Source organism: Enoplosus armatus, chromosome 13 (assembly GCF_043641665.1).
Source record: "Enoplosus armatus isolate fEnoArm2 chromosome 13, fEnoArm2.hap1, whole genome shotgun sequence".
Taxonomy (NCBI): domain Eukaryota; kingdom Metazoa; phylum Chordata; class Actinopteri; order Centrarchiformes; family Enoplosidae; genus Enoplosus; species Enoplosus armatus.
Genome location: NC_092192.1, coordinates 12,012,407 through 12,156,585, shown reverse-complemented (window position 1 = coordinate 12,156,585; position 144,179 = coordinate 12,012,407). Strand labels below are relative to the sequence as shown.

The window sequence follows — 144,179 nt, the reverse complement described above, 5'->3', positions numbered from 1 at the left end:
ACATAAAGCTGAGGCCTCCAGGGGCTGACAAGCCCTCCTGGTTAGAGGAGCAGTGAGAGGGTCTGCTGGACCTCCTGCAGCCTCCGTCTTGACCACCTCCACCTGCTACCTGTCGAAAACCCCCTACTTACAGAGGACCACTACAGATAATTGGGTGGATGAAGATATGAGATGAGCGTGTGGCTGGATGATTGGACAGATGAGGGAGGATTGGACAGGGTATTATTGATGAATGGGCTAAATGCAGCAGGAAACCAAGTGGCCAGTTTCATGAACAGTCTGGGGGCTTTTAGTGCCTCTTCCCAACTTCCTTTTTTCCACTCTAACTTTCTCTTTCTGCTTTGTTCATCTCTCCCATTTGACTTAAGCCCCTTCTATCTCAACACTATTTTGCCGTGTGATCTTGTGTTAGTCATGTTCATGGCCGTTACTGTACTCCTCAAGTGCTCCCAGTGCTCAGAGTTAAACTTCAACCACACACCATCGTATTAACACAGACAGATAAGAAGAAGCAAAATGATTGAAACCATTAAAATGCACTCAGATGTGACCAAACACTACATCAAAACTCTTCCAGACCTTATCAATTTCCTGGTGTGCCTCCTTATATATGAGTGTACTAAATGAACGTGTGGCCTGCAAGATGAGCTCAGAAATAGATTTCAAACTACACATGAAGGGGGTTTGTATGGTACACTGGAAAGGACTGTCCATTTCAAATCAATGCACATTTCAAATGAAGTGCTGTCACTTAAATATTATATGGTTGTTTGTAGCTTATAAAAAATGTTGTCTTCAGTTTAGTTTTTGCTTAATTTGACTCACCTCGTTATTTTCAAATTATTTCAGGTCTAGTCAGCTGTATGTCCTCTGCTTCAGGGTGAAGGACAGTATACTGTATACAGCAAAGTGTGCTGTTTTTAGACTGCAAGTTACCGCAGTGTTTAGTCTGTAATTATCAATCAGAAATGCAACAAATTTAACTTGTAACCTGAAAATTAAAACTAAAGCTAATAATTAAATTTTCACTTCAACTCATAAGAATCATTTAAGGAACACTGCCGTGGCTTCCTAAAGTTATACGGGTTCTGGTCTTTTATTAATCCTGTTTTATTTACCTAAAGAGAATTGAGAGAGAAGTTTAATGGATGATGACCTTCGTTATGTTTTCGGGATGTTTAAACAGCATTGATTGGTTCAGTCTCACTGTGGACTGAGGAGGCTTTGAGGGGTGGTTGACTTATGTAAGATGGGTATGTCAGTCAGTTGAGATCTAACAATCTTGAATGGATTAACTCCATTATTTAATTGTTTAATGGACTGTATTTGAAAGAAATTCATTACATTACAAATTTGTTGTCTTTTTAAAGTTAACATGCCATTGACATCTAGGATCATATCTTTCAGTCCCCCTAAAGCAGAATATATTTGTCTATGGTTACCTTTCTTCACACTGAAGATTATTCATTCATCCATTGTTGACAATTAAGAGAAGTTGTTACCACAAAATATCGGCATGGTACTACATATGTAATGTTGAATAATTATTCATCGCTGTATTTATTATGTTCCTTGTGTGTGTGTGTTAATCAGTTGGACTCAACATATTGTACACTGGAACGTCTGATTTGTGCAAGTTACTCAGTTTATGAGTATGACATTTATGGCATTTTGCAGATGACACACTAACATGAAAACATGTCTCAGGATAACCAAATCTGTAATTGATGTACTCCCAAAAATGTTTCTAAACTAACTGATAGAAAGTGTTTCAGTTTCTCTGTGTCAAACCTCTTTGAAGATAATCCAGTGTAGTGAATGTTTTCCCATGCTGAATTTAACTGAGAGCCTCGAGAGCTCTGTTAGCAGCTTCGTGTTGCCGCTGTATTTGCATGGCAGGCAGCGATCCAAAGTACAGGTGCAGATATGTGTGAATGCACTGATGCTCTACTCTTGGCCTTCTGCGCACCAGTTGACATGGACTGGCCTAACACCATGCTTACGGTTGTTGATTTTAAATATTGAAACTGGCTGAAGCAGAATCCAAAATTTGGGTTTCCTTTTCAATGCTGCACTCTTGAGGACAATTATGAAAGGAAGTGGATTTCTTATGTGTCAGTGTGTCATATGGGTGTGTTTTATTCTGGCTGAAAAAGTCACTCATTAAGACCTTGGCCTCACTTGCGGCTAAAATTGCAGTTTCACTGGCCAGCTCCTGGTCTGTTTGACCGCCACAGAGCAATATTAACAAAATGTGACTCCTCTTTTCCAAACCTGCCCCTTTGAAATTCCTAACCCCAACACCCAAATGAATGGCAATAGATTTTTTTTTTTTTTTTGTTCCGTAGTTGTGAAACCTCTAATAAATTGAAAAAAGTGTGACAAGCATCTATAGTCACTCTTCCTAGCAGTCTTTACATTGTTGCCAAGAGAGAACCAAGATTTATAAAATGAGATATTTTATTTGTGTACAATCAATGTTTTCTAGGCTGAGCTGGTGTGTTGTACTGTATGAATGATTGCACATAATGGTATTTAAGATGATAAATGAAGTCGTGTCATGGATTGATGTGATACTCTGCCTTCATTCCTCACTCAGACCTGAAAAGTCCCACCCCACCCCACCCCGAGGGAGCAAAATTAAAAGTACACATTTTCAAAATGCTCTGACTGTTTTCTGTTTGCTCTTTCATCTTATTTGTATTGCACTGTAGCCCAGTGTGCTTTGTGTTGCACGAAGACAGAACCATCTGGATTCAGTCAAATGAAACTTTTAACCTCAATTGTACTTACAATTGTACACCGGTATTTAACAAGTGACCTTGATTAACCATCATTTATCAAATTTCTCTCATATAATTAAGTTATCCCGTTTGATTATAGAGACAACTGGAAACCTAACAAAAGTACCCCCTCCAATATCACTAATATATTTCTGAATCAGCTCTCTTCTGACACCCAAGGGCCAACAGTTCACACATGTTCACACAAGTTGTATCAGTTACAATTGTTTTCATATTAGTACCAATTTCAGCTGCACATTCGTTTGGCTTTTCTTTATAGCAGCAGTTGTGGTGTTGAATTTGTAGTCTATAAATATACAAACTTTTTCTTCTGCCTTTTATTCTAATCTGTAGAAATAAATGACATGGTGATATTCTTATATACTATACATAGAATTCAGCAACTAAAGTAAAGGTGTAGGAGGTCTATTAATCGCACAAACAAGCCAAACGGGATATTATACTTAATATTTTTGATCACTAAATGGAAACGGTTACCCATCTTTTTGGTTGCCTCTCCCCAAAAGGGCGTTTCCGTACCTGGAAGCTGACTTGACTGTGATTGGTGGAGGCGCGCCCTGCACCTGTGGCTGCTGTTTGTGAGACAGACTGACTGTGGTGATCTGCAGGAGCACGAGGCCAGATCGCAGTGAGGATTTATTTGACAGCTACATATTAGAAGCACGGTGAGTAAAATTCAGCTGTAACGGTGCTTTGGTCAAAGTTAAGCGTCTATTAAAACGCCGCCGTACGTTTTATTGTGAATGCTTGATGATTTGGAACATGTTTTGTAAGGATGCGAGTCCTTGGTTGAATGTAAAGAACTGACAGCGAAACTCGGTTAAAAAAATGTCAAAGTAATTATGTCTTGTTTGTCGGAAAGAGCACAGGCATATTTAACAACACTTTCGGGTCGCTTGCGTCAATGTTTGTATTCGGCAGACAAATATCCCATCAAATAGGATGTGTTTCAGTATAATTTCATTTAATTCCTGTCGGTTCTCCTGTTATTCTCAACAGCTTCCCTCCTCCAAAATAAGCAGAAGATATTAGCAGCAAACGGTGTAGAACTAAAATTGAAAGTAATGTGTATATGTGGGTTTGTTGCTTGACGGATGGCATCTATGCCGAGTCCACCACTGGGCTCTAATAAGTAATATAAGGTAAAATTCAAGTTATGTGAGGCATTTACATTTGCTGTGAAGAAGGAAACATTAAAAAACGACATTTTCTCAATGATGTTTCATGTAATGTTCGCATATGGGAGAAGCATAATTAGGGGAGGACATTATATTTATTGAGCAAAGGTTTTTGCCATTGTATAGTTCACGGACGAGAAGTAGAAGGTAAAACAATAATGAAAATGTCTTTCTGTGAGTGGAGAAGTGATGGCACAATGTTGACCAACTAGCCCTCAGCGTCTGCTTTTGGGTGTGCCATTTCACAGGTCACTCAAAACACAAATAAATGACGGCATTTTGATAAAATGTTCAGGCTTTGGGCAGCAAAGCATCAGTTGCAGAAATATGATCTTTATAATTTGTTACCTGTGTGTGATGTTGATATTCAGAAGTTCTATCACCTCTATGGCTTTGTCAGTGGCATGTGCTTACTTGGATAAACATGAATCTGTAGCTATGAAATAATGAGAAAACATTTTGAATAGATTGTCCCTGACTTTATAAACATATATAAGAGACAAGCAGTGCTCACGGTTTCATTTTTATAGTCTAAAATACTAAATATTATGGATTTATATTTGTGTATCTCCTCAGATCTGAGTCGTCAACAGCGGGATACTTCCTCCTATCAAATTTGGATTTGAGGGATTCAGATGGAGGGAGTGCTGATTTTAAAATCTGCTTCTCCTCCCAGCTGTTCCTCTCGAAACTCCTCTCCTCCTTTGTCACCGGATGCTCAGGAAGATTCAGATCTCCAGTCATCTTCCCCTGCGCCTCCCCCCATGTGTGTTACCACTGTACCACCACCACCACCACCACCGCTGCCGCCTCCCCCCCCTCCTCCTCCTCCTCCTCCTCTTCTTCCTCCCCCTCCTTTTGGCTCTCGTAATGTCCAGCGACGCTCCATGAAGAAGCTGAACTGGGACACCATCCCCAGCCAGCGTGTCCTGGGCAAATTGAACGTCTGGACGTCTAAGCGGCCTCAGAGGGACCTCGTGCTGGATATTCGGAGCATGGAGGAGTTGTTCAGTCATGTAGACAAACGGGCCTCGCTGCGCCATTCAAGGGTCATAGGTCTGAAGAACTGTGATGGCATGGACTTCTTTCCACAGGAGCCTCAGGTGAACAGCTAGGGCTACACTCAGGCCATATTTGAAACTTTGGTAGATTTCCATCCTAAATTTCATGGGCATGTAAACTCACGCAGAATACACAAGCTAGGGAAGTAATGAACACATAAATAGGAAGTGCTTTTTAGTTCCACGCTAATCATGTCATCAATGAGGAACTGCTCAATTAAAAGCGTGTTTGGTGGTGTTTTTGCTTCCTCAAAGATTATGTGAAATTCAGTGTTGAGTATGAATATGGCTGTAGAGAGGCGAAACTTTTTTTGTGTATTAATGGTTGTTGTTCCTTTTTCTCTTGTAGGTCACAATCCTTGACTCTAAAAAGAGTATGAATATTGGGATCTTCCTGAGACATTTCAAGAGGTAAGAATCGCTGAAGTTCAACTAAAAGTGAGGGACATCGGTCAGAACGAGATGATTCAGTGAACAAAGAACACATCAGAGTTACAGACGACGAAATGGAAGCACAATGAGAACTAAAGGACCTTTCTTTCATGTCTAACGCACACTCATCATGTCCACTGTGCTAATCATTACCCGACCAGCAGGCTCTTTATCTCAGCCGACCATATTCAAAGAAATGTAAATGCCTTTTTAAATATAATTTGAGAGCGTTCAGTATCAACAAAAAGAGAACAACATTGTTTTGTTTTATGACTCACTTTATTAATACTTAAATGATAAGAAAACATAGTGCTGACCTAGTAGGTGAGGCTGAGCAGAGAGGATGGAAAGTGGGGAAACACCCAGCAGGTTTAGAGCCATGTTGGATTACCACTGTAATGTAAATGCTCATGTCATTCATTCTATGTAGTTAGCAACAGGGACATGATTGCTCGTTGGGTCCCTCGGGGAAGTGATGGGCGAGTGTTTCCTTTACACCTCCCTTTTGCCAGTTATCAGTTAACAGTTATGTCTCTTGAATTACGGCTGGATCATTTAAAGTTAGAGGGTCAGGTACCCAGTAATTGAATACTGATAGCAGTTGCCAGTGATTTGAGATGTTGTGAATTGTTGTGATCTAACTGAGACAGGTGAAGTTAAGCATGACCATTGCTTGCACTATGTATTATATGTAAGTGTGTGTGCCATTGTTCTTTATTTTTGATTGATGTTCAAATATATCATCGTTTTAGGAGAATAATGACTGTAAATACTCTGAGTAGTGTCTGCAGTCTTCCTCTCAGGTTGCATACAGCTTCAACACCCTTCATAGATAAGATAGGGTGGCCTCTACACTGCCTGAGAGGCCAAAACCCAGGACAGAAAGAGTCCACAAATTATTCTTTGCAGCTCCTAAAGCAGGTAGTTAGAAAGTTTAACATACTCTACTCAGCACTGGAGTGCCTGTGTCTGAACCTTATCAAGATGATGACACTTTCAGTCCAAGGTTCACTCAGCTCTTACTTTGAATACCAAATGCACTCTCAGTGTGTCTCAACAGCTAAGTACTGTAACAATGTCTGCTTTAGCACATTAGTCAAATTCAAATTGCGTCACCTTCTGTGAGGTAGTGACGAAAGTGCTCCTGATGTGAGGTAGTGACGAAAGTGCTCCTGATGATGCTATTTGAAGGCATTTTGTCATTTGCTGGACATTGTTAAAATACCAGAGTTAACTTGTTTCATGTAAAGTGTGATGTGTTGACTGAATACCTCAGAAGGCATTTATGTTTGTTTAAAGAGATAGGTGTTGTTGTTGTGGCATCTGTGTGCGCCAATGCATACATGACACATTCTTATCAACAACAACCGTACAAAACAGAAATGCCATATTTACACCAACCACTCCCCCTCCCTTCCATAGAAGAGATGACCACATTAATGTTTTGAGCCCCTTGCTGCACAAATGTGCATATTAAAACTAAAATCTGTAACTTACCATACACCATCCTTCACCCGCAAAGCTGCAACATTCAATATCTGAAAGGTGGCTGCCAATAAGCTATTAAATTAACATTATTATTATTTTCATGACATCCACGTTTGGCCGTTGTTTGCCTTCGGGGTTTGTCTTCGGGGTTTGTCTCTGTAATTAGCAGGACTAATCATGTTTGATAAGTCATGCTGATTATGGCAGGCCTTTTTATTACTGTTGGCTTTTGTCTCCCTCTGCAGGCCAGTGGCAGAAATGGTACAGGACATTTGTCAGGGGAAATGGCTCAGATTTGGAACAGGCAAACTAAAAGAGCTTTGCAAACTGCTGCCAGAAGAAAGTGAGGTGACGGCAGCTTCGCTCTTCTCTTCTCTTCTTTCCACTTTGGTCCTGTATGCAGAAAATAAGCTAAACAAACATTTAAGTGTCTTGGAATAAGAACTACTGTATCCTCCTGAGTTATATTTAGATATTACATTTTTTTTCTATTTGAAAGCAAAAAAAATATTGACCTGAAGTTCATCATTTACCTTATTATTAAAAAGCTGTTTGCAATTATTGTGGTACTATATGTGTCCATTACTGCAAGTGCTTCGTACTGGTCAGTCATGCTACCTGAACTGGTACTTGCACACTCACACACACATGAAACTCGTGTCAATCCACAGGTGAAGCAGCTGCTGTCTTTCAGTGGGAACCTCTCTGTGTTACCTGAGGCTGACCAGTTCATGGTGCAGCTGGTCAAAGTGCCGGGGTGAGTTTTCTTTTTGGTAACTCAAATATTTAGGAAATATTTGGTTGCATGTTAGTTAAAAAAAGTGCTCCTTGCAATCACAAGCCAACTAACTTACTTACAAAAGTGTACACATTTTACATATTCGGACTCACTTTTTTTCATGACTAGTGAGCCTCATTATTTGCTGAAATGGATAGTTTTTGTGTACATTACCTTGCATATGTCGTATTATTTTTGCATGTGCGTTCATTGAGGAAACTGTGCTATTACTACATCTCTATATCTCTATACTTAATGAAGGGTAATAAAACTGATAACATTTCAACAGCTGATGCAGTAGTTAGCAGTTTCGTTGATGTGTCTTGCTTTTCAGCTACGAGGAACGCCTGAAAACGATGGTGCTGAGGGAGGAATTCTTTCCTCTTATGGAGGAGGTGAAGAACTCTGTTGCTGTCATGATCAAAGGAGCCAATGGTAACATTTCACACACATCCACCAAAGCTGTCAACAATCCCAACTTGGATCTCTTTTACACCATCCAGTTCTCATTTGACATTTATATTAAGGTTCTTTGTCTCCATCTCTTTTTCTCCCCTTAGAGCTGTTGGACTGTGACGACCTCCACTCAGTCATTCGGCTGGTATTAAAAGCCGGGAATTACATGAACGCTGTTGGTATTTTTCTTTAAGAATTATGTTTTTATTACCTACACTAATGTATTATATCTGATGTATTTAAGCTGCCCATGTGCTTTCAGAGGCTTTTTACTCAGCATTTATTATATTGATGAATAGACCATTCAAATAATTTATTATTCAGGGTGGTTACAGCGCCAATGCCATTGGCTTCAGGATGACCTCTCTGCTGAAACTGGCAGACACCAAGGCCAACAAGCCCGGCATGAACCTCATGCACTATGTTGCCAAGGTGAGGAGGAACCCTGGGATGGACAGATGCTCACTGAAGAAAATACATGCAATGTCCCTAAACGGTTATGCAACTGATTTGTTCTCCTGCTCCATCTCTTTACTCACTGTTGCCCTCCTCCTTTATCTTTCAGCAAGCAGAGGACATCGATGCTGAGTTGCTGACTTTTCCCAACCAGCTTGAACACATTGGGATGGCAGCAAGGTGGCTATCATTTAGTACACTAGCAATTTCTTTGGTAACGGTAGCTTCAAATGTTGTCGAATGTGATATTGAATCTGGTTGGTATGATGCACTGTTTTGCATGGCCTGAAATACGTTGTGTCAATGTGTAAATGTCGTCTCATTAACATAGAATCTGTAAAGAGGAGGTAATCACAGACTTTGAGAGGGAAGTCAAGAAGATCAAGGAAGTGAAACTGTACAGCAGCAGACAGCCAGGCCTCTTCAAACAAATGGAAACATTCCTCATGGTAAAGTTCCCCCTTGTTGTTTGACCTTAATTGTGCAAAAGCACCAAGATGTATAAAAAACACACTGAGCTTGTGAATACGTTTGGATCCCTCTTCTTTTGTACCCTTTTATGTTTTCATTCTCAGAGGGCTGAGGCCAAGCTGGCCGACGTGGAGTCCTCTCTCCAGGAGCTAAAAGCTCTGAGCAACGCTGTCGCTGAGTACTTCTGTGAAGACCCAGCTACCTTCAAACTGGAGGAGTGCTGCTCCATCTTTCATTCATTTTGCAAGCGGTTTGACACAGCTGTACGGGTAAGAATAGGAAGAATTGACAATAATACTGAAATGTGCTATGAAATACAACACTTCACAGGGAAAAATTATACTATTGCTTTATTACTTTACTATTATTCTATTGAAAATGTAAAGCATTGTGATCAGTCACAAGTTTTAAAGGAACCTTTTGATTGTTTAATGTTGAGTACTTGAATTTTAACGATCTCCTTGCCTCATTAGTCTACGCTGTGTTGTATCGTACTTGAATATATCCTCTCATTCCACGGCCGTAGGAGAACCGAGAGCGAGAGGCAGCAGAGCAGAGGCGCAAGCGGAAGGAGAGCATGCATATTGCAGCCAAACGTCGCTCCACAGTGTCTTGCCCAGGACCTGAGCCTGATCGGGACTCCTCCAGCTTGGAGTCGGCCTTACACAGCTTTCTCTCCACCGTTCCAGAGGGATTAGCCAGATGCAGGAAGAACATGCTTCCCCCAATCGAAGGATCCCCCTCTGAGACTCTTCCATCAGCAGAAGAAACTGAGGCTCCGCCCCGTATTCGACAAGAGACGCCTGAGAAGAAACAGCCCAAACTGCAGAAAGAGGGCAAGCAACTGGAAAACAAAGGAGAAGCTGAGAAGATGCGTGAGATAACTCGGAAGGTGCTTCGCTACCAAAACAGCAAAAGCAGCCTTGATGGGGACCGAGTTTCAGGCACACCAGCTACCCCAAGTACTCCTCGGCCTAGAACCAGAGACTACTTCTTTGCCAACAATGGGGATGTGGGCTCCCCGTGGACAATCCTGAGCCCTTTTACTTGCTCCCAAAGAAACCCCGCCCAGCGAAACAGAAAAGCACACCAACGGAGACTATCCTCAATGTCGGGTGGGGATGACCTTGATGATGGAGTCTGGGAGAGCGACAAAGGCAATTATCCCCCCAATTCCTCCAATCGGGAGAGTCTGACATCTCCATCTGGGGGTTCTGCCTCCCTTCCTGAGTGCCCCAGTCAGAGAGCTGTGTCACAGGGTCCATTGCTCAGGTCGGTTTCCATGGATGAAACCAGGCGATCTCCAGGATCTCTCTTCCGGCTGGGAGACTTGTTCCAGAGAAGCATATCTCAAAGGTCATACTCCTCTGGATCAAGGACAGAAAATATGAGAGGAGGAGCAGGAGTCTCTTCTCTGCTTGGCAGTAAGGTGGAGAATCATGTAGAAGGGCAAGTGAGCACCTCCGGTTTCATATCCTTCTTCAGACGCATTGGAGGCAGAAGTAAGCCTGGTGATGTGGAAGAACTAAACTTCAAAGGATCTAACACTTAATTAAAATTTTTTAAATTATTTTAATTTAAAAAGCTTTGTCATTTTTTTGTGTTTTAAATTGTTAATTTGTTTGTCTTTTTTTAAATTCATGGTTTTACCCTTCAGTGGAACCAAGGCAACTGAGGACTTGCTTTGAACTGTGAAGGTTTTGATGTTGTGGGAGTCAAACCACGTTCTTTTTTGTCTTTTTGAGCGCAATAAAGGGTGACATTCTACCTTTTTTTAAATTTTACTTGTATGTGGATTATGCACTCAACAACATTTATTATTTACTGCTCTTCAGGTTGAAATGTCAACTTTTCCACCCTTTTCATGAGATCCTTGAATGTCTGACTGGTGCTAATGTCTCCTTAGTGACGCCCGCTCAGTTTCCAGTACTTGCCTTTCACTTCATCTATTATTTCTTTTCTCTGTCAGTCTGGCTGGAAGGCAGTTGTTCAGGTAGCAGAGGAGTTGGCCTTTTAACTTTTAAGGCTTTTAACATTTTTAGGATGTGCACACCGAGACAACCACACAATAACCACAAAGACAAAAGCAACAAGATTGGTCATTTTGACCGTAGGTATTTTCATCTAAATGTCAAACTCCTATCTGATGTTATCACAAGTGACAAGACATAGGGCACATTGCTGTTGGTGAACCCACGCTTGGTGTTGCCAGCCCCCTGTTGGCTTCCAGATGATCTGCCCTTCCACCACTGTGCCACCCTGATGCTCTGCTTAGCAGTAGCTGAGATTTGGGGCAGAGAGAGAAGAAAGAGGCATTCAGCTGTGTTACTTGGGCAACAGGGTTTGTTTACAGCCTTTTCATTTGAGCTCTTGCACTGTAATAATACTCTCTCAAACAAACTGTTCAATACAGGCTCCTTTCTGACTGCTCTGTTGTCCTCCCACATCCATCCCTCCCACTGGCGAGCGCTCAATGGGGACATTTTCGGTCGCCTAGCATTTCAAATCAAGGGGCACAATGAATAGAATAAAAGAAAGAATTTGGGAAAAATATGGGCAGTTTTTTTTAAGGAATTGGACTACTCGCTGTCTATGAAAAGTGTTTTATTCTCTGCTGTAAGCGTGCAAGCTCTCCTTCATGTTAGTCAAGCAAAAGCTCAAAGCATGGCCTTGTACACAGAGCAGAGATAACAGTCTGGTACTTGGAGCACAGCACTACGTCAGCAGCGTCTGACCTGTTTCATGTAAAATGAGAGCTCCAGAGTACAATCAGGCCATTGTGATAGAACTAGAGTGCTGCTAAGGACCGTCTCATGTGAGTCAGCTCCTGAGGACTTGAGGTGACCTGCTGTCTCTCACCAGGGTTATGTTAATCAACCGTTTGTTAGGGTTAGTATGTTCCAGTGAAAGATGAGAAAGGCATGAATAGAGAAGAGAAAGGAGGTGGGTTGGGAGGAACTTGGACCGAGCGAGAGAGGGAGGGAGACTTGCAAGTTTTATTGTGAGGGATCATTTAAGCAGTGAAGAGCATGTGAGCGGAGAGAGGAAGTCAATATCTTTAAGACAGAGAAAACACAAAAGGGAAAAAGGGGGACTTACAGACGAAGGGAAAAGCAAAGAAAAAGCCTGTATAGTGACAATCCTGGATATTCTTTAATGTGGGAACTGGCAGCTGGACCGAAAAGGTAGATTAATATTGAACATGTCTCAAGAATGCATAAAAACAGTTCAGCTATGAAATATGTTACCAAGTAAAAACATTGCTCTAAGTTGCATTCTAAATCTCGTTTGAGGTTTTCAGCTGACACCATTAAAGTGTACACTCCAGTGATAGCGTCTATGAAGGAAATATGAACGTTGTGACTGCTATGGTAGTATCAGCTGCCATATGCTCAGCGTTTGATTGTTGCTGACAATATATTCTACTTTTGTATACCTCTGAAATATCGCTTTACACAAACAAGCTTATGAAGTGGCAATGCATAGAAATTAGAGCTTCACAGAAGAGCGCGGACACTTGTTCTCACTGAAAGGATGAGTTTACTGTATCGGTTACCATTAAATCCGTAGCAAAGAATTGATCCCGACGTGATTTGAACACGCAACCTTCTGATCTGGAGTCAGACGCGCTACCGTTGCGCCACGAGATCATCTGAGATGCAACATTTACAACTGTTTATTTAATCGTATCTGATTCCACTCTGGTGCGTCGTTTTGTCTTCTCCAACGTGAGCGTTTACACACACCAATCCTGTCTTTATCAAAACATGCAACAAAAGATACTCCTCAGTGAGCCTCTCAGGTATTTTCTTTGCCGTTATCTGATTTGGCCTTTACGCGCGGCTTCATTGATAATTAAAAATCTTAATTTTCAGGTAAAAGAAGAGCAAAAGGTGAGATCACAGCGCTACTTTGCCATTTTATCTCCATGCCTCGAAAGTGTACGGGTCCCTATAGTGGCATCCAGTAAGATAACAGTCCTGGAGGCGATTTTGTCCCCAGTCAGTCACTAGATGGTGCAATTCAACAGAGGTTAGTTGGTTTCTGATTTGGTCTCCATTTCATTTTTCGAACTTCTTGCTTTTTACCTTCATTCAGCACAGAGCCATGAAGCACCCTCCACAACACCATAGTTGGTTCTCTAACAGATGTAAGTAGTAAGAGAGGGAAGTGATAAATTAAATAAAATTCATTTACACAATCCAAGAAGAACCAGATGTAAATGAATCTGTGGGTATATGGAGAAACAAAACACAAACCTTGTGTGCTATAAATATGCGCTATTGTTTTTTGTTTTTTTTTCATAATTCTGATGTGTTCAGGTTGGCAGATCTGTCTGTTAATCCCAGCTGTTTTCTGCATAGGAAAGAAGAGGAGCATCTGGAGAATCTAGGACACGTACAGTGACCAGCCTGCTCATAATACAATGGATGGGTAAGTGCACGCAAAAAAAGTAAAAAAGAAAAGATGTGTTTTCTTGTATTGTCTGTTGTTTGACCCTGGTCATATAAAAAGGTTCTTTCCATAACACAGTATTCTTTAGTTTTCTCACAATTATAGATTTTTTTTGTTGTCATCAAGGTAACAAAAAATCCTCATTATATTCATCAGTCACCTTAAAATAAGGTTGCTCAGTGCTGATATTAGTGCCCTTCCTGCGCCAGCTGCAGCCGCTCTGATTAGGATGCATGCTGTTTTCTGTCTACACTGATGAGATGGTTTAAACGCCAGGGAGTTGGAGCAGCGCAGGGCACATTGATTAGTTGGGTAAATGTCACATCGTTGCCAGCAAGGTGAACAATGCTGTCAATATTTATTGTCTTTTCCATCCAGTTTATTGTCAGTCTCCATCCAGTTCCTGATTTTGTTTCTCTCAATCAAAATATTTAGTTGGACAGAGAGATGGAAGAGTGGTGCATGTCTCTCTCCCTGACTCTCTCTCTCTGCATGAAGCCGCCTCGTTGGGTTTACAGGGGTCAGACTGTAATGTTTGTGGTTTATCATCTGTGGTTGGTTTGGTTAAGTCAATTGTTTAAGGTCACAGGAGTTTGGCAGTAACAGTCGAACTAAGCATGGAAGATGTGTGTGTCTGTCAGTGTGCATTTGTTTTGTTACTGGACAACACAAGACTCACTCAGGGCCAGATATACTAAATATGCTAACTGAAAGTGCTTTTAGGGGAGCTTTTACACAATATCGTATTCATGTCAATAGACCATAAAACATGTTTGAAAGACATTTTTGAAACAATGGAATTGTACTATTTTAATGATTTACAATGGCATCCATAGACTTTCCATGAAAAAGAGACAAAACAAAAAAGGAAAAAATCACTTAATTACATTACCTTGTGAATAAACTGTGTTTAGATTTATTTATTTATTTATGTATGTGTTTTTAGATTTATTATTGAGTTTATGATGAAAAGAAAATATACCATGCATGTGGGGAAAGGACTGTTTAAAAGTTGCTAAACAAAGACAAAAACTGAATGCATAAAAAATGGACCTGGATTAATTTCAAGCATATTTATTTTCATCACATCATGGTGTGAACTGAAATTAACATAGAGATACCAGTATGTAGAGATATAGTTTAAACCACAGTGTGTTTACATCACCTTTTCTGCTCCAGCCGTCACATTATAATAATGTCCACACAGTCTGCATTCAAATGCAGACCATGTACACTTTACATGAGCTGTAATCGCAGTGGAGAGTCACATGATGATGGTTTGTACTCCAATAGTGGAATGTGCCTTTAGGTTTTTCATCTAATGTATATGTAATGGCACAGTTGGTGTGTTATATATATACAGTATGTTTAAATATATTAGATGATCCTTTTTAGGTGAATAATCTTCTTGCAGTATTTCCGAGGCAGTTTCTTGAAAACACAGGACATATAAGGCCTATTCTCTTCTGTCAAAAAATAGTTGTCTGCATGCTGAGTCAAAAGCTCGTCTATACCTGGAGGGTTTTCTAAACCTGCACAGAGACCAGCTTTTATGATTTGCTGGTCAGGGATGAGAAGCTAACTGGACTATTTCAGAGAGAGAGAGAGAGAGAGAGAGAGAGAGAGAGAGAGAGAGAGCAGCCATCTGCGTGTTCTGCTGCACTGGATGCAGTCTCCATGGCAACATGGTGCTCCCGCAGCAAAAAATCCTGGGAAGATGGTTTGGTCCCCACCCCCATGCGCATGCACACAGGCACTCTGCACACACTTGCAAGGAGAACAGTGCTCATGCCTCCGCTGTCCAAACACACACACACACACACACACACACACACACACACACACACACACCTACACACACAGGTCGTACAAACCCCACTATCACAGTTTCCCTGTCCTTATATTATCCCTCTTTACCGCTCTGTACCACCCCAGCTCTAAATGATAGACACAAACAAAAAACATGAACAATAACATTGTGATTTATCCTTGCCAGGAACTTGATCCCTGTGTTCCTAAACACCCATTTACTATTATTTCTCTCTCACTTTCTCTCTATCTCTCTTTTTTTACACCACGGCATCTCCCTTTTTACGCTGAGCTCCACATTCATCACCATTTCCAGCCATCAATTATTAGAGTTCCCTTGTGCCCTTGTTCCTCCCATCAGTTACCCAGCACCTACACTACCTACAGGAGGAGAGGAACAGAGTAAGACCGGTGGCCTTTTCTGTTTATCACACTGACTGATTGGTTCTCTCATATGAAGCATCACCATTTTTTCTGTTTGATAGTTTGGGCTTTTCTCTTTCTCCTTACACATGCAATCAAAAAAAGAGACAAGAGAGGTAAGGGAGAGTGAGGACAGGAATTAAAAAAAATTCTCTGTCTCTTTGTTGCCATCTCCCCTTCACTCTGCTCATCTCATACACTATTGGACAATCCAGCCCCCTCCCATTTTCACACCAGCCAGTCAGCTTGTACAATCTCTCTGTATCTCTTGCCTCCTAAGAGCCTCTCTCTCTCCCTCCCTCAGTTGCTTTCCCTCCCTCTAGCACACACATACATGCGTTAAAGCCAGATCCCAATCTCACTCATACACATACACACACACACACACACACACACACACACACACATACACACACGCCCTGCTCCTGCCTCCCTCTCTAGACTCTCAGTGTGAGGTGCGTCTTGCTTTGGCGATGTCGGGTTTTGTGGACGGATATTGCTCCCTATGGAGGAGAGCGTGCTGAAACTTCCTTGTGCTCTCTCTCATCCATCAGGAACCTGCTGTAAGTGAATCTTTCTCTCCCATCCTTGCTCTTCCATGTCATCCTCACTGTGTGCGCTCATTCCTCCATCCTCCACTCTTTCCATCACACACCCTTCTCCCCTTGGCAGAGGGTGCGAGCTTTTCCTCCATCTCATGTCTCTCCATCCCTCCCTCCTGTTTCCCCTCCCTCCCACTGGTGGACGCATACACCCTATGTTGTCTGTATGCAAACTAATGCTGCAGGCCATTTGCTGGCCTATGATGGGTTTGTGCTGTGCAATGTAACCTGAAAATATTTCCTGCTTGTGTATGTGAGACACCCTCTGTGAGGCTGACCTGACTGTGATGAGTGGAGAGATAGGCTGCAGTTATCTGTTCTGGATAGGTGGTGATATTCTGATGTGACTACATACTGGAAATAATGATTTGTGGCTTGATGCAGCATGTTTTTGTTTTTTTCAAGATATTGTTTGCATTAAGTATGTAATAACTTGAATGAGAGCTTGTTTTGTTGAATATATTACAAAGAAATGTTTCTTCCAGTGCAATTTGATATTATTCACTACAATATATATATTATAAACAATGCTATTTCACACCATCACAGTCAGGTGAAAACCTCCTTTGGTCCCAAAGTTTGGTGATTCATTTTCAGATAACATGCACTACATGGATTGAGAAATATCTACAACCTGCCAATCCCAGAAAAACATTTCAAAACTCCTTGGATAGTAACAATATGCATTGACATCAAGCTTAAAGCAAGGCTGTTCTTACTCAGTGAAGTTTGCCTTTACTCAGGACTCAGTCATATAGGTTCCACACTTTGGTCTCATGCTATAATCTACCAAGATGCAGTTGAGATGATGAGAGCAGAACATTACTTTGACCTCAAGCCTATGTTTTGAACAGAACTCCAACAAGACAAGACACTGAGGGACTCAGTAGATGACTACAACAGAGGTATACACTCTTGGACCTGTACGTGCAGAAAGGCTGGAGAGTTTTTTATAAGATTGAAATAGTGGTCCAGGGGCACCTCTGGTCGCTGTGGGGGAAGTGGAGACTGGAATGTCCAGCTGGCATGGGAGGAATGTCACCGGAGCTGCATGGGAGGGGTGAGAGTCAGGCGAGCAGGGATGTAAACTGAATGATTAACTGAATGGTTGCCGATACTGTAACTACCAGATTTACTGCCCCCTTCGAGTCATAATGATACACACACACACACACACACACACACACACACACACACACACACACTGTATATTACATCTTTCTGTAAATGAATGAGAGATAATTGACTGTACTTGAACCTTCAGACGTTACAGTTGCATCTAACACCATGACTAGCAACATGACACCAGCCGTAATATCGCTGTGAGTTGTGAAAGTTGTAACCTGTGTGTGTGTGTGTTTGTGTGTGTGTTTGTGTGTGTGTGTGTGTGTGTTTGTGTGTGTGTGTGTGTGTGTGTGTGTGTGTGTGTGTGTGTGTGTGTGTGTGTGTGTTTGTGTGTGTGTGTGTGTGTGTGAAGGTGTGCTGCTCTCTTCGTCTTCCTTACAGACCTGACCGGCTCTAAGGTGATTGTGTTGCTATGGGTAACGGCAACATGATTCCTCCTGCACTCTGCATGGTCAAGCAAATATTTGTGCAAGTCTAAGTTTATGTAAATATTTTTGTATGAAGCAAGTTCCAACTCCTTCTCACTCAATTCTAAGTTTTAACTTTGTGAAGTCTGAAGAAGAGAAATTTGAAGTAAAGTCTAAAAGCAAGAGGAGTTCCTCTGAGAGATGTAACAGCTTCAGCTGGTCAGGTTAATTGTTATTACCTTCTGCTGTAAAAACTGTGATGGCTAATACAGCTTTAATTACTTCTTATTTTATTTTATTTTTTATAGATTTTTCCAACACCATGTTAGACTCAGCTATCACATTACATGGTTGTTTGTTAATTTGTCTACAAATGCCAAAAACACACTGCATGGTTACACTGCATGGTATTTTATGTCATAGGTTTTAGTAAATATACAGTTTATGTTTTATGTGCTTCATGGTCCACTTTATGTGCTTCACTTGGAAGCACATAAAGTGTGTGTGTCTATGTGTGTCTATAGATTCTGCAGGCACAGTTGCTGTCTCATGGAGTCTTGTCCCTTGTTTGGTGAAGAAATAAGTGTGTATGTGTGTGTGCATATGCTTAGATGTGCACGCATGTATGACAGTTATGTATGGAATAAATATGTGAGTGCATGTTTGTGCCTTGGCTGTGGGCATTCAGGGTTTTTTTTCTGAAGCACATATTTACTTTGTATTGTGGGGAGAGAGCCATGTGGTGAAAGCTTAGTGACTGAGCTGAGAGATGCAGCCATGTCATGTTGGATATATTTAGATAGATCCCTCAGGGGGGCTCAGTAATAGCACTGGCCATATTGCGCCATTTCTGTAGCATTTCATATAACATCAGCAATGAAACACTCTCACGTTTGGTCCATCTCAGTCAAACATCTTATTAGGAGAGAAATTGGTCTGCAGACCGATTTTACAATTACAAAAACTATAATTCTGAATACAGTTCACTGAAAAGGGCTAAATGCACCTTTCTTATATGGTATTTTGTCATTTCATGTGTATATGGCATATTTTTATTACTCAGTTAATTAATTTCTCATGTCATGTTTCACCTTGGTGTTACACAGACACATTTGCAAGAAATAAGCCTGTTTTACATCTAGGCTGGCAATTTTGACATTTATAGTAATACAGTGATTCATTCATTAAAAGCTGTGATCTAAAGGTCCAAAGAAGATGTTCAGCATACCAATTGGAATTATATAGCACTTGAATTTCCCTGTCTGTGACAGTGAAGAGGTTGTTCTGAATAAATACAACTGAAGGATAGATTAGTTACACTCACTGATCTGTTAAAACAATGTACTATTGATGTGCCTGTGTTCACTGTCTTGATAGTAATCCTTGGAGCAGTCATGTGTTGGTTCATTACTCCATGAAGGACACGAGCTCTCCCTCATATAGGTAATGTATGTACGCCAAGCTGGCCTGTTTGGATGGCAGCACTGTCTCTGTTAGTATGAAAAAATAATAACCACCAAAAGAAAAGAAAAGACTAGCAATTAGAGAATCAAGGCTGTTGAGAACAAATAGCTTGGTGATGGCAGCTGGTCATAACTTTTCAAAATGGGCAATAAAGTGTTTCATAGTTTTTGCCAGAATTTGGCTAAATACACTGCCCAGCAAATATAATGTAATAGTGTGTTTAAGGCTATAACATAACACGAAGGCCATGTATTTAGAAATCCAGAGGGCAAATAAGGTTAGGGGGACAGAAAACTTGTAATTTAGCCATTTACTGTGGATTACTGATGATGTGTTGGAGCGCTTACAGTGTCTGAAAGCTATTCTGGGATCAAATTAAAACTGTAAAACCACTTGTAATCAGCTTTCATCAAACCTCTGCAAATAAAAATAAATCCTGTCACCATGCTGCAAGTGCAGTTAGGCAAAAAAAGAGAAAAGCAACAGATTTGATATTTGAAGCCCTTTAACTGAACTCTGTCAGTATGTGTGTATGGGGAAATCCTGATATGTTTGTCTGTGTGTTCATTCTTTCATTTTCATCGACATGCTTCTGTGGTGATGATGTGCAGCTAGAGTTGCGTGCACCTGTGTGTCTGTATGTGTGTGTGTGTGTGTGTTGTGAGTGTGAGCCGTGTGTTAATATGTTTATACAGGCGGTTCCTGTGACACATTCCTGCCCAGCTTGGCTCAGATCTGGCAAGCAGATAATTTTAGCATGCGCTCATGTCAGTCAGTGTGTGTGGACAGTGAAGGGAAGGTACCACTCGTCCACATTTGTCATCCACTACATCATCCTTGCCAGAGGACTATACATGACAAGTGTGTGTGTTGTAACGTGTTAGTCAGCAGACAGGCCATCACAGCAGCAATCTGGTGTTTCAAGCACACTGACTTGACACCAATGTGTGGTGAGTATATTACTTTTTTTTAGATAGAAGGAGCACTTGTACAACACAGTCCTGCAAAATACACCCCCTTTGTGAAGCCTTTAGCATTCAGTCTGTGTTGAGATGGCATCAGAGAGGTGTTGATTCAACTCTATGGTCACTTTGAGGCCTTGTCATACAGGATTACATCACATTGGAAGGAGATTTGTCCCGCAGGAGTGTGGTTTAGGCCTCCTAGTTCTCTTGGTTCATGTGCAGAGGTTGACAGATGTGCAAATCATAAATCTGCTGACCTATCAGCATGACAAACAAATGATGGAATTTCTAATCCCCTTAAGTAAATTAATTTCCACGCTGTTAGCCGTAATGCACATTTATGTTTCAGTGACCGGATTTTTCATGGTGTCTGTTTGAAATGAGCAGACTTTCACACTGAAGCAGGTTATTCTGCTCCTGACAAGCAGAGAGTAAGAAAAACTCCAGGTCATGTTACATAGAAAAACTGTGTTTTTATCTCTGACACCCTTCGCTGTGTTTGATTTTTGGTGTGTGTGTTTCTGTGAAGGGCATGTGAGCAAAACGCCCATGGCTAAGTGGTTTTATTCTTCCGTTGTGATTGGTGTGCTTGTGTTCTGGATATTTGGCTCTTACATAAACCACATTTTGACCTTTTTTCTTCTCTAAAAGCACCCAGATGATGACAAACATCCAAACTTCCCACGTACTTGGATAAATAAACACTCACACAAAGGCATGGAGGGTCTGTTAAACCTCAACCTACCTGAACCATCACTGTGGTCGGGGTTTGGTTACGCCATGTGACAGGGGAGCTGTTTATGTTAATATATGTTTAGCTCAAGGCGTCTATTCACTCAGTTATTTAAAGAAACAAATTATTTCAGGATCAGCTCCTCTTCCCTGTGGCACACGCTCCTCTCTGAAATAATTCTCTCTGCTGGGAGAGGGAGAGGGCCGGGTAGGATAAGAGAGAGGGTGAAGAATCCGTGCATCATGTTATATTCTCTTCGAACGTATCTAACTTCAAAATATTTCAATATACACTTTAAAGTGTGGATTATATAATCGGTTTATTTCTTATGCTTATGCTGTTGTTTTACAGGCTTGTAACTGCGCATGCAAATTCTGTTGATGTTCACTGTGAAACACATGCAGGAATAATGAATGTCAATGTCAAGTGAGTTTGTTTGATGTTCATAATTCAGGACAAATGAGAGCAGAAAGAAAGGAGCCTGCCTTTTTCCCCAAATTTGGACCGATACAAAGAGGTTGTGACAGTACGAGAGTGTGCACACACTGGCTCTGCATCGTGTACTCTAAGAGACGTGAAGGAGCCTGCGTCTCCCTATCTGAGCTGCTCATGTATCTATTTCTCAAGGCTCAGTGGAGTTGAGCTGCTGCTCTGATGTCTGCCTTGATGTTACTCATGTCAAGAGTCTCTTGATGAAGTTCTGCTTGCAACAGAGAGAATATGAGGGGAGATAAAATGGTTTATGGCTGCAGTGGTCACAGAAACATATTTTGTTCGTGGTTTATTTCAGAGTTGTAAGGGATTGAAATGTTAGTAACTGACTTCATTATTTCTGTTTTGTGAGACACTTTTACATCTTACTTTGACTTATCTTCACGCTGCGATTTTTTTTGTTCTTGTGATACTTTTAACTTTCTTCCTCCGCTGGTCTGTTTTGTGTGGATGCAAAGCAAAGGATGTTTGTGTGAAGTGGAGCATTCGGCACGCACACAGTTTTTGCTCACACACCTGCTTTCCCTGAGGCCAGCTGTGGTGTAAAGACAGCTGGGTAGCTGCCACAGCATTTGAAAGGAAGCGTCAGTATTTTCTTTTCAACCCATCAATCAATCGGCGATTTGCATAGACCTGCGTGTTTACTATTAACTGCCAACAACAAGCCTCTTTCTTACAATAGTATGTGTCTCAAATGTCTGCACAGCCCAATAATGTGTCTGTATGATGCATTTATGATGCATTTGCATATTTATATAAAATAGCAGAGACTCTGGGTGCTTGCTGATTGCTACACACAAACCTTATTAGTAGTTATGCCAGCGTTATGCAGGTCAGCTTTCATGCTCCGTCTTTTCCTCCCATTCTTAACTTTGCATAATCACACATGCTGGCAACCACTAAAAGACACAGTAACCCTGAGGATATGATGGCAACGCTTTGGGATGCTAATGCTATAGTGAGCATACATGACTGAGTGACAGCGTGCACATAGAAATCTCATATGTGTGTTATGTGCATTACATGTATTGAAGAGTTATGGGACAAGGGACATGCTCGTGTAAATGTTTAGCATGAGGATCCTTCTTCAGTGTTTCTGAGTCATTACTATGCTAGTCATCTGAGGATGCCTGTGCTTTTTCGCAGTGTGTGTGCAGCTCAGAGCACGTGCCTGCCAGTGGTGTGAAGGGGATGAGAAGTGATAGCTCTATATATAGAAGTATATGTATGTGGAGGCTTAAGACTGGACTGTGCAGCAGAACGGAGGCTTGCCGAGCATACTAACAGGCTGGTCTATACACGCCATCTATAAGCTCTGGGGGTGTGTTATTGTGCTTATCTTATTTTATCTTATCTTTGTGTGGACTAAATTAAGGTTTGAACTCTCTCAGAGTGAGATTTGTGTGTGTTTGGTGTAACTTGAGCAGCTAAGGAGGAAAGAGGGAGGTGGGCTATAGTATGACTCAGATTGAAACAGCTGATTCTGTGTGTGTGTGTGTGTGTGTGTGTGTGTGTGTGTGTGTGTGTGGGATGGTGTCAGGCCCGGAGCTGTCAGACTCTAACCTGACAAAGACTCCAAGCCCCAAGATATCAGGATCGCGCTCTGTTACACAAGAACCTTCTCGTTGTGTGTTTGTGTGTGTGTGTGTGTGTGTGTGTGAATGTACTGTATCTGCATGCCCCCTCTTCTTCCTCTTCCTCATCAACACTTCCCCCCTTCTTTCTCCTCCTCCACATCTTTACTTTTTCCAAACAAACCAATCATGAGGTTTCAGAGCACAGCAGGCGGAGGCAGGACGACACTCATGTAGGGAGAACACATAAAACACAAGATCAAGCGAAAAGGCATCAGGTGTGCAGCACTGAATGTCGGTACGTTATTGGTTGCAAGCAAGCACAGCAGCACCCTTAACCCTCGTTACTCACTCTCACTCTTACAGAACCTCTCTTGTCACGTTATTTGTCGTGTGACTTCCACAAGGTGCAGAATAAAAAATGTAACACCAGCCTGAAGGGGGTGTGGATTTTTATTGTTGGATTTCCTGGAGAACATCTCTATCATTGCTATCATCACTGTTATTGTTATCGCTTCTCAATGACCCTGGGGCAGAACGGTTTCTTTTGGTTGTTGATATTGCACAAGGCGCAGTGTTAACTGCTGCACTGCGTTTGTTTCTACCATTTAACTGACACAAAAGTTCCTCTCAAAGCATTATATGGACTTTTTATTTTTCTTATTCAGAATAAACAAGCTTCTTTTTTTTCCGGAAGTAGTGGTATAAACCTTTTAATATCTGTATCTAATGTAACACAATTACTTTTTTATTTTCTGATGATCTAGTCTTTTTGTGCGTACAGTACTCCCATCATATTATGTGTACTAGTTTCCGGAGACTCATTGCGGGTGCCACTGGTGGTTTGTCTTCCTCTCGTTTAATAACTGCAGGAGTCGTATATTCTGATAAAACTGTCGTTTCAGCAGAAAGCACAGCGGTAAACCAATAATGCTGTGGAGTGCTCACTGCAGGGATGACAACAGTCTTTTTCAAAAGGCTGCCCACGCGAGTGCTGCGTTTGGTATACTGGTCATGTCAGATACCCTCTCTTTAATTACTTACTGTGGAGCATGAAAACAAGTCATCCTATTAGATTGTTCCAGCCAGCGGCAAGATGTTTGTGGGAGCTGATTTTGTTTGGAACGAACAAGCGTCAGATCTTGTAGCTGCTGTCAAGATGACCAAGCGTGACTTGTTTGGTTAACAGGTGTAAAACGTTTCATAACCACGATGGTTCCTACTGAAATCAGTGAAAGTGCTTAAGAGGCTGCAGCAGTATAAAAACATGTGAAACAGTGCCACAGTAGTCTGCATGGGGGAGTCAACAACCAATTCGATGCAGAGAGCTACTGATATGTCATTCTCTGAGTGGTATTTTCATCCTTTTATCCTTTACTTCCTGTTACACCCACCACAGCAGTCTGGCCTGCGAATTTAGGATGATGGGATTTTGGAAAGGTGAGTGTGGGCGCGGAGGAAGCAGAGCCGGAAGCGAGGGAGGAGAGAGATGGCTGGACTCAATCCGCACAGATTAACTGTAGATTGATGGGGGTTTTTGTCAGAGAATCGGCACCTCTCGCTCCAGATTAAGCTCTGACCACTTCATACGGACAGGGCGTTTAAGGGATTGGGTGCAAAATCATCCCGGCTGTGACAAGATATTTGACTTGAAATTCAAAACGATAATCCCCTTTTCCGTATTAAGGGTCTTTCTTAATCCCTGCATATGTGTAATTCGATACTATAATGCTGGACGGAGACGCATATGCTCCAAATTCTCATTTTAAGTTTTTTTTTTTTTTTTAAAGGTGACATCATGAATTATATAACTCTGTGTTTCGTTTGGCTTCCCTGCATGTGTGAGTGTGAGTGTGCATGTGTGTACTTGGCTGGCTAAGTAATGACGTATCCCTTCATAATCAGAATCATAACTGTAACTGGAGGCCAGATGATCCAAATGTTTAGATGATCATCACATGATTGTTATTTGGAGCTAATCATCATAGTTTTGAGCATGCACATTTCCCAGATTAAATAATTACGCAGCAAATTAAAGCCTTATGTGCAGTATGTTCCTTTATTCAAGTTCTTTCCAGCCTTGACAGTTGGACTTCTTCTTCTTCTTGTCTGTTTCAATCTTTACCTCTCACTCCCTCTGGCCAGCAGGAATTGTTGGCCTATGATGCAATCCCTCGTCCCTGCTAGTTTAAGTTTCCCAGCCAATCAGAGCTCGGCAGTAGGAGGGTACGCAGTCAGCTAAAGCTTGTAAACAGCACTGACAGTAGGAGGGACTTTAAAATTACAGTCCCACCCTCTGTTGTCATCCCTGTTCAGCCTTTTTCAGTGTGTGTGTGTGTGTGTGTGTGTGTGTGTGTGTGTGTTGCGTGGAAAAGGGAAAAGGAAGAGTGGTCAGCAGGGCCGAGGGGAGAGACAAGGGGGGAGGGGGGGAGTGGGCGTGCATGTGTGAGTCAGGGCGTGTGCTGATTCTTCAGTGTTACACTGACTTAACACAGAGCTGCCATGGAGCCTTCTAGACTGATCTACTCTACACTTCTGACAGTAGGTAGTCTTTCTGTCAACTTTGTGTGTGTTTGTCCTCATGTGCATGCATGTGTGACTTTACAGTATCAGCTCAGCCCATATTCCTTGGTGTTGTACAGGTGCATGACAGTGAGCAGAGAGCAGAGGGGCTGATACTTTTACTGTATTCACTCCTTTCCCTGTTAAACTGTCTTGATGTTCCTTTTACCTGTCCTTTTGTTGAACTGGGAAGATTCCTGTCTTGCCTCCTCCCTTTTTTCCCCACTTGGTTTCCACGTGTGTGTTATAAGAGATACACATGAGCTGCGAGGATCCTATTGTACAGTAACGCAACAGCTGAATGAGACAAAGAAAACTGTTACTTTTGTATTCGGTAAAGCCAGCAGTGAATAGGCTCATTGTGTGTTAACTCCACGGGTGTTAGCTTGTTGTCACACACAAATATGCTGCACACATGCACTGAAACAAACACACACACACACACACACACAAACAATTAGGTACACATGCAAATGCTATAATCCAGAGAGTTTGGGGAATTAGTCTAAGGCTAAGGTCACCAGCAACATCACTGCTGTTATTACTGCGCATACAATGAATTATAACACATTTCATTTTGATGGTATTAGTAGACAGCTCTCTGCAGGATGTGTCCTCTCATACATCATGTTTTGAAGCTTCCTGCAGTCATGCCTGGGCTTGGCTTTATCCCACCCTGCTGCTTTTAACTGCAGAGCCCAAATTCTGAATCTGCATGTCTTCACTCACTTCTTTTTTAACTTGCCAAGCCTGTCAGTTAACTGGTCATGGTTGTTTTAGGGCATCAAAACGAAACATCGTGGCCTACTTAGGAGTTTAAGTGGGCGTGAATGAAGTTGAGACCACGTCAAAACACAGTCTGCTGAATGCATATAACTACAAACATGCACACGAGTACCTACCTACTCATGTGCATGCATGCATGACTGTCCCGAGTGTCTGTTATTGCACCATGGATGCATTTTATTTCAATCAGCTTGATAGTAAAGCTGGAACATACAAGAGCTTCGTAAAAGGCCCATGCCTTTCATGCATCAGCTGAACTGTAAATTCAAAGGAAATGTTAAGTTTTTACATCCTCTGTGTCTGACTCTGAACAGATGGTTTAAGCATTTGTGTTACCTTTTTCATTCTAACGTTTTGAGAAAGAATTTGGAATTTACTGGTCTCCAGATTCTTCTTCTAGTACTGTGGTCCACCCAATAAAAATGTGTTTTTAAAGTATAACCAACACTAAAATGGACACCAGCCACTTCACTCTCCAGCCGTCCTAAGACCCCGGTCTTATTTTAGTCTCACTGTCATTGCTTCCTCGCCTATCCACTAATACATGTGTCTAAATTTAGACGGACGTCATTACAGATGATATTAGTATCAGTGTGTGCTCGTACAGAGAGAGAATGACAGAGAAGTGTGAGAACTGTACTGAGGTATACAGTGCACCCTGTGGTTGATCCCTCTTTAGTTCTATGTTCTATTGAGAGACATTCAAGCTTCTTTTCATCCAAATCCAACAGAGACAACTGGATACTCTTGAAGTGCCAGTTTTAAGCGCAGGATTTATCGAGAACAATGCGCATTTAGATTGAGACAAAACATAAGCTACTTACCGGTAATCATTTTCTTCAGACACCCTGCCTGTCCCAAACTAGAGTGTGAATGTGACATGTCGTTCTCATGGTTGACAGCTTAAGAAGCGACCTTTACCCTCCCAGTCTACGCACTGTGTGTCATTGGATCCTCTGTGTGTGTGTATGTGTGTGCGTGTGTGTGTGTGTGTGTGTGCAACAACTGACAATAGGACGTGAGCAGAGATGGGACATAGGGGATTGAGTGCTGTATTAGATCCAGCAGTGACAGATGTGCAGACAAGCGGGTAGTCTGGTGGGGGATGATGATTATCAGTGTGTTTGTGTATGTCCTTGTTATTGAGTGCGTAATGTTCATAACTACTGTTAAGGCCAGGCATGTTTGTTTGAGACACATGCTGAGCTATTTGCTCACCCCCGCGTTTATATGAGCATATGAGTGCATGTCTGCGTCTGATATGAATAATACAAGTTCACCTACTGAGAAAATGGGCTACATTGCTGGAGCCAGTTAGCAACCCAGAGATAAAAATGGCTCGCACAGTATTTATCAAAGGTGCCAATTTCAAATCGTAGGTCAAGTTAGGTGAAGCTGTTTTCCAACAAACGCATGTTGTCATGGCCTCGCGTCACTTTCACCACAAAAAAAGTAATTGTTGCAAAAGGCATGGGTACATTTTGTGATTCAGACTGGATTTGTTTCCTCAGTAAACACCTGATCTTCCCTCTTCATTTACACACGAGGTGCATAGCAATGAGAACATTACTGCAGTCGCATCTTTAACATACCACTGTAATTATTATGCCATATGTGTTGGGGCTTGCACTGACGAATGTGAAAGTGGGCCACGTTCGGAGACAGCCCTGGTTTGTGTTGCTAGGCAGAATATCTATACCTTGCAGCTGTATTTCCATAATGGGTGAGATTATGTAAGGCATCCTCTGTTCTGGTCACCTCACAGAGTTTTGCTGCTATTTCAAATTGTCACTCACATATATGCATGGACATTTGTTAAGTGTGTTATTTAAACGAAGTGTGAAATACTTTGTAACATTTAATATGCATATGCAACAATTTCATACACTGACAGAATTCTGTGTTTAAAGGCAACATTTTCCAAATTTAAGGACAGGGCGCTCAGCCAGCGACATTTAAAATGCAGGATTATAACCTGCTATCACTCACAAATTAATGGACAGGTCTTTTAATACACACAACATTTACATTAGTAATTTGTAAAAAAGCCAATGTGTGTGAGGCACATTAAAGTTTGTTTTTCACCTATTCATCAAACTCATTAATTACATATATACTGTAAATCTGTGTATGCACATGATTAGAAATTACTGATTGAGCCTTTCGACCACCAACTTTAAAAAAGTTGTTTTATTCATATTTATGGCTGTGGTAGATTACTGTACGGATCTAAACCAAGTTTAGCAGTAGTTAGACCTCACGAGTGACTTGTAAATATAGACAGACTGACAAACACAAATAGATGGAAACATAGACGCTACTCAGCACATTCTGGTTTCAGTGTGTGTGTGTGTGTGTGTGTGTGTGTGAGTGCAAAGTTCATGTGTGTGTGTAAATGTCACATCAGGTCCCGTGCCTGAGGAGTGTCTATTTTTAGTATGTTTTTGTGTACCTGTGTGGCCAGAAAGCTCGTTTTAATGTATTGTTGTGGATTTGTAATGAAAGGCTCCTCTTTAACCACAGACTTCATTAATTGTTTAGTACAAAACCTTTTATTTTCCTGCTTTGGTGTGAGCTGAGATGTTAATTCAAAGCCAGGCACATGGTCCTACTGGTTTGTCTACATCTGCTGCTGTCTGTATACTCAGGACTGGTGCCTGCTTCTATTTCACACAGTTCTCTTTCAGCTGGCTTTTGTCTGGTATTAACCTAGAAATAACACCATAACAATGGACACGTTTTTGTGCTAATCAAGGACTTAAACAGCTTTGTTAACTTCAGTTCCTGGTACCTCCTTTGGTAAGTTCACTGAGCGACCCTGAAAGTGACGCTCTCACTTTCAAGCTTTTATAGACAAATATAGGCAAGTATTTCATGAATTTGTCTTTGTCTCTCTGCAGGTTAACTGCTGTCATTGTCCGTGGCTTTAAATGTCCTCTGCCATGGCAAAGCGCGAGGCTGGGAGCACCAGCCCTGTGGTACGTCAGATAGACAAGCAGTTTCTGGTCTGCAGCATCTGTCTGGATCACTACCGGAACCCCAAGGTCCTGCCCTGTCTTCACACCTTCTGTGAAAGGTAACTAACATGCTCTCTGCTTCAATGACAACTGGCAAAAGTCCTAATTACCTACACTTCCCTCAAGCTAAACTCTGCTCACACCGTCTGCTATATGTACAGTAGCTATTCCTACCTACCTACCGTAGCTCTTTCCCTGCCGGTACTTATCCTCCCATCCTATTACTGAAGACTTCTTGTCATATTTACATGTCCCTTAATAGAGGAACCACATCTATTGCAAATCCCTGCCCACAATTAAACAGCTCAGAGCACTGCTCCTCACCGACTCCACTGGGATAAGTGCATTCCTCAGCATCAGGGACCGCCAACGACTGCAGTCTGAGAAAAGGCTCATTGTTGGGAGACACAATTACAATGCCTCAATCTACAGTTCCTCCGAAAGATGACACCCCCTCAGGCGATACTTACTGGGGCCTTTTTCGTGCCGAGCCAAGCAGAGGAGGCTTCGGGAAAGCTTGTTGTGGGTCAAGGTGGGAGGATGAAGAATGAGGAGGGAGGTATGTTGTTAGGTACAGAGGATACAGCTGGGATTATATCTCAGACTGCTTTACTTCTAAACCTATGATCAAACAAATATTTACGGAATAGTTTTGAATAGCCGCACAGTGTATGGGCTAAATCCTTTTTCCATGCAGTGTGTGAGGGGCATTTGCCCACCGGAGGGCAAGTTTAATCCCCGGTTTAACTGGATGGCATGTGATGCGGAGCCCTGCTGAGGTGAACAGATTTTTGTCTGGAGCTATACATGATGTTGCCAGACAGATGTTTTAATACTGGATGGGTTGATGTAGTTTTAGGGGATTTTAGGGCTGAGCTGGCAAACCCACTCTGGGTATCGTCTGTTTGATATGGTATTGTATTGTGTCTCTTTTCATTTGCTCCCCTTTTCCTATTCCTGTCATTGGACACTTAAACTTACAGTACAACTACTTCTTAATATCCCAATTGTATGTTGGCTATTTAGAGACCAGGATCAAGAGTCTGTCATGGGTTATGCTACTGTTTCAAATGATGCCTCCCTTCAATTAATTGATCAGGCAATTGACAGAAACAGTTTTGGGGGTTGATTTTATTTGATTTGCTGATTTTCTCTGTTTAATGTCATTGTAAATAAAAATATGTTGTTGGGGTTTTTTTTACGGTTATTGGACAAAACAAGCAGTCAGAAATCTTGATGGTATTTATAAACCAACTAGTATTCAAGTAATTGCAAACTGACAGATTAATTAGTTATGGCTCCATCACAGACCTTTTCAACACATAACTGTTTGAGCCAGCTGGTTGTGTGTCTGACTGAGCAACAGTTATTCATCCAGGCTGCAGAGCGTTACAGTGGTGTTGACAGAGCGGTAGGTAGACAGCGACTTTTGTTAAAGCCCTCCGTTGTTCTCAAAAGCTCACGGCTGCAGTTTACCAAGGCTCGGCTAATACAAGCCTGCGTGGTGTCGTACATTAAACAAAATTAGTATGCAGCCCAAGCAACAACAGAGACGTATCATTGACACTGACTTCCGGTTACTTGCAGCATTAAGTACCAATTTAGAGTTAACACAAAAACAATCGTGCATCACATGCTGGATGGCATCCGGGCTGTAGGCCAGGGGTGCGGTGTAATCTGCATATTGCAGCTGAACTTTGCTGACTGCAGGTTTGGTTTTGGCTTGAAGGTGTCTAATGTTAAATAGATTACCTCCTTAAGGGCAATTGAACCTGCACAACATCCTCAGCCTTTAGGTGGGATAGATGTGTGGCTGCTGCCAAACTGAGGCTAGGCCAGAATCCAAAAACCTCCTTACATGCACATGCACACAAACATGTATACTGCCTAAAGTCTTCTGTCTCTTTGCGTCTCTGTGAGGCACATTGCTTTGCCAGAGATTCAGTCACTCAAAGAGAAAGTGTGCGTGTTTTCTCCTGCGGCTGTGGGTTCTGCGTATTGACTCGGGTTCACACTTTTCCCCTTATTTGTTGTGACAGGAGCACTATTTAGGCACTGTCTCTCAATTACGGTGATAAGGTGACAGCTCTCTTTCTAGTGCCTTCCTCTCCTTCTCTCTCCGCTGTATTCTTGAATTTAATGTGATAATTATACACAGAACAATGCAGAAGAATTGCTCGAATAGATTCTATACTAATTTTTGCTTTCTTTATTTGTTGACTCCCTCCCCCCAGTTGTCTCCAGAACTACATTCCCCCAGAGTCTCTGACGCTCTCGTGTCCAGTGTGTCGGCAGACGTCCATCCTGCCAGAGAAGGGAGTTTGTGCTCTACAGAACAACTTCTTCATCACTAATCTCATGGAGGTTTGACTCATAACCCCTTTTTTTTTTTTACTTCAAGTCAGACACAAATGTGTCAGCCAAACAGGATTTTTCAAGTGCAGTACGTGGAACAAAAGACGAATCACAGATGACACCAATGATGAGGTTAACAACAAGGCAAAGATTATTTGAAACAATTACAGACAGTACTCAAAGAAATGTGAGGGAGGGTCTGTGTGTGTTCCTGTACTGCTGCTTTTGTCAGAACCACTCTTGGTGTTAAACAGAGGGAGGACATTTTTGCAGAGTGAGGTCATTCTGGGCAGTCCTTTCTTCTTCAAGGGGCACTTGTTAGGCTTTGTCTTAAATCTAAGGTTATAGAGTTTCCATTGGGCATGTAGGGGGCATGAAGAAGGCTAGCACTGTGAATATAGGGAATGAATGTATCGACTGGAGGATGCTAGAGAACTACAAGAGTTTATGCTTGTATCCTGAAGAGAATGAATTCAACGTCAGACTACAAGGAAATTGAGACAAAGAGAAGAGCACCTGGGGGCCTTTAGGTTAGGACATTCACTATATACTGATTTTGCAACTTCCTCAGTTTAATTTGAAATCTTCGTTCTACGTCATTCTCTCTCTCTCTCTCTCTCTCTCTCTCTCTCTCTCTCTCTCTCTCTCTCTCTCTCTCTCTCTCTACCTTTGTTTCCTGTGACCTCTCAACTGTCTACTGTCACATAAAGGTAAAAATGCCCTAAATAATAATAAAAAGGAAAAGAAACAACCCCATGCTACACAGTACACAAGAAAACAAATCATTATCTTATGAGTCTATAGAAACTTGCTCATTGAAAAACAGCATGATGAAGTATAAATTTTTTTTGACCAGGTCCTTCAACGAGACCCAGAGTGCTCGCGGCCGGAGGCCTGCAGTGTCCTTGAGTCAGTCAGCGCTGCAGCTGCAGGGAAGCCCCTCTGCTGCCCGAACCACGAGGGAAAGGTGGGAAGCCCTGACCTAATGTGCCCTAGCGATAATTAATTTAAAAGAAACTAAAAGAAACAAAAATGCCTTACTTACCTGCAATGTCCAGCAAGAGTGAATGAGCTTCTTTGTCTCCCTCTGCAGGTGATGGAGTTCTACTGCGAGTCGTGTGAGACAGCCATGTGTCTGGACTGTACAGAGGGCGAGCACCGGGAGCATGTGACCGTTCCTCTGCCAGATGTGGTAGAACAGCACAAAGCTGTGCTGAAGACACAGCTGGATGCCATACACAGCAGGTGGGATACTTTTGATAAAGCTTTCAGAACATTTCCTTCACATCAGGTGTGTGGAAGCTTAAGCATTTGGCCCAGATTTGGCATCTGCCCTCAAAGATGACGTTACGCTGTGCCTGGCATGTCAAAACATTTTATTTTGATTTATTATGTGATCCTAGTTGTGTATTTTCTTTTATTCTATTACTTTTCTTTTCTTTTCTTTTCTTTTTTAACTATTTTGCTTCTTTTTAGTTTAATTTTTCACATTGTGTCATCTTACAGGCTCCCTCAGCTAACAGCCGCCATCGAGCTGGTGAGTGAGATCTCTCGCCAGCTGAATGAGAGGAAGACTGAGGCGGTCGCAGAGATTACCAGCACGTTTGAAGAGCTGGAACGGGCGCTGCATCAGCGCAAGACGGCCCTCATTACAGACCTGGAGAACATCTGCAGCACTAAGCAGAAGGTTAGTTTTGTTTCACACGTTCACATATACAGCACGTGCACTCACGGAGGTGCAATTGCATCTTTGCACGCTCATTGTCAGATGCACCAACACACACACACACACACAGGCATTTTACAAACAGGTAGTTGAACACACTTCAGCCTGCTGACTTAATGATTTTGACTTTTCCACTCTTCCTCTCCTCTTCCTCTGGCTTTTCTGTGTCCCTTTCTTTCCCTTATGTTTCACTTACCTGAGTGCAGGTCCTGCAGGCCCAGCTTTCATCTCTCCTCCAGGGGAAGGAACACATCCAGAGCAGTTGCAGCTTCACGGAGCAGGCTCTCAGCCATGGGAGTGCTACTGAGGTGGGCTGGCAGATTTAATTTAATTTGTACAAGCAAGCTAACAAACAGGTTATAACGCACATGGGAATCAGCTATCAAATGTGTTGCAGTAGTGTAGAAGGATGTGAGCTAATTGAATATTTTTGTATTAAACAACACAAATGAGAAACAAATGACTTGGAATACAATATGTGTCTCTTGCAAGTATAGGTGCTGCTAGTTCAGAAGCAGATGAGTGAGCGGGTGACAGCGCTGGCCAGACATGACTTCCCAGAGAGACCACATCAGAATGCACACCTGGATTGCCAGGTATCGACTGCAGTTTATTCTGATTCAAACTATTTCTCTGCTCTCACCTTTCGTTACGGTGGTCGGGCTGACAGTTTTATACAATTTCAAATGAAAAATTAGGTATCTATGCCATTGGTTTTCCTATCTACATTTTTTTCGAGGAGTTTTTGCTTGTTGTCACTAATAAGTTCAAGTTGAAATGTTTTTATAAAAATGTGGGTGTTTTAAACCCTTTCTCACTTCAGCAGGGGTTAGTTGCTGTAAGAAAAAAATATTCGTAGAATATTGGCATTAAAAGCAACATTTGAGAACTATTTTGACAGCTTCTATTCCTTAAATAACTCACAAACACAGCCTTAATGTTCCATCAGCTTGTTAGTTGTCATCTCATTGCAGTTGTATTTCTGGCCACCTGATAACTTTCAGCCCAATATTCACTCTCCTTTTAACTGTAGTTTGTTTGTTTGTTTGCTCTCGTCCTGAGTGTTTAGCTTGATAGATGCTTGACTTTCCTCACCAGCTACAGTTTCGTCCCAGGCAGGTAGCATACGCTTGGCTTATTTGTGCTGTTTGGGATTATTTTGTGGTTTTCTGTCACCATGTCTCACATGGAGCCAATCAGTGAAAATTAGACTTTCGAGAGCAATAAGCGATTCTGCAGTGGAACATGTTATATATCTTGTGTGCTTTCTGCTCCAGGTGGAGACTGAAGGTCTGCGACGCTCCATCCAGAACCTGGGTGTTCTCCTCACCACAGCCGCCGTGGCTCACACCTCCGTGGCCACGGGAGAGGGCCTCCGCCACGCAGCGACCGGGCAGCACCACACGATTACCGTGACAACAAAAGACAAAGTACTGCCTTTAAATAATTCATTATCAAATAATTAATTGCTACACATGTGGAGTGAACCTGGGGAATTTTGCTTTTCCTAATCTGTTGACTAACGTGTTTATTTGCTTTAGTTACATATTTCAGTTTAGTTTTTCAATCAAATTCCCATTTTATGCTATTTTTACCTTGTTTATTTATTCTATGGGAGCCACTCACCAAGGTCACCAAGGCAGTTAACAGGGATTATTATTATCAAAAACAAATCTGTCAGGAGCTTGTGTTGTATTATTTGTTCTGAAATTGAATCAATGGTCTCTATCTGCAGGATGGAGACTTGGTGCGGACAGGAAATGCTGTTTTAAAAGCAGAGATAGCGTCTGCTGACGGGAGCCGTGCTGCAGAGACGGAGATAGCGGACAATAAGAATGGGACATATGAGGTGGGCTACACGTTACGCTCTGAGGGAGAGTACTCTTTCGCTCTGTTGCTGTACGGCCAGCCGATACGTGGCAGCCCGTTCCGCCTGCGGGCGGTCAAGCCCTCAGATGTGCCACAATCTCCAGATGACGTGAAGAGGAGGGTGAAGTCTCCCAGCGGGACCGGGGGCCACATACGGCAGAAGGCAGTGCGGCGGCCTTCCAGCATGTACAGCACCACCAAGAAAAAGGAGAACCCCATTGAGGATGAGCTCATCTACAGAGTGGGTAAGACAGAAGACCCATCCAGGAGACAAAGTCCATATACTGTACCTGTCAAACCAAGTACACCATGTAGACCGACATCATAGCGGGAAAAGCACAAAATGTCTTTTTAGATTGACATCCTCCTCTCTTTCGAAATAGAACTGAACTTGCACACTGAGACAAAGGCGAAAATATCAAATTATTTATTTGTCAGGTACCCGGGGCAGAGAAAAGGGGGAGTTCACAAATCTGCAGGGGATCTCAGCCTCTAGTAACGGCAGAGTGGTGGTGGCTGACAGCAACAACCAGTGCATACAGGTGAGACAGACACAGAGAGAAAAATGCATGTAAGTGCAACCATGTATGCCTTTGTGGAAAATATTGTTGTAGTACACATAGTACATAGTACTGTGATCATAACACATTTCACTCAAAACGGGGCTCTTTGATGCAACTGATTACAGGTATTCTCCAATGACGGCCAGTTCAAGATGCGCTTTGGGGTCAGGGGTCGGTCTCCGGGGCAGCTGCAGAGACCAACAGGCGTCACTGTGGACATGAACGGAGACATTGTGGTGGCCGACTATGACAATCGATGGGTCAGCATCTTCTCCTCTGACGGCAAGTTTAAGGTGGGATCTCATAACATTTATGATGTCGTTCCCTTTTCACATTTTCTGAAGTAAAAAAGAATCCTGCATGAACAAGTTATTGTACTACTGGTGAAACATAACAGAATATTATTAAAAAGGACATAAGCTTGTTTAAAAAATCATTTCAACGTCTTTCATATCTTTCTCTTCCTGCTGAAATCCTCTTTGTCTTCCCCCCTCACAGAACAAGATCGGTGCAGGCCGGCTCATGGGTCCTAAGGGTGTGGCCGTGGATAAGAATGGACACATCATCACCGTGGACAACAAGGCCTGCTGTGTCTTCATCTTTCAATCCAATGGGAAGCTGGTGACTAAGTTTGGAGGCAGGGGGACGTCTGACAGACAGTTTGCAGGTGAGAAGGAGGCCTTAATGTGTAACATCAGACCTCTTTCTAACACTGACAGGGAGCTCACAAACGATGCCCCCTCTTTCAATATCTGTCAGTGAGGCAGCACTTTAACCAGCTAAAGTGAATCCCTCATGATATTTTACGTGTTTGGTATAATCTATGACAATACAAAATATCATATGAATACTATATATATTATTTTGGAGTTCTGCAACACATTTCTCCGTTGTTCAGGATCTGAAATAAAACTAACAGCAAGGAATAAAAAATAACTGATAACTATCAGTACGTGGTGTTGCACTTGGCATGAAAGCAGGCAATAAGGCAGTGGCCACGACGTTAGTTTTCAGCAATAAGCCCGATGCAGAAGACTGGGTGTGTTTTTGAGATATCAATGTCCAATTCACCACAGATTTTTTTGTTGACATTTTTACTGCCAGTTTGAGAAAAAACATAACGTATGCTTGTGTTTTCACTCATATTTCTGAGTATAGATCAGTGCATTACATGTTACATTCTGTTTATAAATGTAAGCCTATATATACTTTAAGGCAAAGGCCCAGGCAATGCAGTGACGCCCTGCTCCCCCCACAAACTGCGCCTGTGCCAAACACCCTACTCTATTATCGTCTTTGCTCATCCTTTTTCTCTGACTACCTATTTTTTTTCTGTTCTTCCTCCTGTTTTTTTTCAATCCAGAAAAACTTGGCCCAAACTTAAATAAATCTGGCTCAGTTTTCAGTAAGTACTAAGTGTGGCCTTGCTGCAACCTTAATCCCACAGTGCAGTGCCCTCTGTCTAACCCGACTCCCTGATTATGTGTCTGACCTCCTGAGAACTCGGATTGTTGACAAATTGTTGGATCAAGCTGTGCCTGTACAATAATAATCAGAGATACAAGTACATGCACATTGTAATAATCACTTACTATTACAATAATGAACATTTTGTCATGTGAATGTTTTCTTTGTGTAAATGGCTATGGTAATGCCATGAAACTAACCAATGATAGCGGGATTGAATCTCACAGCCTTGAGCCTTCCCCTATAATCTTTTTTAGAGTTTTTTAGAGTTTTAGTAGTTTAGTTCTGACACTCAAAAAACAGGAAAACAATTGCCTATCTCAAGTTATAGCATCCAATGCATGAAGAGAATGCTGGAACAGCTAACCGTCTGATTAGTTTTGTTATTGCAGCTTTAGACACAAGTAGTTGACATTTTGTGTTTAAACAGCCAACTAACAGTAAAGGGAACGGTGCAACCTACAGGAGTCCGTTTCTGTTCGGCAAATTCCACAATAAACCGGCCTCTCTCTCCTTATCCAGGTCCGCACTTTGTTGCAGTGAACAACAAGAATGAAATTATTGTGACAGATTTTCACAATCACTCTGTGAAGGTAAGACATGTTTTGTCCTGTGCTTTTTATCTCTGAAGCATGATGTTCCAATGTTGTTTTCTTTCATAAAATACATGTACATTTTATTATTGTTTATTATTTATCAAAGTGCACATGGAGATAAAGACTAAATGTGTGTGTTTACTGACTTCCTGTCCCAGGTGTACAATGCAGATGGAGAGTTCTTGTTCAAATTTGGCTCTCATGGTGAAGGCAACGGCCAGTTCAATGCTCCCACTGGTGTGGCTGTGGACGCCAACGGAAACATCATTGTAGCTGACTGGGGTAACAGCAGAATACAGGTGAGACGGGCTATATTCAGTCTGCTATAAACTTCACAACTTTAAGCCTTGAAACCTTCTTTCTTCAGTATAGCTTTGTTTTTCAGCAGAAAAACAGTGCGGTCATATTTAAGTTACAAAGAAAAAGTTACATTGAGTCATGAAACGCTGCGGAAAGGGATATATTTTATAATAAAAAGCACAATAAGATCTTCTTTCACTTATTATAAGTGCAGCTTTGAGTATCTTTGAGTGTTTTGTTGATGCTCGTACTACAGTCTGTAGCAACACTGAGAACCCTTACCTTGCTCTATTTCAGGTGTTTGACAGCACAGGCTCCTTCTTATCTTACATTAACACATCAGCAGACCCGCTGTACGGCCCCCAGGGCCTCGCCCTCACCTCAGATGGACATGTGGCTGTTGCAGACTCCGGTAACCACTGCTTTAAGGTTTACAGATATCTGCAGTAGGCTGAGGGAAGACATCGCCGACACAACTGCTGCTTAGACAAGTCAGCGTCACGTACTGCTTGTGGACAAAGAGCTGTAATGTGCCTGCTTTACAGTGGCCCCAGGTTCCAACCAATGAATTTCCTTTTCATTTTGTGTGCTTGTGCTTCAAAAGCTCTAATATTCACATGAAAAACAAGTGTAATTAAAATGTTTTTTAAAGATAAAATGAGCTAGCTATCCCAAAAATGATTGCAAGAAGTGACATGAATTGCCCCAAAAAATCAAGAGACTATAATCTCTTGATTTTTTTAAATAAAGAAAATACAATTTCACAAGCAACTAAGGAATAAAACCTATAATTAGACATTTCCCTATCTGATCATTCGTGGTCTGTGTACCTTAAACTCTCAAAACTTCAGTGTTTTTAAACTCCCTTAGGGGAAAAATGAACTGGAAATGAACTTCTGGAACAAGGCGTTTCAGCTCTATTTCTCACAGGTGGGACCTCACCAGTAGATAGCCGGCATGTCTGAAGTTGGCGATACACTGCAATTTTTCTTGGGCAATGCAGATGGGCAACACTCCCAGCAACCAGCAAACACAGCAAGACACAGAAGCAGAAGTCTACTACCTGTTTCCTGGTGAAAAGATGATGCTTTTTGACTGAACAATGCTCAGGCCTTTCCTTGAACACTGTTGCATGTCGGTGTGCTCCCAAAAAAAGAAAAAAAATAACCCTGTCATCACTGCTTTCAGTTTCTCATCAGTAAACACACCAGAACACATGCAGACAGGAATGTGCAAAAGAAATGGTTTCATATTCTCATTCTGCACCTTGTCACTCTGACACGATTCCTGCACAGGATATAGGTTTTTTTTTCCCTTTTCAGTCGTAAGATGAGTCGACCCTTTATGCAAGTGTTTTTGTTTTGGTACCCAAAGACAAGCATCAAGAAGCACAACAGTTATTAGAACGACAGCGTTTCTGAACACATCTGAACCAGCGCCCCTTCTAGCTAGTCTTTCTCTTCTATTAACCAAAACAAACTTCTTATACCTGACCCCACTAGTTCTTGCACTTTTGTGTATTCATATCTACAACCTAATGTAGTTGTACATATGCATATTTAGTTGTATATATGGATGTTATCTCATTATATAACCTACTTATTCCGGCACTTAATGAGTCAAGGATTTCAAACACTGGAGCATATACTAATACAGTAGAAAGTCATGCCGAGTAGTAGCCAACTGAATGACTTGCAAACATCAGTGGAACAAAGTTGTATACACATTATTTGCTGTGTTTTATTTTTTCAAAGGACTTAATTTATTTTTTATTTTATTTTCTACATAATTTGTTCTACAAATTATTTTTCTAATTGGTGCATTTGAACTATCTCCTCTTTGCCAAACATTGTTGTACATAGGCCTTTTGAACTTGTAGCACTGGAAGCTGCTTCTCTCTCTCTCTCTCTCTCTCTCTCTCTCTCTCTCTCTCTCTCTCTCTCTCTTTTCTGCCTCCCCCCAGAGCTCACATCCACTTAAACAGTAACTTTCCCTTCTGCCAAAACGTATTGTTGTAAGTTGTTGTTGAACATTGCATAAAATACAAATATTATAAGAGTAATATAGTTTGCAAGAGTAATATATGCCTCTGTGTATAGTTATCATTTAACATAATCAGAAAGTGTACTGTATATTACAATCACATACTTGTTGTAGCTGACAAGCACCTTTATCATGGATTTTCTGGTATTTGTATTCATTTGCATTGGTAGTTCAGTGTTTTTGAAGGTTTTCTGTGTGGCTCCTTGAGGAACACAACACCAGCTAACATGCAGTGACACAGAAAGTTTTTCACCTGTGTTATATAAATTAATTGTCTGTCCCCGATAATTGATCCATAATTCAATCTGCTTTTCCCACCTATTGGAAAACCCTCAGTTATGACAGATTCAGTTGACTTTCCTCCTCCATTTATCTATGATTGTTTGTCCATCTCTCACCTGTAACTGACCTACTCATGTCTGTGTGAAGTAAAGGAAGCACTAAAGGAATCACTAAATCAACCATCTTGTGTAGCCTACTGCATACTACAAGAGGCCAATCTTACTAAGAAGTAATCACTACATTTATGTAATCATGGCAAAGGTATGATTGTAAATATTAAAGAATGACACTATGAACTGCAAATGGTCTGTTTTGTGTAACAAGACTTCAGTTAATTAATGCATTCTTTTTTTGTACAAGCCTTAAAATGATATATTGTTTTTTGAAATGAGGAAACCAGTGTGTCCATGTCTTTTCTCTGAATATTCAGCTGCATTATAAAGGAGACTAGCTACTCTGAGTCATAGCCTGTCAAGCCTTTTCTTTGTTAAATATTCCTGCTCCCTAGTGGCTATTTGAAAAACTGTCAAATTCGCTGTGCAAGTTCTACAGCAGTGACATGCTGTAGAAATGGGAAGTTGACTAAATCAGCTTGTTATGCCATGTCATTTAAAATATGCGTTATTAATTACAACTCAAAGATGAGTGGAAATCTCAACTCCTACCTTTAGAAGGAAGATTTTAAGGCATTTCTATTGTGCATTTTTACACCATTTTCTTTGGTCATATTGTTTATAAAAATGTTTCAACAATGTTTTATTAAAAATAGGACCTCCTATGACATGTGTACTATTACAACCCTAATATTCAATTTAAATACATTGAATATTACTTCAAAACTCAGATATTGATTCATTGGAAAAATGTCAATCAGTATCCATCCCCATCTTTAACCCAAATGAGTCATAATACACTGACATTCGGTCACATAATGTTGGACTGTTTCCGTTCCTTTGTTCAGGAAGATCCTAAGTATTATCATGGATACTAAGTTGTCCCCACCTTATACGCATAGTTTTATGAGGAGACATATCATTCATGTTAATGCATTTGTATCACACTGTATGGTCTATTTATATGGCCCTTCATTAAGACCACATCTCTGCAAAGAGACCGTCACAACTGAGTCATTACCAAAGCAGGAGGAGATGGAGAGGGCTGCGTTTTCTCACCTCCTCCTTAAATGTTCTGGCAGTATGAAAACTGAATCAGAATCAACACCAAACTGTCTCAGAACGTTGAATGAGGCCGTTAGACCAGAATAGCAAACAGGGAGCAGCAGCCCTCTTGAGAAACCTCGTACTCTCGTCAGCAGCCTGCTGGTCACTGCAGTCAGTTCCTTTGGCATTTCTGACAGATGGAGTTTTGGATGTAAACAAAGGAAGAACTTTGTTATTCAGGTGTAAAAATCAGACCATCTAACAACCAGTACACCTACCAAACTCCGTTTGAGAAGTAAATGGCGGAAAGGTTCAATATTTTGATGCTGCAAAGTGGCAAAACCCAGAACAAGCGTCTTCCTAACAACAGCTTTAAACATGGTCTAATTTTAAGTGTTGAATCTCACATTACTGGCTGACTGTGTCCAGACAAATAATTCAGCAGATTTTCATTCCACTAATTTTAGAGAGCCACTGTGGACAAACAAATCAGACTTTAAACCCAAATTACACGGCCAGTAATACATTTTAATGCACCTTCAATGGAAATATGTGTTTTGCTAAAAGTTTATATTACACACAAACTGGTTATCCCATGATTCCCTCAAAAAATTGAGCAAAATGGGTACAGTGAGTGGAGAGTAGAGGCTTTAAAGGAAATAAAACACATGTCTCTTTCCTCTTTTAATCTCACTGTCTGAGAAACACGAATCACATTTATAGCAGATGAAAGGGCCTCAAACAGCGACTACCAAGATAATTTTTTATGTCACATTTATCAAGACACAACTGCTAAGATGAACATATGAATGAAATTAAGCAATGACAAGTATGTATAGGTATTAAATGAGGCATACAATATTAGACAAAACATTCATCAGCAAATACTCAAAGTTAAAGAGCACTGAGTTTTGCAGTCCTGGCAATCTCAAATACTATCACTGATCATGCTGTTACAAGTTTCTGCTTTGCTCCTCAATAAGATGCTTTGAAAAAGAAAAAAAAAAAAATCCCACATGTAAGTCCATAAACGCACTGTGGGAAACTGCACCCAAGAAAAAAAGAAAAAACCCATTCAGATCATCTCAAATGAAAAAAATTAGAAAAAAAAAAAGAAGGTTAAATCATAAGTTTGACAGAAAGAAATATATTGTCCAGATACATGTATTTTTACATTCAAAATCAAATAAAATGGCATTAATTGATAGAAAATAATAAATTACACCGGATAATGTCAGGATCAACTCAACAGCTAGCAATTAATCTAAGGCAGGATTCTTAAAAAGAATATAATTAAAAGGAAATAATGCAGCTAATTAGTAAAAAGCAAACAAAAACACATGAACATGTAATAAAACTTTCATTGAGCATTCCATAGGTTTTCATTTTAGTCAAGTCCACCAGGCTCGTGCTCGTGAATCCTGACACTGTTGATGGAATGTAAAACAGGTCTAAAAAAGGGTCACCCACTAAGTGACGACATATTTGGGGTCATGGCTATAAAGCTTGATAATTTGCTGAAAATGTTGTGTCATCTTACACCTGCTCATTTTCAAAACAGACTGATAAAATGTTTCAGATTTTTAAAATGCCTCCAACAAAGCACAGAAGTATGCCTTCATGCCTTCAGTATCACTGCTCACATAAAATAAGCTGCAAAAACGTGACTAATCAGAGCTAATGATTAAAATGAACTGTAACGTCCACAAAACAAACAACCCGAGACATTTGTTCCTGGAAGTCTAACCATTTTCTGAGGGCTGAAATCCCAGTACAAGCTGGCCAAGTTGAGTCAAATAACTCTGATAACTATCAGCACTGACTGGCTGTCAACAACTATCAATGTGATAACTACATCATCATGTGTCCTTCCAGTTCTACCCAACAAGGAAACAGCACTGACCCTGCCTGGCCAAAACTTAGCCAATATGAGTTATTGTACAGTAGTATGGCATAGCACTTGCTAATGGGATAAGCGCTGTATATGCTCTGATCAATAAGAGCATCTGAGCCATCTGCATCCCAGCAGACACAGTGATATAGACAGCAAAGCACCTCTCCAAACCCCCAGCCACAGTAGTCGGGGGTATAAGCCTACAGTGTGTGTCTAGGTTGAAAGATACCAAATTGCAAATTTTCTACCTCAAAATATGAGAAACATTAAGCTCTTCGTCACAACCAAAGTGTGACGAGACACCTGGTAATTCTTCTTCACTGTAACCCATTATTTGTAACACCAGTAAGACCAACAAGTAACGACTCAAATGCATACAGTACATGGCTCCAAGGGTCCACATCACCCTGTCACTCCAGCCTGGTCTGTGAGATAAAACCTTGCCAACAGCAGATCTGAAAACACTGGCATACAAGAGTTTGCTCTTAGATAGGTAAAGCACTCATCACAGCTCTCTCAGTAATAGTGGCATATCTGGAGCCTGCTGCCAGGATCGTTCTTCCCCGGGCTGAAGAAAGGATAGACAGGCTCTTCAAAGCAAGTGTCGAACATGTACAGTCTCTTCATTGTGACGGCGTCATAGAAGCTAAGACGCCCGTTGTCGTAGTCCAGATACACACCGACCCGAGGAGAGTTCCAGTAGTCGGCGACAGGGATGCGCCCGTCTTCTCCGTTGGCATACAGACGGTCCTGCAGACACAGGCTCCAGTATCCTGCGGAAGGGGTGAGGCTGACGAAGCCCTTCCTGTTGCTGCACTCAGTTGTGACTCCCAGGTACCAAACACCTTTGTCCTTCACGTCCACCTCCCAGTAGTGCTGGCCGCTGGCGTACTGGGCTGTGGCAAGGACACCACAGAACCGGGTGAAGCGGGCTGGCAGGTCTGGCTCCTGGTTACGCACGCGGCCCTCCTCCACTTTTGTGTCAAAGTCTGAGATAAGCAGGTTTGGGTGGGCGGTGTCTGGGTCTAAGGTGAGGTTCTGAGGCACTGCACAGAAAGAGATAGAGAGATTAGTTCACCTCGCTTTTACATATGGTTCAAACTGGCAGTACATTTGAAATAAAGAGAACTGCATTTGGTATTCATTGCTACAGTGTAGGTCAGCTGACCAGCCAACTTTGTCAAAATTTTACACTGCCTCCAAGTACAATGATACTTCCAACTAGTGTTATGTGATAAGTTTGAATGCACGTCTTTTGAGCTGCATGTTTTTGGTTGACGTCCATAGTTTAGGCCTAATTCATTCCAGTATAACCAACAGCTAAATCCAAATTGTGAGAGCAGTAGTATATACACTAAACGCTACATGCTTATTATTAAATATGTAGAATGCAGTATCTGTTGCAACATACATTATCAGACTTTCAATCCAGGCAGGTGTCATTTCAATCACTGGGACAACACTAGCTTTTTGCAATGATAATTTTGATAATTTCAATTATCACCTTGCAGTAAAATATACATCAGGATTTAAATTCTCTTCAGCTTAAGCTACCACTCCTTCGTTTTTCTGTCATATGGTCCAGAAACATCCCATAACTAGATTGTTTCTATGGAAATGACACGGTACAAAGTAAAAAGCTGTATTGGGTTAAAACTGTAGAGCATGCAAATGTAATCTTTTATTTAAACTGCATGTCTTTGGCCTGTGACCATAATAAACAAAAAGGAAAGATACTCAAAAGCACAGTGTCTGCTGGTGATCTCCCAGAACCTAAAGTGAGTCCAACATTGACACAATAAAAGAGGCCCAGCAGAGGATGTACTTCCTGCAACCGGCCTAAGGAACTGCTGATCCAGTTCTACACTGCAATCATCCAGTCTGTTCTCTGTACATCCATCACTGTCTGGTTTGGATCAGACACCAAACAGGACAGGAATAGACTACAACAGAAAGTCAGGACTGCAGAAACAATCATTGGAGATGTACAAGTCCTGAATGGAGGCCAGGTTGGCACCAGAGTCAGGAAACATCCCTGCAGACCCATCACACCCTGAACACAACCCGTTCCAACATCTGCCCTCTGGTAGGTGCTACAGGACACTGTACACCAAACCAACCACACACAAGAACAGTTTCTTTCCACAAGGCATCACTCAGTTAAAGATGAACAGTTAAACCACTAAAACATCCATTGCCGGCAAATTATAAATCACATATTTATGTTTTAAAATACACACTGTTAGCATGTACACATCCATTTTCACCTACTTGTATGTACATGATAGTCCTGTTTATTTTATCTTTGTTGTCTTTGTTTTGAGCTGTATGTCTATTTCTATCTTCCTGTAAATTGTTCTGTGTGTATGAACATTGAGAGCAACTTAACAGCAGTCAAATTCCTAATATGTGTACACATACTTGGCCAATAAAGCTGATTCTGACCATTCTACCCACAATAAATTTAATGTATACTGCCAGTCTTAGATCTCAAATAGCAACACGTTTGACTGTGTTCAGTGCATGCTTCTGTGTGTACAGTAAACTCACTGGTATGCAGCACATGCATCATCTTCTTCCACATAATAAGCTGAAAGGGCCCTGAGAAGTCTGTAAATTCAGTCTGACAATTAACCGTCTCGAGAGATGTGAAAGGCTTGCAATGGATAACTCTGTGGAAGAAAATATAGAAAGGAAGAAAGATTACACTAAGGTTCATTTTTTAAAATTGGATTTTTATAAGTCCACATTAAACAAACAACTGTAGGTTACTTACTCATTGAATGTCTGAGCAAGGCTCTGTTGGAAGGACAAAAATGCATATTTTGATTATTGAACACACTTCATATCTTTCTCATGGTCTTAAAAGAAGTTTGTTCAAATACATCAAAGGTGGTTTTAACATGTAATTCAATCACTAAGTTTCATGACATGTTTCTGAAACTTTGGTTCATGCCAATAGAGAGTCTGAAAGAAATGCACCTCCAATATACTACCAATTTAGGGATACATTTTGAAAGAAAAAAAAAAATTCAGTGCAGTGTTTTTACATAATCCTTCTTGCACATTGACAGAAACTGTTATCTCTGTGAAGCTCAAGCAGAGGCATGGCAATTTAAGAGTTAAATCACATCTGTGGATCAGACGGCTAATGTGTCAGACTGACCTCAAAGCTAGTTTTCCCACTGATGTGGATGTGGATATTAGCTATAGCTTTCTCCACAGCTGCCGCCTCTGTCTCCACAATTTTCAAATTGTCGTCTATGACGGCCATGGAGGCCACTTCCTCAGCATCCAGGCTCTCAAGCAGGGAGTCTCTCTCATCTAGCAAGAACTGGACCAAGGCACCGACATCTGCCTCAATCTTCTCCTTGAGCCTCTGTTTCTTCAACTGGAGGACAGAGAGGTTCAGAGGATTAGGATGATGGATTTGATGAGAAGTGCCAATGACGTGTACGTTCATGTGTTTATGCATTAGGTTTCCAATATAGCTTTTAATTGAACTCATGGAATGTGGCAAAATTGGGAAGTTAGAGATAGTTGTAATCTTGAATGACCACTTGAACCAAACATACTCTTAAAACTTGGCCTGCAAACATGTAAATGTCACCAGCAAAAGAAAAAATTATGCTAAAAGAGGTCCATTCCATACCCTCACTTCACTTCTGGTGCGTTCATCAGCTGTTATAACTTTTACACATTGAGACTTCTGCCAGTTGAGCTCCATTAGCCTCAGTTTCAACTCCATCTGTAACAAATATGTACATCAAGACACATGCACAGGAAAATAGGACATAATGAATTATGATATCACAGACTGATGAAAAAAAAAAAAACAATAAAACAAAAAATATTCTATATGTAGTGAATAAGACATGCTGCAAAGGACATCTCTAATCTTTTGGCACTGTACACAGAAGAGAATGCATCCAAGCAAATTCATACATTTAGTCTTACCTTCATATCATTCACAACTTCTGGCACTGGTGCTACCTCATGGTGTCTGAAACAAACAACAACAAGAAGATAAATGACCAGGCAGTCAGTGGTTAACAGAGACATTTGCCACACCACCCCAAAACACTTAGGGTGCCCTGTAGAGTTCTTTGTTTACGTTCAGTGTTTCTTACCAACCCACACTGTGCATCCTTGAGCTCTAACAACACACTGATGAGTGAATTTTCTTCATTCGAAAAGCAGATTTAAAAAATATATATATATTTATCTGTTTGCTAGCAGTGTTCTTCATCACTGCTTTTGCTAGTGCATTGCTGTTTGGAGTCTTACCACAACACATGATTAGAGAAAAAAAAGTGAAACCAGTGACAGGATGTGAATTGAACAGTCAATACAAAATAAAATGGGGACCCATATGTGAAACATTGCTCCATAGTGCTATTTGTGGTCAAAAGGTTCACACAAAAAAAAAGGTAAATACATGAACTTTTTAAGTCTGAGTATTTCCTCCCCCCCCCCAATCTTTCAATATGAATGGCAAGATTTATACACTATCTACACCTACACACAAAGTTATTTTAAGACAAGGACTGCTCTCTAAATTCTTGAAGTCAAAATTACAACCCACAGACCAACAAGTCCAACTGAAAGCACATTTAGTCATCCTTTTTGTAGTCAAAAATAATGTCATGTTTTTTTAAATGTATTGTTAATAGTTTTTTTGCATTCTTTCTCAGCCCTTTTCCCCTCTTCCATGTCAACGTTTTTTTTTTTTTTCCTTTGATGGCAGCAGTGACTGTTCTAATGTGCTCTTCTGTGCCCATGGCTGTGCTGCTAAACTTAGCGAAGTATATCATCATCATTGCCTGATTCCTTATTTTCTTCAACACTCACACTGTTTAACATTAAAGTTTGTGATGTCATTATGAAGTGATAAAGAGGCACATTCAACCCACTAAAGATCCAATGTGGGCATCAGCAGCTGCTTGTCCTGCTGTTGCTGATTTCTCATGGGGTGGGACAAATTGGGTTTGCAAAAAAAAAAAAAAAAAAAGAATACATAAAAACATTGCAAGTGATTTTGGTAATACACAATGATGACTTCTTTACTAGTATCACTTTGACACAAGTATGGCAGGGGTAAGGGAGAAACCTGATTACTGACTGATTTGGGATGGGAAATTGAATTTTAGTATTAGTGTTTTCACAATAATTTGGTTTCTTGTATGCATGTAAATGGCAACTTTGCTGAAACATTCAGAATCCTGGCAATGGTAAAGTCCCAGTGTTCATAAGATCAACACTAACGTGATGAAGAAGCCGTCAAATGCTGGGAATTTCTGCAGTTCATAGTTCATGTAAATGCAGCTAAAATATGGCATGTTATAGGTTTGCGTGGGCATTAAATGTTATGGAAATCGGGAGAGAGAACAATGTTCAACTCCTCAGTGAAGGGAATGGTCAGGAGCCTTGACGTCTTATGCTGGGAAGTATTTATTGAAGCTTGATCAAGGAGAATGGAGAGATTATCAATACAGTGGTTACTGCATGATGCTTCCTCAATTCTGAAGATCAGGTCCCCTGTGGTCAGACTTTAAACCCTCAATGAACATGCTACAAATATCAAATGCCCAGATATGGTCAAACTCCATCCACTAACAACAGGTGTAGATTAGTATAATAAGCATTAGTCCCCCAAACAAGGAACTATGCTTAGTCGTAATAGTTAAGGATATGTTTGCACATTCTAGAGACATTACATAAACTCTGTCAACATAAGTGCACTTCTTTGTCTATCTCATGGTGTCTAAGGAAGTTCAAGAAGCCACAGCCTCTGTCCTTGGCTGCTACAGCTACACGGCTCTCCTTATCTGAAAGACTCCTGTCTTTCCCAAATACCACAGACAGCTGCTGCTGCTGCTGCTGTTGTTGTTGTTGCCCTCCAGTGAGACAGACAGTGGCTCCTCCACTGAGATTTATTACTAACCTAGTACTGACCTCAAAGCTCAAAGTCAGTGACGCCTGTTTCTGACCCCTGGAGGATACAGATGAAGATAGAAAATTCCATAACATTAAGTCTCATGTATGTCTTTGTACAGATTAATTCAACTGGCAAGGTCTACACTGGAAACCTGAATTTGAAAAGGAAGAGGAAACAACTAGATAACCTAATATGTCCATAAATTCCCTACATAAAAAGGTGAGAACGCGACCAACCTGTGTGATCTAGATTCCCTGCAGACTACACAGATGGGCCTCTTATCAGTCTGGCAGTACAATTTCAGCTCTTCTCCATGCTGTTCACACTTTCCATCTACTTTAAGGGGCTTACAGGGTGTAGGACAAGACCCCAGACAGTCCAGGTCGTCCAGTTTGGCCACCAGGTTCTGCACCAGGTAGTTTTTAGTGAAGCTCCTCTTGTTAAACACCTGGGAGAACAAAGAAAGCAACTGAGAAAGACGCCGAAATCTGCTTGTAAGCAAGCCCAAAGGTATTTTGTTTACAGTGTGTTTTTCCATGTATTCTGAGTTATAGTAGCTCATAACAGCTAACGTTACAACACAATGTTAGTTCATTATTGTTAGCTAACTCACCTGCTGGCAATTTAGCGTTAGCTAGCTAAAGCCAGCTATCATAACGACGGTAACGGTAGCCACAAAAGGCACTGCGTAGATAACTTAACGTTACGGTCATTTTTCAAGGACCAACCGTCAACCAGCAAATCTGAATTCGCTGATGAACACTTGGAAGTAATACTGTCTCAAGCGTACCAAACATCTTTTAGAAAAAAAACGGTGGAAAATACCGTTTCAGATAACGTGTATTAACTTACCGTTCGGCATTGAGGGCACTGATACCCGTAGTCTCCGCCATTTTCATCCCAGTGCATGCAGATGCAAAACCGACAGAAATTATGCCCGCATTTTAGTATGACAGGGTCTTTGAAGAAGTCCAAACAAATTGCACAAGTGAGCTCTTTCCTCAGGTCGTCTCCAGCAGCTCCAGCAGTAGCCATGTTTACAAGCCAAAAGCAGCACAACACTGCCACTGCAGGAAGTGAAGGAAGAGAAGGGAGGGGAGCGAGCACATTTGTGGTGCGTCATTTTCCGTTTTAACCAATCAGATTCTTCCCTCACTCTCTCTCTAATCAGGTAAAAAAAAGTTTCAATCACAAGGCCAATATCTGCTGAAATCAGAGGCGGTCCTGGCTAGATTTGCGCCCTGGGCGAACCATCCCTTGCCCCCCCCCCCACAAAAAAAGGACTTACCCCCAAACCCCGCCACCAACACAACAATATATTATATTATTTGTATTATTTTATTACATATAATCTTCAATACAAAAACGTAACTAGAACAAAGAAAAAACAAGATCAATAAATAAAATACAGTATATAAATTGCACATGCTTGAAAAATCCCTGAAGAAAGCAAAAAAAAAACAACTCTATGGAGCATAAAAAAAAGAATTTGCACTTGTTGTGTTGCAAACACAAACTAGACTAGGTTGCCTATGGGTGAAATTAGTTGCATGACATGATGCCTCAATTCTAATAGTTGCTAGTTCAACAAAACTAAATACCAAATACAGTCGTCTTCTGTGGCTTAGCAACATATTAGCAAGAGGCTAATAAATAGCCTATAGCCTACTGTCACTCACATCACTCATAGAAATCTGCATACCTTTTTCTTTTGCCCGTTTCTCCTCTTCTTCTTTTCTTCTTTTTCTAAACTGGGCACCTGATGGCTTCTTTGGTCTTTACTTTGATCCATGATCTTCATTTAAGACTCGACATCATAACATGACCTTTCGCATTACCTTTTGCCAACACCGTCCGTTCACCCGTCAATCAACCGGAGTCCGGAGTCACGTGACGTAAACAAACGTAGATGATTTTTTTTTTTTTTTTTTACATTTTTCACATAACCCAATCAATTACGTGTAGGCATATGGGTCTATGTTAATTATGAAATACAATTTATTTGGAAGCAGTTTGTGTTGTGTGGCCTGGCTTCAGTCTGTCCCTCGCCCCCCTCCCCCTTGCCAACCTCTGCAGTCGCAAGTTGATCCCCCGCCCCCCCCCTTCCTCTTCGGACACACACAACCTGTATGACTCTCAGCAGCAAGTTGACGGGACAATGAGGGCGCCCCAGCGCCCACTCCACTAACTTGACATGGAAATGAGCGGTAGTCTAGAAAACTGGCGAGTTTTGTTTGGAGTTTAGTTTTTTTTTTTGTTTTGTTTTTTTAGATAGATTGCGCCCTGGGCGGTCGCCCACATTGCCCATAGCAAAAACCGGCCCTGGCTGAAATAATACTTCATGAACTCACTTTTAGGTTGTGTTATTTCCAGATGCTGCTGACAGGGTGTCTCCTAATAATCACACCAACTGATTATTATGATTTGCCTGTGAATTTAATTTAATTTTGTGCTTATGAGAGGTATGCATATAAACAGAGCTGGTTAAGGGACAAGTCGGGTCTCAAGTCAATGAGACAAGTCTGGGTCAAGTCTGAAGTCAGGTCCCTGAGGGCAAGCTTCAAACCAATTGCAAGTTTTTTCACCATTCAAATTTAAGAGGTTTTTAGATGTTACAACCGATACCCCCACCCAACGCGGATATCACATTGAGTGACGGCTGTTCTACGACCTAATCTTTAGGTTTTCGAACGGACTCCCAAAATCTACACGCAAGGCCACTTTAGCCTGCTTAGGGAGTCTGGTTACGTTCCCGTGTGGTTAATTTCTTCTTAATTCCCAGAGGTAGGCGATGATCCAATGATGGAAGGAAACTCCGCTGATACTGACTTTTCACATAATATAGTTTATTTGCATCAAAGATCAGGATCAACAGGCATGCGCATCTAGACCTGTACAGCACCCGTAGCCGAATCAGTACTGCTGCCTCGAACACTGTTCAAACTCGTCTTTTATACATTTAGGCATACATGGGGTCCGAGTAATGTCTCTACGAGTCGGTAAACCTCTGTTTCCAATCTAGGGGCCCCTCAGTACCCCAAAACCGATGATAGACAAGTTATTTTGACAGCAGTCTAGGGGTCAGGAAAAGAGACCTCTCAGAATGACCTTTCCCCTACCCTGACCTCTATCGCATAACTCCCACATACCGATGGAGACCACATCCAAACAGTAATCAATCTTATCAGTATGGGGCCCCAACATCTGCTAGTTGTTTACCTGGAACATTGCATACATGGCAACTTTGTACTGCATATCATTTTATGAAAAGACTACTTTTATGATTAGTATCAAATAATACACATCACCCAGAATAACATAACAATAAGGCCTATATAGTTGACTATGTGCCAAAGACCGGATATTAACAGGAATATCTGTGTGTGATAGGTGTTTGAAGATTGGTGGTACCCCAGTAAGATCCTGAAGGAAAAGATCAATATCGAGGGAGGTCCACACGGAAGGGTGGCGGACACTCGCCTGGTTTCACACTGGGCCGCCTCAAATGCCCAAATCCCTAATTCACAATTTAGAGATAAATTTAGGAAATCCCTCCCTGTGTCCCAACTATTTAGAAACTTCAACAGTAACCTCCAAACAATCCACAGCAGCAGCAAAACATCAGACAACTGAGTTGAACCTATTCAACATGTCCTTCCATGTTAAACATCATAATATATACATAGCAGCTTTCTTAGAATTCATCAATCAAAGCCAAATTATTATCTACTGTCAGCTTATCTCAAGGAGAGGAGTCTTCTTACCTGAGGGAGGCTACTTAGATGATCTCAGAGAGGAGCAACACAGGACTTTGGTTGGAATGTACAAAGTACAACCCAATTTTATTGGAGTTTTATCAAAAAGAGTAAATGGATACAAAAATGTCCAAAAAGAAGGAAATAAAACAATCAAGTAACAAAGTCTCACAAACAACTAAGGCAAAAGCCTAAGCAGTCAGTCAGTCAGAGGTGGCAGGTCGCCTCAGCTCACACACGTGCATTTCATGTCTTCTTCTGCATTCCCTTTTATACCCCTCACCCCCCTCCAAGGGGTTAGGGGTTCAAAACGGTTATTTTCTGAGAAACACATCTCTACATCACAATAAGACCATAAACCACATTTTCCAAATACCTCATCTTCCTTGCTTAGCAAGTGTGTGGTTTCTCACTTCGTAGGGTGTCAGGCAGATGCAAAAACCAAAGCTTGTATCTGTGCCTACCAGAGACAGAGACGTGCCTTCAGAGACAGGACGTCTGGTCCAATTTTGGAGAATAGGTCGGTTTAACGCACTTCCTGTCCTTATTCGCTGAACTTAGTTTGAACTTATCAACTGAGTTTGAATTATTACTTAGAAGAGAAGGGGGGGTGAGGGTATGACTCGGACACAACACAGGTGGAACACTCAACAAAATGTAAATACTGTTTTTCTACACAGAGACCAAGAGCTTTCAATAGGCAAAATATATTTTTTTGCTACGAAAAGCTTGTCTGTTTTCTGCCTGTGTATTATTTATTTTTCATTTGTCCAAGAATTCACCAGGTCAAAACCTGAGATTTGAATGTTTTTGCTTTCCAGTCTCAAGTCAGTAAAGGAATTTACGGAGTAAAGTTTCACATATGCCCAGTCTCAAAGCACTGAAGTCCAATCCAGTCTTAATTCCTAATTTTTGAAGTCCGTGTCTCAAATCTCCACAGCTCTGCATAAATACTGAGTAAGTCAACAACAACCGGTAAGCAACAATATTTATTCTTAAATACATATACATAAAAACCCATTCATAAAAAGACACAAACTGAATATCAAGTTTGATTGTTTGTGCTAAAATTGTCATATACATGGGGATAACTGGCTGTGGGGTATACATTACATTGCATAGCTTGGATTGGCATGTGAGGGATGTGACTCAAAAAGTGCATTTGATGTGTTATTTATGGTGTTATTTCCAAATTCATCAGGACCAAAAAAAGAAATCACAGCTGGTTTTCAGCAGATGTCCCTCGCTGAGTCACACCTCAGCTAATTTCCGGCTCATGTTCATCACATTAGCTAGCCCTGATAAATATTGGAAATAATTATACAATGCTGACTGACAACACCGTATTAAGACAAATATTTAGGAACACTGATCTCAGCATGTTGTATATCCATAGCAGAGTAAGACACAGGTTTAACCACACATGTAAATAAGAAACTTCACCAGTGATATCAACAGAATGACGAGACAGCAGATTATATCAAACGTCTCAAACATAACATTTTTCATGGTGACATACTGATTTGTAAGCAGCTATTTTGTTTGCATCCTTTGTTCGAAAACATGACTCAGAACACTGAAATCCCACACAGCACTAGTGACAAATGAAGCTTACATGAACATAATGTGAGAAGAATAGGGGTCAAATCATTGGATATGGATACAATATTTGCATGTTCACAGCACCACACTTATTAGCAGTGTAACACAGAAGTGGAAAGTGGCTCTGTAGAGATTCTCTTCAGTCAACAGTAGTAAAGTGTTACAACACACGGTCCATTCTCTAAAAGAAATAACTCCTGAGATGAGTGTCTTTATACAAGCGTACCTTAACCAGTGTCATTTAACAAAACATGAAAAATTATGCCCAAAGTATTTTGAATAAATAGGACAATATCACAGAAACACTCAGTGGAGCAACATCACCTCGAGGATGGATAGCAGTAAACATTGTAGTAACAGAAGCAGTGATGAACTGTAAACACATGACAACGTAAATAACTGAGTTTACAAAAATACAAACATTAGAACAAAAAAAAAGTGTGGGAACAACCCAACTCAGCAGCAACAGAAATGCTCAATACATCCAGGAAAACATTCCTCATCATATGGTAAACAAAATAAAGAACAGTAGACACAGCGAATTAATAAAATGAATAGCTGGTTAATAAACATAAATTCCGACAGCAGTGGTATTCATCTCCTGTAGTCTGATATGAGAGTGCTGCAGGTTGAGTTCACAGATAAGAAACGAGTGGTGGCATCCTGTATATTTCATTACACATTGTGTAATCCAGAATGACCGTGCCAGCAAATATTTCAAAATTGTAGGCCTAAAGGCACGGCTCACCCCAGAATTAATATTAATCTACCTAATGCAGCATAGTCCTAAATGCTGTGTGGTCAAACACTTAGGCTGGGCGGTCAGTATTTAAAATAAGTCCAATGTTTGCCTTTCAATCCCCAATATTTTCCTAAATTATATTTATCCCCTGACAATGGATGGACAGTATGTGAGATTATAGTGGTACAGTGGACTTTACAGGACTTTTTTACTAAATACTTGGAATATGATGCACAGCATGTGTGCCGAAATCTATTTTATCCTTTGCAAGCTGTGGAAAGGATGGTCTTCTCACCATTAATATTTTAGGAGATGCACAAAAGTACCAGGGCTCACAAACTTCAGTGAAGTTTTGACTGACACAGGGGCAGGTTGATAACATCTGAGTGTTCTCTTTGAGGTGAACTATTCTTTTCAGTATGAACATTGACATCATCCAGTCCCCTTTACCCAAGGTACACCTGCAGCACTAAATCTCTGACTTGGCCTGCGTGACACTAGCTTTATGAGAAAAGTGCTCTCTGTGACTGGGACTGTCCTGAAGGGATATAGCTGCTTCAGGCACTTTAACACCATAAAGCCAGTAAGAGAGAAAGGAAATACCATGCTACTAGCAGCACAAGTTGGAATGTTAAGTGAAGACAGCGTATAGGACTGTTGTGCTGTTTTCTTTTGCAGTGATCAAGGTACATAATGGATCCAGTCCTGTAGAAATCCCCCCACTAACAGGCACACGCACACACACACACACACACACCCAATAACGCATATGATCAATCTCAGATTTTTGGTGTTATGAAAGTAATTTAATACCAGTTAAAAAAAAAAGAAAATCCCAAATTTTTATAAAAGCCCCCCACATACTCTCCATCCCTTTGTCCATCTGTCCATCCACGCATCCATTGCTCAGACCTCTGAGCTGTTGTGGCAGTCTTGCATCCTCACCACCAACATGGGCTCCGTACTGACAGACCCTTTCACCACCTCCTGCACCCCACCCTTCCCATCCTTCTGTCTGGATCTCAGCACCAGTATGATGGTGACAATGATGAGGACAGTCAGCAGCAGCCCCACCAGTGCCCCCACCACAGTCACCAGACCCTCCTCTTCCTCATCTGCGTTCAGCTCGCTAGGTTCCAGCCCATCGGCGAACAGCTCATTCGACCCCGCTGCCCGTCGCTTGGCATGGTCCAAACCGATGTGCATGATATTGGTACCACGGTTGTTGTCTGCTCCAATATCCTCAGCGATATCTGGGACGTCATCGCCAGCCGACCTCCTAGAGCGATGACCTTTGCCGCTCGATGGGGCCAAGGCGAGATCGTTGCTCGTGGAAACAAAGGAGTGGTACTCTAGGCTACGCTTTCCAATGCCTCTGTTTGCATTCTCTTTGGACCGGACTGTGTAAATGGTGTGAATATACCACTCACGGCCTGCAGCAACCTGAGGAAAATACAAAATTATGCATATCTAAATGACAGAAATTTGGCACAAAACAGAGAGCAAACAGAATTGGTTGAGAGTCCAAATGAGCACATCTTTCAAAAATAATTACCTACATACATTTTTGATAAGATGGGACCTACTGGTGCTAAATTGACTCATTATTAGACTTTGAACTTCTGACAAAAGTGCACTTTACCCAACTTGAATTTTGATGATTAAAAGTACAATAACTCTGCACAGCATTAGTAACAATCATCGAGGATTAAATCATAACAAAGTTTTATTCATGGAATGACAAAGTTATTTACTACTGTAGCTGCTGGTTCACAATAAACACCAGTCATTGGCTATGAGGAACACTAAGATGTAGAATACCTGGAACATGGCCGTAGAGTCCAACCTAAAGCCATCAGATCCTGGCTGTCTGACGAGGGACAGAGCCGATGGATCATCCACTGCCAGCACAGCATTAAAACCAACATCGCCAAACACACGTGCCTGAGTCTCTGGCTGAGCCTTGTCCTGGTGAGGTGGGTTAGATTGAGGGTGAAAAAAAGGAAGTAAGGAAATTATGTGTTGATATTGTGTTGATTGTAAAATATTATTTTGCATCTCTCTGCCTATACTGAAACTGAGACATTAAAAACCTGAATATACTCACAAGAATCTTGAATCTGTAGAGCAAAGACGGGGAGTCAGCCAGGCAGCCAAATTCAAACTTGGTTGGGTTGTACTTTGGTACATATCCATCAGCACCAGTGCAGAGGAACACCTTCTCTATGCTACAGAAGAAAGAGTCTCCCAGGTTCTGCACAGGGTCCACCATCACACGGCCGTAGATCGTATCACCTGAAATAAAGGCAGAAAACATGAATCCTAAAGCCTACACCAAGTTATTATAATGAATCATACTTATAAATCCAAGGAGGACATAATAGTTAATGGAAGTAAGTTGTTAAGGTTTCCACCTGTGATGTGCCCGAGTTATACCCTTCCCCACCCTCTCACTTCAAGTAACGGTTCAAATTAAGTTCAAGTAAACTAACATGGAGACTTTGTCGCTCAAAAATGAACTTTAAGTGACCTGTTTCCCCAATACGGGGCCAGAATTTGCAACTTTAAAACTGCCAGGAAAAGCAGTTTGTGGTTCAATAATAAACTCTGACTGCAGGTTTCCGCACCTGACAGATACCCTGTGCCTGCAGTGAAATACGACATACATCCTGTTGCTCAAGTTTGTTCCATTGTGCTCACATGTCATGTGGGTTAGCAGAAAGTTTGCTAAAGTTAAGTCCAACGACTGTGCTTTGTGACCTCACATATTGTTATCCAATAGCTAAGATGATGTTCAGAGGTTTGACCTTTTATGGATCTTCGACACCCCAAGAGCAGGTGGGCAAGGTTTATAAAAGGAAAAGCCAAACAAGGCTCGGGGCTTTTTTGGCCTTTTTGGTTTTTGCCTATTTGCTTTTTGTTCACTTTAATATTTTATATTATATATATATATATATATATATTTTGTACATTCCAACCAAAGTCCTGTGTTGCTCCTCTCTGAGATCATCTAAGTAGCCTCCCTCAGGTAAGAAGACTACTCTCCTTGAGATATGCTGACAGCAGATAATAATTTGGCTTTAATTAGTGGATGTTGATGAAGGTTGTTGTGTTTATATAAATGTATAACATGGAAGGATATGTTGAATCGCTTCAGTTCGGTTGTCTGATGCTTTGCTGCTGTTGTGTCATGTTTGACCTAAGGTTAAAGTTCTCTGAATGCTTTGGGCACAGGGTGGGATTTCCCAAATTAATCTCTAAATTATAATTTAGGGATTAGGGCTTCGAGGCAGCCTGTTATAAAACCAGGCGAGTGTCCTCAGACCGTCAGAGTGGACCTCCTCCAGTATTGATCTGTTCCTTCAGGATCTTGCTGGAGTACTGCCAATCTCCAAACACCTATTGCACACAGATATTTCCGTTGACATCCGGCTGTTGGCGCATAGTCAACTATATAGGCCTGAAAGAAGAGATACTCCGGGAACGTAACTTGGTTTCCTAAGCAGACTAAGGTGGTCTTGCGTGTAGATTTTGGAAGCCCATTCGAAAACCTAAGCGTTAGGTCGTAGAACAGCTGTCACTCAGTATAATATCCGCATTGGGTGGGGGTATCGGTTATAACATCTAAGAACCACTAAATGGAAACCAGTAAATGGAAATTAAATTATCGGGCCATACTGGTGGTTTTGTATGTTGAACTACAAATCCACATACTTTACTGTCAACCAAGTCCACACCATACCATTGCTTTTAAATGTATTTTCTACCTTCCAAGTAGAAACAAAAAGTACCAAATTCACTTTATCCTTTCCATGATGTCAATGTTTGCATGTTGGTTGTCTCCCAAGTTTGATTTTCAGACTGTGAATTCAGTGCTTTTAAGATCAAATCTTAGATCATTTTAACAAAATAAAAAGCTGATGTAATGCTCACTGTGATGGATTAGCTACAGTAGGTCAAGAGAGGCCTAAATCTTGTGTTGTCACGAACTCCAACCAATGTTTGCTTGAAAGGTGGAAAATCAATTTAAAACTTGGCATGCTTTGCAAAATTGACAGAAGTTATGTTAAGCAAATTCCACCTGTAGTTAATGTGATAAAAAGATCTCCAACCACTAGCATAGTCTTTTAAATCTCCACTGCACACATGATTAAAGTCTTTAGACCTAGTAAGAGGGCACTTACCCTCAGAAAAGGCTACGTCACTCTCCTGACCGAAACCCATGGAGCCATCAGAGAGCCATAAGCTCCTCTTGGACAGCAGGAACATCTGAGTATTTAGACTGAATTCTACTGCAACTGGGTCGCTCACCTAAAGAAGAATAGCATAACGAAGGAAGAGAGAGAGCCGGTGACAAATCTTCATATAACAAACGAGCGTGCATGTTTGGGTCTTAAGGTACAAACAAAGACTGCCTTACTTGCTGGAATCTGATGTCTAGATCGAAGGAGACTGGTTCTCTGGGACTGCAGACGGGTGGAACAGTGTATTCCATATTCTGGGCTGTTGCACAGGGGATCAGCTTCACTGTGTATGTCCCAGAGTAGTCTCTCACCTGTACGGAGCAGTGGGGACAGATACTCAAGTGTCAGTCTGTATCTGTCCTTGCAGCTGCTCGAGCACACAGATTTACACAGCGGATATTAAGAAGGGCACAAACAAAGTTCATGCGCTCATACTTACAGCAAAGTCAGAGGTGAAGGTCCACTGCTGGACTGGCTGGTTGTAGGTGGGCTCACTCCTCACTAAGGTGAGGTTAAAGGTCAGGCCGGGGTGGTCCACACTCATCACCATGGATGACATGGAGGTTGCTTGGTAATGGATGTTGAGAGGGAGAGAAGTTCATAATGGAGGACTGATTTATAATTGACAAAATCTAATGTGATGTCTATTAAACTTATCACAATGTATCTGCAGCTTGAGTGATGGTGAAACTATTGAGGAAAACTGTCAGTCTCACCTGCTCTTTTTATTCTGCCTCCAGAATGAGACTCCATAAACAGACCCCTGAAACGAGCCTTGGTACGGAAGTTTACCACCAAACGTCCCTGTTCATTGATGCGCATGCTGGTCGGATACAATGCACCTGCCAAAAACACATACAAACAAACCAGATTCTACAAAACCTGTTTTTGATTATGCGGATGATATTTTGTCCAGAAACACAAACTGTTCTAACGGGAACTTACCCTGTAGCTCGGCCTGCGGGGGGCTGCCGATGCCATCCTTCCAGAGAATGGCCGTGTCGTACACGAAAGTGAGGCGCAGCTCTGACTGCAGGTCAAAGTGCTGCCAGCCACCGGTTCCCACGGGGGAGTGGAACACATAGGATGCGTAAAGAGGCACACGCAGGGTCACGTAGGACTGGACCAGGTTAAGCACCTGTAAGGATGTTTCAATGAGTCATCATGTGTTCTCAGAGAGTAAAATTCATCATTGACAAGGCACACTGTTTACTTACTCAATATTATGGTTGAAGCTGTAAGCAAGTAATCCTCAGTATGTATGACAATAACTGTATCATCCTCTTAGATTAAGGGGTGATTGTAGGTCGATAAGCTATAATAAGTACTGAGAAGATGTAACAGAGGAACGCATTGTTCTCCTCCACAAGGTGCTTGAACTCTATCACTCCTACTCAGTGTTGTCAAAGAAGCAGAAAAGTCTTCCTGTGTTGTACACAAGGAACCACAGTGGGCAGAGATGTGGGCTATTGTTCTCTCTATTGTTCATTTCCATCTTAGTTTTACAAGTATTTAAAAACTTGATAATTCATGTTGACCACTTTTGAAGCACATCTATATTCTAAAATATAATTGTAATTACAGACACTCTGGAAAACAATAATCACATTTACTTTGATTTTGTAACAGTTGTTGTTGCAGTACCCACCAACACCTTTTTCTGGATAATATTATATATAACTTAAAGCCCATGTTAACATGTAATCTTAGATGTATTTCCGTAAGGGCAGCCACTAGGTGTCTCTGCTCACCAACATTCCATCAACAATTATGTGTGACTTGAATGATTTGAACTACGTTCCCACACAAGTTTGACAAAGCCTGAGTGTGTCTAAGAAACAGATTCAAAATGTTTGACTTGACGCGTCAATTTGCATAGCCAATTATCAAACTGAATACCGGGCAGACGATTAACTGGCAAGAGAAACAAAGAAAAGCAATTTGGCAGAAGGTGTCTTTGGTACTTCTCTGATCAACCATTCGCACTTCAGTACATATATTGTAACATCCAATCTTATTTCTGAAATAACATTTGGACACAAAATACCAATACATTAAGAGTCTGGTATAACATCTTTGCAAACAAATCTCCACCAAAGACCTGTAATTCACTGCACACACTACTGCACAATCTAACCAATCCACCACAGTGTCTATGAAGTCTCCGTAGAGTGAGTTGTGAAATCGCTGAATCAGGATCTAAATGAGAAATTAAATGACTGCTAGCTGAGAGACAAACTACCTCAGCCCTAGGGTTTTACAAAGCCATAATTTTATTACAACAACCTCCTAAAATAAATTGATACTGACAGGAAGAGAATAAAGATAGCAAATGTTCACAGTGAGATTGAAAATTGAGATTCATGGTCTTCCTGTGAGTTCCACCTTTCAATTAGTGCATGTACTCCCCAGACAAAGAAAATAACAGCAGATATGTAGACTAAAATACAAGTAATATTCATATTACAGTCCAAATCAAAAACATTAATTTGATCTTTTGTTCTTCAGAGGTAACTGAATTATTGAATTCTTTCTGTGCTCTTTGATTCATGCACCCTGGTGAAGCTGCAAGGTTTTGACTGCTTCCTTTTTTTTCTTTTGACAGTCCTTGGGAAAAAAATATAACCCAAAAAAATCCCCAAAAACATAACCCAAGTGACAGTGTGACAGTGATCTCTCTTAACGAAGTGGACTTGAGGTCTTGTGGGTGACGGGTGTCCTGTGTAACTATGTGTGCAAGCGGTTCTTGTATTCTCCATCTCCTTCTCTCTCTCTCTCTCTCTCTCTCACACACACACACACACACACACACACAATACACCGCCACACACACTCAGCAGTCCGATCAGCAACAAGAAGCTCACAGATCAAAGGCTGGAGGAACACAAAAGAGCAGCAGGACATGAGCAAAGGAGCAAGGGTTTGTCTCCTAATCCACAATAACAACAAGAGCCATGAGAATAGCGCAGCTCTGTATAGTATACATCTACAGCAATGATGCAACAACAGCAAACAGCTACTGGAAGTTTGTTAGCATCTAACTGACAGCCGGCCATAATGCCAAAATTTAACAGCAACGTCTGACTTCCCTGGTAAGCTCAACTGTCATACCACCAAGCCAGTAACAGAAAAAACTGAGCAAAGCTGCCTGATAGGGAAAGGTTTCTGCTCTAAACCTTGACAGGATGTAGGTTTACTCAATATATGAAAGAATAAAGTGACTTTCCTTTCATGATTTCACAGATTTCCTGCTAATCTAAGCTTTAATGCTCCATGTTGGTAGCAATGGAAAGCATTAAGGGAATGACTGAAAGGTTGGCAATACTTTGTTTGAGAGTGTATGTTTCCGTGTGCACGCGCACTAAAAGTCAATCACATGCTGGGCCACAGAGCTGGCAAACGCAGCACACACGCAGTGAATGAGACGTAAAAAGCAGGCAAACAGATATGGTGCCGTTGTGTCTGTGCGACCCTCTCATTCAGATGGCTGTAAATAGACTGAACATACAGACAGAAACACACGCAGGTGGACACACACACACACACAAAGGCTAACAGTCAAACAGATGTACATACAAACCCTAGATTGGAATTTATACCTTGTGGACAAATGTACACAGAAACACACAAAAGCACACACACACACACCTGTCCATCAGTCCCTATGGTGCCTCCGCAGTCAGTGAGCAGCTCAGACATGTGGTAGTAGCTGGTGAACTCCCACAGACAAGCTTCCAGGTTGAGGTTCCTGTAGAAGCGCAATGTGCTGTTCCCCCGCAGAGAGTTGCTGAACTGATACGGCGCTGTGTCTCCCATGCTTTCAGGGCTGCGAGTCGAGGCGGTGATGAAGCTGTGGCCTGTGGTGACCTCCTTGTAGTCCAGCAAGTTGGAGCAGCGGTGGTTTCCGACCCGGGTACCGTCGGGACTGAGAGTCAGCTCAAAGTTCATGAGAGGGCGAGTGGAGATCACCGGAAGCATGCCTGCGAGGCAGATAAAGAGACGATTCTGACTGTGTCCAACCATCTTTGATACGTGTGCTGCGAGAAATTATAATTTCAAAAACTTAGAGGAAAGAAATAGTTGAGCGAAGAGAGGAAAAGTGATGAAAAGCAAAGCAGGGGAGCAACAGAAAAAATGGAAGAAGGAAACCTGGAGGAGACGAGGCAGAAGGAAACTGATTAAAAATCAAGAAGGGAATGTTAAGTAGCGGGGGTGCTAGAGGGTTTGTACAGCAGGGTTCGATACAACCCGGCAAGATCTATATTCTGGCTGTCACGCTCCTGAGGATCCCCAGACGTGAATATTACACACACTACATTACACTTCACTTCATCTGTGGTACGAGTCCTGCCTCCAGCTCCTACCTACCATCTATGTGAGGCATGGTGACAGTCACTTTGATGAGGTTGGGGTGTTTCGGGTCGTCTGCTCCAGTGTAGCGTAGCTTGGCAGAGAAAGGCTCGGCGCCAACAGTCCCCATCTTACGTGGTTGACACATACCTTTATATGACAGAGGAGCAGAGTAGAGAGATTTTGAACAAAAGGACAGACTGAAACACTTTGGAGGGAAAAAGACAACCTGAATGGCTATGACAGTGTCTACAGCTGATTACTAAGGTGACAAATCCACCTTTAGTTATTTTTACATTTTTATGTGTCATGTAATATGTTGTTAAAAAAAAAATTTCTGCCTGAACTGTTGCTGAATCAGGTAGTGATTTCCCCAATTTTCTAAGTGCTTTTCTTGAGTATTTCCATTTGATGCCACTTTATACTTTTACTTCACTACATTTCAGAAGGAAATTATTGTACTTTTTACTCCACTACATTTGTTTGACAGTTTTAGTTACTTTGCAGATTAATATTTTACAAGCAAAACATATGATCTTATGATCCATTGTTACAGATTTAACTAACAGTATAGAAAATAATGAATAGCCTTTAATATTATATATTAACAGTGAAATTATACTGCATTTCTGCATTGAGTACTTTTACTCTTGATATTGTGAGTTCAATTTGTTATAATACTTATGTGCTTTCATTCAGTAAAATTTTGAATGCAGGCCTTTTACTTGTAATGGAGTATTGTTTTACATTGCGGTCTTGTACTTTAATAAAGGATCTGAATACTTCTCCACCACTTTTTATCATTTAATTCAGTAAAGTCCTATATAGCTGAAAAATGGAGTGATAACAACAAAATGGGACCAAAAAGCTGCATCGTCAACACTTGCTTTCCAGTGATTTCAGTGTATTGTTCTTTGTCTGTTGTGCAGCTGTACCGTACAGTAGGAATTGCTCATTCAAAAGCACTATTCCTAAACATTCATGATGCTTGGAGAACAAAATTATTTTGTTTCTCATTACGACAGGGGGTCAAAGTTGAATTCCTCCTCTACAAAACTGGTAACGTAAGACATGGAAATGGATGTCCATTGTTCTGTCCTCACCTTCCTCCTGGTTGATAGTGACAATGGGGCTGCTGAGCTCTAAACCCTCATCCCCGTTAGAATTAACGGCCCTAGCGGCACACTGGACCCTGGAGCCTGCCTGGAAGTATACTGAGTCCAGTGTGATCATCTTGGAGGACGTAAAGAAGGTGTCAAAGTCCACCTCCCTCATGGGACTGGTGACGCCATCAGGGCCAGCTGGGGCGCTGATGAGCCAGCGGTAGCGGGTCAAGGTGTTGTTGATGTGCTCGCTGACACAGATAGAGCCCGTCTTGTCATAGTCCGGGTATTTTGTGTTGCAAGCCTGGAGGATGGATAAGGAATATAGCATGAGTGGGCGGGTGGGCATGGACAGCAGAGAGATGGGGAAAAAGATACAGCAGATGCCAGAGGACAAAAGCAGAGAGAGGTACAGAATACAAACGAGTAAGTGACTGTTGCCAAGGAAATCCAGATGTTTCAGTGTGTTATGTTTGCATATTTAAACTCTTAAAATTGCTTTTTTTTTTAAATATAATTAGAAAGATAGGAATGTAGGATGGAGAGGTAAGCTTTGAAGTGTTTCCATGGATATCCTTTTAAACCTGTTGACACCGAACCTCCTGATGCAACACTCAACGAAGGGAGACAAACACACACAGAGTCACAGCCACACACAGTAGTCACCTGGGAAGTAAATATCTTAACACATCAGGAAAATCCATTGAAGTGTCTGTATTCAAGAGTGCAGGTGACTCTCCTGGGTCTGAAAGCACGAGGACTGTGGCCTACTAAACTGTGTAATGTGTCTTTTAAGGACAGACTCCGGAAGGACAGTTTAACTTTGGCTGAAGAAAAGTATGGGTCCTGAGGGATAACAATGTGCCCTCCGATCCCAGAGGATGTGGGTCCTGATTAGGTCCTGCTACCTCATTACGGGAAAAGCTTACAAATTTAACTGCAGTCTGTCAAGGTGTTGCTAGAGTGTACTGTTAATGTAGAGCGAGCAATTCAATTCAATAGCAGAGATATCTCCAAAGCTACTTGAGTCCCTGAATATTGTTTCAGTTTGACTCACTGTGACACAGATGACAGGGTAGCCGGCTGGTGGGTGGAGGTTGTCTGGTGTCCTGGCGACGTCGTCGTAATGGAGCAGCGACACCACATGAGGCAGGGAGGGGAAGGTGACGTCAGCCATGCTGTTGGTTTCCTCGATGTAAACTATCACTTTAGTCACCTGTTCCAGAAAAAAGAGGTTTATGTCTTGCGGGACCTGCTGACACAGTGGTGTTTGTGAATCAAGACTCATGAAATGATTAAACTCATCACAGAGCTGGATGTGTTTGGTTCTCACAGTAACGGCTGATTATTGGCTTCTCTTTCTACTCTCCTTTCTCTCTCATTTTGTCTCACCCTGCCTGCTTTCTTCTGCTTGCTGTTTTTTTTTCTTCATAGATAATCTATTATTTATTGTGAAATGTTTTCATTGCTCTTTTGGCTGCAACTACAGTAAAGTGCTGCCGTTGTCTGGGCAAGGACACCCTTGTAAAGGAGATCCCTGATCTCAGTGGGACTGACCTGGATAAATATGGGTCAAATGAGAAAAGGTAAAAAGTTTTTCATCTCTTTACTTTTTCATCAAGCTGAAATTCCATCACTGTCAGTTTGGATTAGATGTGATGGTTGTGTTGTTGTTAGGCGTGAGCACATTTCTGACCTGAGTTTCAGCCACCATGTTCTCATCAGGCTTCAGGTGGAGAGTAAAGGCTTCCCTCATCTCTCTGACTCCATCAAATAGCACCTCCACCTCTACCACATGCTCCTTATCCCCCTGTTTGAACTCAATGTCTGGAAACACACAAACACACACAAATCAATACCAGGAAAATCAGTTTTAAATGAAGTTGATTAACTGTATATACAACACACAATACAGCACAAACAGATCGTCATTAGTGTAATGCATCAATGGTTCTGGCAACATCACTTTCTGTTGGTGATAAAAAATAGTCAGGTCACATGAAGGCCAGGTTTCTCTCTTTTTTGCTGAATATAGTTTTCCACATAAAAATGAAAAGCCTCACAGGTTAGCCCAATCCATGTTTTATTGCTTCAGAGGAATATATCACTTAGCTAAAAAGTATTGCAGGTTTCTATTTGCATAATGCTTAAGGTGGTCCATCTCCTTGCAAGGTAAGTAATAGAGCTTTGCATTAGAAATGTGCTGCACTGAGAAAATATTGTGCAATATGAGAAATTCAACGCTGTCTGTTTCAAAAGTGCTGGGAAATTTGCACTATTTGAACGGTGGGCAGGCAGGTATGATTTGAATAGATTGAAAGTATTCATAGAAATATTTCAAGCCTTGATTAAGCTGAGAAAGGTTCACTGCGCTAAAATCTGAGGGGATAGAGAGGAAGACTTCACCCTGCTGACAAAGCATGAAGAATACTGAAATTCAATTAAAAATTACATGACACTCCACTGGACTATTGCAGAAATTACCTTTCCCCATTTGGGATGAAATTAGAAATCAATGACCCTCGCCCAAATAAATCCCTATGCCCACTTTCATTAATTTAACATTCTTGTGGGGAGCCTTGTTTCAAAACTTCTCTTATTAGCTGCTGAAAATGCAAAGTGGAAACATATCAGAAGGATATCTGCAGGCCAGTAAGAACAAAGGTAATATATCATGTGGTTTGACCACTAGCGGTGCTGTAAAGGTTTAGGAGTTGTTTTATGTGGTAGGACGTGCAGTTACATGTGTACATGTGAAAGGACTGTCGTTTTGAACATTTTAGCCTATTTTGTGCAAATCACATTAACTTTTGCAAACCATGCTGCTAATGTTTTAGACTTTTGGATGCATCCACTTGTTTCCATTCTTTTGGCATCATGTTTTTGCCAAAGTCACATTACTGTTGCATGCTGTTTAATTGCAGCTTGATTTGAAAAGTCTGCCCTGCAATACCCCGTTAATACACCCGATTTATCAGTTTAGTTTTCCAACATTAAAATGCCACAGTGTACCTTTCACCCTGAGAGCCATAAGAGGATGTGTGTTTACCTTGAGACACGGGGTAGTAGTCCTCTCCTGAGATAGCTGACCCGTCTTTGGTGTGAACGCGGACCACTGACACTTTTGATGTGTCACCCACTCGTACCACAGGGATCCTCACAGTTCCCACGGCGCCGGCTTCCTTCGGTTCACTAACACTGAACTTGGTTTCCAAAAAACGGATGATGGGTTCTGAGGCGCACAGAAAGGGAGAAAAATATAATGAAATGCTAATACATTGTTGGATTATGGACATAAACCTTTAAATATCACTCCCTTAATTATCACGACTGATGACATTTATAAATTAAGATCATATGTAATCAGGTATGTTTCATATTAATCAGCCTAAACTTTTAAGATAAATAAAAAACTGGATGAACTAAACTACTTTTTATTTGACCTTATATTCAAATCCTGACTTTCCTCCACCTGTGTCTCCCCCTCTTCCTCTCACTTACTGTCAGCGGTGTCCTTGATTTTCACCAGGGTCTCATTCAGAGCTCCCACTGATGCACCAAACTGTGAGTTGCTCTTCGGGTTCCCTAATACCAACCGCAGCTCTTCTCCTTCCTCGTACAGCGTGTCATCAACCAGTGACAGAGTACATGGCTTCTCTGCCTCGCCTAGAGTGCACAGCAAGATGGTGATGACAGGATGTCAAAGAATTTGAGGTGGAAAAAAAGATAGAATAAATCCTACAATAATTTTTTTTTTCTTTTTACAGCATATAACATCTTATTTATATAACTTTTCCTCCTTTTTTCAATTCCTCCAGAGTTTTTAGAAGTTGCTTGCACATATTTTGTAAGAAAATACTGAAAATGACAGCGCAGTAGGTAATGTGTGAAACATAGTTAAACTTGCAACCCCCCTGCGATGTCGACAAGGCACTGTTGATTTTGCAAAAAATGTGTGACAAAAAAACTGTTAAATTTTTTAGAGCTGTTTATTTAATCAAAACAGTGTCAACTCTCAAACCACAGGATACGTTTAAAACATGTGTGAGGTATTTGTGTGATTACTGAAGTACCTGGTAAGAAAGTGACGAGAGATGCGTCTGTGTTGGATCGCTCATCAAAGTCAGAGACGACCTGTGCAGAGCCCTGACGGGTGTAACAGCGGACAGTGGATTTGTGTCTGATGTCTCCGCTGCGGTACACTGTCGCTGTGATCTGACCGTCACTCTCCTCTCCAGTGTACACCGGCTCGCCGAACTGGACCTTTGGCACTGTCAGCCAACAGGATAGTTCAATCATCACATGATGACAAAGGGAGTGATAATGTCTCCCATGCTTTCTGGGCTGAATTTAACTGACTGGAGTGATTTTACAAGCAAATCAAATAACAGCTGACACAGCAAGTTTTTGTCTGACTGAACATCGGTAATAAACGTTGTGAAACTATGAATACACTATAAAAGAAAAGTGACAAATTAATTGTTAAGTTATGTTGAGTAAAGCAGCGTAACTGAAGTGTGAAGTGAAGTGCTTTCATATAGTTTTTCAACCCTTGGGGCAGTTATATTCACTAATAATAATACACTTTATTCATAGCCCACTTGACAAAAAATGCAATTAAACATGCAGATTTTACATTGACAGTAAAGAAAAACAAGGATCTACAGCCATGGCAGCAGCTCCAAGAGACTGCACTTTGGTACAGCCGTCATTTGAGCTAAATGCTAACTTCAGTATGCTAATATGATGCTCCCAATGACAATGCTAACATGCTCAGCACCTTCGTTTAGTAGGTTAGCGTGCTAACATTTGCTAATTAGCACTAAACAGAAAGTACAGCGGAGGCTGATGGGAATGTTATAAACCATCAAAGTATTGGGCAAATTTAAATTTTTACCTGATGGCACTGGATGAAAAGTCAAATATCACCAAAATTATTACAATTCATCCTGAGGGGAACATAAATATCTGTACAAAACGTCGTACCAATCCATCGAGTAGATGTTGATATATTTCACAGGATAAATGAAAACTGCTGGTGGCACCAGAGGGAAAATCAGAGCATCATGAAACTCTGTGAGATTCATCTCCTCTGCACCATGGATATCTGCACCAAATTTCATGGCAGTTCATCCAGTAATTGTCAAGACGTTTCACTAAAAGCAAAAAACGTGAACCTGCTGGTGCAGCTAGAGGAAAAGTCAGGGGATCACCAAGTTCAGTAGGATTCATCCTCCCATGGATAAAAAACGAATTAACAAAAATCATAAATACTGAAGGTGAGAAAAGATACAGTAAAAGATTCTCGGTAAAAGTAAATCCAATCACTTACAGTCAGACACTGAGTCATTGATGAAGACTGTAGCCTTCCCAGGTTCTCCCAGGATGCCGTTCACTGGCATACGTAGGACAAGCTCAAAGCTCTCAGTCCCCTCCAGCTCTGGCTGTCCAAGGTCATCCAGAATGGTGACCCTGAATGTCTGCATGCTGACGCCCGGGGCAAAGTCCAGGTTACGACTGATGCCCACGTAGTCAGTACCGGCTGAAAGAAAGACAGAAAGCGGGACATGGGTCAGAAAAAATGACAACAATAAGACGTTGAGGAGACATTCAGAATGCTGGCAGATGATCTCATAGGTAAATTCAATCATTTCCAATAAATCACAAGAAACATTTGGCTATATGAGTGGGAACTTACCTTCTGCAGAGACAGGCTCGGCCTTGCGAGAGCGGACGGTGATGGTGCCGGTCTTGGACAGATCAGTTCCTGTCCTCAACACTTTGACCTCCACATATCCGTCACTCTCATCCACGTGATACTCAACCTCTCCAAAGTAAAACACTGGAGCTGGACAGCAAAGAAAGCAAAAGGTCAATTAAATGTAATTAAATTAGCAGTATTTGTTTATTCTTTTATAATCTGCAATATAGGTTCATGTGTTTGTGTTGCTTTGAAACTTAACTCAAACTCAGTATCAAACAGCTGATTGACACTTTTGTACCTGACAAATTCTGTTTTAATGCCCTTCAACCTCATATGACCCACCTTTGTAGCAGGGTTCGTATTTTCATCTTTGTTGCTATGCTTTATGTTTAGTGTTAATGTTACTCTTCTTTTGTTATGCGTGCACCTGTTGTAACATTGGACCTGGCAGCAGCCACCCGCAGTCTGACATAATTCATTTGTAAAGCCAGCAGCCAGACACAGAAGGTCAAACAGCGACAGCCCATTAGTCTGAAGTTAAACTGCAGGGAAGCGTGACCTTTCAACCTTTCCTGGCCTCTCATCCCACCTCATTGTTACCATTCTTCTGACAGAAACTGCTAAGTACTTTCAGTAAAAAAAGGATGCAGTTAGCACTGAAAAACAAGGCCTCGGTGTGTGTGTGTGTGTGTGTGTGTGTGTGTGTGTGTGTGTGTGTGTGTGTGTGTGTGTCTGTCTCACCATCTCACTATACCACATTCAGAGAAAGAGAGAAAGAAGCCCCCTAGACTGCTCAAAGGCTTGTTTGAACTGGCATTGTTTCCTGAGGCAGCAAAGTGGAGGCAGTCCAATGTGTATTTGACAGCTTCATCTCTCACAAACCCCCCTGTCAAGTCCAAAAAAACTGACAGAATAAAAGTTCTTCAGTCTCCATTTTAAGCTGCCACGCTCTCTCACTCGGCTCCTTTCTTATATTCTGGCATATAATCCAAAAATAGCACATGTATTATCACTTTTTTGTGTCATGATCAAACACTTAAGCAGTCCAGAGATATTTTTCTTTTCCTGAATATTACTTTACTGATATATGAACTTTCATATTTTATTTATATACTTTAACTGGGCCAGATAACAAAAGCTAAGCATAGTGTGTAACTAAGTGAACGAGAAAATTTACTGCAGTTACATTTTGACTCTCAACTTGACAGAATAAGTGACAGCCCAGGGCAACAATATCCAGCGAGTATCAAACATCAAGTGCAACCTGCGTCCTTTCTCTCCATCTAAAGACTTGTTTTTTCTCAATGCATCTATCTGTATTTCTTGCACGTTTTCCTCCCACACACTCAGCTTCACCTAACAGATGTAGCGCTGGTTTGTAATGCAAATAGTGTTTATAATATGTGTATTTGCACAATGGCAGAGTAAAAGGAAAATTAAAGGTTGTAGGTGGGAAAACACATGGATAAATGGACGAAATAGCCTGAGTAACAGTGCAGGAGCTGCTAAGTGTGTTTTCTGGATGATTGTTATTGCGCTAATGCTTGCCTCAACAATAGTAGCGGAATCATGTAGCGTATCTGTAAACAATACAAGCAATCTGGCACGCATTCCTTTTATGCTCAGACAGGAAGCTTCTGCTCAAGTGCTAATATACATGTCTGCCTTCACACATGTCCCGACTGTGCCCGGGGACTGCGAATTCTTGACAACACGAGAGGGAGTTGAGTGATGACTGATGAGTGAGAACTGCATCCTCTCTCCCCTCTGGGGCCACGCCTGTGGTTTAGCACTCTGAAGTGTGTGTGAGGGCTGGGGAAGGTGTAAAGCCAAATTGTGATAATTACCATGTGTGGGTGTCTGTAGCCATTTGTGTGTCACTGCGCCTTTAAATACAGTTTATAGAGCATTCTCAGCTGTCCTCTGAAGACGGGCCCCTGCTTTTAGAAGGAAGTGACTGGTGAGAGCTTATAAAATATTACCCTGGATCTTAAGGTGCTTTTCTTTATGTTATACATTTCCAATTGGTGTTCGGGTTAAGATTCGTAGATATAAGGGATCCAGCAAAAATTAAAAAGGTAGAAAAAACCCAAACATAATTCCGCTACATACATCATGTTTAGTTTTTCTGACTTTTCTCTAATCTTTGCTTTTTGTTGGGAAATACTGAACAGATTTACCTCTTCAGGTGTTTCAAACTTAATTGACTTGACTGGCTTACATATGCAACCTGTCACAAGGTGTTTGGAAGTAGCCACTGCTTCACTTTAAGAGTCACAGCCAAAAAAGGCTGGGAACCACAATCTAAGATGTTGGCAACCTTTTCATGCATCACATTTTGGAGACCAATTTGTTTCTTGTTTTGCTAGATGCCAATGTGCAAATTTTTGACTATTTCCATATTTTTGTTCTGTTTATAACAGTCCTAATTAAGGACATGGGGTGAAAGATGACATGTTTGTAAAACAGAAGCATTCATAACTAAAGTAATTTGGTTTAAGAATGAAATGTATTGCCATATAATGACAACAGGTGAAAGAAAATTCCTCCAGTTCTAAGTTCACTGCAATCTACCTGCTGAAGTGGAAACCCCCTCCACTTTTTATGTACGCTGAGGGCATAATGTACAAGCAAGCAATTCTCCTGCTTCGGGAGTGTGACCAACAGTAAGTCTGCCCTAATATTGAAATGAAGGTCTGGGTTTCCAAGAAATACTCTGAGCTAATCTACAATTCTACAAACTCAGCTGTGGCCATATGCACGCGGCTGGGAGAGCCTAAGCGCCCTCTCTCCTTGGCAGGGTACAAGGAGATGACAACACTCACTTTGAGTCTGAATGTGCAGCCATGCGGAGCGCAACACTCAGGGAGACAGGTACTGTAGAGTTTAATCTGATAAAGTACTAAATCTAGCAGACACCCCTGGGTCTTTTTTTCTGCTAAAGTGAGAGAAAGTGTGTGCGTGTGAGAGAGAGAGAGGGCTGGTAGTGGAGAAATAGATGGAAGGAGAACGACAGACTGAACTTGACTTTGACCTGGGGGAAGGAAAAATGGGGCTGGAGAGAGCACCAGCAGTCACACTTAAGAGTTTTACAAGTGCTTTTCTCACCCCTTACCTTTGATGCACAATTTGAAGTCCAACCTTAAATTGGCGCGTGCACACACACACACACACACACACACACACACACACACACACACACAAATGCACAGCAGACGCAGGCAACAACATACACAAGTACACAGAGAGAGTCGTAACTGTTGTTTCACTATTTTCCTTGGCGAGTTGAGTTGGTGCTAAAGTGAAGGAGGCTGCAGTTTGACTGCCTGGGTGCAGGTATTAGAGCACTGTCAGACGGTGCATTATCCTCCGGGAGGCTAAAAATGACACATCAGCTCTCTCTGGAGTTGGGCTTTCACAAACACATTTCCATTCCTTTGAACTCAGCACCACGACTGAAGTCTTCTGACAATTTACAATCAGACAGTGTGTCATGTTTCTTGTTAACTAGCCCCCAGATGCCCCCCCCCTCCCACACACACACACAATTTGGCACAATTGTTTACAGTCCTAAATGAGTTCTCAGTTGTAAGTTGTCATTGTTTTATTTATTCTGCAGTCTGGCATAACAAGCATGACAAGTCCTCCTTGACACTATTCTTTCTGATACAAACAATTTATGACAAAATGAAAGAGCTACTTAAAGGAAGACTGAGAGTCTTCTGAGAGAAAAATGTTAAAAAATGTTAATTTTAATATAATTTAAGATTTAATGTTAACCTGGACAGATACCCTACAAACAATGTGTTTCAGGCTAAAGAAACTTGTATTGATGACAACCAGAGCCTCTTTCTGTTGGTTACTGTATTATGTGATGCAATATTGTTTATTTCCTCTATATTGTCTATTTAGAGTAGTAGCTGTAATCAATCTGTTTTTACTATTTACGCCCTGATGAAGAGCCTGTGGGGTAAAACCAATTTTAACCAATGTGCCTGACTAAATAAAGGCTTTTAATATACCTCCTCTCCATGCTCTGCCTAACAGTGCCTGAAGAACTTTCTCTCTTTTTTCATGTATAGTTATTTTGGATGGCAGCTAAATGTAGACTCTCATTTCCCGCTACAATATATGACGAATGATACAGTCACTTTCTACTTAACAAGGTAAGAGATCACTCAAATAGAAAGGATGAAACAGTAAATTCAGAGGACAGACATGTTTATACATCTGGAGCATTATAGCCAGTGAAAACAAGTCATTTACACTCAGTTGGACTAGATGTAGGCCAATTAGATCTTCTTCACTTGTACATCCTTCTCAGAAGTCACCTTAAAGTGTTGGCTCGCACTGTGGTACTTAAAGTCTCACTCGGACTTCACAGGAAACCAGGGGAATTTTTACAGTTTGCATTTCTGTAGTTAGATGCCAGATGGGTGAGTGAACTTATAAGCCTGCACAATTAGAGCCGCAGTGTGCAGTATATAAGGACAGGAAAGACCTATATGGCACTTGTCAACCAGTTACATTGCTGGTATTTGACCCGAATGTATTACACCAGTGCCCCCACATCTCTAGGGGAAAAAAAGTATGACCTTTAGAGTAATAATAAATAATAACAAAAAACCTTGAGAAAAAACATTAAATCTCTCTAAGTCTATAAGGTAAATCAATGCAGAATAGTGAGGTGGTGGAGAACGCCGGTAGATTGAAATAGGTATTTCCCAGCAGGCTTGTCGCTCCCCAGACAAATCCTCTACACATTTCTCTGCCTTTCAGACAATGTAATCTACTTTGTCCATGCAATGCTGTAACAAAAAAGCAGACCAGGGACATGTGTGATAATGTAGTCCCTTTGGACTTCTGCGTGAGCCTTGACTATAATTAAAACCTGTTTGAATGACAGCGAGACAGGAGTTTGATTTCATCTGTCAGCTGCGGGTGCAGGGTCTACGCCAGGGTGTTTCCAACTCTCTCATGCAGCTCAAAACACCAGAATGGCTAGCAATGTGAATTCACACCCACACACTGTGTTTGCATGCGCCTGTATGTTTCCATATGCATGTGTTGTTTAACCTTAAAGCCATACCAGAAATAAATGAAATTTTCTCAGCCTCTCTTTGGAGAAGTTTTGCTCAAGTTCACTATGACCTATATTACATAACTGAGCAAGCACAGAAACAGACTAATTGCCTACTGACTGATGGACATACACACATTAGCAGCAGAGCATCAGTAAGCCTTACCATCATTCATATCTTCCAAGATGTTGACTCTGGCGGTGTGGTAGTGCATTCCCAGACGCCCCCCGACAGGGAGTGACAGAGTGACATTAAAGCTCTCTTCACCCTCGTACAGAGAGTCGTCGATGATCATCACACGACACTGCTTCTCCCTCTCACCCTTGTCGAAGCGAAGGATGCTGCCGTGCTCCTCCGGACGGGAGATGTAGTCGGAGTAAGACAGGACGGTGGTGGGAATCGTCCCTGAGGCAGAGCCTTCACAGGGACCAGCAAAAGGAGAAGTGAGGACAGTGACAGGACTTTAGGAAAAAATGAAAATATACCCCACATTTAGAATATCTAAATTATTCAAAGTGCATAATTAAAATGTATCATATTTGTAAAAGGCATCAGAAAGCTTGAGCCCTCAGAACATATAGACATACATATTTTCAGACAGCATCTTTTATTTTAGGAATACTTAGTGATCAGCTTTAAGTACATGTATTCCTATAATGGATCCACTGCATTTTAAGTAATAATTCTCATAGTCATATTTAGCTGAATATGATGTGAAAAGCACTGTGATGAAGTTTAGAAATTCACATCAGGTTAGCAAACAATACATTTTCCCTTTCAGTTAAATCAAAAACAGACTGTTAACGTAACCATTACACAATGGGAACAGACCACCCCCACAGGTTTTATCAAAATCAAACCTGTGGTTTAGCCATTGCAGCCTTTTGACATTTAACGATGGTGCCTTCATTAGGCTAATCAGTGTATGCATTATCCCTTCATGTATTTCATGGCATTTAACTGCATGAGGAGAATATACAGGCTAAATATGTACATTTTCCAGACATTGTCACCCCAACCACCTTCAAAAAAGTAAATGAAAGAAGTTTGAATTATCACAAAGACATTGGAGCTGTTGTGGAAGTTGTTCAGAAGCATGTTAGAGATTTGAATAAACTACTGTAAAACTTGGAATAGGCACCGGCTAACAGCTAATTGTGACACTGCTGAGCTTATGCTCATTTTAATTTTAATAATTTCCATCTATACCTCAAACACTTATCTATGTGAATATAGCATATGTGGTCAAAAATGGTTCAGTGAGCCTTAAATAATAACCATCTGTAATGAGCAATCTGACCAGCGAAGCAGCAGGCAGGCCACATTGATGGTAAATGGGCTAGTCCATACCCTGTTGTGTGTAGCAGACCACCATGAGCTCCTGGCTGATGTCTCCACTGCGGTGCACCGGGATGAAAAGCTCCCCAACATCTTCGTCCACTGAGTGGGTCTGCTCAGGGAAGAACACAGTCGACTCTGTTTGAAGGAGAAAAGAGAACGAGCGGAGGGAGTCAGAGGGAAAAAGAAAAGGGTAATGATATGTATAACAATCTGCAAAAATCCACAGTACATTAGGCCATCAAGGACTGGGCTTTTGTTCTGGCTCTGCATTAGTGAGCCGCAGCTGACATTTTTTTATTCAGATCTATTGAAGTGGTGGTCCTGCGGTGTGCTTATTCATATTCAAAAATAACTCTCCATCACAGTTTTCGGTTTGATGCAACCAGAGGTGCTCTTCAAAGAGACCCCTCCGGAAGTTTTTCTTACTGCCTGGTGTGTCACAGACAATTACACAAGAGAGCCTCTCAGAGTGAAACAGCTGGGAGTTTCACACATCGACTCCTCTATACACAGAGGGGTCAGCCGAACCATCTCTCTTATTTTCTTTCTCCACTCCTCTCTCTGTCTCTGAGAGGAGTCTGTGATCGAGAGAGAGACTTAGAGCCAGTGAAAGCATCATCTATCAAAGCGAAGAACTTACTGGCATTATAGAAACAATAAATGTTGGAGCTATTTTCCACAGACGCACGGGGACCAATAAAAATACTAACAGAGTGGACTGGGCTTCAGCTCGTCCCAGATCTTCTTGTGACTTTGTTCCCCCTGAATGATGGGGAACTTCAAGACACTTGTCGTTTGCTTGTGCAACAAAAACTTGCATTAAAATGGCAAGCGCCGGAGTGTGAAAAATCAGCGAAAAAACTGATTTGGATGTTTGACTCAACACCCAGCATAAAAAAGACATCAACACCTGAGATGACTCTTTGGGATGAAGTCTTCAACATAAGACAATCTTACGCACCGCAGGGGGTCAAACATTTCTCTTCTCTTACGGTAACTCTCCCTAAATCGCTCTCTCTCTCCTCTCAATCTTCTCCCCTCTCCTCCATTTCTCCTTTCTGTCGCTGCCCACAATCTGTCACTCCCCAGGGGGGTACAGGGACTCATAGCGGGGGATTAGGGTCCACTGCTTACCTATTACACACACACATACACACACACACACACACACACACACACACACACACGCACACTGCTATACCCTGATTTTCTTCTCTCTCTCCTCACAGTTCTTTCACATTGCACCTCACACTTTGCGCTTCTAGTGCCTCTAAATCCACCTGAGATTTAGAAAAGCTAATTTTCAAGATTTAGAAAAGCAAATTTTCACCAGGTTCACCTCCTGGAGGACAACACATAGTCATTTTAAAACATTCATGGGGAGAAAGAAAACACGTGCTTTCACAGAGGGTGTTAAAATAGTGAATACTCGCACCTGATCTTGCTATAGTCTTGCCAAAAAGTAAAACAAAATAAAAATATGTTTGAATTTTATGTCTATGCCTAGAACTTCTCCATTATTGATAATGTCATGAATATTCTATGGGTGCAGGGATATTTTCGTTGCTTCTACTATGTAGTTGTTGTTGTGATAGTTGCACATTTCACTCATTACCAGCTTTATGCCCATCAGCTAAACGCCTAAAATGTAACTGCAAATGTAAAAGAAAACAGCATATAGAGACGTACAGCTAATGGCACTGTCCACCTAAACACAGCACAACACCATGTCACCGTTCAAAGCAACAGCAGCCTCACAAGATGCAGCCCCTCGTTTGATGTGCCCCGCATTAGTCAAGAGATTTTACATCCTAACTGAGACAAAGCTCTTATAATTACACAAGGATGTGCTTGACTGCAGCTGGCCTTGCAATTTCAAGCAAAAAAAAAATTACAAGACACCAAACAGTTCTTCATCATTTAGTGGAATGACCTTGGCGCAAAATGCAGTCGAGTAAAAGCGTTACTGATGTATAGCGTCCTCGCTGCAGAGGAAGCAAGAAAGATATCACTGACAGTAGCAAGATGCTGGTACTGCTTGCAGCAAACAGTCAAACAGCAGGCTGCCACCTTCATCTTTAGTCAGCACTGTGCATGGATTATATATGAAAGAATGTCCTAAAGTTTTGCAGGAGGAAAGCTAGGCAATCACACCCTGTAATTAAACAGAGTTTGTGTCTGCTGCAGCACTGAAAGTGAGTGTACCACAGGCGAACGCACCACAGGACAAACCCTCTCGTCGATATTAATCAAAGCAGCAACAGGCTAATACAGAAGGGTGGTAGAGGGTACGCATTCTTACAACTAACAAAAAGCAAACAAAAAAGAAGAGCTCCAGGCATTCGTAAATACAAACAGAGACAGTCCATGCTGTTGGAACACACTCAGCTTGTTGTGCTCTCCTTAATTTTGGAACATTTTGGTTAAAGCTTAGCGATCCTCCTCTAAAGCTATTAGCCTAGCTGACATGTCCTCTGGGGAGGGAATCTCCAGGCTAACCAGAAGACCAGACAAAGCCAGTTTTCATCATTAGAGACAGAAGCTGTAGTACAGCTAACGCCACAAGCATAGCTTGAGCTTCACTTGCCCATTAGAGTACAGAGTGGCACATCTCTGTCACATTAGACAATCCCCGGAGATGACAGAAAACAAACCAGCCCCGGCCCTCCACACACACCATAATTAACCCACAGGGGAGGATAGATTGAGGAGGGAGAATGTGAGGGGGAGAGAGAGATCAAGACATAGTGAAAGACAGAGAACGAGAAGACAAATGACAGAGAGAGAGAGAGAGAGAGAGAGAGGGAGATGAGAGCAGCTGCTGTGTGCTACTATAATGGAAGCCTCAGTGTTTCCATCTTTGTTGCATATCTATAATTACTTAAAAGTTGTACTGAGGAGGGGAGTGACGCAGACAAAAAAAATGAACGTAAAAGCTGCAGAAGAGTAAATGTAACCGTGATGGAGCAGAGCAGCCAGTTTGTCGCACTACTCAATATTCCATTAACATTTCAATTTGCAGGCAAAGACACAAAGAAGAAGGAGAGTGAAAATGGTAGATTACAATCTATTTAAGAGAGAGAGCCAAAGACTGAAGTTTTTGTGTCTGTGTGTGTACGCAAGAGACACTCTCCATACTTAACCATTAGGGTTTGATCAATGTTCACCACCAAGAAGCAACTTTAGAAGAGAGGTACCCAAAACGAGGCTAGATTTGGTCCATTTAGAGTCTTTGATGTGGCCTGACGATAATAAATAAATACAAATAACTCTAATCATACAATTTTTTTGTGTTATTGGGTTTTAGACGGTAAGCTTTCTACTCAGTACCTTCTGGTGAGTGTAAAAACACAACACTGTCATCATCCCTATAATAAACCTCGACTGGCTGTCATGTCAAAACTGTATTTCTCCTCCTTGCCTGAGGACAGATTTGACATGACTTTATATCTACAGTAGACAATGTTTATATTGACAGTTCTTCCTTCTGTGTGCTCCAAGTTGACTGATACTTCACACAATAAATGTGATATGCGGTAAAGGGTTGTGTACTTTTCATCGCTTTGTAGCAGGAATACTTGAGTGGCAGCTAGGATTTTGGTGTGGTGTGCATTACAAAAAGCCTCACTGTAGCTGCAGTCATATTTGTCTGTTCAGGTGGGCAAAGCAAACAGTAAGCAGCAATACAACAGTGCAGAAATACTCTGTTACAAGTAAATGTAGTCATTAGGCAGAATGACCCATTTCAGAAATATATTATTGGACTGTAACTATGCATTAATGTGTAAGTACTACTTCAATGTTACAGGTGGTAAAGGTGGGGCTAATTGTAACTACTTCATATACTGCTGGGTAGCTTAATCCATAATATTACATCATAATTTATTAGTTGATTATATTTTGTATTAATCATTTGAATCAGCAAAGTAACTAAAGCTGTCAGATAAATGTAGTGGAGTAAAAAGTATAAAGTAGCATGAAATGGAAATTACCTCAAAATTGTCACCACCTCAATGGTCTAACCCTAAAAGTGTCTGTGTGTGCTGATATAATGTGTGCACGAGCAGTACTGACCGTCACTAGGATCCAGGATCTCAATTGTTGCTGTCGCAGGGAACTCCATCACTCCCATCACTGGCTCCGACAGCAAAATCTGGAAGGTTTCCACCTGCTCGTACTTCCCATCGGTCAGGATCCGAACCTGCCACGTGGCTCTGGTCTGTCCCGGGTTGAACTGGACCTGCCTCTGGGACTTACCCTTGAAATCCTCCTCCTTCTTTGCACTGCCATCCTGGGTGCCAATGCCTGAGAGATACAGACAGTGATAAATGTAAAAAGGGGAAAAGGAAGGGAGAGCAGGCCATATGAGTTTAAAAAAAAATAATAAGACAGACAGACAGACAGACAGAAGGGAGTAGAGACAAAACAAAGAAAGCGACCATGAAAGGGTGACAGGCAGGAGAGAGAAACAGATGAAAAACAGATTAGATATTCACACCCTTTAATGTTGTTCAGAGAGTGGTGAGAAAAAGAGTGTTGCGTCTATTTTTCTTCACTGATCACTTACAGAGCCTCAGGAATGTGTGAAATGAATTTGTGACTGAAACGTTTAAATAAGCATATTCCACCTTACTGAGATTGATTAGCTACCATGATTATTTCCCCAGGGTTAGCTGTGCAGGTGTGTGTGTCCCCTCCTTTTCTCTTCATATGCCTCTTTCATTAATAACAGGTCTTTCATGTGAATCCACTTTGCAACCATCCATCTAACATTCATGCTCATCGATACACCTTCTTCAAAGTAGGAGAGCTTACTGGTACCACTGGGTTTCCCATCAAACGCACATCAAGGAAACCCAGGTGGCATAAGCCATACAATAATGCACTACATTTGGAAACACGCTGTTCATATTCCTTTGTCTACATTCACGGTGCCTCACGAGAACAAGGTGAGCAGAGAGCCATGCCAGGTTGATGCATGTGACTGTAAATAAAAAAGGATTTGTTTTCTCCTTTTTCTCAAAAAGCCTGCACAAACAGAGAAGAAAAGGTGACAAACACATGCAGATGAGCCTGGATGGATTAGATCATACGCACTGTAAGATCTGAGAGGTGAGCATTGTATGCAAAAAAAAGAAAAAGAAAAGCTGTAAATTATCATACACGCAGGAATACAAACACTCATTCATGTTACTGTACCTGTGAGGACCTTCCGTGACTATATTCATCCACAAAAGCCGAGGCCAGTGTGGAGAAAAGGGATTGAAAGCCTCCAGATTTTTAGGAATGGTTTGTGCTGTTAAGCATAATTTTTTTTTTTGTTGCTATTTTTGTTTGTGCCAAGAGCAACTGGCCAAACGTACTGCAGAGTAAACTGCATTGGTGTGGGGTGTGACCATGGTAAAGTTTTCAGCCATACACCAAAACATCAATACTTCCTTTTTTTAATACTTCTCTCTAAACTCGCTGTTTTTGACCAATTTCAAGTCCAGAGAAACCAATTCAACTTTCACCGATGGTCACCACAGCCAACCGTAAGGTAATGCTGCATCTCACATTGGATCTGATCTGTAACCAGCAGCACATTAACTATAACGCCCTCATTCACTTCGTTTTTGACTGAACACCAAGGCATCGTTATCTCTCGACTTTCTCTGCTTTTTCTCAACAGGAACAGCTAATGATGCTGCCATTGCTCACTGCAGCTACACTAATACAACACACGCACACACAATCTACTTCTCTGGGGGCTGTTGAAAGTCTTTCTGGGAAAGACATGACTAATGGAAGTTCAGTCAGGACAACTCTTCACTGGTTCACTGCCTGAGTGGTCCTGTCAGCTTAACCTGGGTCAAGTGTTCTTAGATAAGGGTCGTACAAAGCTGGTTGGCACAAGTGGGTACATCAAAAATACGATACTTCATCATGAAATAGCATATCGAGCATCAGAAAGTGCAGTGAAAATACCATCTTTAGGCTGTGCCACCTGCATCAGAAATGTTTAAAAAACTCTCAGGGACGTACAGATAAACACAGGTATGCTGATGATTTCTATTGTCCAATCATGTACAGCAACTTTATTGCTAACTATTGCAACATTATTTTTACTTTCAACCTATAAACCGTGAGTCTCAATTTTAAAACAGCTAGATATCATCCTTACGATTTCAGTCCTGATTGATTCGGTGTCACCTGCAGTTGCTGGTGACAACGACATACACGTACACAAATCCCAGAATTTCATTCAACCTGACATGTACTGAAATATATATATCGTTGATATAAGGAAGGATTATAATATATAGGATTTCTTGTCTTTCTGTCCTGATGATGAGTTGATCCACATCAAATAGAAAAACACATATACATAAAAACCTCTCTTCAAGCGAGAGGAAGTGTGTAAAAGGGTTAGCCTCATTGCGCCACCCTTGCTGGACTCCCTGGAGGGAAGAGACACGCCCTGCCTGGGGTCGCACTGGGGTTCCTTCTCAGCAGGAGGAGATATACCCTCCTGAGGGCTTTTGATCTCTATGGTGCTGTTCCTCACAGCTACAGTCCCCGGTGTTTATGCCTCCACAACACACACACAAACTCACAGATTCAAGGAGTCGCTCACAAACACACACAAATTCTGTTTATAGCTGCAAACTTTCCTTTCTTTTGTTCTGAATTGTAGTTTATTTCACTATTGAAAGCAAATACTGCAATAAGCTGAGTTTGGCTGAATGTAAAATATACAATTCATCATAAAATGTGCGATTGCAGGTTCACTCTCATTATACCATAAAGGTCATTTCACATTAAGGCAGAGGAGGTGGAGATCTGTAGAAAAGAAGTTCAGGGGGGCAAAAGTTTCTGTTCTCTCCTGGTGAGATTAAATGATCTCTCTCTGAGCAACAATAATGAGGCTGGAATATATCCCACAGGAGATGATTAACCTGGCAAATGTACACCTTGTTAACAGTCCGCAATTTATCTCTCAGAGCAAGGACAGACCAGCAAAGGACAGTGCAGAGAGGGGGAAAGAGTCTTCAAGGAGTGAGCTTTGACTTCTGCAAGGAGTAAAAAAGATGAGAATTCAATTCCATCTTGTTTCCCCATGGGGTTCCTTACCCATGCAGCAAAGAAGAGAGGAAGAAGAGAGGAAAGGAAAGTAAATAAAATGAAATGAAATGTAAGGAAAGGAAAGGAAAGATGTGGAGAAGATGAGGACTTGAGAGTGGAGGGTTTCATGAGGGGAACAGAGCGAGAAGATGTGACAAAGCAAAGACAAAGATGGAGAGGAACCAGCAGAAATACACCACAATGGCAAAATAGAAGAAAGAGCGCAGAAAGAGAGGAGAGAAAAAGGTAGATATAAAACATATGACAAATAAAGAGTGGGTGGAGGAAGGATATAAGACACAGCCTATGGCACAGACCCAGGGCTATAAAGGCAGCAACAGAGCAGGGAAGAGAGATGGTGTCTTTGATGAGGAAAAGCAGGTTAGGAGCAACAGGACCAAACACTCTCCACGGCGAGATCAGGTGAAGAGAGATTATGGATGAAAAGAAAAGGAGGTGAGACAGGTTAAGTGGGTTAACAAGTCAGTGGGACAGTGTCACAGGAGACAGGAAAAAGTGACAGAACTCAATTAGAGACACAGCAGGTGAGGGAGAGGGCACACACCCATGAAGAATTAAGCTGAAGGTTGACACCTTAGCCGTGTTTGGATTTTTTTTTTTGTCTTTTTTCACAAGAAGTGAGAAAGTGGAGGTATAATCTTGAAAACAGTGGTAGAGGAATCCAATCTGATCCCCACGCTCTCCAGCCCCGTTCAGCCCGAGCTCTGCTTCGCGGGGGCATCTTTGAACCTTGATCTTATCTCTGCGTTCCTCCGTCTCTGATCCTCTCTACCTGCACGTCCTGTTGTGATGGAGCACGTGGAACAGCTCTCCTCCACCGTTGCCTGGCACCACAGCAGCTTTCATCAGCTAACCCGCACAACGGCAGCAAGCTTCTGACAACATCGCTGGGTGTCTTTCTCCCTGCTTTTCCATCCGACACACTCCCTGTCTAATCCCATGTAATCAATCAGCCTATCTGCACGTACAATGTCTACTTCTGCCAGGAATTCTGATGCAGCTTTTTATTTTTTCCCCCTTTTTTTCTTATTTTTCTATTCTTTTCATATTTACTGGATATTTTTTTCTGACATCAATTATCATTTCATTTACAGCTCTGGTTTTGAGGTGATTTTCCTCACTACAATCCCATATCCTCTTTTCCTCCATTAGTTAACATCACACACACACATACTTGCACATTAGTAAAAATGTTTTCAATTGTTCTGGTTTCACAGCATCTTAGATTTGAAATGAAACAACAACTCTGAGGTTAAAGTGCTGACTTTGAGGGTGTTCATATCCATATTGGCTAAACTCGCAGCCCTTTTTAGAGCTAAAACAAGTCATTTAATCAATTGGTCAATCCACAGAAAATTAATTGGCAACAATTTAGATTTTTTAAGCAAAAATTCCAAACATTTGCTGGTTGCAGCTTTTCAAATGTGAGGATTTGCTGATTATCTGTTCATATCATTGTAAATTGAATATGTTTGGATTTTATATGTCCTGTTGGCAAGACAAAACAAGCAACTGAATCATGTCATCAAATTGTGATGTGCATTTTTCTGACATTTTATCGACCAAACGTCAGCCAAGGAGGTAAAATAGTGTACGCACCAGTCAACTAACCTCAATCCGACTGATGATGTATTTCACTGCTGAAGACAGAAAACTCCCAAAACAAGGATTTGAAACCAAATATTATATGTGATTACTTTGTCAACGTTTATGATTGTTCAACTATTTTCTGTCCCCAAAACAATTTTGAGAGTTTTGAAGTTGCCTTTGTAGCTTTGATTCTGCTCTCAAAAGTTAACATCCTGTCTCAAAATGTGTTCCTGTTGTTTTGTCCATCCGCTGTAAATCAAAATTAAAGAAGGCAATGACACAATTGAGTCATATTTCAACTTGAGTACTATCAGCAGTATGTGTCAGCTTTAATAGCTTACCAGTCCCTTTGACCAACCTGTAATAGCCAGTCAAGTGCATCCTTTAAGCACACTGGAGACTGTGGCAAGAAGGAAACTCTCAAAAAAATCATTCAGGCTTGAGCCAAACACATGAAAGCTGAATGAGCACAGAGGAACACAGGTAGAGCCTCAACAGCACTGACTCCTAATGAGATATTTGCTGAACAGCGACACAAAGTACGTGCAACCGTAAAATGAGTTCAATTGACACAAAACATCAATCAAAGGTACCATTACTGTGACGGTATTGTATTGTATTGTATTACATTGCGTGGTGTTCGTGCCATTTTGTCCACCTCGAGCATGTCGCCACTCTGTTATTGGTTCATTGGCTCCATTCTTCTGTTCACCAGCCCAGCAAATTGAAATCCATGAAAGTTATTAGACTTTGATCAGTTTCTGTTTTTCATTCTGTGTTGTCCTAAACTAGATCATATTTCATCATCAGTACCTGAACAAATCCACACTGGACATACGGGTATATAGAAAAACGGACGTGAAAGCATACATATACATTTGAATTGGCTTATGAGACAAAATATTGTCGTCAAAGTGACTTAGCTTTGGTGCTGTGGAGTAAGATAATGTTTTTTTCTTAAAGTTGCAAGTAAATATTCCTTCTCTTTAACCTTCCTTCAAACCATGCACTTATGCATTAAATTGTCTAAGCTCATGTTGTGGCTACGTCGGCCTAACGTGAAAGCACTACTTTCACATTGATGCATTTCAGCACCTTGTCGACATACCACGTTAGACGTTCATTCAAAGAGAGGGCTTGAAAGCAAACGTGTGTGTATACGTGTTGTGTGTGTGGTCAGAGATAACCAGGTGCTCACACACCAACTGTGCAAAGAGATGAGAGTCAGAACGCGAGCTTTCATGTGTGCCCAAGAGATACACTCCAAACCTTCCCGAGAGGAATCACATACACAGACATCAGCGCGCGCACACACACACACACACACACACAGGTAGATAAGTCTTAAAGCTTACACAAACTGCTTCACTGTGAAGCTAACACCTGACCCAACGATTAACAGGGATCAGAATGATGATGAGAGGAGAAAAGAGTAAAAGCTGCTTACAGCTGCTGCTTCTCCCAGAGCGAACGAGCTGAAGCACGACACAGTAGGGATGGGAGGAGCGTTCGGGGACAAAATCAACATCATCCTTTTAACCTTCGAACCTGCACAAAACGCTCAGACATAAGCACATAAACATGCCGTGCTGTTGTTTCCAACAGAAAATCACCTCCATCTGCTGGTCAAAAAGCTTGTTAAAAACTCTGGCGATGATGTTTGTGTACCTGGATAGATTTGAGATTTGAGCAGTAAAGAGCCAACAGTGTGTTCTCTGCCCACTCTGTGTTTTGTACACTAACGAGTGCTGCAGCTGGCACGATGTTCTCTATATTTCTAAGTTCGCTGATGATTCACTTATTGTCAGTCGTCTAGACAGAGGCGTAATGTTCCTTGTGTCACTGTCAACTGCTGTGATGAGACATTTTACAGCCTAATGTGGCTAAAAGTTTAAGAGTAGCCACTTATCCACAACCTCAGGAAGGTGAACAACCACCTCAGATTGTGGATAAGAGCATTTCAAGAGCAAAACAGGTCTTATTTGGGACAAAATGTAACAGCAGCTTTGTATCTTCTCAGAAAATTGACAAAATTTCCCGTGAACAAGACTTTGATGGCCATGTTTCACAAAGTCTACAGCATGTCCCAAACCCACCTACACAAAACAACTTGACAAAGATGAACCGACACGTTGGCTCGCTTTGCTTCCCATCTACTGTCAAAGTTTTACTACACACTGCAAAACACAGCTGTAGAGACAACAGCCAATGACTAGCCAACCTCAAACGGGCACTTAAAAGAGCCAACAGGTGCCAGTCAAACTGTAAGGCGACGATTGACCGTACACTGCGTGTCAGAGCCCTGAGGAACCTCCAAGTCAACCAGATATAAACAGATCAACATTCATCCATGTTTACAGCTTCGCTTTACTCAGAGACAAGGAGATGACGGGGTGACAATTCTGTTAATTGTGGCGCTAATGGTGTCAATGATGTTATTTCATCAGTGACTTGATCTAACCTCAGTAATCTCACCAGTATTTATGCTCCTAGTCTTTGTGGATTTTGTTGTATCCACCTGGTCAGTGCAATGCATTTGTATTTTCTTTTTGACGTGTACTTGTGTTGATGCCGATTCCATGTCCTCGATGGGACGAATAAAGCTGAACTTTGAACATCATGGATTATGGCGAGTTGCTTCACAAGCAGTCTTGTAGCAAAAATACTTTCCTTGACATTATTTTCCTGCATGTGCTAGTAAATAAAGAGTTATATCTCTGCAAAGGACACCACACTGACCTTATAGCTATCTCATCTAGCCTCCTCAAGCTCATAACAAAAAACTATTTTTGCACACTATAAAATGGCTCAAGGCCACACAAAATTACTTTGGCTTAGAGGATAAATCTGTTTATAGTGTGTGTTGAAAGGAAATGTTGCAATTGCTTTTTTTTTTCAACTTTCAGAGATTATGTTGGGTCTGTGTATGTATATTGGAGAGCAGCACTCCAAGTGAATAGGAGGCACAAAAAGCTCTGCAGTGAAGAAAATGACAAAATTGTGTATACTACCAACCATCATACCAGCAAAAAAGTAGAAAAATAAGGTTCAGGTCGTGTGTTATTACCTGAATTCCCTAGCATTTTGACTTTATTTTTTGTGCTCCTTTTCTTTTATGCTTGTTACACAGAAAGAAGAATGCAGAACTAACAAAAACCTGACAGTATTGTAAAACAATGAAAGTTCAAATTAATGCTACAGAAAAGGAGACAGTAAGAGATTGTCAATCTGACAGACAGAAACAAGACTAAGAGGCTCCATTTTCATTTAGCGTGTTAGCATGCTAAAATGTACAACTGACAGTACAGCTGAGGATGATGGGAGTGTCATCAATTTGGACAAATTAAAATTTTGACCTGAAGATGGTGCTAGATTAAAAGTCAGGTCATCACTAAATTCATCTTGAGGGGGACATGAGTGTGTTTAGCAAATTTCATGGCAATCCATCCAATAGATGGCGCTAGAGGAAAGTCAGGGGATCACCAAAGTATTTAGGATTTATTGTCTGGGGACCGTGAATGTCTGCACCAAATGTTGTGGCAATCCATCCGGCAGCTGTTGTGATATTTCAGTCCGTACCAAAGTGGTGGACCGATCCACCGATTGACAGGCCGACATTGCCATCCCTAGAGCTACCCTGCTAGCGTGACTAAAAGCACAAAGCATGTCCTCTTGGATCAGAAAGAAGAGAGACAGGGAGACAATCAGACTAACCAATGAAGGAGGTCTCTCCCAGGTAGCCTCTCCGCCTGAGCACCACCTCCAGGAACTCATCCTCCTCGTCCACCACGTAGTACTCTTTCTCCAGAGAGATCCAGGCCCAGTCCAGACGGAACTGCTGTCCCTTGAGCTTGTTCCCACCTGGACAAAATACACAAGCACATAATACATTTTGTTACGCCTGACTGTAAACATGTTTTTCATCCCCTTTTTTTACCTACCTGAATAGACTGACTGTGTTGCTTCTTAAAATAACTCTGCAAGTGTGTCAACATACAGTTTATTATGTAAGATCTCTGTGGAAATACTGTATGCAGTGGGGTGGGTCTGTGCCTATTCATTTCTCTGATTTAACTACCAAATGCTCAATATTTTATAAAAACTGGAAAGCAAACTTTGAGGGGAATTTCTGTGACCCAAGGGGGCAATTACTGTAAAACTGTAATGAAGAAAAAGTGTTTTAATTATTTTCAATGTGCAGTCCAAATGTTCGCAAGACATCTGCTGTGGAATATTTACAGATTCATAAAATAAATTAAACTGCACAATACTTTGCTACATCTAACAGTCAATCTTTTCATGCACTCTATAATGAAATTCAAAATTTCCTTTGTCAAACTGTATTTACTTTTCTTATTGCTTGTGTAAAAATAACACATCATCCTAAGGATTTGAGCGTGCAAGCCAATCAGCGTTATTAAGGGAGGGTTTGCAGAGTGAATGGGTCTTGTTAGTGGTAGGCTAATAGAACTACTCAATAGCTGCCACTTCAACAAGCCGACAGGAAGGATGCTGCTTTGTCCATCCCACCTGCAGGGGAAAAGGATTGAGTTCTGCGATAATGAAAGGAAATTATGAGAGAACATTGTAAAACTGAAATAAAAGAGGTGGACGAGGGAGCTTTTTTTCTGCTTTTGTGTACTGATGTGAGTGCTAAATGTCTGTGTGTGTGTGTGTTTTGGTGGCAGAGGGAAATGCTGCGGTGGTGAAGGACTGCTCTGTTTGTGCAAACGTTATGTGTAAGCTGTCGGAAAGGAAATCTCACTCAGCTCTATTGAGAACTATTTCAAAGCTGTTTGTTCTTTCAAGTCATTTATGCCTCTTAAATGCTGGAGCAGAAAGGCTGTAAAAAGCACACGTAGCATAGCACTTCACCTCCATCATCAGGGAGGTCATAAATGGCAGTAGGGCAGCGTTGTTGTTCAAACGTCCTCGTGCAAAAACAGGTGGTGCTCCTCGGTAAGCCTGAACTCTAATAACAGATAAAATAAGAGTATTTCCCTATCACAATTAATAAAATATCTTAAATAGTATCACAAAGAGTGGAGATGATACCCTCCACCTCCACAACTAAGTACACCTGCAGGTTCAGCTCTCTCTAACATTGCATGCCAACGTGGTGCTAAAAAGCAGCAGAGGTGAAAAGTTCAGCACTTCTTGCTTGGCAGACATAGCTACAACATGCCGAGGTGAGCAGACAGCTAATATAATCAGAGCTCATGTATCCTCCAAAAAGCCTGTAGGCCAAGTTCAAGCTTCATTTAGCGAGTGCAAGTACAAAATCGCACACATTCACCCACACAAACACGCACAAGTCTGCAATTCCAACTTCACTGCAACCTTGACTTTCTTCCTAGCTCCCTGGTAGTAAATACAGCATAAGCTGTTTGAAATCCCAGTGTGTGCGTGTGTTTGTGTTTGTGTTTGTGCGTGCATGTTTGTGTGTGTGTGTGTGTGTGTACCCAGTCCTTCTGTGTGACCTCCCATTGAAGGTGATGGGCTGTGCACAGAGAATGGGGATCTGAATCAGTGGGCTTCAGACTGTCTCATTCCTCCAGCCTTTCAGAAGGATAAAAGACCTCTCATATGTGCTGACCATACCAAAAAAACAGCTTTGAAATCATCCTCAATAGAGCTAAATTCACTTTACAGCCTCTTTCAAAGGCTTTCTTAACAAAAACTCACCACAAAGGTTTTTTTTTTTTTGACCAATTAGGGATCACGGTTTCTGTGCAGAAGATTTCAAGGATCAGGACACTCTGAGAAATCTGCAGAGAAAAAAACTTTGATGCAACAGTTTTGATGCTGGCTTGTGATGTAGGATCTCCTTTTACGAAATAATCACTGACAGCTGTCGAGTCAGAAGAGAAGTTTTATGATCACAAAGAGTTAAAATTAAGAGGCATGTAACCTGGTCTGTATGATGCTCGTACTAAGCTTGCGACCCAAAGTGTGAACAAATTTGAACAACAAGCAAGCTAAACATATTTCTCAGATGTTAGAGGAGACCTAACCAAAGCCTTATGACGAAAGTGAATATTGGATTATTCCTCAGGTGGCCAGAAACACGACACTAAATGAAAGCTAATGTTGCTGCTTGCCTGCTGGATGACGGCAATTGTGTGCTAAAACTTAGGCCATAACATTTTTTTTAAGTAAATAATCTCTTTCAGTTTCTTTAGGGGGGAAAACTGTTTGATGTAACTTTTCAAAATGTCCTCCAGGGTAGTCTTGACAGAGACACTTTGGTGTACAATCAAAACTAAACGCTGCAGTGCAATTACAGATCAAATAAGATGAAGGCAGTTTTAAAATCAAAACAAAGGAAGTGCCACTTCTATTACCAATTCCTAATTCATAATTAAATTATTCCTTTAATTACATTTTTTTCAGACAAAGAGTAGCTCAGATCCCATAGTAACCCATGTCTCTCTTTTCTCTCCAACCTTCTCTTTCTAAACATATGTAGATCCTTGACCCCTAAAAGAAACCTTTCATGAAGGTACAATCATTTATTCAAAAGCACATCACAACAAGTGCTACCAACCTTCACATAGTCCCGAATATCTGCTCTGTTTCTGAACATGCTGCTGAGCACCAACCAAGATTCTCACACTTCGGGCTTAGGGAGAGGATCGAGTCTTTCAAGTCATAAAACTTGAGGCTATGTTAAGTCAAGAGAGTTAGTGTTAAAGTCGAAGTGGAGTGATTTTGTAAAGTAGAATCTGTTATCAAATTCTTGATCTGATTCTGACTTCAGTAAAGTCATATGACTTGCATGCCATGCAAGTTCTTTTCGAGTCTAGAAAACTAGAAAGACAAATAGTGGGTGCCTCGTAGATTAAAACAAAAACAAAGTGTTACAAAGTTTGACAGTATTTTATTTGTTTTCATTATGGTACTCATACTGTATAAGCAAGTACCACTTTAGGCTTTTCTTAGCATGTAGCGATAACCAGCGTTATTTCACCAACCAACCAAATTCCCATTATTTGTATTCTCTAGATTTGTAGCTCTGCTGTGATTGTAGGTTACTGTATGTCACTAAGTGAAGAGTGACCACTTGATGTTTTACACAATATGTTTAAACCTATTTCATTCTGTATGTTACATGTCTCCTTGGGCGTAACATCCACTAGGGACACGGGGGACATGGCCTTTTTCAAATACGATTTTGGTCCCATCCCCCTTTTTTTAATCCAGCAAAACGCTGTGGTAGCACTCCAGCGTGTCACCGATGTGCTTATTTTACATCAATTTGATGGCAAACTCCGCCCAGCTGATGCGACACCAGTGTACACCGGGATAGTCAAGTGGACCCACTCTTGTGCTGTGAGTCGCAGACAGTTTGTGACTCGAGTGGTAATGTTACTGGTAGAGTTTTACGACAGAAAAATTTAAACAACAACATCGCCAACAACAGCAAGTTTGATGAATTGATCTCGGTCATTGATTAATCTTAAAATGTAAAAGTTAGGTATGGATACATAAAGGTAAGCAGGCTTATCGTCCTATAAAAGCCATTCAATTAAAGACAAATGAGATGGTAGCTACACAATGTTTTTTAGTTTTATAAAGGAGTGAAAAAGGCATGCAATTTGAGTTACAGTGAGAGGGTATAATCATAGTGTACTCCTCATAATAAAGTACTAGATACTGGACTAAACAAAAGCTAACACATTAATTTACAGTGATCTTGATAAAACTATAGACAGTGTGTGACATATTTTGATTCATTATTTCTTTTATTTACCACTTTTATGCCACAATGATTGTGTGATAGCCATCTTTATCAAAATGTGTTGCTTTTAATGTAGCTTGGAATATGATAAAAGCATGTAGAAATGCACGAAAAGGTATTCATATTCTTTTTTTTCATGGGGAGGAACCACCTAACCCAGAACCCCGGTTTATTGTGCCCCCAGCACTTTTCCATGTTACACCCTTGCATGTCACAGAGCCACACAATTAATTTCATTAAAGAACTCAGACTGAAATTGACATAATACATTCTGTCAATGGCGACCACTAGGCATTTTTACTGACTTTTTACATTCAAAACAAATGTGAGATTAAGCTTTTAGCTTCAGTCAAATCAGAGCTTGCATGACTTTTTGAGTTTCAGCTGTGTGTGTGTGTGTGTGTGTGTGTGTGTGTCTGCATGTCTGAGACTTCACACCCAAAATCAAAGGAAATTTTTCACAGCAAGACGATGCCGTCTGCTGCTCTATTCTGCTGCTGGCAGTGTGGCCCTTCCCTCACTGTTACGTCTCCATCTGCCTTCTGTACTCCTTTGTATACGAGTCCCCAACTCCCAGTGCAACTGGCAACCAAACAGCTATATGCAACCAACAAACCCAAAGATCTCTGTCATCACGGAAAGTGAACACTGGACTAGGAAGTAATCGCTAAATCTGCTATTTATCCAGTTGGCATCATGTTCCTTTTTACAAAGTGCGTAGCATGTGAAGCGCTGCAACACTCTTTCCGCTAAAATACTACTACTACTAGACTACCAGTAATATTTCAGTAGTAATAGGAGCCCACGCACCATCCATCTGACAGAAGTGCCCCTCTACAAACATTTTGATGGTTGACAAAATACAAATATCTCACTCCCCTTCAGGATGTTTCAATGCCGTTTAGTGTGTCCTGACAGATGTGTGACAGTCACTGTACTAACATTGGGAGGCTTTGCATGTGTGCAACTAGTGGTAAAAAGGATCACACAGATTGTGATGGGTTCTGCACTCAGCTGCTCTTCTACAATACAAGGAGTGTGTGTGTGTGTGTGTCTGTGTGTGTGTGTGTGTGTGTGTGTGTGTGTGTGTGTGTGGCCATGCATACTGTATATCAGACTGAAAGGAAGTCATTTTACAGGTCTTTTAGTACCTTAATCCAGTGTCTGTGTGTGTTGTGTGTATTGTCAGTGTGTATCCCACCACAGATACACTTCGCCCAAGGCAATCGGCATGATAGTGGATAACTCCTGAGGGGTGGAGATATCAGTAGGCTGACCAGGAATTCATGGCCCTGGGCAAGTATTACACAAGTATTTAAAATGCTGCTCAACTTGAGAATGTGTGTGAGGTTTTTTTGTTGTTAATTTACCAGGATGGAGTACACTTTGACTGTCTGCACTGTCGCTTTACGTGTGTGTGTAATTATTTCCACTAGTCATGAGTCGCTTGATCAGTCACTTCACAGGATGTCAAACCAAATGCAAGGATGAATCTGGTGCTGCTGTCTATATCAGGGAGTATTATATACTGTATATGTGATTGTGCGTGTGTGCCTGTGGGCAACAGAGGAAGTGAAGGGCACATACGTCACCCCCCCGTCCCATCCTAAGGAGATGAAAGTTGCGTGCGACAGAATAACGTTTCCTCCCTAAATTCAACAGCCATCAGGCATGACTGTGCAGCAGAAACACCTTAAGCGACCATGCACATGAAACCAGAAGAAACTGACATTTGGGGCAAAGAATCCAAACTCCTTTGAAGTTCTTGTGATACACTTAATAACCATGAGGTTTTTCACTGATGTCTACAAAGACAGCTGTGTACGACCCTGGGCATAGCTTAAAGGGAGAAGGCTTGAGGACAAAGAAATGGTGGCTTCCTGGTGGTGTGTGTGTCTGCAGTTGTACAGTTGGGCGTGTGTGTATATACGTCTGTATCTGTGTTTAAGCGCCTGCATGTCAGATGAATAATAACACCTAAAAGCAATTGTTCTCCTGCTCATCACAGAGGCAGAACTCCAGAACAAGTCTCCCCATGCCACCAATATAATATTTAACAGAGGGATGAGTTTAATGTATCTCAGGACGGTTACTGGCACTCCTGAGAGCAAACTGTGTCGGAGCACAGATGATAAACTAGCTACTGAAATCTCTGGTTTTTACTTCCCACTTTTTCCCCCTGCTCTCATTTCCCTCCAAGATCTCCTTAAAACAAAATTTTCATTTTGCCAGAAAACGTTCATTTTTACTTCAGTGGCTTTCCTAATGTTTACTTTAAGATGTATGGTTTTTATTAGAAGGTTTCAAAATACAAATAATAAAGCAGAGCTCACAATGGCTCCCCAGTGTTGTGTACGATTATATTGCAATGTGAACAGAGTTGATATATCACTTTACAATAAAATATCACTTGCAGTGCTCACATTGCAGTGCTTATATGATTTAAATATAAATTAAGATCCACTAAAAATGAAATAGCAGGGAACAGAGATGGTAAGGATGAGATGCAAAGACAGTAAAACAGATTTTATGTGAGCTGGAATTGTCACTTTACTACAGTTTTATCTTATATAAAGATAATGACACGCTTTATAAGACGGAGGAAGGACAGGGTGAAACCTAGATGAAGAAAACTAACTGCTAAGATAAAAAAAAGAGTAAAGTTTCTGTATGATAAAAAGAAAAAGCGAGAAAAGAGAAAATCCAATGCCGATAATTGGGAGCAATGTATTTATATCGTCAAAAATGTAAATCACAACATTTCAGTGGCAAAATAAATGTTGAAAAGATTCCGTTTTTTGTTTATTCTTGAGATTAGAGAGTGTTTGGTCATGCTGGTGTGTTTACATGTCGAGCATCGACTGTCAAGCATAGAGAAATACAGAATCAAAGATGATTAGCGTGATGAAAAATCCCTTCACGTCTCTCAATAAGTCTCACTCTGTCATCTCAATGCCCCTAATGAGATGCAGATCATTGCGAGCGACATTTGCAACTGCAGAATGTGCTGTAATCCGACAACAGAGAGATCCATCAGCACCAACGCTGACAAACACGGCAGGCGGGGACAGACAGCGAGGGTGTGACAGTAAAACCAAATCCTGGTGTCGAAGAGTCGGCACAATAAACCACAGTATACTTTGAGATTAAACTCGGCAAGACAGTAGGGCAACACATTACGACTGCACCTTGAGAGGAAAAGAGGACACTGATAGGCGGCGAGACAGACAAAAATAACACTAAAGAACGAAATATATAATGAACATGGATGCTGAGCGGAGTAAAAGAATGGGAAATGAATAAAACACATCCAACAACATCTAAAACTGACAGTGTGAGAAGGGAGAGATGAAGAGGATAAAGATAGGAGTTGGGCCCTGGGAGAAGTGAGTGACAGTAAATTCCTGAATGCAGACAGATAAAGAGAATCCTCTCCTAAAGCCAAGGGACATGTTAGTGTGTGCGTGTGTGCCTGTGTGTGTATGTGTGTGTGTGTGTGTGTGTGTGTGTGTGTGTGTGTGTCAGTCTGCGCTGCATGTTGATGTTTTACTTTGCAATTCTGCAGTGATCAGTAAACCTCGTTGGATAGGTTAACAACAACAACAACAACAACAACAACAACAAAAAAGGTCAAAGGATTAACCTGCTCCATTTGTGGCTAGGTGACAGCCAATTTAAGCCTGTAATTGTTTGTGTTTTAGGTTCTTTCACATCTAATCTTTCAAAGCAGGTGAGATATTTTAAAAGAGGATTGGGGAAAGTTATGGCACGACGAGTGTGTTTCAACTTTGGGACGAAATTAAAGACAGCTTCTTCAATTCCAGAAATTCCAGGAAATCCAGACCCCTAAAACTGGATTATCCCATTTACATTCAGTGTGTTCATGGACGACTTCACTTTCTGAGCCAAGACATAATCACACTCTGTGAGTCATTCTGCGATTGAGTTAGAGAGTTAAAAAGAAGCAGTTTAAAATTGACTCATTAATTTCTTTTTCTCGGACTGATTTCTTTCATCCATTAGAAGGAAAGTCTATGTGTACATAAATAATTTGCTACGCTTCTCATTTAACAGAGAAGAGGGCAACACAAGGAGGTCACTTCATCTGAAGGGTTGGCAATTCTTTTATGAAAAAAAGGCCTTTTGAAGAAAGGAGAAGAAAGTCACAGTGGCATCACAGATCCACACCCAATCACACATCATGCACAAACAAGACTGATGATAAAGAACTGGTGCCCTCACAGAATAGTCTGTCGTGATAATTAGTCTTCTAACACTTACAGGGGAAAAGACGTATTTTGTTATATTCAAGAGATATTTGAGAAGACCAAAAAATCCATGTAATGTGTTTTATGTGTAGTGAAACGTGGATGAAATGGGAATACATTGCTGTTGTAACTCTAGATAAAGCAGTGGTGTGTCTGGGCTGCTCATGAGCAAGGAGAGGTGAGGAAGGATGAAATGATTCAATTGCAACAATCAATAACATTTGCAGTGGGAGGAGAAACATACAGGGAAAAAAAGACGGGATGAGAAGAGAGGTTGAGAGGAAAAAACGCTCGTCTCCTTCTCAGAAAAGATCTTTCTGTGTGTGAATGTATAAAGCATCTCTTGCATTGTAACTACATGAAAATGACAAATCATTTCTATGATATATTGTATTTCTAAGCAGCGCGGTTATTGTCATTTCAGATAAAACATGCAAATTCACCCATACCACACACAAAAAACCTTGTTTTCTCACTTCCCCTCAGTGGTATTTAGCCATGCAGAGAGCTTTGGGGTTTTTTTTGCCCAGGTTTTGAAATATCCGTCTCCGAGATTTCCGCTGCTACCCAACTACAACAGAGGTGAATGGATATTTTTTTTGTGGCACTAACAGCAATGACACATTGCATCTAAAAAATTCATCATCAACATCTCTTTCCAGACACAATGTTCCGGTTCCTCTGGATAATCCACAGATCTCGCTGTCAACAATTTCTATAGGGACTGTGTCTGTGGAAGAAAGTTGTTCCAATGAAAACTATCGACAGTGAGATTTGTGGGTTATCCTGAGTAATCGCAACATTGCTTATGGATAGATATGTTGCTGTTGAGTCTTTTTAAATGCACGTTTTTAGTGCTGTGACAAAATAAATTCCAATAACCTACATTGTATTATGTCAGTGGCAGAGATCTTAGAGACAAATAAAACCAACTATCTGCACCACTAGAGTTAAAAGAGAAAATGTGTGGTTTTGGAAGTTCAATGAACCGAACTTTTAAGTAGAACTGAAACTATTAATCTGCAACTATTGTCATAACCGATGGATTGTTTCAGCAGTTTTTCAAACAAAAATAAAAACAACTTTCTCCAGTTACAGCTTCTCAAATTTGAGGATTTGATGCTTTTCTTTGTTAGTTTTTTGTTTTCCTTGTTCTCAGATTGTCTTGTAATTTGTGTTGTTTTCTGCTGCTCCATTATGACTACCTGAACATCCCATTGCCAAAGAGAAGCCTGGGAAACGAGCCGTGTTCCAGCCAATTACAGTTAACTATAGTGATCCCCGCTGGTCTTAACCTGAGACAGAGGGGGCTTCCTGCCATTCTTCCCCTGAAGATGAGCCTAGGATAATAGGGCCACGTAATTACCAGTGGCTGCCTCGGAGCTCTGCCCAGCTCAAACGCCCAGGGCTCTCATTACCCACAATGCTGCCTGGGCTCTTAAATATCAAACACCTCTTTGTGCTGGAGGCCCGACTGTACCTTAGCCTACGGCTACCCCTCTGTGCTCTGCTGTGCATGCATGTGTGGGATTGTTTGCGTGAGTGGAGTGTGTACCACCGCACATCTTTGTTTTTACACATCTATATATATGTATACACACACACTATAGGTGTACCTGCTTACATGTACATTAATGTGTTACAAGAACATAATGCTCACTTCCTGCAAAATAGAGGCTTGTAGACATGGAGGAGTTGATTTGGGGGATTTCTGGGAAGGAAGTGACTGACGGATGCTTCGGACTTTGTTGTACCTGCTGCTGTGTTGTTTAGGCATGAGGACGTGTTGTTTTAACAGTATGTTAACAGTGTGTTTTTTAATATTGTTGTCCAACTATTCCTCCAGCTCTCCTGAGAGGGGAAGAAGTGGATCCAATAAATTTATGGATTAATAATATAAACTTCTTTTAAAAGGCTTGGCTTTTTTATTTGAGTCAGACTGTTGCCAAGAGCAGAGCAAAAGAAAAAAAACTTTACACGAGCATGGACAATCAATTAGTCAATGTTTCTCCTTTCATGTGCATCAAGGAACTATTCTTCTATGCATTAGCACTTTCTTCTAAGTGCCTTAGCACCACAGTAGGAAAAACACTTCTGGAAAATTGGGCTAAGGCTAATTCACAAAACCATTAGTTCATGTTTTTAGACAAAAAGTGCACAATACATGGTTTTCTGCTTGTGTGATGTTTTAAACTGGAGGAGAGAATCATCGTCTTAGGAGGACTGTTTTATCCAATTCTAACTGAAGAATACACGCAGCCCTGCTGACATACAAAATAACATTGAAAAGTGACCCATGATATCACTTGAGGACACATAGTCTTGTAGCCTTGTGATTCACTGAGAAGCATTTTGTTTTTAAACTGAGTGTCTGAATGTGAATCTGAGACTTTCTCTGCCAAGTCCATTAAATTCAAATCACCCAGTGATGGGAGGCTTACGAGGCTCTACATCAATTGTTCTATGAGTGCTCAGTCTTTAATACAGTACCATCATATCTGATCACACAAGAGGAAAATGAACAGACAAATTCTTGTGGTAAATGTGGTTACTTCATGACCAGCCACGACAGCGTATTGTTTTCACCTTGTGAGTCTGTGTGTGGTGTTTATATGTAAGATGCAGTCACAAAACTTTACAGGTGCATAGTTGAGATCAAAATGAAGGCCGAGTTCGAAGATAGGTGTGGTCCAAGCAAGGGTGCCGGAAGTAGGGGGGTAAGAAGTAGGGAAGGGGCCATTGGACCCCCCACTTTACGCCCCTGGCCCACATTCATTTTAAGTCGCCGATCACTGTATACCAGTATGCTAGTATATGGGTGTGGTCCAATAATGTAGTAATGACTACTGAGTACTCATGGCTCAGAGTGTCAACATGTTGACGGGTGTTGCAGCTGGTGTGATCCCATCGCAAGATGGTCTCTAGTTCTGTTCCAGTATTACAACATTTGGATTTCTCTCCAGAGCTTGGTGATCTCGGACAAATGCACTCCTTCACTCGCAGAAATTTCCTATGCGAGACTCCCAGTCCTTGATTGCTTAACTAGCTGCTGCCTCAGTAAATGGACACAAAATTTCATGCTCATTGCAAGCAGATATATAGAAGGAAATGAACCGAATTTAAAGTGGCCATTTCATGTACATAAATCAGGACGTTGTATTATGTTGTTATAATGCATCTCAAGCTGGATTTTAAAAACGTAAAAATTACAATATGTTATTTCACTCATTGTTCTATGTACAAGAGGTGTCTTAACCTTCTAGAGGCAAGCAGTTGAAATACTGATAAAAGCACAGTTTCGACTGAACAAGGCAGTGTTTATTTATTTTGATCTACAACATGTATTGTGTAGCTTGTATTTTACATGTTCAAATTTTGTTCTTTTGTATGCTGACCAAAAAGCACAGAGAAATCAGCCAACAGAATATAAAGTAATACTACTTGACATATCCTGCAGTCATATTCACAAATTATACATGCAGTCTCATTAAATCGTTGAACTGTGAAAATTATGTGCGTTAATCTCGTTAATCGGGTTCACCAGTAAAATAATCTGACAGTGCATCATTTGTAATATACAGATACAGAAAAAGGTCCTCTGTTGGCCTACGCAGATTTGTAGGAAATTTATATTCTGACCCACAGCTGCACTGCTGCTCTGAATGGCAGATCACTTTATAGGCAAATCCTGAATCAAATGAAGTCAGCGCAAATATCAACCACCTCATGAATCTGAAGCTGACAGAGAAAAGGCTTCAATTTAGCCCAGTCATTATGAACGAAAACAACAGAAATATCAAAAATATTCTAAAATGAACTGTCTGCCAGGAACCATTTAGAAAATTAAACTCACTATGAGCTGGAATATGATGCTTGACAGCTGACTCGCAGGTCCATCACAGTCATGAGTTTTGAGTTACTGCATGAGTAATGAGTGATTTTCTGAACCCTGACAACTACTGCAGAAACTCAGAGAGAGGAGGAGACGGATTCACCCGAAGAGATGAGTCTAAAGGTTAGAGAGACTGTAACATACCCAAAAAGTGTCAGGTTTGATCTTCACCTTTGCCAATTTGTATCTATCAACATTTTGTCGAAATGTCATTCAGGACCTTTCTGTGGCTAAAATCTCAAAGCAAATATAAAAATAAAATGGTGAAATCTTACCGTTATCCTCAATGGAGAAATGGAAGAGATCAGACGTAGCGTTTTCTTCATTCCGTAACACATAGCAGACGTTCAGGTCATCAATATCAGCTGAAACAGGAAAGCAACTTTAGTTTTGTGATAAAACAGGTATAAAAATCAGGGCTGTAAAAAAAAAAGTTTCTTTTTCAAATGTGTTAAAACCCTGTCAACTTAAAAGCAACAAAGGAAAACAAACAAAAATAAAAATGACAACAACAAATGTTTTGATGTAATTAATAACAGAATGCAAATGAAGGCCACTCTGCATTTTAATCCGAAGAGTTACACTGTCATGTCAATGTGAGACGATGCATGATGAAAATTTTAACAATCACCTTGCTCCAACTTAAAGCAAGGTGACGGCTAAATCATAAATTGTGTATCGCAGAGATTTGCCCTTGCTGAGATTAAAAATATATATTTATGAAACAATTTGCATTTTAAGATAAAAAAAAAAACCTTCATGTGAAGTTTCATGCTGGCTACAGAAATAGCCTCAAACACGCTTTGAAGTTGTATTAAGGCTTTATGGCTTGTTCAAACGCTCTCTCTGTCAAATAATTGTTCCAAGATGGAAGCTGTCCTGCTTCAGCAGCGTATCAGCTACAGTAACAGCAGGTCTCTAGTAGCACACTGATTCAGTTCCTTATCAGCACTCAGCATGAACAATTTTCTACCAGAGAAAGCATTCTGAAAGTCATGTCTCCGTAATCCAGGACCACAACCTCAAATCCGAGCTAAACCAACAGAAAGCGCTTAAATCTTGAACCTGCCAACTGTCTGTGTCAACAGCCCTGAGAACCAGGTGACAGTGGATCTTTTAATGACAGACGAGGGTAAGAATGTTAAAAACAGGATTGCGGCGGGCACCAACACTTCCACAGCTGTTTTCCTGACTTCCCTGAATTACAGGGCTCTGCCTGAATTTTTTTCCACCATTCTCCAGAAACGTCTATTACAGTGCAGAAAAATCATCAAGACGGAGAAAGGGCTTGGCCCTAGCGAACCACCTCCTTCAATAATAGATGTCAGAGGAAGGAGGTTCATAAAAGTATAAACCCCTGACTCCTGGCTGGGACGCGTCTTAAACCTCTTAGGTGGCTTCCTGTCATTGCCGCCTCTCCTTCTTCCCTTCTAACACGGAGACACTGGCAAAATAATGTATAACCATTTTACATTTATACTTTCTGTGATGATTTTGTGCTGCTGCTCTTTCAGATTAGCGTTCATCTTTTCACATAAGTGAGTATCGATCTGATCGTACAGGAGAGGCGGCAAAGAAAAGGACGTTCTCTGGAGTGTTGGGACGCAGCCTTGAACCCGAGGACCTTGCAAATACAAAGTCAACACTGTGAACCAGGGGCACAATTTTCATCAAATATTTAAAGAGAACGCCTCATGGGATGTGCCCTGGAAATAGGATGAGTAAATAAAGAGCGAGGGATTGTCTCTTTCACCTGACTGATTCTTCTGACGAGCCTGTTTGCTCTCTCTCACTCTCTCACGCCCCTTCCCTCATTCTTTATTTCTCTCATGCCACCTACACCTCCCCCCTTTCCCCCCTTTTCTCCTGCCTGCTTTGCACTCTTCCACTTTACTTGCTCTCTCTGCCCCCTCTTCTGCCCCTCATCTGTGCCCTTTTTTTTGTTTTTCAAAGGCTGCAGCCGTTCAGTGGTTGTCAGAAGTGTCCGTCTCCTACAGATTGAAGGGCTCTTTTTCACTCTGTGTTCTCAGCCGCTGTTTGTGCTGATGCCAGGCTGTGGCACGAGCAGGTGAATTTTCTTCCTTGTTCGTATAATTGCCTCAGCACGATATGAAACACTGCATTGATTGCATTGCTTTAAACCTCAATCAGTGGCATTGTTGTCTTGATTCTATCTGCATTATCAATAAACAGACATGCACGCATGCAAAAATGTTTACAGATTCATAGTTCAGGTGGCATGTCTCGCTCTGTGTGTTGGTGGTGTAAGGAAATGTGTTTTGTTGAGAGGTTTCAGTTTTCTGTATGAATTTTTAAAATGCATAAATTGCAATAAACTGTTTCCCAATTGAACTGACCTGGTCAAACCATCAGAATGTGCTGCAACTCAAATGCCACCCTGTCACTAAAAGGTCTGCGCTGACCTTTTCACATGATCCTCTACTTCTGCCATGCTTCATTTAACAAACCACTGTAGAGAACATCAGATGTGAACATTTCCCCGGAGATGCAGAATGATAAATTATTCATCTCTAACTGTCTACAAGACATTTAGGCGAAACATCAGCCTCCAACTTTGGTCGGCTAATTATGATTTGATGAGCAAGGCACATCTAAATCAGGCCCACAAATTAACTATTGAAATTCCCAAGCCTGCACTTGTCACACATACCGATAATTATTACTAAAATCTTTGGTAGGCAGTGTGAAAAAAATTATCAAAACTTAAAGATTTGCAGGGATTTTTAACTTTAACATTTTTCTCCGAGGTTAGAGTATCACATCACACCTTAGGGGAATATAATCATTCAAAAAACAGATGATTAAAACCACTTCCATTTGCCAAATAAGGACAGTAATTAATTTGTTTTAAAGATATTTGTGGGGAAAGGCATTTTTTCATGTCGGAGTGACACTAATGTCATTTTGCTTTCTAATAATAATGTGTAATAATTGTTGTTATGCTAGAGAGTGGAATAACCTTTCAGGTAATTTTGTTTACCAGATATGCCAATTACATTTTAAATTCCTTTTTTTTCTGCAGCCCACCATCACTCAACCACTGAACAGTACTTAACAAAATCATTACTTGATTATGTCATCCACATATTATCATATTCATGCAAAAGTCACACGTTACAACACTGGTGGGTGTTTTTTTTCAGGGCTTACCTTGACTAAATGTGTCGATGGAGTTGTTTCCTTGTTCTAGGTTAACGATGTAGCCATGTTTGGGCTGGGTGGTGATGTGGAACACCAGGGAGGCCGGGCTGCTGTCTCTGTCCTCAGCCCTTAGCACTTTGGAGCTCATGGGGAACCCCAGGTGACCTGTGGCCAGGACCTTCAAAGTGGGGGCACCTTTATTCACCACGATCTGAGGGACACCGTTGTCAAGCGCCATAATGGTGATCTTCATGGTTTGAGGGCGCCGAGTCTCGAACACAGTGTCAGGGAAAACAAAGAAGTCAGTGTGTGTGCCATCAGTGACAGTAAAGGAGAAGGAGTCCTCAGATGATTCAGTTCCGTCGTGTTTGTAGCTGATGAGGTTTTCATTGAGGTCTTGTTTGGTGAAGCTGGAGACAGGCGTGGACCGGTTGTAAAGGAGTTTACCATGAACAGGCAGCTGTGTGACGGTGAATTTCAGCAGCTTCTCAGCTGTGTCCTGGTCCTCAGCAGTGAGTTCAAATGGTGTAATCATCTTTATCTGCCCTTCTGTGACAACTAAACTATTTACAGTAATAACAGGCTTCTTATTATCAACATCCACTATAGAGACTCTAAATGTTCTGAAAATAGGATTGTAGCCGTCAGTGACTTCAAACTCAAAACTGTCCATTTTCACCTCATCGTCTGAGGTGTGGATGTAATAAATCTTACTGCCGGCAAGTTGGAGTTGAGTAAAAGACACAATTGGCATCCCAGGAGTGTCTGTACACTCTAAGTGGCCTCTGACAGGGGCCCTTGTGACGGTGAAGACCAAGTTCTCATCAGGGCTGTTGAGGTCAGTGGTGCTGAGAAGATCTGTGGTCAAAGTCACTCTGCCACCTTCTCTCAGAGACACGCCTTTACTGACCACATCAGGGAACACCATGTCAATGCTGCCCACAGTGATGTAGAAGTAACGATCAATCAGTGGGTTCATTCCATCTGTGACGTCAAATTTGAGCAAGTCACGGATGCCCTCCTGACCGTTGTGTGTGTAAAGTATAACCCCTGCATCGATTTCAGCTTGTGTGAAATTCATGCCTAGTGTGATGTTCTCCAGAGCCCCAGATGGGATTTTTCTCTGCAGGAGACCCTGGCCGGGCCCGAACCGTATGATATATGTGAGGGTACTGTCATCTGAATCCAAATCTGTTGCTTTGAGCACTTTGTTGTTGATCTCTTTGGTCTCCCCAATTTCCACCTCCAGACCGTCGTTGATGAGCATTCTGGGTGTCTCGTCGTCAACAGCAATGATCAAAACCATGGCTGTTTTCTGCACGGAGTACTTTCCATCAGTCAGCGTGACATCAAAGCTGTCCTCTGTTGTCTCTGAGTCATCGTGCTCATAAATAATACTTGATGCCTCCCTAATCTGCTCCAAAGTGAAATTAGTCACCAAAACTGAGCCTGTGGAAAGCTGGTTTAAAATGGCACCATGTCTGGGAGGTTTGGAAATGATGAACATCAGCTCCTCGGGTGGAATATCGGCATCGTCCCCGTTCAGAATCGGGGTGTCGATGACGATGTTCATCCCCTCCATCACCACTATCTCCCTCAGATAAATGTCCGGCTTTTCATCATTTGCTGGGATGATGACAATTGGGAAGAAATGGTTCTCTGAAAAATTGATGCCATCAGAGCACCTAAATGTGAACCTGTCCTCCACTGGCTCTACCCCTTTGTGAATGCTCTGTACATAGTAGATATTCCCCTCCCTTATGTCTCTGATGGTAAACGCACTGATAGCTGTTCCTGACCTGGACTTTTCTGAGCCTGGGGCAGGTGATATATTTTCCACATAGCCGACGGTGGGCTGGACAATGATGGTGCAAAGGATATCATCCGTTGGAGTGTCATTATCATCAGCGTTCAAGTGCTGAGGGCCAACGGCGTATTTCTCCCCTTCAATGACACTGAATTGAATCCCAACTCCGACCTCAGGGGCCTGGCTGTCAACAGGAAGGATAGTGACTCGAACGTGCACTCCGTTGACCTTATTGCCACCTACTGTCCATTCATCGGACATGTCGGTGAGAGTCAAATTGAAGCCATCCAGCTGAGAGGTGAGACCTATCTCACCACCGGTGTGCGCGTACACAACCACACCATTAATAATATCAGCCTGTGTAAACCTAGTGGCAGGCACTCCTTTAACCAATATTTCACCCATAACTGGAGGATCTTCCACAATAAAGGTCAGCTGGAGGTCATCTGTGTCATCATCGTGGCCTTGAATGACATTAGTTGTGATTTCTGTGGCTCCATTTTCCAGCACATCCATATGAGAGCCGATTGTTCCCGCAGGCAGGCTGACGGTTGGAGTTTCATCATCGACGGGCTTTACATTAACTTTGACCGTTACGGTTACGACATGGATTTCATCACTGACATCCAGCTGAAATTCATCGCTCATCGTCTCCTCCCCACCATGAATGTATGATATCTTCCCCTCTGAGATATCCTCAAGCCTGAAAACCCCTTTTTTCTCTAGGTCAGTGAAAGCGACCTGGACCTGGCCATGTTTAGGAGGCTGGCTTAAAGTAAATGTAATCTGTTTACTGTCTGTGTCGAGGTCTGTGGCATCTAGCTCAGCAATACTGATGATGTGCATACCGCGTTCAAACAGAGTGAAGCCAGTGTTTGTAATCTGGGGGGGTTTGTTGTTGACGGGCTGAAGGTAGATAGTGAAAGCCCCTTCTACACTGTTCCCAGCCGTGTCTTCAACAGTGTAACGAAACTGCACGACGTGGGCTGTGATTCCAAGCTCAACATCCGGGGGGCCGTACGAGATCTTATGATGGTTAATTTGAGCTTGTGTGAATTCAGTGACTTCTGTGTAGGGGCTGTCTGTCAGAACCAAAGAACCAAACACAACTGGGTTATTTTCATCTGTATCTATTGGGGGCTGAATAACTGCGTATTTGAGGTCACGGTCCTCAGAGTCCAAATCCGTGTAGCGCAAAACTTCTTTGCTAAAGTGTGTGAGCTTGTACTCCTGAACAGTCATCTGCAGGGTGGTGCCAGGGAACAGTTCAGGGGGTACGTCGTCTACGGGTAAAACACGAATTATAAATGCACTCTCTCCTGACTCATTAGGGGGGTCGTTGTCATCCTGAACTGTGAACACAAACTGATCCATGATGGTGTCTGTGTTGTGAGGGCCTGTGTGCTTGTAAAACAACTTCCCGTCTGTGATATCTTTCTGAAGCCACTCTGTCACCTCCTTCTCATACACTTCATCGTCAGCGTTGAACTTCCAAGAGGAGGGGTCCTCCGGGGCATCTGACTGCCTTAGGAACACTGTGCCAATGGTAGAAAAGGGGGGGACAATGGTGAATTTAATAGTTGAATCCTCAGAGTCAATATCGGCAGCGCTGAGCATGAGGGGAGATATAGGCATCATCTGGTTTTTGAACAGCACCAGGCCGGTGTTGGCATTTACAATTGGTGGCTCGTCATCCGTGGGAACAATTGTAACAGGAAATAGGAATTCTACTTCGTTTTTTCCATCCGACATCTTGAAGACAATGTTGTCGCTGTATGTGTCGCTCCCATCATGCTGGTACACAACAACCCCTGTTGTAAGGTCGGCGGGTGTAAAGAATTTCTTTTGAGAGCCCAGCACCACAAGGTCCCCGTGGCGCAGCCCATCCACCACTGTGATGGTGACGGTGTCCAGGTTGTCTTCATCGCTGATCTCCAAGTTGTGGGCACTGAAGAGAGGTCGAGACTGCCCCTCGTACAGCAGCTGACCCGTGTTACGTGTCACGACAGGGGCCAGAGAGTTCATCGGCTTCACAACTATCATGAAAGCGAAGGGGTCTGAGACGGCCCCGTCTGTGTCTACCACCTGAAACTCAAGCTGGAAAATCCTCTCAGTGTCTGAGTCCAGGGAGGGGGGCTTGTAAGCTATTTTCAGGTCATGCAGGTCTCTCTGGTAGAAAGATGTAATGGGGAGGTTTCTGTCATCAGTGCTGACTATGTAGCCCTCCTCATAAGATAAGGGAGAGGTGATGTTGAAAATAAGCTCATCTGGGTCTGATTCTGCATCTTCAGCAGCAAGCATATCAGGGGTGAGGGCTGTCATGACAAACTGGCTGATCTCCATCATCATCATGGACACAAAGCTGGGTTTGGGGGGAGTGTTTTCTTCTCCCTGTTTGATGCGAATCATAAGGTGGAAATACTCCTGTTTCACTAGGTTGCCTTCCTTATCATGCAGCTCCACAACCATGGGAACATAGTCCCTGTTGGGAGACTTGCGCTCAAACGTGTGCTCATAGCGGATGTCTGCTTGTGTGAATTCATCACAGTCCATCATTTTGGAAAGTTTACCCCCATCAACGAGTCTTCCGTATCTAGGCAGTGCGCTGCCGCTAGAGAGTGATGCCACCTCGCATCTATGAGAGTCTCTGTCATAAGTAAACTCTAAAATCTTCTTATCAATAGGGTTACTGGTCCCTTTGAGGTTATCAACAGTGAGAGGCATGTTTTTGGTGAGTAACTCTAGCTGCGTAAAAACTACTTCAACCTCCATCATAAACGGGATAATAACGGTTTCGGTTTGCGCGTCATACCTGAGCTGCAGCCTCACTCTGTCTTTCGTCGGACTTCTCGACCCGTAGTGGGAGTATGTCACATCATTGGGACCGAAATCACACGGAAACTTTTTGGGAGAGAGGTGCCCCGGTCTCTGTGAGAGCGGATCATTGTCCAGGACGGTGATGCTGCACCGGTCTCCCGGCTGCGTCTGGATCACCAAATCATTGATGGGATCGATGAAGACAGATCTCCCGAAAGGCACACGTATTCCGTTGTTGGCCACCAAGATCGCATCTTCTGACAGTTCAGATCTCAGTGCGTAAAATAATCCAGAGCTGTCAGGCTGCGCGAAAACAAAACCTGTTACTGCAAAACACACGAGAAGTCTGTAGAACATTTTGGCGACGGATGTGATCCAAACCATCCGAAAACAGTCACTCTGAGGTGGTGTTGAAAAATGCTCCGCTCTTTTTTTACTCGATAAGGCAAAAAATCCCCAAAATGTGGGGAGTCAGCTGGATGCCTACACGGTGACTCCCATGCGTCTATCCGTCCGGACCCTCGACATACTCGGAGAGAATAGCGCGCAGGAGTTTTAACTTCAGACACTTGAGAGCCTGCGTAAAAGTGCTACCGCCCCTCTCTGCTCATATTGGAGGGTTTTAAGGGTTTGTTACCTCAGCCTTGCCGCCAATGGGCAGTGCAGCTGACATTCACAGGGGGGGCGGGGCCTAGAAGATGAGCTGAATTACACAAATGTGATTCATTACATTTAGTGTAATTACTCGTGTCAGGACTATTCTTTGCAAGATGTAATAAGGGATTTAAAGAGGATATTGCCCTGGAGAATAATAGCCTATCAAAGTATTGCACATGAGTACATAAAACACATCTTATAATCATGTCATTTGTGGACACACAGACACACTGATGAAATTGGGAGAAATGGCAAAATTGTAACCCAGAGGGCTGCAAAGATTGTCAATATTTCCCATGCCATGTCTGAAAGAAGGGTTGAAAAATGAATTAATAATTCTAATAATGCAAAAACAAAATCTCATAACTGATCATTTTTAACAAATTAAATTGTATCTTTCACATTAATACAGATAATTTATGCACTAGCAGGCATGTCTGTCCCAACATTCATTCATAATTATTATAACAATTCATTTTTACACCTTCAGAAAACAAAGCTCAGGGGCATCCTGTTGGGGCATCTAAGACACATACTGCTGCTCATTGTTGCATGTCATCTGTCTCCCTCTCACTCTCTCCAAATAATTCCAAAAGCTCATTTATACATATCCAGTGACTACAAGTGATTTTGCACATCATGGTCCTTGACCACTTGACAATTTTAAGTCCAACAAAAATCCGGGAAGCCTAAAATAACCTAATTTTACAGAAAACTTGACAGAAAACAGTAACATTTGGTTTCAGGGAGTTTCATGATTATTTTGAAATGACCATAAGAACAAAAAAAAAAGAACAAAATGGGTAAAATCAATTATATTCAGCGTACGGCTAAAATATGGATGAGATGTGATACTGATGGGCTTTTTTCCCTAAATAAAGGGACACTGTCATCAGTCTGCTTGTTGTTTGCTTATTAATCCTATTGTTCTCCTTATTTGCTTTAACTCCACACTTCCTGCAGAAAGTCCAAGTGTAAATAAGTTGAGAGAAATGAAAGTCAGGGTTGTGTAGTTCTTATTCATGTATGCATTCATCAATTTATTAATTTTGCTGTTTATTTAGTTGTAAATAAGAAGTTGAATGTGGGCCTCTGAAACACATTGACCTTCCCTCAAGCAAGAAAAAGGCACTCTACAAACCTTCCATGGTCTGGTAGGCTGGAGAAAGAATGACCCTGTCCTTGTCAGTCTAGATCAGTAAACTATTATGCAAAAAATCCAAAATACTGCCATAAGCAGCAGTGATGGGATGTGAAATACACATTTGGCAGCCATGAATGAAAAACAATGCTGCAAATTGTTTCTTAAGACTTAAAATCTATCCTGCTAGACCTTAGTGGTCCTAGGGAGAAATTTGTGCAGCAAGTTGGCTCATGAGAGAATAAACCCACATTGCAGTGGCTTTGGTACGTGTTGCAGTCAAATAAAAATCATGGCTGCCATTAATCAAATAGAAGTCAGTTGGAAGTTTGTGCAGAAATGTGTACAATTACAGAGAAACATCAGCACTGTGAATACATAACAGCTCATACTAATGCCATTATGTTCCACATTATTCGTACAAGCCTGACAGCCTTGAGTCTTTTTTGCCTTTTCATTCATAAACCAGAACCTTAGAGGTACTTCTTGTGACTACATTTTGTTCTTGACTCACCACCACCCACGTTTAAAATACCAGGTGATTAGAGGGTTTCTAGTGCCTTGTTATTTCAAAGTACATGGCACCCCCCATCTTTTCCAGCTGTCAAGCTCTTTATATGTGCTAGAACATTCTTCTTGTGACTTTACATGAGAAACACCATTCAGATACATGCGTGTTAGATCCGCACTGCCAGAAGTGAGTACATGTAGACAGATTATACTGAATACTAGAGTCTGATGAGAGACAGAGGGAGTGATGAGGAACACAGGAGGGATGTAAAGATCATTATTAAGCAAACAAAATTACAGACTAGTGAAGATTTTCACCTGGAACTTTAAGCTACAATGTTTGTTTCCCACAATATTATTTTCCATAGGAAAACATATAAAAGCGATCATATGATGAGCATGATGAGCACCTGTTTACAAGTGAATTCCCATTATTTTGACTCTCTGGATTTCACAAACATGTGTTCTGTTCCCATCTGACTAATTAGTCCTGAAACTATGGCTCATCCCTGCAGCCCATCTCTATCACCTACCAAGCACACTGAAACTTTTGGAAAAGTCCAGCCTCAGATTTATGACATATTCATACAGTACAGGATAGGGGGATCCTTCTGCACAGCAGCTGCTCCACTGTGATAAGGCCACACATGGAGATTCTGGGGTTTGAGCCTATACGGGAATGTGAAAGATTCAAAACTGTCAGGTAATGAGACGGTATGAGGGTTAGGTAGGCTACCCATCAGACTGTTGCATTTGCATAACATCTTGGCATGCAACTGACAAAAACATTCCCTACTCATCATAAAAGCTAATTTATTTGAACAGACATTTTGTGATGAGCTGGACTCACATTCATCATTAAAAGCCAAATGAATATTCACCAATGTAGCACACATTGTTATTCAGCAGCAGGAGCACACCAGAGCAGATTAGTCTAAATCAGTATTACATATTTGTTCTTACAGTCAATATGAAAATGGTTTAAGATTATTGTTGTTTGGCCAGTGAATGTATGTATGTTTTGTCATGTTTGGTCAAATGTTGTTTCCTGGTTACCAGGCGGAGTAACCATTAAAAAAGCCATCAAAAAGCCCCAAAATAACTGTTAACAAAACAGTAGAGATTCTCACAAAAACGACTAAGCCCCCTAAAATGTGACTGTACTGCACTGAGAAAATGCTGTTTGTTTGTAGACACTCACCTCCCACACACCTTTGTCCCACTAGAATCAGGAGTTTTAATCTGTGATGCTGTGACAAAGCTGAGTGTGACAGTGGAAGTATGCAGGATGTTTTTCTGTTTTTCTGTCTGTTTTTTTGTCTCTTTACAATAAGCCTTTGCAAGATGTCCAGCAGGGTTTGAGTCCATGCACATGATCAGTTCATTGCCCAAAGAGAAGCTCTATGAGCTGGTTGTATCGCCGTAGGAGAACATCACTCCTGGTCAAACTTTTTTTTTTTTTTTAATAAATGGCCCATAACCCCAATGACTAATGTATGTTACGTAAATGTATTCAATCAGTGAATACATTTAAGGCACAGGAAAGAATTTCCTATGCATACACACAGTGGTGGAAATAAAACTTTTGGGTTACTTGTACTTGAGTGTTGTCATTTTCTGCTACTTTATAATTCTATTTCAATACATTTCAGATGGAAATAATAAGTGTAACAATATTTTAACAGCTATAATTACTGCACACCAGTGATCCGTCTAAAATATGATGCGTACTACTCAACAGTATATAAAGTAGTTAGAATTAGCTTCTACTTGACCTGCTACAACATTAAAATTCTTACATATTGATGCATCATGAATAATAATCCAGTAAAGTAACATGACTCATTCAGTGTAATTTATTTTTGATAGTAAAGTACTTTTTACTAATAAATCTGAACTTTTTACTCACACTGAAAGTAAAGCATCTGAATACTTTCTACTGCATATACATCACACAGCTGTTATTTTCATGCTTTCAACACTCAACATCAATGAAAGGAGAATTCCTTCTGTCACTCTCTGTCCTGGCACCATTATCTCCATAACGGCGCAGAACCTGTTGCTTCATGAGGAAGCCCACACATGAAAGCAACAGCTCGACATGCAAAACCACTGCTTTTACCTCACTGAGGAACCAACCTGCAATTACCTTTTTTTTCTGGGTCAGCTGAATGTGTACTGGGACCACCCCCCCATTACACACACACACACTCACCCTTGGACATACAAACCGTAGAGATTCACATCTGGTCCGTCTTTGTTCCCACATTACAGTCGTGAAGAAGTAGGCATTCAGAAGACACACCAGGAACTGTTTTATCCAAACAGGCATCTCAGCGCCGCCGCTGCTCTGTAATCATCAATACAATGACCGTGTGAGTTTACACAAAGTGTCATTCTGGTAAACGTTTACTGTCTGGTGAAACTGCCAGTTTGTTCCTGCGTCTCACACACTCATTTACATTACAGATGACAATGATCCTGTTGACTTTTGCCTTTCAGTTAGAGGAACAAGGTTATTATTATGAATTAGAGGAGAATTGGGTAAATATCTGTTGCATCTGGGAATCTGTTACTATATTAATTGCCCTGAAAACTGTGAGAAAAGACAGACTTTCAGTGAACCACTTTGCCCCCTTCTGGCTTTTGAAAAACACTCTAGTGTGCATGCATTACCTTCAGAACTACCAGCTACTATACTTTGGCGAAATCATGTGTTTCCCTGCAGGTTGACATTCACTGGTAGGACTAACCTTAAATTCAGGAGAGCCTCTATAGTGAACTGTTAGGCATTAATGACTTGTTTACAGCTCGTGTGAGAAACTTTTTCCGGCTGGTTGCATTTGTGACATGCCCCCTTGCAGAGCGTATTCTCTCTATTTCATGTGATTTCACAGAGGTGATGAGTCTAATAAGGGACAAGCCTGCCACACTCCATCACACATCAGACAAAGCACTCAGCCCTCAGCCCCGCAGGCAGTGTCAATTTGCTGCGGTTCTTGTCAGCTCTTGTGGCTTGTTGGAGGTGAACATTTGTTACAGTGCTTTTACAGCATTTTCTTTGTAATAAGGACTACAGACACGAAGAGAAGAGAAGAGGCATGAAGACTTTTCAAACCAATGAAACATTCTGTGCTTCTTTGCATATTTTCAAGACTTCCACTCTAATTGTTTTCTATTTTTACCTAAGCGTAAGTACAGATGAGAATAGAAGGCCCACAGAGAAAAACAAGTGATGCTGTTTATATTCCTGAGATTTAATATTCTTGAGGAACAACTAGAAACATACTTTCTTCTTACATGTTAGATGCAACTAAGGCTGCATGAACCCAATCAGAGTATCTTGCAGATTATTTTCCGTCTCACAGTTTAACCAAAAGATTTCAGTAGTGTGAGAAAAAGACAAGAAACACCTCCATTCCTCTGAATTTGAATAAGGCAGATCAATCATTTAAATGAAGGCATGATTTCCATCTAAATGATCAGGGAAAGAAATGGTGCTATTATCTTTTAATAGGCTACTGCTCTCTGGTGGTGAAGAGCAGCAGCAGCATTCCAGGAATCAGCTCATGAGTGCTTAAGGTTATCAGGTGTTGACATATATAAAGTTGCATTGGCAGCTGAATAAGAGTCATGCAACAATGGGTTCAGCATTGGAATTGAAAATTGTCTTTGCCAATTTTGGGGCCTATCAGGCGTGCCAGTGTTGTGTTACAGTGATTTATTTCCACTGATCATGGCTGTTAAAGTTTTTGCTGGCTCATGGCTGAGAGTTGTAAACACAATCAGAGGGTTGCCACATTTTCTGCATGTAAGGTATTAAGAAAGATATACTGTAGAAGGACATCAAAGACCTCAGACAATACACACAAAAATATCTATGTTCAACCTGAAAGCTAATCTCAGTGAGGATTTTCATACTGACACTTGACATTACAGGCATCTATCTGTTCTCTGCATTTTGTCCACCCTGCAGAGATAACTCCTACGCTGAAACTGTGAGAAAGCAGCACTGATAAAGGCAGGCGTAAAAGAAAAGACAGACAGAGAGAGAGTCTCAGCGCCAAATAAAGTTTCAGCCGTCACAGCTGAACTCAGAACAGAGAGTGCAGCTGGTTTGAAGGTTAACAGCCTTCTGTATGACACCCTTTCCCTTTACTCCGGCTCTGTTCTTTCCTCTGTTCAAATGAGCTGTTCCTTGTCCACTAACACCAGCTGTACACACACTGCACACACACTGCACACACACTGCACACAGACATTTCATTCAGTGCACCATTGAGATCTCTGAAGGGAGACTGCTCAGGGCAATAACTTAAGTGTTTTTATCTTATCAGCAGTCACATTAGAGTTCACTGTAGCTGTGTGATAAATGGACTCACATGTGGGAAAGTTGTACCACTTGAGGTAGTATACATGCACTGGGATGAAATTGCAGTGTGAAAAGAAAATAAAGGAAGGGCTTCCTAAAAAAATCAGAAACATCAGAAAGATATAATCAATAAAATGAGATGTGTGCATTAAACAATACTGCTTAAAAGGTGTTCTGTTAAATTAAAGGCGTTTTAATTTGATGTTGACAACTCAAGCCTGTCTAGCCTGTCTAGATCTAATTACACAAAACAAAAAGCACAAGATGACCAGCCCTACCCAACCTACAGAAAGGTAACTAACTAACAGTTAACAGGGAAAAAAGGCAAAACTTTGAAGCCATTTGCTACTGCCCTTCCATAAAGTTGGGGGACTCACAAGAGGAAAAAATTGTTTTTAATTAAAATGAAAAAGATGATGGTGAAAATCGAAGCAGCAGAGGTTGAGATATCCTGACTTTTATAGTCTCTTTATGGGTCAAGCTATGCTAAATCCTACAATTAATGTACCTCAATAATTTCTTTCAATAGACCCTCCCTGCCTCCTAGAATACCCATTTCTTTTAAACCCCACACCTCCAATTTGTAATGTAGACTTTCTGTTAAAAATTTAGCTCTCAAGCCCAAGCCAAGATAACCCTGATGACACCATTAGGTTTTTTTTTCTCAGCTCCTTCCAGAACCACAGATGCCACTTTAACTGACCCGGTCATGTTCATTGATAAATGTTAGCAATGAACAAAGTTTTAAGAGAATGATATATCATGTTAATATAAAGTTAATTTTCTAGTAATACTTTGGGAAAGACACCATGGAGCCCACTGGAGGAACACATATTCAGTCCTTGGATAAGTTCCCACCGCCTGATTTTAATGTTGATGTTGCTTGTTTGAGGCTGTGCCAGTCCTAAAATACTTAGCTGTAGGTTACAGAAGATAGCAGATCTGATTTTGTGACTCTTGGTGGACCAAAAATGTGTCGAGGCCTCATAATGATATATGCTGAGTAGAAGCATTTTGAAGTCATATCTAGCTATTATTATTACCATTATTAGTATTCGTAGTGGTAATAGTAGTAGCAGTAGTAGTACAGTAGTGGCAGTATCTAGTGTTTAACATACTGTAATGAGTTTGTCCTATGACTATTATGATAATCACTCATAATTTCTAAGTGAACATTCCTGTTGGACGTAGGCCTCAACATACAAGACTAATCTAGAGTCATGCATCTGTCAGGCTGTACAGAGGGACAGCAGTACTAGCATGCTAATATGCTAACAATGGTAATTAGTAACATGCCGATGTTTAGCAGGTATAATGTTCACAATCTTAGTTTAGGGTGTTAGCATCCTAACATTTACTGATTAGCACTAAATACAAAGTACAGCTGAAGCTGATGGCAATGTCATTAGTTTTGCAGACGTTTGGTCATAAACAACCAATTTTGACCTGATGGTGGTGCTAGATGAAAAGTAGTGAGGGAAGCATGAATGTGTACCAAATTTCATGGCAATACATCCAAAATTTGTTGAGATGTTTCAATATAATAACAAATGTCAACCTGCTGGTGGCGCGAGAGGGAAAGTCAGGGGGTCACCAAAGTCATTTAGATTCATTGCAATCCAATAAATAGCTGTCAAGACATTTCACTAAAAAAAATGTGAACCTCATGGTTGTCAGTAGGATTCTTAGTCTGGGGAGAATGTCCAATCCATCCACAAGATACTTCAGTCTCAACCAGACTGTGGCAGACTGACAGACTGTGATTGCCATTCATAGGGCCACGCATGCTAGCGTGGCTAAAAGCAACAAAACAAGACAGAGATAGAAAGCAGTTGTGAAGCTCTCCAGTATATCCATGCACTGTGGGTACACACACACACACACACACACACACACACACACACACACACACACACACACACACACACAGCATGCTATCACTGAGACAAAATGAGCTGCTGTTGAAGACTTTGCTCTTTCTGTTTTGACCAAGCTTCATGGATATCACACAAACAAGTAAAAGAGCCTATGGCTGTTGTGTCCTTAAAATATACTCTCCAAGCGGTTTATTAATACTCCCACAAGCCCTTTAAACACATTGGTGCAGAAAGTTGGTGCAGAGAGAGAAGCGATACAATGAAAGAGGGGATTATAAAAGATTAGCTCTAGGACTGCCTCACCAGATTTAGGAGACCACTTAACTCAAAGGAGAAAAAATGTTTAGTGAGGCGACTTTCAAATGCTTTTAAAACTTCTCTTTTGCAGTTGAAAAATAGTACAGATGCTGTATAATCACAGTGCATTTTGGCATTGGATGTAACCTACGGTTCATCTAATAAATTAGCACTTTATTTGAATGTAATCTCAGCTGTTGTAGTGGATCATATGCCTTCATCTCTAATATGAAGGATACAGTAACAGTTAGCAAAACTTAGCTACAACATTGTCATACAACATGTTAATGCTGCTTATTGCTAAATAAGTCCATAAATTCAGTTACATAGGCCTGTATCATGGTACACAACTGAAACAGTAGACTACAGGAGAGTGACAGTGTGACAGCATGACAGTTTCTGTTATGATTTATGCTTTTGAATCCAGGCTTACCAAGAAGAATATCAGGTGCTTGCAGCCAAGGTGAACAGTCCCATCACACACACACACAAAGAAACTAGTAGATGCTCTTCAGACGCAAAAAGGATCGATTCATTTCATGTCTAAAAGGTGACATTCAGCTTATATGTAATTCTAGAGACTTGAATAGACTATCACACAGAGCAATGGCCAGGAAGGAAAGGGGTGGTAAGAGGCAGAAGGTATTGTCCATGAGCTCATTAATCAGTAGGGTGATGAGTCACCTTTTGGATATGAAGTAAATGGATAATTTTGCATCTGAAGGGCATGTGTGTGGGCTTTTTATTCCACTACTTTACTTACTATTCTTGAAAACAAATTGATTGGATATCAAAATTCACATCAGTGAGAAATTAATTTGCGTTTGAGAACAGTATTTTTTCCTGGGTTTGGGTGTATTCTAATATTTTAAAACGAAGAGATAGTGCAACCCTGCTTTAAAGCCACATTATAGCCTGAGGGACATCAGATGCTAAGATCTACTATAAAGACAAATCTTTTCTCTTGGCAGAGATATGTGGAGTGTTTCCCCCTAACTGCTGAATTAGGGAAAATTGCAGCATGTCTAAATGTGCTGTGTGCCTAAATATCTGTAGCTCCATCAAGATTAATCAGTTGACGTTCTGCAGAGGAAGAGATACAAGAACATGAACTCGGCTCCTCCAGCTGCCATACTAATTTTATGACAGAAGGGGGCAGAATTAGGTCATTCATATAATTAAATAATGTTAATGCGAAGCCTCAAATGACTGAAATTTTTGTACACGTATCAATTTTCCACCTGGCTGTGGTATCACACCTGGCAAGTTCCAGCTCATTTGGGACACAGTTTGCACACACACACATACCTGCGCATACACATGTGCTGCACGTGTTTGAGTGACAGATGTGTGAGAATGAAGTGAAAATGAGCAGGTTGGGCTGTCAGAGGGGAGCTGTTTGCATTCCTTCATCTGGCTCACTGACCTGTGGCTGTGTCTGTGGAGCACCACCAGATCTCATTTTAGATTGGCTGCCTTTAATGGGAGGCCAAGGAGCGCGTTCAACATGTCATTTATAAAGCAGTGGGTGCACAAAGGATTGGGGAAAAGAAGACGGAGGAGTCCATGAGAAAACCCATTTTACAGCAAGTGGACCTTGATTCCTCTATCTCTTCCTCACACTTCATGTACAACCACTGCAATCAGTCAATTCTGATCTGTGCCGGCACCCTGTTTCCTGTTTCTCTGCATGTCTGCCATCTTCAAACTAAGAGACTGAAAAACATTGCTGGAAACCTCCCTAACTCAGATCATGAGCTAGAGTGTGTGAACCGAGTTTGATTTTAATAGAAATCAATCCATCAATCAAACATGCTCTTTTTTTTATATAGTATTTAAATCTTCTAATTTAAAGTCCTACACTAACAGTGGATTAGCAAATGTGTTGTAACTTTCCTTATGTGTCATTAATAAACCACAAACATATATTGCAAATTTCTCCGCTGAGGGATTAATAATGGATTATCTCTCTTATCTTATTACTTTCTTTAATACCATTGTAAGTCCCATTGAAACTAATATTGAGGATCAATCAATTTGAATAAAGCTACAAATCGAGCAAGCGTTTCAACAGGTGGCCTCGTGGTTTACACTGCAATAACAGAGGAGCAATTCAAAATGTATTGCTTAACAGCTGTAGTATGTTGCTTCTGTTGTACTTTTTAATGTGTCTGTCTGAATTCACGCAGGGGAGGAGGCCGAGCAGGGGACACATACTACCACCCACGCTGCCGCACTGAGGAGAAACTGGTGTCTGATTATGTAGACAAAGTGTTGAAAGTGGTTAAGGACAGACCTGCCCACGCTCAGTTAAATGCAACCCAATTGACCATCTACTAAAACATCTCTTTTCCTCCATTTGTCATCCAAAATGTTGAATCAACCCACAGCTACACACACATTCCCTCCTCACTTTCTCTCAGCGCTGTCTCACCTCAACTAAAGGACTCTCAGCCAGAACATAATGTGACATCCGCCTGTGGTATCTGTGCCACGGCAGAGCCAACAGACTGCGTTTCATCATTTGTCTTTGAGGAGGCCGCCTGGAAAGATTTGTTTCCTGGGAGCCATGATGGACTTGCAGAAGCCTGGATTGGTGCTGCTGCTGCTGATATGGTGGTGGATCAGCAGAAAGTCCCAGTCAGGACTTCATCCAGGCGACACTGTGAGCCACAGGTCTATCTGTGCAGCAGTTCATCCTCAACTTGGCTCAGGACAGAGCGCTCGACCTGAAATGTGATTATGAAGCATCTTTCTGCCTCGTTGCTCATAAAGATTAAACTGCAGCACCTGTTTCGTTTAAGTGTGAAATTTTAATTTCATGCCCAAAAGAGCACAAAATCAGAGGATACTTTTTTAATGAATCCACGTTATCTTTTTGTTTGTACTTAGTCAGCATATGAAATGTCAAATATTGATGCAACCATACACCACTTGATTACAAGTAGAAATTCTTAAAAAAGAAGAAAGAATTCTTAAAAGATTTTTAAGATTAAAACAGCCATTTCAACCAGATACACATGATGCTTGTAAATTCTTATTATTTTGCAAATAACTGCAGTAATTGAGCATTTTTTGGGCCAATACTCCACGGCACTCTGTGGTCTTTTCCCATTTCAGAAGTAAATTTCTGGTGAATGTGCCCAGCTGTGACTTTGATTAAAATAAATGAGAAAATCCATTTGTGATGGCACTCCTGCCCCCCACTCCATCCCACCCATCTGACTCTGCATCCTAATGGCTGCTGAGACACAAGGGTGTGCTTTTCTCTTGTGCATTACAGCATGCACGCTCCATTATTCTCTCTAGCCTATTTTTCTTTACCGAGTATGCATTTTTGTTTTTCATGGGTGGAGAAAGAGAACCAATTCAGGAACAAATGATTCAGACCTTCTCAGATGATGATGATTAATGTGAACTGGATAATAAACTGCTTTCTCCCCATTAATCAGTCACATAAACAATAAAGCACATTTCAGAACAAACTGCATGGTCTACCCATAAGTCATGATTTTGTTTTGCATGAGAATAAATTGGAGACTTCGCCTACTATGGAGGTATATTTTCTGTCCACTGATTTTTCATATGGCCAGCAGATCCTGCCAGAAGAAAAGACACAGGACGAAAGACTGTAATCAAACACTTGATTTATTTCCCAGGTGAAAACCAGTGTTTCTGGTGTTGATGAGCCGGCGTTAATCTAAGCTTTTGAATGCCTGCCTTGTTTCCTCACCACCTGCTCCTCAGCTCCTAATTAAGCTAGCTGTGCATATTAAAAATGTTTATAAGACTCAATGTAATCATTTTTTATTTATTTTGTGAAGATGGGGCATAATACATGGCTTGAAATACAGAGCCAAGGCATTTGGGCGAGTACAGACTGATGTTAAAATGTAACCTGACAGAGGGCAGTAAAGATCCATGTGCCTGCACAGTTTGACAGATGAACAATCACATTTCCTTACATTAGCTGAAATACTCAGTAAATATGTTCCTCTAGTTAAGGAAGGAGCTGGTCCCACAATAAGTACAGATCCATGGTGCACGTTTATTTACCTGTTTGAAGAATACTTGTCTGACACAAAAAAGAACTTCTACTTTGAACAGACACTACCTGCATATCGACAGCCACTTCATACGACAACGGCCCTTAAAAGCATGTTGTACAGATATTTTAAACTCACCTCTCACATTCACAATGCAAATGAAAACAAAAGTAAACACTGTATAATAGGCATGTGTTGTTGTTAGTTATACTGATTGTTTATTGTCATTTACAAAGATACAAAACCTATAACTGCTGACTCAGTTGTATGTTAATCTTAGCTAAAATTTTTCCCAGGATGCAGCTGCTGTGTTTATGTTTATTAATTACTCAGCACTTCTGTGTATTCTTGATGTCACTCCAATCTTTTGATGCAACTAACAGCAAAAAAGAAAAACTTGACTGAGAATGAAGAAGCAGGGAGCATGCAAGTGTGTGTGTGCATGTCATCATCAGGTTTAAATATATATACACTCTCATGTGAGTCACTGTCAGTTGCGGGCCAGAAAATAAATATGACACACGCTGAGGTGTTTCCTGGGTCTCAAGTGTTATGCGATTCTGCCGGGTGAGTCATTATGCCGTCAACGAGGAAAAGCAGCATCAGTCTCCTTGTCCTCCCACTCTGTCTCTGGGAATGATGCGAAGCTCTGAGCCGTGTTTTAGAAACACATTCCCTGCAACACAAGACAGAGCACCACATAAAGATCACATTTGTGTTCTTTAATAAGCGGTTTTATAGTCAATAAAGCTGATACACTGCAAATAACATGTCAACTCACCGGCTGAGAGAGAAACTTTGACTTTCTGCTCAAAAGATACAATTTCTACTCCGAAATAGCGATGAAAAGTACTGAGAACTATTTGATTCTGTTAGTAGAACTGTATGTGATTAGCTTCAACCTTGATATAAAGATAAAAGATATGAAATCACTTTTTAAAACTCACAGATTTGTTTACAAAGTTGCACACAAGTTGTGTTAAGATTTCAAAACAAGGTCAGAGAGTTGTGTGAACTGAAGGATAAAATAATTTCCTGACGCCTAATTTTCAGCACATTTGTCCTTCTGCTGTAGCCACTTCTCCAGAAATCAGGTGGCTTTTAATGAGAACACGTAGAGTTCATTTGAATAATTTATAATACTGCATTATGGAACCACAGACAGCAGTTCCATTAATTAATTTGTTCGTTCAACCAGCAATCATGTTGAGATCATATATGTATAACTCATTCCCAGAACCATCAGTGTAAGAGCACGGTTGATATGATAATGATCTTATAAAGATGTGCGAAGGAAAAGAGATCAATTTCCACAGTGTACTCGATCCTGTGAACATGAGGTAGGGTGGCTGCAGTGGGTGAAAAGAGGCAGTCTGACAGAGGTGTCTGAACTGAGGCTATTCTTGGCAGCACACAGCATGAATGTTACACGGATAAAAAGCTGTTGTGAATGCCCACCACTCTTTCCTTTCTCAGCAGAAAAAGACCCGACCTTGCCTTTGGTCAAAGCAGGCATTACCTTATCCTGCGCTATGCAGAAAACCCAGTCATCCGTTCCCCGTCTTTGTTGAGAATGATGACTTACATAAGGAGAGGTGGGCTATGCATCAAGTATGAACCTCAGGGAAATGCTGAGGAGGCTGACAGAGAAAAAGTGATTCACCGGGGCTCGGCAATAATGTGCAAATCTAAAGTCAAGTGAATTCTGACTAAACAGCTCGGTGCATCTAGTTCGCCTCCAGTCACAGGTCACTTTTTAATTTCATTTAACGTTAAATACTGCCTCTTGGGGCCCTGCCTCTATATTCATGAATCAGTAAACAGCATTACCATGCAAACAAGTGTGAGGCCTGCTCAAACGGATGTCAGTTAAATTTGGATTATTTCAGTAACTCAAGCTTATTTTTATGGAATTCAGTTTCATGGAAACGTGTCCTCTCAGACAAGGCTTGCCTCAACTTTAGTTTAACCAGGGCAACGATTCTCCAACACACCACCGTGCACCAGTCACTTTATTTCACTCTAATTCTCCTCTAAAAACAATCCTTTTTTAGCACTGAAGGAGTGACCTCTGTGGGTTCTACAATTTAAATCGATTGCAGTTCTGACTGCACTCAACACCAACATGCATGTGGCTCGATGTTTAAGCACACCCAGTGGCGATGTAATCTTGCACTGTGGCACAATATTACATCACCTTTGGGTTGGGGACGAATTGGGTGCAATTACTCTACAAAAGATTTTCAGAGCTTCCTTCCCAGGGCAGCATCATGAGCCTTAGCATGTCCACTTTGTCAGATATGAGAGATTGGGTGACATGTGGCCTTAGCAGACAAGTCGAAACCCTTAAGTGGTTTTAACTACTGCCTATGTCAGAGTCAGTGCATACTACTGATCTGCGATATCTTGTCAAGCTGGTGAGGTTAGTGGTAACTGTTTTTGCCTCTTTAAAATATTTCTCCAGTATTTCTCATACATTTCTCTCCTTTACAGTCTGAGTCAATGGTCCCTGCTCGGCATATCTGGCCTGTCTTTTACCTCCACTAATCCCACTTTAACAAACCTGACTTTAGCAACCCCGATTATATTAGCTGGAACGGCTTGATCCCAGATTGATTTGTTACATTACCTCAAGTCAGGCTTTTCATATTAAGCTTTTGCCTTCTTTGTGGAACCACCCACAGAAGTCACTGCCTCTGGGGGCTTTATCAAATTAATCTTTTAGACTATTAACACAATGCCACCAGCATTACCAAAGTGCATTATGAAACATGATTTATTCAAGTTCTGTATTAATGCTTTGATGAAAGCACATCATCGTGACGTGAAGTGTCACAGAGCTTGAAAGAAAGCCCCAAGGTTGATTATGCTTCCAAGCACCTTAAAACATTTGTCTGAAAGAAAAAACGTCATATTTTGTGGAGATATAAGAACAACCAAGATGTTTTTTTTTATGTGGAAAAAGTAGCTTTTCAAAAGATTTGATGTAAGATCTAAAGACATGGACTCCAAAACAACATAACAACTTACCTGCTGTCTGGGCAGGGTTGATTCCTATTCCGTCTGCAAAGGCAAAGGAAAAAAAACACACAATGTAAACCGAAGAGATTGTCATGCAACTGAGTAGCACAGAAATTAAAAGACAATTTACAATATCACCAGTTTATCCATAATGATGTTGCACTCGGCAACAAAAATGAGAGCGTGCCTCAGCAGCAGGCAATTCAATCTGGAATAATAACAGACCACCCATTAATTCTGCACTGACACAACTAAAACTCATATTTGACACGGAAGTCTCAGCCATTTTAACACAAATCTCATTTTAGTGTTATTTGGCAAATCTCATATCTGCAATGCTTTCCCACAACCCCTGAAAAATGCAATCTTTTTATGACTAAGCTACAGTACGTGAGAAAATACATCAGGCATACTTCTTGTGAACGACCTCTAAACTTCTCTTTCTCAATTGCCTGTCAGTACAGCACAAAGGTAAACAAAAACATCATCAGTGTTTATGTGGCGCTGCACAGTTTAATTGTTGGGAAACAATGAATGAGCTGACAATTTTCCCTCCAACAGCCATGAAGACCATTGACTGTCATTTGTTGTGGTGATTTCTATAACTGTCCTGTATGAGGATGAATCCAGCCGAATATTTTCACATTTTACAGGCTCAGGTTATTTTAGACATTCTCTTGGGTAGTTGATAGAAACTCTTACCTAATAGGCCATTGTTTTGCCAGCTAGAACTCGAACTGCTTGGATTTAGTTACATTTTAGCCTCAATACTTGTTGTTAAGTGTTGCAAGCGAAATAATCAAGTCAAATAGTCACCTTTCAAATGAATTATGAAGTAAAACTAGTGAAATACATCAAGTAAGGTATGGTTTTGATTTGCAATATCCTCTTACATCTGTAATAACGATGTCTGCTGTATGTAGGTGTCTAATTGGCTAGCTTACGCATCTCTAATGTGAAAATAAAACATTGTGTCAATAAGCAAATGCGTGTTAGTGGGGTTTGAGGGCTAAGGAAAGTGGCATCAGTGTTATTGTGTGTAATTCCTGCTGGTAGCTGATACAATAAATCAATAAAGGCCATGGATTACTTAATGCCTCTTTAGCAGAATTAGTAGCAGAAACAGATGCGTGCTCGGACTCTGTGGTGCACCCCCTGGAAGCAGTTTTCTCCTTTGAAACCTCAGGAAATGGACTCAGAATAAATCAATAAATTTGTATTCCACAAGGTGCTCGTGTAATGTTACGGATAATACCTCCTATCCCCTCTTTGAAATTGTATTAAAGGAACCTTATGTCTGATAACGCACAGTAGCAGGAAAGACAAGACTTTCCAACAAAAGCAACCACTGAAACCGTAAAGTTGATGTGAATTTTAGTTTATTTCTCAGAGGGCAAAATAGTGAGGCAACACTGATTTTTCCCTGGCTGAGTATTGGTTTTCAAAAGGTAACACAGTAAAAATACTGTGAAAGTTAAGTAAATCATTTTGACTTGTTGTAATAAAACATGCAAAAAGTGACAATTACAATAAAATGACAATATTTTAAAGTGACAATTTGTAGGTTTGCTGGTAGAGCTTCTGCTGATCATCATGATATACTAATATCTGACTTGACAGTATTTCATTCATCAACTTATTCCCACATCACACTGCAATGAGCACCCCCTGATTTTGTTAGAGCTCCCTCAAATCCTCACAGCTCGCTGTTGAGGTTTTGAAGCTCTGAGTTGTCAAAATGCATGCTTTCTAAAAGAATGAGACACTCTCTGAAGTAAGTTCTTAATAGCCGTCAAGCTGGAAACCCTGTCACTGGGAGCAGTTTGCTAAAGAGACAAAAAAAATCATTAAATCGACAGACTCTTCCCCCAGACTCACCATTTGTTATTATTGCACTGGTTGCTGATGGCACTTTGAACTGTAAAAGAAAATGAAGCAAAGAAAAATGATCACACTCAAATCCCTATTAGTGAAAATTCAAAACAGAAGCTACCATTTGACATTTCAGAAGCACAAAAATATTTTGGTTAAATAATCAGGGACATGTTGCAACCCAATTCCATTTGGCCTGGAGACAAAGTGTGAATAAATCATCAAGAAAGAAAGCTTCATCCACTGAGTCAGCGCACTGAGATTCACAGACTTTGTTGGGTGACAACTTCAAAACAGGAGCTTCTTCAGAAACTAACTTGGTGAAACAAGCAAAAAGAGAATGCTGTGTAGTGTGTTTTGTTTTCAGTCTTTTGTCTGCCAACTTTCACGCTTGACAGACACACTGTTTGCGTTTTCACGCAAATTCAGGCCTGCACGCACACACTCAACAAACAGTCAGGAGAGAGCCTGAGGCAAAGATGGCCACGCTTGAATTTCTGGAAGAAAATCACTCAGCATGGTCACAATACATGTCCTGCTTCAGTGTTCGACAGAAGGGGATGTGGGCTGGTGAGATTTGCAGGGGAAGGATGGAGGGAGTCTGTCAGCAGGGAGATAAGGTCAGCAAAATGCTGCTCACCAAACTACTGCCAGGTAGCACAAGCAGCTTGCATGAAATGCAGGTTAGATCAGGAATGAATGGGTGTTGTTTCATGTAGCATAAAATTGGTGGATAAAATCCAGTTTATAAAGGATTATGGTAAAAACCCAAATTCCAACACATCACTGAGTTTGAATCACTCTGTCTCTCTGTCCAACACATCAGTTACTGTTATAATGATCACTGAAAGCAAAGCTTAAAATACATCCCTGCTAATTACAGGTAAAAAACTGGCTCTGGCTTATCACATTTAATTCTACAAACCACTCAGACGCATGACAGCCTTTGACAAAATAACAGTATTCCCACATCGATTCTGTGTCAAACAGTCTACTTTCAAACTGTTTTCCCTTTTAATAAATGATAAACATTATCCAACCCAGTGGGCTTTCTCTGTTGGCTGGATGGAGATGTGAAGATTATGGCCTATCAGTATGGTGTTTTGTAATAACAGCAAATGAACACCCTATCAACACATTGTAAAAGCAGCACATCAGCAGCTCCAGTCCTCTGTCAGGATGCATTTAGCCACAGTACTGCTGTGTGTTTATGTGCATATTAAAGCCTAAAAAGAGGCTTTGGGTCACAGTAATTTGCGTAAAGTGAGCATGACACGTGAGGCATTACATGGCCTGTGTAAACAGCTCTATTGATCAGTCAGATGGATGAAATGCATCCTGTGTCTGTAAAATGTACAGCACCAAGACGTCATTTTAGTTTAGTTAAGGTTATGTGTATAATTGCTGATAACAGACTTGCCTAATCTGTATTAAAATGTAACAATGCATACAATCATCCCTGTCAAATAAATGAATAATAAAAAAACATTGTGAATTGAGAATTGTGACATGTGTGCAAATATATGTGCACGTGCATGTGTCATTTATTATTTCTATGTATACCTCCCGCAAGGGGGGAGGCAACTACTATCTTTAGAGGTTTCAAACCAGTACATATGTATTTTATCCTCTATTTTTTTTTACTCATCTGAAATCTTACTTTTCCTGGCTTTTCTTCCAAAGATTCACCATTTAAATGACAAGAGTCTTATTGTGAGAGTATGTCAATCAATGTAATGATTCTTTTTTTGAACTCTGTATTGAATAATGAATAAACAAGTTAACATTTTTTGAATAATTGGGAAATGTGTTTGAATTATCTTAAACATATTACATACATACCATATATCTACAGGACTTTAAGGCTAAAAGCAACTAGTGCAGTGGAGTCTCATATGAAGACAATATCAAAGACTTGGTTGGACTATGGTTAGTTACTAATGCCTCACTCCCTGTTGATGACTACATATTTATAGTACAGCACAAACAGTAAGCTTACCTCCTCAGCTGCAAACTTCAAAACTGCTGTGAATGGTGTGCTCTCTGGGACACTTAGTCTGTAACAAAACAATGCATTAATCAGGATTTTAAAAACACCATAAAAGCAAGCCTTTCCTTTAAATCCTTTTAATAGTAGAACATGGGGACTGTTCTACTATTAAAACCTTTTAAAGCAGGAACGCCACATGATTAAGTATCAGCTCTCAACCTATTGACCTGAGCTTTGATTGACAAGAAGCTGGGCTGCTTTCGTGTTGTAGAGCAAGTCCCTTACACCTTATCAGCTCCAGAAGTCAATGCAATTCTGTAGCATTCATTCATATTGACTTTTGTAGAGCAGATGAGAACAAAATTAAATTTCCTTACAAGGCTCAACTGAGTGTAACATTACTTCTGTCAAAGTCATTTCTGTCACATGATATAAGACCATTTATGGCATAAATTCACACTTCTCCAATGAATCCTGCAGTGCAGTTTTTAGTGGGAAGTGGAGACACCTGACCCCCAAAACCCAGGGCTATACAAAACAGAAACCAAGAGACATATTTTGGTGAGATGTGAGATAAGAAATACAAATAAAATCACAAGGTTAGAAATGCAATCACAAAGTAAGGTAATACAGGGCAAAATTAATTGGCATAATCGGCACAGCAGCAGACAGCAGAGAGGGGCAAAGCATAAGCTGCAGCTACAACATTATGAGTGAAAGTGAAAGCTTGTCAGATAATAAAGACCAGTATCTTAACTGAGAGTGAGTGGTACCAAGTGGTTTGAATGTGACTGGTGATTATAAAAATAAGCTGAATAGACTGATGGTGTGCTCAAGTTCAGTCCTCTGCCAGAATTAATATGATACCTCATTTACTGCCATTATTATTCCTCTCATGCTAAGACATTAACAGCTGCGGTGAGGCCTTGTCTGACCTCATTAGAGAAGCGACTGCCTGTCAACACTTGGAGGATAGAATAGTCTACATGGCCTCAGTATTTTGCAGCTATTTATTTGCAATTACTCAAATCACAATTCAACGTGAAGCCCTGATGGGAAATTTGACCATACATTATGCAGCAAAAAAATGGCAACGCTCAAGTTTAGTTGACATTTTATGTCTAATTTTCATCACTCTTGTCAATATTTGCTTGACCTATGGCAGATATTCTGTCTCCAGCAACAATGTGGCTCATTCCAGCATTGTATTTAACATGCACAGGGCAAATATATAGACATGAAAGGGATCCAAAACATGTAAATCCAAACATAATTCAAAATACCTAGGTTTTTAAGTGAGTTATCACTGTCATTTAGCATCATATAAGGATTTTTGTGCTTCTGAACAAAAAGCGTGAACAGAAAATCATACTCCACTAAAGAAGGTGGGTCTTCCCCAGAAATAAGTATAAAAGCAGTAGCTAGATTACTATAAACCTACCTAACCCTCCCAGAACACGATGTATGGTGAATCATAGAGTGGCTATCTAGTGAATCTAGAAGAACTTCTGACAATAAACAAGTTTCCCGTTCACACTTAAATTAGCAGATGTTTTAAGGACATTTGGTGTGAAAGTCTCTTCATACAGCAGAAAAGGTTAGCACCTGTCGCACAGGAGGTAGAGCCAGATAGAGCAGGTTGGTGGTTCAACCCCGATTCATGTCAAAGTGTCCTTGAGCAAGACAGTGAACCCTATGTTGCTCCCATTGAGCATGGCAGCTTGGTCGCCATCAGTGTGTGAATGAGAGAATGTGATCTGAGCTGTAAAGTAATTTGGGAACCGTAAAGGTTGAAAGCGCCAATATATGAGTGACGACCATTTAACTAGCAGTAAATTGTAGTGAATCAAAATCTATGCACTTCAAAGTAAAATGACTTAATGTAGAGTGCCAGGAACATAATTTAAGCTATGAATATTTAACTTTATTTTACAGACAATAGATAAAATAGTATGCTGTACTGGTTAATGAGTTAAGAGTTTGACACTAAAAGGCATTTTTCAAATGAACCTGCTGAACAGGGAAAGCTTTTCTGTGGTCACCTTCAATCTGAGTTAAAGATGTGTACGTACAAACACGATTTTGTGTCATCACAACTAGTTCGGAAGCCAGTTGTGGTCCAGTGCACAACTTACACAAGGCTGATGTGGACACTTGAGGCCTCCAGAGCACATACACTAAGAAGTTACTTTACAGTGAAGTAGGACACATCTTGTGTCCAGCAATTAAACCTTTTTGTGTGTGTACGTGTCGAAAAACCATATCCAACACAAATTATTATTCCAAGTATTTTCAAATGTCTTAACACATGCCTGTGCTTGAGTGTGACAAAACACAACTGACATGGATTACGCTGGACACACAGTGGCACACCAAATAATTATGGGTCCTATACACAGAGGATGACCCTCCACTAATCTTATTGCTGTCTAAGTTTTCACCACCAGTCTGATGGCACCAAATGAACATCACAACTTGCGGGACCACTGTACATTTAGGCATGGCTGTGATTATTTCTGTTTCTGCTCCTCCTGTCATCTCTGTTTTGGCTGTCACGTCCATTTCATTTATCATATAATCACAAAATGCTGTAATGCTAGCCATGCTGTATATAAAATGTCTAAAACGGAAGTTAATTGTGACTAGCCGGTAACTTACTGTTGGCTGCAGCAGTGTCAGCATGTGAATCACAGCTTTACACTAACAGATGTTCTCACACTGACCACATTTTATGAAGCTGAAGGTAAATACGTCAGCACAGCTTTCCTCATTTACAGAAATACGCAGCAGCGGTAAGATAAAATGTTAAATAAATGATTAAAAGACTGAAATGTAGTTAGGTGCAACGTTAAAGCTGTGACTGCTGAGCTGTCAGTGTAACTCACACTTTGTATGGCAGCCGGGGGTCCGACGTCAGGGTGATTTTAAACGTTACTTTAGACCTAATGAAGAGGACGAAATGAGCGTTATTAGCACCCTGATGCTGACTAATTAATATGAATATACATTCAGGGACAAATGACTCAAAATAGGGCAGAAACTCACATCTTTAGAGCGAGGCAACGCCGTCTGCGGTCTGTTTATACACACCCGGAAGTCCGAAGGACCCAATAATACACGTCATCCATCTAGCTCTATTCTTGTTACGTGTCTGTGTATGTTTGTTATTTTTTGAGATATTTCAGTAATTTTTTTAAAAACACTAAAATTTAGAGTCAAAATACTGTATTGTGATAAAAATTGAAGGAATAACTAGTGATAATAAATGACAGGCATCCATACCGAGCGACTAACGTTTACCGTAAATGACAGCAGAAGGCGCATACATCCACGAGGCGCACTGACATTTTCCTGGGCGCGTATTCTAATGGAGATGGATAAATGGCTCCTTTCTTAGGTAAGTAACCTTTGTTTTTTTTGTCCTAACAGAAAACTTTAAGCTTTTATTTTCCTTAAAACTGCAAATACTGTCAGGATACTGACTGAAGTGTGACGACCCGCTTGCAGAGTGCAGAGTTTTGTGTGTTTTATTTTGGACAAAGTTATGAGATTGCTACATGATGTAACTGAACGTGCATATTGTTTCAAAAAGTGTTTATTCATGTGCCATGCTGAAGACCCTGGAAAATTTTCCACTTGAAATCTTTTAAACATCAGCCATGAACTTCACAAATTCTTTTGCCAGTGTACATATTTTGCATATTTGGATATTGTTTGTATTCCAGGTTTGGTTTTCTGAGAATATACTGTAGTTTGTGCATGCACTTCTGTTTGGCTGCCACATGTCAGTCCTGAGTCCTGGATGTCTGCAGGCAGCACAAGAATGCACCACAACTTTTAAATCAGTCGGTGCTTTCAGCTGCACACATTACTCAAAATTACAGGAACATTCATAATGTATGTGTTGTTAAGTTATACATGATTGGCAGCAAATGAGTTAAAACAAGGTCTTCTATGATTAGTTCATACAGAAATCAATGCAGCAGAATGCAAAATTACATAGTAGCAGCTGAAAAACTTGCCATGTTTATGTTTAGGGACAGTATGTGCAACAAGGGAAACATGAATCAAGTATTTGAGCCTGGTTAATGCTGAACTAAAAGCAGTGGGTGAGTAAAATTATTTAATTATGGCTGGATTGTCTGGCCACAATGGCAGCATTTCAGCATTTTGCCATCTAAGCAGTGTCATTTTCAGAAGCACCATTTTCATCAAAGTGTGAAAATCCTGAATATCAAGGTCAGCCACGTCAAGCTGCTCTCTGTTCTCGTCAGTCCAAACAGAATGAACCAGGCCAAAGACTTGTTCAGCTTTATTCTGGCTTTGAATGATTACGCTTCTGAATAGTTTGTGAGAAATGGGCAGTAGCGCAGACTGTAAAGGAATGAACATTTAAGAAACACACATACGATATATGCATATGATATATTTTATTCATTGATAATCTTGCTCCAACTTTTAAAACCAGGAAGGACACACACCGGCACCTCTATGAAAATCCCAGTGGGACTCCATTATGTGGCTGGGCTGTAAGAACATCTAGTGAGAGACTTCAAGTCACAGTGAGAGGAAAATCGGAGTGATGTACGACATAACATGCAACACCTGTGGGGAACACCACATCAGTGAAACAGCAAGGACCCTGGACAAGAGGCTGAATGAACACCAGAAACAGACAGCATCAGCTGCCTGTGAAGAACAAAACCGGCCACAGCATCAACTGGAAGGAGGTCAGAGGTCATCGAACAGGAGTCAGTGGACGGCCAGAGAAGGATCAGGAAAGCCATTGTGACTGAAGTTCCACACATAGGTCACGTGGTGACAACAGAGCCAGCTTCATTCGCTGAAGAAGACTGTGAGATGCAGTTGAAACATGTGAAAGCTGGTAAGTGGACCTTTTAGCTTAGATTATTTTGTTACATACGTGACATTTGCAAGTTATATTTACAAAAAAATATAACAAATCACACATGCATATTTAAATGTATGTTACAAGTCAATTTCAGAGATACTGCCCATGTGCGGTCACCTCTTGGTGTTGGGCCATCTATAGAGAGACAGAGACAGATAGAGAGAGAGACAGATAGAGAGAGGGTGATGCAGTGTAGGCAGTGGAATGACAACCGCCAAAGAGAATAGGAGCAGACTTCTCATGATGATGACTCAGAGTTACAGTGCAGACACTCAGGCACACAGCTCTGGGATTTCAGTGGTGGGTCTTCCCCAGAAAGAAGTATAAAATGCAGAGGAAGATGCGGTAAGACTGAAAAAAGAACAAAAGAAGGCAACTTTTACGGTGGCATGTGAAATAAGGAATGTGGAGGGCTATGACATTTAAGCAAATGAGAAAATATGTCTTGTAGAATCCTGTTTGCAAGTAAAAAATGTTATAGATAACGTAGTGGGTCTAGACATTGAAAATATAAAAAGCACAAAAGATCCCTTGAACATTTATTTTTTAATTTAACATTAAATTGGCAAGAAAAACAGTGACTTATCAGCATATTCAGGACACAGAAGAACATTTTAATGTAGTAGTCAGATTGAAGTCTCTTGCCTGATCTCATTCTCCTTGATCATAAAGAGAATGACATAACTAGGAAGAGGCTCTATACAGAAACAGGTTTTTAAGGACTGTCTGAATACATCATTGTGATAAAGAAGGATTATTTGCTTTGAAGCAGCAAGAACAGGCCAAAATATGACAGTTGTCCATCATCCTCTGCATTCAAAATACAACTGCATTCAGTGCATTGACTGAAAGAGGTTATTAACATACCAAAAGGTCCCATGTGCAATTACCTGCAGAAATATAACAGTAATCAATGCTAATGCTGCTGCTTATGCATGCAAGCATGTGCATACATGCACAAACAAACACACATATAGGTGTACCGTACATGCATAATACATGTGCTTGTGTGCATGCAGCAGCCGTCTTTTTTTACTGATTGAATAGGTCACTGATGAACCATCTGTATTATTTTTCACTGGATCAACAGAAATATTGACATAATCACATACTCTCCCCTTCAGGAAAAGGGAACAGACGTCACAGTGACCCAGTAAGAAATAAACAAAGCAACAAGATAAGTAAGTAATGCACAATGTGTAAATGAAATTCAGTGTCCACAGCCACTGTTGGAGACTTTCAAACACATAGCATTCTCTATTTATATGTAGGACATTCTGTTGCTACAAATACTCTGCAACACCCCCTCAGTAAACCTTTTGAGTTCCAAGATGTTTGATTTGTGTGTGCTGCCTTTGATTCAGGGGTTGTATATTCCTGTGTTTTGTATTTATACTAGCCACAAACAGTCAGCCAGCATGGCTTATGTAGATAGCTTTAAACACAGTGTATTTGAGCTGAGAGATATAGCAGTGTTGTATGTATAGCTAGATATAGCAGTGTTGATGCTCAAGATACAATGTAGATATCTGAAAAGCCTATATTTTCCTTTCATTAGTATCCTGACCGCACCTCTCTTCACATTGACTGCTGATATTACCAGAAAATCAAATGACGGCCTGCCTGATAAGCTGCATTTCGTCAGCTTGTATTTGTTTATGATAGACATTTGGTTCCTCCTTCTATTAAAATATAGATCCAGCAAAGTCTGCTGCTCCAGACAGAGAGGTAGCTCATAATTAATGCCTTAATAAGGAGCGCCTAACATCTTACCGCCCTGCTATTTTTAATAGCAGGTTGCTGGAGTTAAGACTGGATTTAAAGCCCAGGCTTAGCTTATCAAACAGTACCTGCAGCACCGGAGCAAAGGGTCATCAGGAGAGTAAACCGTATCACAGTTCGTAGACCTAATTTGTTGAAGAGAAATCCGTGTCTGTCACAAATATCTAGAAATAGTATATATAGGATGAAAATCAAATATTGAAATTAATTAAATGCTTTAAAGCTGCAGATAATGAGAAGAGCGTTTAATTGCTTCTGCCTGTCTAGTGGCCCTTGGCATTTACATCACATTCACTCTTACTATTGCTCATTATTTCTTTGCCTTGTATTAGGCAACCTGCAATTGCTCAATGTGTGCTTGAGAGAGCGGTTGGCGGGAGTATCTTTTCATTTTATCAGAGGGCGGGATACTACAGGTGGACAGAAATGTTCTTTTTGTTGTTTTGTTCAAAGCAACAATGTATTGCTCAAATTATAGTGTATTCCAAATAATAATACAACCCAGATAATAGTATGGTCTCTGGTAATTAACCTTTGAGGAGAGCTTACAGCGGTTATTGTGTTCTCTCTGTTATGCTGTCACATGGACATGTGCAGCAAACATGCGTACTGTTACTGAAGACATGGCTCCAGTCTATGCAGATCCACTACAATAGATATTATACTTGCAGTTAATACATTTGACACAATACCTCATGCTGACTTAGTCTTTGTGGTTCAATTGACAATATCTGTAAAATCACCAATATTTTTTCACTGCGACATGTTTTCCACAGATGCCACTTTCTTTTAATGAAAAGCTTGTAGTACAACTGAAAGATTTCAGCAGATACTGTTATTGTGTTGTCTGAAAGGCTTACATAACCATATCTAAAGCGGATTCTCTTCTCACATTTGTCACAACGCCAGCGTTCATTTTCTTATCCGCATGCAGTTTGCCTTTGCATCTTATCCTCTAAAGCTGTGCCATGTAGACACCACTTTCACTTGTTGCACCACTGAGTCAACACCTCTCCAAATCAAGTTGTGTGTTTAGCTGAGTCTTTATGAGTAATGGCTTGTGTGCGTAGCAGAGAATCTGAAAATTGGCAACAAATTCTTGGTCTTGGTCGGATATTGTTTGACGTAATTATAGTTTTGTTAGATATATTTAAGGAGATATCTTATATGACTCTGATGCATTTGAGACTTTTTGTTAAAAAGGTTTCTTGTAGATAAAACATGTATTTTTGTATGTATATTTTTTTGTATTATTGCTCTGATATCGGTGCTGATATTTGGGCATAGAACATTTTCAAACAGTCCGTCTATACTGAACAGGGAACCATGTTAGATAAGGTTGGTCTTTAATTCCTTATCAAACATGATGATGAATAATCATTTGTGAAAACTATTGCAAAGAGACCTCAGGAGATAAACCCTCCTGCATGTGTCACTCTTCTGCTGTGTGTTTACTTACTTTGCATAATCCCCAGCAAATTGAGTTGTGATTAAATTTCAGATGAGGAATAAATTGCCTGACTTGTGTTAACATGGAGAGGGCATGGTAAGCAAAGTACTAAAGCAGCTTTTCTTAAAATGTACAAATGTTACTCAGGGCACCATTGTGCAGGGACACATGGCATGTTGGTTGTATACAGTGAATAACCCGCCACACTGCTCCACAGTCTCTTTCTGTTATTAATATCACAGATAGATCTGTTTAACCTTCCAGTTGTTGATGCATTCCCTGGATGCTCTTCAGGAGACAAGTCATTATCCTGGTGCTACGCTGAGCCAAACAAAATGAATCACAAATGCAAGTGAGAGGCCAAATATATATATATCATTAAAACACACACAGTCACCAAAGCCTAATGATGCATGACAGAATAATTTAGTTAGGTGTATGCTCTGTGGGTTTAGGAAATGAAAAGCAACTGGGGGAAAAAACATGTTTTTATTTATTTAATGTTTCCGTTCAAACGTCGTTCGATATTAGTAATGTACTGTATTCCCCTTGATGGCTGCCAATTTTTCTCTGTAAAAAATGTACATCTTATCTCTCAGCATGACCCCTACTTCTCAGGCACAGTGCACATTTATAATTTGCAGGCAACATCACATCATTTCTACCGACAGACTGCTGCTCAGGTAGCAGACGAGTAAAGAGGTTGTCAATGTGATGTCAAGACCGAAGCACATTAAAGGGGAAACAGCCAAGAGCAGACAAGCATCCATTTTAATTACATGCTTCATTCAGAATTGATCGGATGTTGCTAGGAAGAGCTCCCGACCCAGTGTGAAAAAGACGCACGAATAGCCGAAAGTAACACAAGGATTGATGGAGAACAATGTGAAGCTTATGAAGCGTAAACTGAAGATAAGTGTCAGGAGAGGAGACAGAAGGCAGCAGTCAGGCACCAAGAAGAGTTGTGGAAATGTGGAAAGGTTGGGTGATGCATGTGTGTGGAGCTGGTGACAAAACACGTCGGGCAGATTATTTTTTCATAAAATTATGGTCTGCAGGTAATAGTTATTTTAGTATGTTTAGTATGATACTTATTAGTATGATACTACTACTGTACCATACAGTAGTCTTTCCATTTGAAATGTCTTCACATAGAATAATGTATGAAAGTAGTACAAAAATGTCCTTAATCACATTAGACAAGTTACACATTACATTATTACATACGTTATGTGTTTGCAGACAAACTTGTACATTTTCAATGTACAAAATGTGATTCTTATTTGGAAATATTTGCTCCTTTTCCACTTGCTTTACCACACACCATCTTCCCCTTTCAGCTCCTTTCCTCTTTCTCTATTTAAAAAAAATGTCCTCGCTGATGTGTTGCCACAGCTTCCCAGATTTAGCACCACTCTCCTCTCCTGTCTCCGTTCATCTTCACAAGTCTGCGTCCAATTTGTCATTTACCATCTTTCTGTCACCGTTGTCTTTCATCAAAGATTGGAATCGAATGTGCTGCTGACAGTTGAAGCTGCCTCCCATCGCAGTGGAGCATAATAGCATTAAGGTGGCTTTACTGGTGGCTTCCTCCTTCTCAAATTCTCCAAAGGTCAACCAAAAGCACCAACAATTGCAGAATCAATACAAATAAGAACTATTATTGTGGGGGGTAGCTCTCAGAGGTTTCGAGAAGTAGTGGCTTTTAAACCATGAACCCCTCCAGTACAGGCTGTTGTGCCTACCCCTACCCCTCATGGTATTCCCCAGAAAATATGTTCATAGATAGCATGTATTTGTGTTTGTATGTTTGTAAGCATGAGCAGAGCATCTATTTGTGCCTTAGCTGCCTACACTACAGAAGATGAGGCCTAAAGCACTAATTAAAGCTTCTATGATTACTGCTCAATCCCCTTCTTCTGCCATCGCACACACACAAATATAACCCACTATATTTAGTGGAGGAAAATCAGTGTTTCTGCCAGAAAACGCTGTACCACAATCAGTCAGGGATGTGCATGATTGGCATCTTTAACAAGGTAAGTAGGTATTTGGAAGAACTGAATGGTCCTCATGGGGAATGATGTAGGTTTGTTGCAGCAGCAAAGAAAAGGATAAAAAAAAATACAACAACATATAACAATACAATAGGTCTACAGTGTCATTTAGCAAGAAAATCCTATTGGTTTCAGAGATTGCAACATTGTCAGACGTACAGATAGATGCAATATGTGAACAAACTCATAGAGATAGATAGGAATGTAATGTTTGCAAATTGGGTAACAATCATGTTTGGGCTAACTCACTAGAGGTATAGGCCTACAGAGAAATGATGCTCGGGTCATGTGCTCACTGTCAGATGGATTCTCTGTTCAGTTTTTGCGGTGATGGACTGGTGACTACATCTTAGCTAAGTAGCTGTGTTTAGCTCTAATCTGTCTGGCACTAATATCTCTCCATCCTCTGCCAACACTAGCCAGTCAATGCAGATGGCCAATGTCCTGTCTCACACACTCCAAATATCTCACATTCACACACACAGACACACTCACAACCATATAGGCACATGCTTTTGTACCACTCATTAGCTTGAGAAATCATTTCCATGTTGCTGTCATGCTCATAATTAATTTCATGGATGTCATTCTGTTCAGTCGACCGCCTGTTACTCTTGGCTGTTCAACTGCTGCAGCCTTATTACACGGCCATGGTGCTTGAATGCACAAAGAAATTGAATGCTGAATGCACAGGAAATGTGTGCAGCCTCCTGTTATGTATTTTCATTGCTGTATATTAATTCCTTTTGTTTCCAAATAAAACAATGCATAGATTACAATTTATCCAGAACTCAGCCGCATGAGTACTAACTAGGACAAAAAAACAGACCACATAACTCCAGCCCTCCGAAACTTTCACTGGCTGTCAGTTTACGATCCCAGCAGCACCTAAGGAATGGAACAGTTTATCAGAGCCTGTCATCGAACAAAGTAATTGACAGTAGTTAAAATATCAGAGCTACAGATTTTTCAGGTGAGGAAAGCTTGAATTGAAGCCCTGTCAGAGATAGTGTGATAGTGCTGTGGATAGATGTAGCCCAGGGAGAGAGAAATTCATCTTTATGCCCTATTTTGTTATTTGCTTTATTGTAAATTTAGCATTGTGATGAGAGTTCAAGTGTTGCTGTGATGGATTTTGATTTAACAGACAAAATTAGAAACGTATGAAAGCAGAGCTCCTTTGTTCCAGCTAACATAGAGGATGAAACAGAGATGAAAAGCAGGGTCTAGCGTGCAGCACAGTAGTGCAAAGTGCACATCAAAACATTGTGGTGCAAACCAAACACAAAACACCTAAAGTGCATCAAACTGTAAACTGTTCCATGGCTGGACCTCACTCACAGTCTGTTGGATTCAATTTAAAACATTTCACATTTATAGACAGCTGACATTCTTACCCAGAGATATCTCGAGTGCGCCTGCAATAGCAGATATGTATAAAGTTTAAATTCCCAACATGTGCAAGTGTCACAATGACAACAGCTTGACAACTTTTGTATGTTCATACCTTGATTGGCTAGGGAAAGTTTAAATAAGACCTAGAAAAGAGTATAAGGTTATAAGGTAGTAGTTACTAAGGAACTATTAGCAATCAGACAATCAGCTGTTGGCTTGTTGTTAGCTACTTATTTATTAGCAGTTAGGTCCTGATTTGGTTCGTTTGGCAACTTACAGCTGCTGCTCATTTTATTCACAAACCACAAACCAAATAAAATCTTACTGAAGAAGGGTTCAAGTTGAAATGTGGTTTGTTCCGCAAAACATTCCCAATACTGATCCTCTAAACCACAGTTCCTTCTCAATTAAACAGTCATGCTTGTCTGTGTAATTGCCGATAAGTAAACAGCTTTAACATCAATCAGTTTTCATGCTCTTCGCTTGTTTTGTGTGTCCCCTGAGTGCACACCAAGGTGGGATCTAACGCAGGAAAAGAATAAGATACTTGTGCTAAAATGTAGCCATATCCGAGAGAGAGAGAGAGAGAGATGGTGAGAGAATTATAAATAGGTAAGGCTGTGAAGCTGGTGGAGATCAGCCTGCTGTTTTGGCACCAGGGTCTCAGCACAGAGTGTACCCAGGGCCTCCTTCAGCAATCAGAGGCTTAATGGATGACTGGCCTGGGAAACTGCAGGGGCTATACTGAAGTGATGGAGGTCTGACTCAGGATATGCCTGGCTCACACACACACTGGCACACTTACGCAGACAGACACACAGAGGGGATGTAGGATTTCAAACGCCTTTGGTCCCCAGAGGAAAACGTGATCTTTCAGAAACAATTGGGCATTAGTTTTGCACAGCACAGGGTGGAGGGCATCATTTTGTCCTGCCAAAGTGGCATTTTGGTCGGCTGCACACATGTTTTTGTTGACAGTCTGACAGTCTACGATTTGTGCTTGCAACACCCAGCTGCTCATCAAGACTCGTGCCACAGACAGCAGTCACGGCCTATTCAAAAGTTTACCAGGTCTTGGTGTTGATGATGCTGTATGTTTAGCCAGTTTAAATTGGATCTCAAGATAGCTTCAAGTAAGACATAAAACTGATGTACTCATTCTGACTAGATGCGGCTGTATGAATGAAAGTCAACAGTAGTTATTCACCATTTTTCATATATTGCGAGAAGTAACAATAGTGAAGGTGCCAGTACCCTGCATTTGTTAGACTTATGGCAGACGTGCTATTCCTGTAGCAAAGCTGTCACTGCAGTTCACCACAGCATCTGTTTGGCTCTAATACAAACAAACCATTTTTTACTCTGGGCCACTGTTCTTCTAGGAGCAGAGTGACTCAGTAAACAAATGTGTTATCCTATCTCCCCCTAAACTAATTTAGTTTTAGATGCCATATATTAGCTTGTGGTGTTTCTGCTCATCCAGCAGGAGGATATCAGTTTCCTCTTAGGAGAAGCTTTTGTGACAGGGTCTTCCCCTTTAAATGCACCATGCAATTTGTTGGTGATGCATGATGCAAACCCCTCACACATACTTGAAAATGTATTCTTCCTAATCCTTCCTCTGCCATGAAAGTGCCAAATCCCATGCAGTGTATGCACAAGAATAGAGCCCATAATCTATTTGTATCTGTGAGGTATTATGAATTATAAATAACGTTTTCTTCGTTACCTACATTTAAATAACAGCATTTTATGTGGGCCCAATTGGTCAATATGAAACAAAAACAGCATTTTTTTTTTACACTTTTGCATAATGGCTGCATTTATTTTATATGATTCTCCAAACCTTGGCCCTCTGGTCCCCCCAGCTGGCTTATTACAATAACAAACTCAATAACTGAACGCTACAGTCAATTATTACAATTATGTGGCTTTGATGATGACAAATTCCTCCCATTTTGCCTTAGTAGTGATATGCAGGCTTTGCTAAATCAATATTGGATTAGATTATTAACTTTATCCAGCAGTTAAGACAAGAGGTGTTTTATTCTCAATGGGGAACTGTGGAGATCTAATTTTAGCTGTCAGATCTGGAACGATGAGTCATAACATTGTGTTCATAGAGATAAAAGAGCCATCTGTGTGCCTCTGTTACAGCTGTTCGGCCACATTATTTGCAAGTTTACAATGCAAATTTAGGCTAACTGGCTGCTGATTTACGTACCTGTCTGTCAAGCTACCTGCCTGTCTACTTATTGATCCTGAATTTGTCTTCAGCTGTATATTCAGCACAATGGTGGTGTATGATGCTTGAGGCCACTGCTTGTTTTTCTAACCAACTTGCTTTGTTAATATTCAGATATGCTAATGCTTTTCATCTTGTTGGCAACTAATCTCTTTGTCTTTGTTTCAATGTGTGTTTCATGTCTCTTTACAGCATCAACATTAACTGTTTATTTTAATCCACTATTCGGCATGTTTGTGCAATGCCTGTCCTGCCTGTTTAACATATATCTGTCTGAACATGTTTTGATTCTTTGAAGAGCCGCATGCAGTTTCTGTGACAACTTACAAAAGCTTAAGAGATTCCCAATGCCCTGAAGCCTGCTTGCCTTTGTCAACCATGTTTTGTTCACATCGTCACAGTGGCTGAATTCAGTGTTTGTCCCCTTTCTAATACACAAAGAGCTCTGATGGTGCAAACATAATGAGCACTCTGTTATAATGTGTTTCTATATGTCATGT

At 41.0% G+C, this 144,179-nt stretch overlaps 6 protein-coding genes and 1 non-coding gene across 10 annotated transcripts in view; 3 read left to right on the top strand and 4 right to left on the bottom strand.

The window, feature by feature from the left end:
- The window catches only part of arfip2b (ADP-ribosylation factor interacting protein 2b), a 14,242-nt gene extending 11,580 nt beyond the window's left edge, over positions 1-2,662 (top strand). The window contains exon 10 of the mRNA XM_070917013.1: positions 1-2,662. This exon is cut by the window's left edge and continues 100 nt beyond it. Within this exon, the coding sequence (XP_070773114.1) occupies positions 1-56 (56 nt within the window). The 3' untranslated portion in view covers positions 57-2,662.
- Positions 2,663-4,617: 1,955 nt separating this feature from the next.
- On the top strand, positions 4,618-10,676 carry fhdc3 (FH2 domain containing 3). Its single transcript, XM_070918102.1, has 11 exons — positions 4,618-5,085; positions 5,393-5,454; positions 7,209-7,311; positions 7,635-7,720; positions 8,076-8,176; positions 8,302-8,372; positions 8,522-8,629; positions 8,763-8,833; positions 8,985-9,102; positions 9,229-9,393; positions 9,651-10,676. The coding sequence occupies exons 1-11, from the start codon at positions 4,618-4,620 to the stop codon at positions 10,674-10,676; spliced, it is 2,379 nt and encodes a 792-aa protein (XP_070774203.1).
- A 2,026-nt stretch (positions 10,677-12,702) lies between these two features.
- On the bottom strand, positions 12,703-12,774 carry trnaw-cca (transfer RNA tryptophan (anticodon CCA)). The gene has a single exon. It is a non-coding gene; the product is annotated as a tRNA-Trp (tRNA).
- A 16,677-nt stretch (positions 12,775-29,451) lies between these two features.
- trim3b (tripartite motif containing 3b) lies at positions 29,452-38,864 on the top strand. 4 transcript variants are annotated; one of them, XM_070917028.1, is made up of 16 exons: positions 29,452-29,597; positions 31,773-31,902; positions 32,750-32,860; positions 32,987-33,138; positions 33,400-33,580; positions 33,826-33,927; positions 34,117-34,215; positions 34,897-35,049; positions 35,355-35,733; positions 35,927-36,030; positions 36,177-36,344; positions 36,550-36,718; positions 37,415-37,456; positions 38,041-38,111; positions 38,273-38,413; positions 38,712-38,864. In XM_070917028.1, exons 1-16 carry the CDS (start codon positions 29,452-29,454, stop codon positions 38,862-38,864), a joined length of 2,301 nt encoding a protein of 766 aa, XP_070773129.1. The 4 variants fall into 4 exon arrangements, with proteins under 4 accessions (XP_070773129.1, XP_070773131.1, XP_070773130.1 ...); XM_070917030.1 differs by lacking the exon at positions 37,415-37,456; XM_070917029.1 differs by lacking the exon at positions 37,415-37,456 and having other exon boundaries at positions 36,550-36,739.
- Positions 38,865-44,195: 5,331 nt separating this feature from the next.
- trim47 (tripartite motif containing 47) lies at positions 44,196-50,769 on the bottom strand. Its single transcript, XM_070917925.1, has 8 exons — positions 50,584-50,769; positions 49,968-50,179; positions 47,751-47,796; positions 47,446-47,541; positions 46,960-47,184; positions 46,570-46,592; positions 46,344-46,465; positions 44,196-44,839 (listed from the first exon to the last, which is right to left on the bottom strand). The coding sequence occupies exons 1-8, from the start codon at positions 50,764-50,766 to the stop codon at positions 44,310-44,312; spliced, it is 1,437 nt and encodes a 478-aa protein (XP_070774026.1). The 5' UTR covers positions 50,767-50,769; the 3' UTR covers positions 44,196-44,309.
- Positions 50,770-56,736: 5,967 nt separating this feature from the next.
- Positions 56,737-110,749, bottom strand: frem2a (FRAS1 related extracellular matrix 2a). Its single transcript, XM_070917238.1, has 25 exons — positions 110,493-110,749; positions 105,441-110,454; positions 102,545-102,634; positions 90,083-90,229; positions 81,728-81,958; positions 77,663-77,788; positions 76,478-76,729; positions 71,226-71,375; positions 70,860-71,069; positions 69,601-69,798; positions 69,029-69,193; positions 68,577-68,759; positions 67,224-67,354; positions 66,585-66,743; positions 65,528-65,831; positions 64,443-64,574; positions 63,723-64,054; positions 61,020-61,212; positions 60,791-60,916; positions 60,514-60,641; positions 60,251-60,385; positions 60,015-60,141; positions 57,938-58,125; positions 57,652-57,798; positions 56,737-57,273 (listed from the first exon to the last, which is right to left on the bottom strand). Exons 2-25 carry the CDS (start codon positions 110,437-110,439, stop codon positions 56,737-56,739), a joined length of 9,390 nt encoding a protein of 3,129 aa, XP_070773339.1. The 5' UTR covers positions 110,440-110,454; positions 110,493-110,749.
- Positions 110,750-122,539: 11,790 nt separating this feature from the next.
- ufm1 (ubiquitin-fold modifier 1) lies at positions 122,540-132,935 on the bottom strand. The gene is made up of 6 exons (XM_070917402.1): positions 132,884-132,935; positions 132,724-132,780; positions 129,848-129,905; positions 127,855-127,894; positions 125,986-126,018; positions 122,540-123,631 (listed from the first exon to the last, which is right to left on the bottom strand). Coding segments are annotated over exons 1-6 (264 nt in total). The 5' UTR covers positions 132,886-132,935; the 3' UTR covers positions 122,540-123,557.
- Positions 132,936-144,179: the final 11,244 nt, after the last annotated feature.

Bases quoted from the DNA above. Each gene is read 5' to 3' on its own strand.
- fhdc3 (XM_070918102.1), top strand. From the start codon at position 4,618: ATGGAGGGAGTGCTGATTTTAAAATCTGCTTCTCCTCCCAGCTGTTCC. The intron at 7,721-8,075 runs GTGAGTTTTCTT...CTTGCTTTTCAG, and splicing joins CAGCTGGTCAAAGTGCCGGG to CTACGAGGAACGCCTGAAAA. The intron at 8,834-8,984 runs GTGGCTATCATT...TCATTAACATAG, and splicing joins CACATTGGGATGGCAGCAAG to AATCTGTAAAGAGGAGGTAA.
- trim3b (XM_070917028.1), top strand. From the start codon at position 29,452: ATGTCCTCTGCCATGGCAAAGCGCGAGGCTGGGAGCACCAGCCCTGTG. The intron at 31,903-32,749 runs GTTTGACTCATA...TTTTTTGACCAG, and splicing joins TCATCACTAATCTCATGGAG to GTCCTTCAACGAGACCCAGA. The intron at 38,414-38,711 runs GTGAGACGGGCT...GCTCTATTTCAG, and splicing joins GGGGTAACAGCAGAATACAG to GTGTTTGACAGCACAGGCTC.
- trim47 (XM_070917925.1), bottom strand. From the start codon at position 50,766: ATGGCTACTGCTGGAGCTGCTGGAGACGACCTGAGGAAAGAGCTCACT. The intron at 47,542-47,750 runs GTAAGACTAAAT...TATTTGTTACAG, and splicing joins AAGTTGTGAATGATATGAAG to ATGGAGTTGAAACTGAGGCT. The intron at 44,840-46,343 runs GTGAGTTTACTG...CTTTCTGTGCAG, and splicing joins GATGCATGTGCTGCATACCA to TGCCTCAGAACCTCACCTTA.
- frem2a (XM_070917238.1), bottom strand. From the start codon at position 110,439: ATGGTTTGGATCACATCCGTCGCCAAAATGTTCTACAGACTTCTCGTG. The intron at 81,959-90,082 runs GTTAGTCTGATT...TGTATCTCTCAG, and splicing joins GGGAGAGACCTCCTTCATTG to GCATTGGCACCCAGGATGGC. The intron at 61,213-63,722 runs GTGTGTGTGTGT...ACATCCTTACAG, and splicing joins CCATAGGGACTGATGGACAG to GTGCTTAACCTGGTCCAGTC.
- ufm1 (XM_070917402.1), bottom strand. The intron at 129,906-132,723 runs GTGAGTTACACT...GTTTTGTTACAG, and splicing joins CCCCGGCTGCCATACAAAGT to ACTAAGTGTCCCAGAGAGCA. The intron at 127,895-129,847 runs GTAAGCTTACTG...TTTCTTTTACAG, and splicing joins TGAAGTTTGCAGCTGAGGAG to TTCAAAGTGCCATCAGCAAC.